Genomic DNA, 111,910 nt, shown 5'->3' on the forward strand with positions numbered 1-111,910 from the left:
CACACGGGTGTATTCGCACGTACAATACACAAAGAATAGAACGCATTGTTCTCAGTAGGCTCATTGCCGTTTCCGTATTCTGTGCGCACATTTTGGCTACACATAAAATCTCAGAAAATGCTCTACTTTTCTGTATATTTGCGCCCAAGGAGCTCCGTAGACCTCTCCATGTAATTACACTGGGAAAGACCACATTTGTAACTAATTAGACGTTTCAGTGCGTTTTGTTTGCCGCACACAAATGAACATGGCTGGTGGGGATAAAAAGTACAGTATAATACATCAATGCGTGCGCAAAAAGCATCGCTCCTCCCACAAACGCGTAGTGCTCAGGCGCGCGCAAATGTGCTTATGCCCGTGTGAAGTCGGTCTTAAAGGGATTTTCCTGGCAAAAACTGTTGCTGTCCTATCCTCAGGGTGGGTCATCAGTAGTTAATCGCCGGTAGTCCTGAGGCGCTGGTGCCCAGAGATGTCCCGATTTCCTGACTCGCTCTCAGTGCAGCGGGCAAGACATGCGGGGGAGGAAGTGGCCTGGCTGGCATCCTTCCATTAAAATCAATGGGAGCTGAAGCTGCTGGTCCACTTATACGGCCGACCCTGATGTCAGAGGCAGACGTGCTGGAAGTGTAAGAGCCGGCTTCAGCTCCCATTGATTTCAGCCCACTTCCTCCCCCACCCCCTATGACACACAATACCTGAGCAGTGGGTCACCGGCTATAAACTATAGAATAGGACATCAATAATGTTTTTTCTGAAAAACCCCTTTAAAAGAACAATCCTTTTACCTCCACTTCCATTTTGTTTGTAATTTACCAGAATATTGAGAAACTGGATAAATTACAATATTCTAATCTCCCCTTCCTCCTCTGTATCTGATAAGCTTTTGATATACAAGAGGACAGGAAATAGTTTGTCCCATTGGCCATAAGCTGGCTAATGACAAGGAGATGCTAAATGACCCCCATTCTTTCTGCCCCACCTGTATTTGCTTGGTGTTATTGAAATACGAGCCGACATCCAATACGATACCCGGGACATAGGAAATGAAGATTTATTCAATGTCGACATGAATGAGTCTAGGAGACATAAAGGTTCTCACATCCAGCCTGCCTTGTGACATCACAACCGAATCTTAAATACTAGATAGGCAGTCTTATAGAAGCTAATACTTATTGGTTCATCTTATCTCTTATACTAGTTCCATGTACAGACAGTAGTGGTAGGCAGAGCTAAGGGGGGAGCCGGGGGATCATCGCTGCATCCCAACATCCAGCCTGCACTCCGCTCTTCATATGTACAAAGTTGTGAATTCCTGTGGTTCTCCTAGTACAGCGTTGCACGGTCTTCCTGACTACCCCTTACGTCACACAGCAAGAGTTTACATTCTTAAGAAAAGGAGATTGCATACTCATGTTTATAGTTAGGGAACGGTAAGAAAAGGTGAAGTTAGTATACATTAGCTACATTTCATTTGTTAGATACTTATAATTTCGTTTATACTTATGTGTAACAGAACAATATATATTTAATATGCTTCAGCCTTTGGGCTGGTAACAGAGAAACAATAGCTTATAAGTCCTCGTAGCACATTTCCCTCCCTTTGATAGCTATCACTGGCTTATAGCCCATCATCCTAATTTAGGTGTTTAAACCCCCATAGACTTTAGAATAGCCTGTGTATCCCATGCTCCATCAGTGTCTATCCATGTTTCAGAGGGAGAGTGTACTGGACTATAGCATATGATCTGCAAACCTTGTTCACACTTGTAGTAGGTGGTCTTATTGTATGTGTAACCCCCTAATTGTCTCCCCTTACCCATGTAGTAAGTATGATACACTAATGTTCTTGTAATGAGTGTACCCATTCATAAGAGAAGTGCGCGGCAGTATCCAGACATAAGAGAAGTACGCGGCAGTATCCAGACATAAGAGAAGTACGCGGCAGTATCCAGACATAAGAGAAGTACGCGGCAGCATCCAGGCATAAGAGAAGTACGCGGCAGCATCCAGGCATAAGAGAAGTACGCGGCAGCATCCAGGCATAAGAGAAGTACGCGGCAGCATCCAGGCATAAGAGAAGTACGCGGCAGCATCCAGGCATAAGAGAAGTACGCGGCAGCATCCAGGCATAAGAGAAGTACGCGGCAGTATCCAGGCATAAGAGAAGTGCGTGGCAGTATCCAGACATAAGAGAAGTACGCGGCAGTATCCAGACATAAGAGAAGTGCGCGGCAGTATCCAGGCATAAGAGAAGTGCGCGGCAGTATCCAGGCATAAGAGAAGTGCGCGGCAGTATCCAGGCATAAGAGAAGTGCGCGGCAGTATCCAGGCATAAGAGAAGTGCGCGGCAGTATCCAGGCATAAGAGAAGTGCGCGGCAGTATCCAGGCATAAGAGAAGTGCGCGGCAGTATCCAGGCATAAGAGAAGTGCGCGGCAGTATCCAGGCATAAGAGAAGTACGCGGCAGTATCCAGACATAAGAGAAGTGCGCGGCAGTATCCAGACATAAGAGAAGTGCGCGGCAGTATCCAGACATAAGAGAAGTACGCGGCAGTATCCAGACATAAGAGAAGTACGCGGCAGTATCCAGGCATAAGAGAAGTGCGCGGCAGTATCCAGACATAAGAGAAGTACGCGGCAGTATCCAGACATAAGAGAAGTACGCGGCAGTATCCACACATATAGGTAACTTATGCACAGCAATATTCAAACAAGCAGGTAACCTTTCTCCTGCTCTTTTGGCGATGGTTGCCATGATTTTACCTAGAACAAGTATCTGCTGGTGATTTATCATCTCTCCCACTAATTTGTTATCTGCTCTAATCCCCAACACTACTTGGCTAGGCCTCCCCTACATCTTAAGAGGGGAACAACCAGTTATTTTGGTGGGTGAAGATTTGTTTCTGAGCAGAGCAATGGGTAGGACTTGTGGCCATTTTAGGTGAGTCTCCTGACAGAGCGTCTCTTAGGCAAGTCAGGAAAGTCCAGTTCATGTGCTCAGTCTTCCCTGAGCTCTGTGGTCGGTAGGCAATGTGCAGTTTCCATCGGATCTTAAAGCAATTGCCTAACTCTTGTTTGTTCTCCGCAGCAAATGCTGGTCCATTGTCTGACCCAATCCGTACCCGTCTTTGAATTATGTCTCTCAGTAGTGTTCTGGCCACTTAAGTTGATTTTCCCAGTCTTAGTGGGGTAGGCCTCCACCCACTCCGTTTAAGTGCAGACAATGACCAGGAGATACTTCCATCCATCAGCTGCAAGCATTCAAGTGAAGTCCACTAGTACATCTTGGAAGTGATCAGCTCCATAAGATTGTATCCCTGGAGTCTTCAGAGGTCCTTGTCTGGGACTATTTTCAGTTAAATCACACATTTTCTGGTGCTCGCCTGGTAAGTTTTAAGATGTACAGCACATCTTGGATTAGCTCTTCCATAGTGGTGGACCCATAGCGTGTCCTCATGCACTTTCTTGACGATCTCCGTTGCTAGTGCTGTTGGGACCACACTTCTTCCATCCAAGAGGATGAACCAGCCTTCAGGTGTGTATTTCCCATCTTCTGTCTTCAGCCATTCCTGTTCGCTTTGATTGTACCAGGGTTTCTAGTTGCTGAGGGGAAACAGGAAAAAGGCATATAGCTTGACAGAACTTTTGGCGTTTCAGGAGAGTGACAGCTTGCTTGGCGTCAGCATCTGCCTTTCTGTTTCCCTGTGCAACTAGTGAGTCTCCCTTCTGTTTTCCTTTACTGTGAATGACACACACCTCTTCTGACAGTTCCGGAATGAGAGGAGCGTGCTTCACTTCTTGACCCGCTGAAGGGATCAGACTCTTTTCTTAGGGCCCTATGAACATGGAGTGCGAGGAAGGCATACTTTGAGTCAGTGAAGATATTGACTTTTACCCCAGCTGCCAGCTGTAGGGATCTGATAAGTGCAATAAAGTTCTGCTTTTTGAGCTGAAGTTCTTTTGGGCTGTGGTTCTGCTTTTGTAGTAGACTGAAGTGTGACCACCGCATATTCAACATAGCATATGCCTTCATCCATGAGGCTGTTACCATCTGTGTACTATTCGTTATCAGGAGCTTCGAGGGGTGTTTCTCTTAAATCAGGATAGCTGCTAAAGACGTCATCCATCACCTCACAGCAGTTATAGTCAGGGGTTCCAGTTCTGGTGGGCAACAGAGTTGCTGGATTTAGAGTAGTACACACTTCCAATGTCAGTCTTGGGTTTTCACATGGAAGGCCTTGGAACTTGGTCATGCAAGCATTTGTCTGCTAGTGGTGACCTGTGGCATCGATCAGAGGTAGGACAGAAGATGGCACTCGTACTGTAAGATCTTGACCCAGGGACAGCTTGTCAGCTTCCGTAACTAAGGCCACTGTTGCTGCCAGTCTTCTCAGGCAGGGAGGCCATCCCATGGCCGCATTATCAAGTTGCTTGGAGAGATGGGCAACAGGTTGATGACATGATCCCATCATCTAAATAAGAACGCCGATCACCAGTCTCCTCTTCTTATGAACATACAGAATAAGTGGTTTCTCCAGATTAGGCAAGGCCAGTGCGGGTGCTTTTAGAAGAGCTTGTCTGATGTTGTCATAGGCCCTTGTATGTTCCTGCTTCCAGCAGTGGCGGGCATCTTCACCTCCCTTTGTGACTTCATAGAGGGGTTTGGCCATTTTAGCAAAACCGGGTATCCATGTACTGCAGAATCTGGCAGCTCCAAGGAATTCTCTGACTTTTTCTTCTGGTTGTTGGTACAAAGATATTGCAGACAACCTACTTCCTTTCAACCTCCAGTTGTACCTTTTTCTTGTGAGAGATAAAATCCCAGTTATTTGACAGTTGCTTGGCAGATCTGTGGCTTCTTTTCTTGAGACTTTGTATCTGGCTTCATAGAGATGATGAATCACGGTCTTAGTGTTCTGCAGACATCGCTCAGAGGTAGATCCGGTTATGAGGAGGTCATCCATATGCTGTAGCAATACAGTAGCTGGCTGGAAAGGGAGAGGGAGTTTCCTTAGGTCAGTAGCAAGAGCTTCTCTAAAGAATGCGGGTGAGTTCTTGAGCCCTCGGGGCAAGCGGCACATTTCTCCAGTTCTTGGGAAGGCAAAGATAAGCTGACTGCCCTCTATCAGTCTGATGGTGCAGAAAGCGCCTTTCAAATTCAGCACAGTAAAGCGAGTTCCTTCCCCAGGTATTAGTCCAAGCAAAGTGTATGGGTGGGGCACTGTCTGATGCAAAATAATCACAGCTTGATTCACTGCTCTGAGATCCAGGACTGGGTGATACTCTTTTATTCCTGGCTTCTTTACAGGCCGGAGAGGGGTGTTCCAGGGTATTGGCATCTCCTCAGGATACCGTACTTCAGAAACTTTTCCAGATGCAGTGTGATGCCATGGCAGGCAGCAGATGGTAGGCTGTGTTGCTTGATAGACACCGGTTGTGCCCCTGGCTTCAACTGCACTGCGACTGGAGGTATATTCTTGTTATGTATTCGAGTGTAGAACCACTGTGCCATCCTTCTGGGCAGGAAAACCATTCGGTGACACTGACAGCTGACCCAGAGACCAGATACTCACTCCTTGGAGCATGGTTTGGTACAAGGTGGAAACTAGGACTGAGCTAGCCCTGCATTGTGAGGAATATGAAATCCCTGCCTAACAGAAAGCAGGGTCATCGTCCTGACAAGAACGGCCATGAGCTGGAACCTGGGCGCTGACTCACCCTGTCAGGACCCTAACACCAGAACAAGTCATACCAAGCAGGAACAGAGGTCGAGGGTAAGACTGGGTAACAGAAAACCTGGAAGGTACACAAGTTGCAAATAGTTACAGCAGACTGGAGAGCAATAGCAACAAAGGTCACTGTAGAAGCAGCAGCCACAAGTTGTCATACAATTCTGAGCTAGTCCTGGTGGATTGTCATCAGCCTATACTCCTAGCAGTTTCGTTACTAGGTCTGGTGTGGTTCTTGAGTGATCTGGCTCCTGAATGACAGCAAACAATCTCCATTCCTCCTCCAGAGGCACTGTGAGTGAGAGGATGTGGATGGGAGTTGAAACATCTTTCCCAAGTTGTAAAGGCATCTGTCCTTCCGGTTCAAAGGACACTTGGGCCTGTAGTTTTCTCATCGTATCCTGTCCCAATTTTGGTATAAGACAGTCTGGTGGATACAGGAATTGATGAGGGACATCTTTGTCTCCCAAAATGTATTGCTGTGGTACAATAAAGTGATGCTTCCTGCCTTGTCCAGTAGCTCCCACAATCTGGGCTATTCTGTGTTAAAGAGGTGCTAGTTGTTAGGTTATAACTGAATGTTCAGCTCCGGTATCAACCATAAAGTTCACAAAATGACCCCATACATTTGTTCTGACCATAGGTTCCTGGGGGCCCAGCAGATATGAACCCAGTAATCCTCATTCAGCATTATCTTCATACAGAACAACAATAGGAGCTAAACAAGATGGAGGTTGTGGGCGGGCCTGGATGGCTCTGCCATGTGCTCGTCTCTGGTCGTGGCCATTTTGGGTTTTGCCCTTTCCTCCTTCTCTTCCTGTATGAGCAGAGGAAGTGAGGGGGCAGTTTCTACTCCAGTGACCATGCTTCCTGCACATTCCGCATTGGTCTCCAGCAAAGGGGCGGTGTTGGGACCCCCCTTCTGTACGTATGAAGAGGTGGGTTGTTCTGGGTGTTGTTCGGTGGTGGAGCTGTCTCGATTGAATTTCTGCAGCCCATCCACCATCTTTTTCATTGTTTAACAGTCTTTTGTTTTCCAGCCATTGTGCGCTGTAACTTTCTTCTAATTAGCATCCCAGTTCAGGTCGACATCAGAATCCTATGCATTTGCTATATCATATTGGATTATACTCTGTCAGAAAACTCACCAAAACCTGACAATCCCCTTTCTCCAGATTTTTAATTAACATTCCTATGTGCATAAACTTACAATAAAGACAGTAATTCATTTCATTACAAGTTTCTATTCCAATAAAGCAAGCGTGTACCGCTGTGAGAATTCTTACATTAGAAGTTCACACATTCACCCCTCCCTTTTTCCCACTGGACTGTCTAACTGAAAGACAGGGAGGGAGATGACGGGGGAAAGTGAAACTGCAGCTTTATCAGAGGTGTGCGAGAATCAAGCATTAACCGTTTATCTAATACTTTTGCACTGTCTAAAGAGACTATCAAATTATCACGTAATAATCCTTTTTCTCTCTGAAAGTTTTTTTCTCTCTCAGATTCTGCATGAACTTGCATAGGGGGACACAAACTGTATGAATGAGAGGATAAAATCCCCTTTTTTTTCTCCCCATTTAACAACTATATGTGCAGGCAATTTTTAACACAATATCGGGTAGAACAGCATAAGGTGGGTGCTAATACAGGCTGCAGGCAGATAACCAGGGGGGTTTGAATACTCCTATGCAATTCAGAGAACGCACCAGTCCTTGAACTACCAATGCAAGCACTGGGATGCCAGGTAAAAGGTACATTAATGAGAGGTGAGAATCCCGTGCCTATTGTGGAGTTAAGATGGCACTTGGGCGGCTGTCTAAGGTATTCTTACAGCAGATTCTCAAAAAAAAGCTGCTGGGTTATGGCTGGCACTGAAATGGCCACTGGGGGTGTGGCCTGACTGGGCGATGGTAAGGGGTGGTTCTGCACACTAAACACGTATTAAGGTATGCAGACTGCTACTGGCCACATTAACAACACGGCCATCTATGTAATAGGCAATAGGGAGGAAACACCCTCCATGACACATCCAGGGTGGAGCCCTCAGATGGTGGTGAAGGGCTGACCTTTGTCTTTCACATAAAGCACTTCTGAAAAACGCCATCTTGTAACTTCACTATCTTTTTTTCCTTTTCATCACTACTTAAACATTTTTCACCGGGTCTCTGCAAACTTGAGCAATCATCTATCAGCCAATATTCCTTCATTATCATCTAACACATTTTTTTTTTCAAACCTTCTTGTCTAAACAACAGTCAGTTTTCCATCACTAACTGTATGATACCATTTACTGGAATGCTGCAACATACATTTCAAAGGTGACACTGGAGATAGTGTTCAAATCCTTGGTAGATCCCATCTACCAAGCTTATTTACTTCAGATTATCAAGGTTTGTTAGCAAATATCTACGACCCGTACTACGATGACCTCCAGAAGAGATCACTGTTTTCTCTACTAGCTAACACGGTACCAAACCTGACTAGATCACATACCAGGGTGTCAGGTTATAAGCTGCCTTTTGTTAGAGGCACGTATATACCGAGCTCAATGATCTCACAATTATTCATAGAACTACAAGTCCCAGCCCACAATCTAACCACTCCCCCCATCTTTGTTCTACCTCTGGCCATAGAGGCTACCGTAAGAAGGAGACATCATATTTTGGGTGCAGCTTTTTCACTATTCTTAATCATCTTTATGCAACATTCCTTTGCATATCTTAATACATAATGCTTTCATTTTACAATGTGAATCCATCAATTCAACGTACTGACTTGTCCAAGCAATTCTAAATCAAGGCTGCCTTCTTGCGGCCAAGTTGATAATAGCTTTGGCCATTCTATTTCACACAAATATTTTAACCTTTTGTTGTCCAATTTGACATTATTAACTTTACAAGACTGAAGTTTTTTTTAGCATACATTTATGCGGTGATTGTGAAATTGCGCTGCCCATACTTGGTTTGTACGGTTTTCCCTATACACTGAAACAATTGCCGAGGTTTACACAGTTTTATTTTTCTCTTTCATTTCCCCTGGACTGTTAACCCCGGGACAACAAAGCATCTTCACTCCTAAAATCCGATGGAGGTACCGAGGCTCGTTTCAGGACAAGATCAGGGTCCTCTTCTACTCCTACTGGATAGGCGGTTTACCTGCGATTGTCTCAGAGTAAATCGCTAACACTACTCAACAGGGCATGTCATGTCACAATCACAAGACATATTACTTCACAACTTCAGAATATATCTCAGAACCCGGGACTTACCTTTTCAGCTGATTTCAAAACTTCCCCGTATACCATTCACTTCCATAGTCCCTTTAGGGTTCCAACTGCTTGATTTGAAAGTATAGACGCAGCAGGCTAGGAGAGTGCTTCATTTTACCCAGAGAAAGATATTGGGCAGGGTCCCATGGTCCGGTCTCCGTAGCCTCTTTGTCCTTACCTGCAAACAAGAGCGGATGCAAAAATGCAATCTGCATCGGATCCTGGACTACAAGCCCCCATATGAAATACGAGCCGACATCCAATACGATACCCGGGACATAGGAAATGAAGATTTATTTAATGTCGATATTAATGAGTCTAGGAGACATAAAGGTTCTCAAATCCAGACTGACTTGTAACATCACAACAGATTCCTAAATACTATGTAGGCAGTCTTATTAGAAGCTAATACTTATTGGTTCATCTTATCTCTTATACTAGTTCCATCTACAGAAAGTAGTGGTAGGCAGAGCTAAGGGGGGCAGCAGGAGGGGATCATCGCTGCATCCCAACATCCAGTTTACACTCCGCTCTTCAGCTTTTAAGATGTACAAAGTTGTGAATTCCTGTGCTTCTCCTAGTACAGCGTTGCACGGTCTTCCTGACTACCACTTAGGTCACACAGCAAGAGTTTACATTCTTAAGAAAAGGAGATTGCATACACGTTTATAGTTAGAGAACTGTAAGAAGAGGTGAAGTTAGTATACAGTAGCTACATTTTATTTGTTAGATACTTCTAATTACGTTTATACTTATGTGTAACAGAACAATATATGTTTAATATGCTTCAGCCTTTGGGCTGGTAACAGAGAAACAATAGCTTATAAGTCCTCCTACTACAGTATTAGCATGAGAATACAGACCAATCATTTGTTAATTAAGTTTTAGAAAACACCCTTCCTCTTCCAGACAGGCTGGGGCCAAAAGATTTCGCATTGGGGAAATCTTTCATAAGAATATTTGGTTTTGTGAAGGTCCTAGCCGGATATGAATTAGATTTTCAAAAATAGGCGGCCCAGCCGGACAAAACACGTCCACTGATGGTGCGTTAAGCGCTCAGGAGCCCACGCAAACTACGTAACCCCATACCTGGTTATGATTTCTGGGTCATGCGGGATATTCATGTGTAGATAAAATCATGACCAGAAATATGGCGGGTATATCTTCACGATCGGAGGCCCTCCCGCCGAGGTATGACTGGAAATAAAGAATTATAATTTTTCAGAGTTCCTACAAATCCAACCCTCTTTACTCTGTGTAACCTCAGAGGGGGTGGGGAGGAGGTGGGTACTGAGGGACCCCTAACGACTTCAAGCTTGCAATATGGCTAGAGTGATCGAGGACAGAGGCGGGATCAATAGGTATCTGTTAGGTTGTGCTGCTGGAGTTTGTTGTTCTACAGGGTTCCGGGAGCACACCTGCACAGGTAGGGGTTAATTGAGCTGGCTGGGTGTGGTTGTTCTTGTCAGCCAATCCCTTGAGTTTGCGTGTAGGTATATACTCCAGCCCCTCTGCTAGAGGAAGCCGTATTTCCTCAGTCTTGTCTGCCTGTGTTAGTGTCTGGTCAGCTTGCTGTGGTGTGTAGGGTCTGGTCAGCTTGCAGCTTGCTGTGTGAGTAGTGTCTTGTCGTCTTGCTTTGCAGCTTGCAGTGTGTTCTGTTGTGTTTGGGTTCCAGGCTCTGTGAACTGTGTCCTGTGCTGCCCGTTTTTGTGTCTTGCTAGAGTAAGGACTGCAAGACACAAGGAGCCTTGTCGCGGCCATGCAGCTTAAGTTCATTGGCCAACGTATGAACTCGCTTTTTTATTCAGCTTTATCATCTGCTTTAGCGTGTGAGGTTGTGTAGTGAGTTTGTGCATTGGGTTTGTCTGTACTTGTCCTGGTTCCTTGTACCACCTGTTCTGGGAAAGCCAGGGCCGAGGTTCCAGCATGGGGTAGTACGCGTTTCAGCTCAGCAGCGAGGTGAACAAGGCTCTGCTGAGCTGAAACGCGTTCTCCGTGCTCCTGATTATGTAAAGCACTTGTTTCAATAAAGAGAAGATTTTACTCACTATAGGTCCGTGTTCCCATTATCTGAATATCGTTTGCCTAAGTGCTTGGATGTTATGTATCCATTTTCTGAGGAATCATTTAAAGAGTGGTCCTCTACGTCATCAGTAGATGCTCCAGTGTCTCGCCTGTCCCAACGCAGTAACCTGCCCCGGCAGATGCATCATCTTTTTTAACAACCAGCACAATAGATGGAATGCTTTGTCAAGTCATCTTTCGAGACAACTGAGTTTGCCCTTTGACACCCTCCTTGCTTCTTCTTGAGTTAGTAGGGGCATTTCCGAATGGGCAAAACGCCTATACCGAGGCATCTTCTCTGTTGCCCCACAGAAGGAGTTAGCACGGCTGGCTTTTCAGCTCTCCCAGGCAATTAAATTCTGCTAGTCCTCCCTGGATGATACCAGGCTATATACTGCACATTGTGGCTAAAGGATTGGTCCGCAAATCCTCCTTTCAGAAAGTTTTTCACTGGCCTTTTCTTTACAGGAAATCACATGTTTGGCAGTCGTTTAGACAATATCATTTCCAAGGCAACAGTTGGGAAAAGTTCTCATCTTCCACAATACAGGTTCACTCATCAATGCACTGCCCAGAAGTAGAAACCTTTTTCATTCCTTCCATTGCTCCAGCCCACAGCCTTCAGAGTTGTGTCATCCACTCAAGACTGCAAATAATGGTCCTCCTTCAGACCAGCCCTTTCTGATGTCCCCAACCTCAGACAACTAACCAATCCTTGGCAAAGTTCTTCTCAGTAAGAAAAGCGTTCCCTATCCCAGTCATCCAGGATGGGGGGTTGTGTCCTACTATTCAGGAACTTGTGGTTTACTCACATCCGAGATTCCTGGGTTTGTGATATACACAAAAGATTTTTATTTTAACCCCCAGAGCACTTTTTCGCTTCTTACACAGTTTGATCCAATGAAACTCTCCTTGTACATTTGAGCCTTTCAGGATTTACTCAACCAAGGTATCATCATCTCCATTCCCTCTCACGAATATTTTACTAGGTTGAACTCCAAAGTTGGGAACAAGATTGTTGTTCCCAAAAAGGACAGATTGGTTTGTCCAATGCTAGATCTGAGGCTCCTCGATCGCTGTGTAAAGGTTTGTCATTGTCATTTGGGTTCGATCCAAGTGGTGATCGCTGCTAAGGATCAAGATGAAATATATCAAAGATGCCTGTCTCCAAATCCCAATTCACAAGTCCCAACAGCGTATTCTTCAGTTCGTAGTTCAGCTGAATAATTTCCAGTTTGTTGCCTTGCAGCAGCTCCACGAGTGTATACCAAAGTTCTATCAGGTGTTGTGATGCTCCTTTATCTCCATTGGATTGTGGAGATCGACAACATACTGATTAAGACTTCGTCCCTCAGGACCAACGAGGAGAGCCTCTAGATAGTGCTGGATACTCTCAGGCGTCTCTGGTGGATCATTTATCGCCGGAAGTCTAATCTGACCCCATCACGACAGCTAACCTTTTTTGGCCTATCCGGGAAAAATGCAAACCAGAAACCAGCTCCTCTGCAGTCCATCCCATGCAAGAACTGGCTGGAAACCACAACTGATACACAGGAAAATGGAGAAAGTCCAGCAATGGGTTAAAAGTTTTCAGTCTTTATTAAACGATCCAGACAGACATGGAGGAACAAAAGACATCTGCCGTCTTACATGTTTCAGGCAAGCCTGTTGTCCTTAACCCTTTGCAATCCAATTTTGGATTCAGAGTTTCCTAGGGGTTTTTCTCTTTCTGCCATTATACAATGGCGCAATCTGATGGCTAGAGCCAGTACTGCGGTATAGGACATGCTGGAGAGGCCCCCGACAGCAGAATGGCCAGTAATATACAGTAAGAATACCCTGCCGGATGTCTTCTGACATCGGAGCTGTATAACCTTCAATCAGAATGTCTTTAGACGTCAGACAGTGGATTGGAAAGGGTTAATCTTAGAGACAAAGGCATGTGTGAGTAATACATATATCACAATAAACAGCCAAAAAGGTGCTTGAAACAAGAACACAGAAGATGGTACAACTTTCAAGGGACAAATTTTACTTACTCTAACAATGCTCCCACACCCCTATTTTCATCCGCCAGGGCATGCGGGTGCTGGGGCTTATGGTAGCTGCATTTAAGGCAGTCCAGTACGCTCACTTCCATACTCAACCACTTCAACAAGCCATCTTAGCCAGCTGGAACACATCGCACAAGTTCCTGGATTGGCCCTTGATCCTGCCTCAGTCGGTCTGTCGTTCCCTCCTTTGGTGGCAGATGTCACCCAACCTCTTTCAGGGATGTCTCTCCTCCCTCTTCACTTGAAAGAAATAACCACAGACACAAGTCTCTTAGGCCTATTGGGAGGGGGGGGGGGGGGGATCCTCGGAAGCCTGACAGTTCAGGGACAATAGTCCAATTCTGAATCGTCCCTGCACAAGAACATACTGAAAATCGGAGCCATACTCCTGTCCTTGATCTAATGCTTCCAGATTCTGGCTAGTCATCCTATCCATATCCTGATGGACAATGTGACGGATGTCATGTACACAAACTACCAGGGCAGCACAAGAAGCACAGCAGAGATGATGGAGGCTTCCAAAATCCTCCGCAGAAGTCCCAGACATCTCAGCCATTCACATTCTGGGAGTGCAAAATTGAATGGTGGATTTCCTCAGCAGGAAAACAGTAGACCCAAAAGAAGCGGGCTCTACACGGGGAAGTTTTGCAGAGATCTGCGACACATTGAGTGTGCCAGAGTTGGGTCTGATGGCAACCAGACTCCACAGTCGGCTCCCGCTCTTTTTTTCAATCAGGCCTCTTATCCCATAGCCTTTAGGGTGAAGTCACACGAACGTATATCGGCTCGGTTTTTACGCCGAGCCGATATACGTTGTCCTCGTGTGCAGGGGGGGGGGGGAGGATGGAAGAGCCAGGAGCAGGAACTGAGCTCCCGGCCCCCCTCCGCTCCTCTGCACTATTTGTAATGGGAAGAGGCGGGGCGGGGGCAGGGCGAAGTGCCGCGAATTAGCCCCGCCCCCATCCCACCATCCCCCATTGCAAATAGTGGAGAGGAGGCAGAGAGGGGGGTGGGAACTCAGTTCCTGCACTTGGCTCTTCCATCCTCCCCCCCCCCCTGCACACGAGGACAACGTACATCGGCTCGGCGTGAAAACCGAGCCGATATAGGTTCGTGTGACTTCACCCTAAGAGAGTCAAGATGGAGGGCATCCCAATGATCCTCATAGCGCCATCACATGATCCTTGGTACACTGATTGTGCCCCTACTGCCCGCCACACCCCAGCCCCAGCCACTCAGACGGGATCTGCTGCAGTAGGGAGCGGTGCACACTACCCCTCCCTACTATTTCCCATCAGCACCTTGGGGCCTCAGTTTGGTCTTCGATGCATTATAATTGTTTCCCTATCAGCCAATTTGTGACATTTCTCTTTTCTGCTGTCTTGGAAGGTGGCCTTCCTGGTTGCCATCACCTCCATTCGCTGCATCTCCAAGCTTGCCATGTTATCATAGAGATCTCTCTTTCTGGTACTTCATCAGGACAAGACGGTCCTCCCACCCATTGTTTGAGGGATCCACTTGTTTCTCTGTTCTGAGATTCCCCCTTCACTTCTTTGTTGAGTTTTATGTTGTTTTGAGTTATACTTCAGTTAGTCTTTCGGCTTTTTCTCTCCTAAATCTTGTGTACAAACTGATGTAGCTACCGGAGGGGTATAGCTGGTAGGAGGAGTCATCTCTTCCCTTGCTTATTGTCCGCCTTCTAGTGCTGGAGATATAGTCAATAGGGTTCTAATAGGGTTCTAACAATTTTACAACCTCATTCCCATATCCTAAATTTATGCACTTTTGTCCAAAAAGAAAGAATTTAATTGTTTAATATTTTTCTGAAAGAGTCACCCCAAAATCAAATCATTGTATATACAGACGTATATAGATTCTATATGCATCCATATATCCAATTATGTAATTTTGGGGTGTCCTTTTCTGAAAAATTATTGTAATACCAATTCTTTAATTGCAAAAAATGTTAATTTAGTCTTTATTATTTACCGTATATACCGGCGTATAAGACGACTTTTGAACCCCGAAAAATCTGCTCTGAAGTCGGGGGTCGTCTTATACGCCCGTAATACAAAAAAAAAAACTGTCCAAAAAAAACCCAAAAATCAGTACTCGCCTCCCCCGGCATTCTGTCGCGCTCCGGCAGGCTGTCGCTCCCTCCTGGTCCCCGGCAGAGCATTGCTTTCTGAATGCGGGACTTGAAATCCCCGCCTCCAGAAAGCGAATACACACGCCGTCAGCCAGTTACAGCCATTCAATGACATCATTGAATGGCTGTGATTGGCTGAAGGCGCACATGTGTTAGCAATCACACCCATTCAATGATGTCATTGAATAGTGTGATTGGCTGAAGCCACGTGTGTTTTAGCCAATCACAGCCATTCAATGATGCCATTGAATGGCTGTAACTGGCTGACGGCGTGTGTATTAGCTTTCTGGAGGCGGGGATTTCAAGCCCCGCATTCAGAAAGCAATGCTCTTCCGGGGACCAGGAGGGAGCGACAGCCTGCAGCTGTGCCGCAGAACGCTGGGGGAGGTGAGTAATGATTTTTTTTTTCTCCACTGTATTACCGGCGTATAAGGTGACAGTTGGGGGGTCGCCTTATACGCCGGTATATACAGTATATCGGTGCATTCAAAAAGCTGACTTTACACTTTGAACAGTTAAACCAATCTTCATTGCCAGAATTGCTGTTTTTTGGTCACCTCGTCTAGTCAGAAAAATGGAATTAAAATAAGATCAAAAACTCCAATGTGCACTAAAATGCTCCCAACAACATCTACAGCTCGGCCTGCAGAGTACAAGGAATCACACAGACCCAAAAAGAAAAATGTGATTTTTAAACAGAAACAAAACTGTTGCGTCTTTACCGGACATGCGGCGTACATAAACAAAAGTATAAGCACTACAGTGCAGAAAATAACAAAGGAGCACGACGATGTCACGTAAATACAAAACTAAGGGAAAACCTTTCCCTGCAAACTACTACCCCAGGAGGAAGCGCTGCCTACTAGGCGGGCCAATCGCTTCCGACAGGTGTGGACCTATACTCGAACCTGGGCCACTAATAAATCCCTACCAGGGAGCCCTGATACAAAAGGGAACAGTAAACGGAAATCCGCAGTGGTACTTACCTTTAGCAGCAATGAAGAGGAGCTCCAGTGGCAGTCAGTGCTCCGCAGCAGCAATCCAGGAAGCACTGAAAATTGACCAGCACCGAGGTCAATACTAGCATAGATTAAATAGGGCAGGGCCGCTCCAAGACAGGTGAGGACTGACATCACCACCTGACACCACCCCATCAGCCCCAGGAAAGGTAGAGACACTGCTAAACCCTGGTCCGGCCTGAAAGCAAGGTGAAGACTTCAGAACGGCTGCAACACAACTTTATAAACTTAGAAGCGCTGTAGTCTGACATGGAGAATAAAGGAAACGTCATTATCACCTCACAGTAATAAAAAACAATGGTAGAATGCTTTCATTGCTAAACAATGGAACTTTTTTTATATATGTTTCCTTTTTCATTATACAGCACATTAAATAACATCATTAAAAATGACCACCTGCCACATAATACAAGCCTTCATCAGGCTGGTTCTGTGATAAAGGGAACCTGCGAGGAGTCTTACACTCCCCGAACTACAGGCAGCATAATATCCTGACCGGCGCCCACATTACAGACATCTACAGTATGTTCTCTGGGACACTGCGGGGTTATACATGAACAATTATCCAAAGACCAGCAAGGAATGTGGAGAAGAGTCATGGGGGTGGGTCCCTGCTGACCTGGTCACATTTGGTCTGCCTGTCAATATCTAACAATTAGGTATCATGAAACTCCTGCAATCAATTTATCCGGTTTTTATATTGGCTCATCTTCTCTCCATTCAGGTCGTACAAAGTAGGATCCTCTGATATCTTCTATATAACATCATATTCCAGATTCACCATTCAGAATGGAGGAGGACAGAAAGAAGATGGTGAAACGTATGTTAAATCTCACTGTAGAGATGCTCTTCAAGCTTACTGGAGAGGTGAGAGATTCTGATGATGTCAAACTACATCATTCTTATCTATGGTAATACCAGATGATGTCACTGGAGAGGGGAGAGATTCTGATGATGTCATATTACATCAATTGTATCTATGGTAATAACAGATGATGTCACTGGAGAGGGGAGAGATTCTGATGATGTCACAGTACATCCTTCTTATCTATGGTAATAACAGATGATACTACAGACATTTCCAGTCATGATATTTATTAATATCTACCCATATACAGGATTACACAGTATTGAAGAAGGCATCTAGTGATGGCTGCCGCGCCGCTGTGTGTGATGGATGGGGAAGACCCCTCAGCCCAACCACGGGGACCTCACCTCACCTTCTGAGACATAAGGACATCAATGTACAGAAGATTCTAGAACTCACCAACAAGATGATTGAGCTGCTGACTGGAGAGGTGACGCTGCAGGGAATGCTGGGACATTATACAGTAACAGCACTGGAGGCTTCTGGGTAATGACTGTATATTGTGTTGTCAGGTTCCTATAAGGTGTCAGGATGTCGCTGTCTATTTCTCCATGGAGGAGTGGGAGTATTTAGAAGGACACAAGGATCTGTACAAGGAGGCCATGATGGAGACCCGCCAGCCGCTCCCATCACCAGGTAACAGACAGGACTAAATGTTCATGCACATCTTGCTGATACACTATTTATATATCCTGGTTTATCTTGTGATCTTATATGTCTTGCACGGTGATATCTTTCTTCATCTCTTTTGATGTCTTTTTTTGTACAATCCCTTTTTATTGAGGGAGAATAATTGAGATGTGAATCATTCATAACATAATGAGCCGCAGTACATATCAATACCAACTTGGTCGAAATTGACCCGCAGGTCCAACATGTAAGAATTATAACAGTAGGATGACTTGTCAGGTTGTGCTTATTAAGGTAAATAATAAATCCTGTATATTGGTTAGAAGGCTCTGAAGGACAATGCTGATGGACATCATTGGGAACAAGTCGTCTCCTGGACAGAGTTTCATCGTCTCTTCTGAAACGGGACCTTAGCAGATCTTGTGTGAGCCTTTCTCCCATCAACTTAAACTTCTGTAGTCAGATACCCCCATAAACTACATCTAGAGAGGAACAACTTGTGATGTGATATAAGTAGAACATATAAATCAGAGCTTGTGACCCGGCTGGGCCAAGATACACCTCTGTGGTATTCCTGCTGTAGGTGTTTGTGCGGGTCGGTTCAGGCCCCTATACATAAGGGGCCGCCATCACTTAGGCTGTCTAAGAATTTAAAATCGTATTTGTAGCAGATTGATATCTACAGTTTGGTAGTCTGGAATAGTTAATTGGAGGCATTCCAACTGTCAACAAGGTATATAAAGGTAGGTAAACTAATCCTTCAGTCTGTCAGCAAGAGACGGGCCACAACGCCCATTACATAGGCAGTACTTTACTGTTAACCAAGTTCATAGGAATATGTAAATGCAGCCCCATTCCCACTAGGTGTGCTTGTGGGGCAGACAAGTGCCTTAAATATCGGAAGAGTAAAGTTCTTATCCCGCGCCCCTATACCTCTTTTAATGCACCCCAAGTCTTTATTTGCTTTAGTAACAGCTGACTGGCGTTGACTGCGCCAAATAAGTCTACAGTCATCTAGTGCCCCCAGGTCTTTTTCCATCTCGCTTTTCCCTAGCAGCACCCCATTTAGTGTATATTGGTGGCATCCATTTCTTCTGCCCATGTGCATAACCTTACATTTATCAGTATTATCTATGTCCATTTGTAGCCGCACATTGTCCTCCGTTGTATTAGTTACCTTGTATAATTTTGTATCATCTGCAAATATTGATATTTTGCTGTGCAGCCCCTCTATCAGGTCGTTGATAAATATGTTGAACAGAATGGGGGCTAATACTGAACCCTGTGGCACCCCACTAGCACCGGTGGTCCAGAGTATGAGCCATTTATGACCACCCTCTGCTTTCTATCTCTGAGCCAGTTCTTTACCCAGATACACACATTTTCGCCCAGACTGAACTGTCTCATCTTATATATTAGCCTATTATGTGGCACGATGTCAAATGCTTTAGAGCAATCCAGATATACAATCTTTTTTTCTGCCCTGACCTACCATCAAGGCCATAGGTTCTGCCATTTTTTTGACAAGATCTCTAAGGGCTAATCTAGATGTAGGAGGGTGGAGATTGAAGCCAGCAATAGACACTATTCGTATCAATAGGCTAGCATAGGGATCGTCCTAGCAGCCTTAGAAAAGCCCTTTGGCTTTTAAGCTCTCCTCTAGCTATTTCTTCAGCCAGTACTCAGCACCTGTAAATCAGGTACTGCTAACACATTGTTAAATCAGTACTGGGCTTACTATACTGCTACTAACCCACTGCTTCTGTCAGTACTTGGCGCCTTTAATTCAGGTTGCCGACACTACATTACAGAAGCAGTATTGGGCCTTGATTTGTGTCGATAATAAGGTGATTGAACCTTTGTTGCCACTGCTATAATACCAAAAATCAGTATCTTCAGACTGTCATCATCTAATTGTGTCTCGTATAGTTAACAACCTATGTCTGTCTTCATAATTGGGCTCTTGCATCTCCTGAACATCCGCCGTATTGGCCAGAAAAGCTTACATTTTTATAATTGTCAGAATGGGGTATTAAAACCCATCTATCATTGACTAACTGAGTCAATACTATTAGAACCATACTCATTGTCCAATTCATGGACATATGGTTTAAATTGGGTTACTCCATCTAAACCCAATATACAGGGTCAGTCTTTTATGACCGAACTTGCGAGTACTCCTCTCCTGTATCTGGGTCTGAGTTCTGTGTTGTGTCTGGTCTGTTACTGTGGTGTTGAGGCCCATATATGCGTGCATAGGCTTCACGGTAGTTGTCTAGTCCCAGTGTGAGTGTTTCAATGATTATCCTCCTGTGTTAGGCATGCAAAACTTAGCAGGGGATTCGTTTTAATCCCCTACATCTCGTGTGACATTTCTTTTCCATTCATGAATACACTTGAGAAAAAACTATATAATAGTTCCCCCCCCCCCCCTCCCTCATCGTCTTCTATGGTTTCTCCTGCATTATTTGTTAAGGGGCCAATGCTTCCAGTGCAAATCCTCTTACTGTTTATATAATTGAAAAATAGTTTAGGGTTATTTTTGCTCTCCTTAGCCACTAATCTCTCTGCCTCCTCCTTGGCAGATTTGATCTTTTCCTTACATAATTTGTTTTTTTCCCTATATGATTTTAGCGCTTCTGATAGTCTTGTCGAGCCACATTGGTTTCCTTCTACTTGTATTTCTTTTATTTTTAAAGGGTATGAACTGCTCACATGAGGTAATAAGGGTGTTTTTCAACTTTTGTCGTCTGTGCTGTTATTTTTGAGGATGTTGTCCCAATTAGTGTTACTGATAGTAATTCTGAGCTGATCAAATTTTGCTTTACTGAAGTTTAGTTTTTTTGTCCCTGTATTGCTTTGCTCCCTGTATTTCTACCCACAGAGATTCCACATGTTCATCTCCTACACGTATATCTTCTTGTAGCTTTGGCATTAAGTACAATTTAACATACAGACACACCCCCCTACCTCTTTCTGATTGCCACGGTCTCTTCTGAAGACATTGTAACCCTGTAAATTCACAGCCCAATCGCAGTTATCATCAAGCCATGTTTCTGGTATTCCCACTATATTGTAATTTTCTTCAGACAATCTCACTTTGAGCTCTTCCACTTAACTGATCAGACTTCTTGCATTCGTTGCCATACAATTTATATGGTGGTTGTTGTTCTTTATTTTCATTGTTCTACCTCTGGTCCTATTAGCTATTCTGCCAGTTCTAACTGTACTAACCCCACCCCCTGCTCAAACCCCCACTCCCATTCCTTGGTCCCAGATCGCTGTCTACACTATCTACCCCCCCTAATTCTCTTGGTGTCCTCCCCTCAATCCCTAGTTTAAACACTCCTCCAGCCTTCAAGCACAGCTGCACCCTCTCCATTGAGATGCAGCCCATACCTACAGTAGAGCCTGTAGCCGACAGCAAAGTCAGCCCAGCTCTCCAGAACCCAAACCCCTCCTTTTTACACCAACTCCAGAGCCAGTTGTTTACCTCCCTAAGATCCTGCTAACTTTCTAGTGTGGCTTGTAGTGCAGGTAGTATTTCCGAGAAAATTACCATAGAGGTCCTCACCCTAAACTCGTATCCTAGGTCCCTGAAATAGTTTTTGAGGGCGCTCCATTGACCTCTAATTTGTTAATTGGTGCCAATGTGCACAATGACCGCTGGATCCTCACCAGCCCCTCCCAGTAATCTGTCAACTGATCCATGATTTGTCGAACTCGAGCACCAGGAAGACAACACACTGTTTGATGATCCCAGTCTTTATGGTAGATTGCCCTATTTATCCCCCTTATAATTGAGTCCCCCATCACTATGCCCTGTCTAGCCTGCCCTGTGCTCCCAGTCCCCTTTTTACTGGAGCAGTCATTTTCCTGGTGATCAGTGGGCATGTGGTGCTGCAGCTGTGTTGGCTCTATAATGGCATCCCCGTCATCTGCCAACTTTGTAATCTTGTTGGGTCTGCCAGTTCAGGACTGGCCTCCCTGGTTCTCTTCCCTCTACTCCTTCTAACTGTCACCCAGCTAGCTGCCCACATGTCCTGCTCTTTCGAACTGCCATCCTCCCCTGCCTTTTCCCAAGCAAATGTTTAGATGTTGCAAGTCGCTCATCTAGATCCCAGATTTGGGCTTCCAAATGTGCAAAGTGCATGCATCTTGCGCAACAGTATGCACCCTCGATTGGCTGATCAAGGACCGAATACATTGCACAGGTAGCACAACTTGACAGGATTGCCAAGCATGGAGGACATTCATATTGGGATCTACAAATTTACCTACAGAAGAAAGGAAGATTGACTAATCCAAACGCGGCTCCACAACCTCTCAGGGCTTTTTTTTTCTCTCACTTAGTCACACACTTTCGCTTCACTTAAACCTCACACACACACACAAACACACTCCTAGACAATCACTGACTAGGAGAGACACACAAAATTTACTTATCAGCCCTTGTCAGCAGCCGATGTTGTCAAACACCAGGCGCAGACTCAGCATCGGGACCTCACTCTCTGGTCTCCTGCAGCTCCGGGACCTGCTCCTCCCCACTGGACGAATTCTCAGACGGCTCCCCTGGTCTTCTTGCAGTGGCTTCGGGGCTGCAACAACATTCCCCTGCTCTCCACAATCCTTGCTACCGACTCGCGGCTCGCATTCAACGTCACTTGTGCCTTCATAGAATGGTGGAGTTGGAAGCGACCCTCAGGGTCAACTGGTCCAACCCCCTGCTCAGTGCAGGATTCACTAAATCAGGACAGCTATTTGTCCAACCTTTGTTTGAACACTTCCATTGAAAGAGAACTCGCCACCTCCCATGGTAACCTGTTCCACTCATTAATCACCCTCACTGTAAGAAAGTTTTTTCTGATATCTAATCTGTGTCTCCTACCTTTCTGTTTCATCCCATTGCTTCTAGTCTTTTCTTGTGCAGATGAGAATAGGGCTGATCCCTCTGCACTGTGACAGCCCTTCAGATATTTGTCTCCTCTCAGCCTTCTTTTTTGCAAGCGAAACCTTCCCAGATCCTTTAACCGTTCCTCATAGGACATGACATGCAGATCGCTCACCATTTTGGTAACTCTTCTCTGAACTTGCTCCAGTTTGTCTATGTCTTTTTTAAAGTGGGGTGCCCAGAACTGGACACAGTATTCTAGATGAGGTCTGACTAAGGAAGAGTAGAGGATTGAAGAAGATCCGCAGCAGGCAAAGAGATGATGTAAAAATAGTATTCTTTTTATTCCCATTCCATAAAAATAGATGGTACAGGCAGCGACGTTTCAACCATTACTGGTCTTTATCAAGCATGCATCTGACCCCTATCCTCCCACCTTATATACTAAAAGTACACCATATATACTAAAAGTACGTGTACTTTTAGTATATAAGGTGGGAGGATAGGGGTCAGATGCATGCTTGATAAAGACCAGTAATGGTTGAAACGTTGCTGCCTGTACCATCTATTTTTATGGAATTGGAATAAAAAGAATACTATTTTTACATCATCTCTTTGCCTGCTGCGGATCTTCTTCAATTTTCAAGTTGGTAATATATAAAGGTTGGTCCACCTTTACTGATCGGCTGTGCAGAGAATTCTTCCCCATGTTTGGGTATTGAGAGCGGTGCTGCGGGATCCTTCTTTTCATGTTAAGGAAGAGTAGAGGGGGATAATGACCTCACGTGATCTAGACTCTATGCTTCTCTTAATACATACAGAATTGTGTTTATCTTTTTGGTTGCTGCATCACATTGTTGACTCCTGTTCAGTCTATGATCTATTAGTATACCCAAGTATTTTTCACATGTGCTTCTGCTTAACCCACTTCCTCCCATTCTGTATGTGCTTGTTTCATTCCCAGATGTAGGACTCTGCATTTCTCCTTGTTTAATACCATTCTGTAAGTTGCCGCCCACTGTTCAATCTTTTCTAGATCTTTTTTGAATACTCTCTCTTCCTTAGTGTTAGCTATCCCTCCCAGCTTTGTGTTGTTGGCAAATGTGATCAGTTTCCCATCAATTCCCTCCTCCAGATCATTTATAAAAATGATGCACTAGGCTTCGGACAGAGCCTTGTGGTACCACACTTGATACATTCTTCTACTTGGATGTGCAGCCATTTATGACCACTCTTTGATTATGATCACTCATTGTTGCCTTGTCAATCCCATATTTGTTCGTTTTTTCAATAAGTATGGTATGAGATGCTTTGTCAAATGCTTTACTAAAGTCAAGATATACTATATCCACCGCATTTTCCTGATCAACCCAGTCGGTGATTCGGTCATAGAAGGAAATTAGATTTGTCTGGCATGACTTGTTTGTTACAAGCCCATGCTGGCTCTGGTTAATTACTCCATTTTTATCCCAGTACTTGCATACATGCTGTTTAATAATTTGTTCAAAGATCTTTCACACTATAGAAGTCAGGCTCACATGCCTGTAGTTTCCTGGATCCACTTTCTTCCCCTTTTTTGATGATAGGGACAACATTTGCCCTTTTCCAATCTGCTGGGACTTTTCCTGTTCTCCAGTAATTTTCAAAGATTATGACGAGTGGTTCAGCAATTACCTCCGCTGCTTCCTTTAATATCCTAGGATGCAATACATCTAGACCTAGAGACTTGAATTCATGTAAGTTCATGTAAGTGTTCCCTCACCATTTCTCTGCTTACAGATAGCCTGCATTCTTTTATTCCCCCAATAACACAGGCAAGATCAGTTGATGTTCGATCTACTTTCTGAGAGAAAACAAAATAGGAATTTAAAAGTTTGTCCTTCTCAACATCATTCTTAACCAATTCACCATTTTCATCCTGTAAGCATTCAATAGCATATTTGATTTTTCTTTTGCTTTTGACACACATCCAAAATCCTTTTTTATTGCTTTTGGCCTCTTTTGCAAGCCTCCATACATTATTAGCTTTAGCTTTTCTGACACTTGCCCTACAGTTTGTGCAGACTGCATTATATTTTTCCTTAGATATTTCCCACCTCTTTCCATTTGATAAACACATTTTTTTTTAACATGTGTGCAAGTTCTGTGCTCATCCATCCTGGACTCTTTAAATGCTTCCCATTCTTCCTTCTTTCAGGGATTAACGATTGTGCTTTGAGAACCTCATTTTGCAATATTTCCCAACCTTCTAGGACATTTCTGTCCTTAAGAACATCCAGCCATTGGATTCTTCCTACCCTGTTTCTGAGTTTATTAAAATCTGCCTTTCTGAAATCCAACCTTGAGGTCTGAGTTTTCTCAGGTCTTCCTCCCGTTTTTATCCAAATTCAAGGATAGCATGATCACTGCCTCCTATGGACCATTTCCTCCCTGTTGGTAAGAATGAGGTCCAAGATAGCAGATCTCCTTGTTTTCTCTTCTACTATTTAGAATATAAAGTTGTCAGCAAGAGCGGATAAGAATTTGCTGGATCCCTTACTTTTACCTGAGAGTGAACAACACTGACCGCTTTCAGACTAGGAAACAATTTTTTGGCTCATTTATATTGGCTCATCTTCTTTCCATTCTGGTCCTACAAAATCGGATCCTCTGATACCTTTATATAATATTATATTCCAGATTCACCGTTGAGGATGGAGAAGGACAGAAAGAAGCTGGTGAAACATATATTAAGTCTCACTGTAGAGATGCTCTTCGAGCTTACTGGAGAGGTGAGAGATTCTGATGATGTCACATGACATCATTATTATCTATGTTAATGACAGATGATGTCACTGGAGAGGGGAGGGATTCAGGAAATGTCTGTAGTAATATTTATTAATATGTCCACATATACAGAATTACACAGTAGTAAATAAGACTTCTAGTGATGGCTGTCGAGCCCTTGTGTGTGATGGACAGAGAAGACCCCTGAGTCCAACCATGGGGCCCCCACCCCACCCCCTGAGACACGACATCAATGTACAGAAGACTCTAGAACTCACCAACAAGATGATTGAGCTGCTGACTGGAGAGGTGATACTGCAATGAATGCTGGGATATTATACAGTAACAGCACTGGAGGCTTCTGGGTGATGACTGTATATTGTGTTGTCAGGTTCCTATAAGGTGTCAGGATGTCGCTGTCTATTTCTCCATGGAGGAGTGGGAGTATTTAGAAGGACACAAGGATCTGTACAAGGAGGCCATGATGGAGATCCACCAGCCGCTCCCATCACCAGGTAATAGACAGGACTAAATATTCATGCATATCTTTGGTGATACACTATTTATATATCTTGTTTGTATCTTTTGATCTTGTATGTCTTGTATGCATGCTGATATCTCTCTTGATCTCTTGGATGTCTTTTTTCCCCAAATCAACTTTTTATTGAATATTTCATGTTGTTATTATTATTGACAACTCAATATTACTGACACCATATGAGAGGATGGCCTCTGACCTAGGTGTTCAAAGGTGTGGATGTTTTTCAGTAAGAGCGCGGATGACCGACGAATAGTGGTGTGCAACCTGTGTCGCACCAAGATCAGCCGTGGAGCCACCACTACCAGCCTCACCACCTCCAGCATGCGCAGGCATATGATGGCCAAGCACCCCACAAGGTGGGACGAAGGCCGTTCACCGCCTCCGGGTCACACCACTGCCTCTTCCCCTGTGCCCCAACCTGCCACTCAGATCCAACCCCCCTCCCAGAACAAAGGCACGAGCGTCTCCCAGCCTGCACCCACACACTCACCTCTGCTGTCCTCAACCCCATCCAGCAATGTCTCTCAGCGCAGCGTTCAGCTGTTGCTAGCGCAAGCGTTGGAGCAAAAGCGCAAATACGCCTCCACGCACCCGCACGCTCAAGCTTTAAACGTGCACATTGCCAAATTAATCAGCCTGGAGATGCTGCCGTACAGGCTTGTTGAAACGGAGGCTTTCCAAAACATGATGGCGGCGGCGGTCCCATGCTACTCGGTCCCCTGTTGCCACTATTTTTCCCGGTGTGCTGTCCCAGCTCTACACCAGCACGTCTCCCGCAACATCAATTGTGCCCTCACCAACGCGGTTACTGGGAAGGTCCACCTAACCATGGACACGTGGACAAGTACTGGCAGGCAGGGACACTATATCTGCCTGACGGCACATTGGGTGAATTTGGTGGAGGCTGGGACCGAGTCAGAGCCTGGGACCGCACATGTCCTACCCACACCTAGAACAGCGGGTCCTACCTCGGTGCTGGTATCTGCGGCGGTCTGGCCACCTCCTCTAAACCCTCCCCCTCCTACGCAACCTCTACTTCTCAATTAAGAAATGTGAGCAGCACGTCGCCAGCAGTCGATGTGGCGCGGCAGCACAGCGGTGGGCAAGCGTCAGCAGGCCGTGTTGAAACTACTCAGCCCCTGAACTGTTGCAGGGTCTGACAGAGCTGAGCCTCCAACCAGATATGGTCGTGTGTGACAACAGCCGTAACCTGTTGGCGGCTCTGCAGCTCGGTAGCCTCACACATGTGCCATGCCTGGCCCACGTCTTCAATTTGGTGGTTCAACGGTTTCTGAAAAACTACCCACACTTGTCTGACCTGTTCGACAAGGTGCACCGCGTCTGCGCACATTTCCGCAAGTCGACCACGGACGCTGCCACCCTGAGGACCCTGCAACATCGGTTTAATCTGCCAGAGCACCGACTGCTGTGCGACGTGCCCACACGGTGGAATTCTACACTATACATGTTGGCCCGGCTCTATGAGCAGCGTAGAGCAATAGTGGAATACCAACTCCAACATGGGCGGCATAGTGGTAGTCAGCCTCCCCAATTCTTTACTGAGGAGTGGGCCTGGATGGCAGAAATCTGCCAGGTCCTCGGAAACTTTGAGGAGTCTACCCAGATGGTGAGCGGCGACACTGCAATCATTAGCGGAACCATCCTGCTGCTATGCCTGCTGAGGAGTTTTCTGCAAGGCATAAAGTCGGACGCTTTGCGGTTGTAACAGGAGACGGTGGATGACAGTATGTCGCTTGATTTTCAGAACACCCTCATGTCTATATCTCAGCACGTTTTGGAGGAGGGGAGGAGTAGGAGGATGAGGAGGGGGAAGAGACAGCTGGGCACACTGCAGAGGGTACCCATGTTGCTTGCCTCTCATCTGTTCAGCATGTATGGCCTGTGGAGGAGGAGGAGGATCCTGAAAGTCCTCTTGCTAGTGAGGACAGCTATGTCTTGCGTACTGGCACACATGGCTGAGTTCATGTTAGGCTGCCTTTCTCGTGACCCTCGCGTTAGATGCATTCTGACCAACACGGATTACTGGGTGTACACCCTTCTCGACCCCCGGTACAAGGAGAACCTTTCCACTTTCATTCCCGAAGAAGAAAGGGGTACGAGAGTAATGCAATACCACAGGGCCCTGGTGAACAAAGTGATGCTAAACTTCCCATCTGACAGCGCTAGTGGCAGAAGGCGCAGTTCCGAGGGCCAAGTAGCAGGGGACGCACGTAGATCAGACAGCATGTTCAGCGCAGGCAGGGGAACACTCTCCAAGGCCTTTGCCAGCTTTATGGCTCCCCAGCAAGATTGCGTCACCACTCCCCAGTCGAGGCTGAGTCGGAGGGAGCACTGTAAAAAGATGGTGAGGGAGTACGTAGCTAATCGTACCGCCGTCCTCCGTGATGCCTCTGCTCCATTCAACTATTGGGTGTCAAAGCTGGACACGTGGCATGAACTTGCACTGTATGCCCTGGAGGTACTGGCTTGCCCTGCCGCTAGCGTCTTGTCAGAGAGGGTGTTTAGTCCAGCTGGGGGAATCATCACGGATAAGCGTACCCGCCTGTCAACTGCCAGTGCTGACATGCTTACACTCATAAAGATGAACAAAGCCTGGATTTCCCCAGACTTCTCTTCTCCACCGGCGGAGAGCAGCAGAACCTAAAGATTCTTTTCGCTGCAACCGCAGATAAAAGCATGCTTCTCTATCACCGAAAAAAAGGGGGCATTTAGCTTTGTCAATCTGTCTCTGATATTACTCCTCCTACTCCTCCTCCTGAAACATCCTGTCATCACGCTGAACTGCCAATTTTTTTGCGGTCCAAAAGGCTCATCTAACATTTTTTTTTTCCAATTTTTCAGTTTCAAAAGTATTGATACTTTAACATGAACCAATTTTTTGAACACGGCTGCTTCCAGGCTATGTTACAAATTAAGCAACAGCGAGCTGTATCTTTAAAAAAATATTTTTGGGTTTCACCTGCACTCCCGGTTGAGCAATTTTTTAAGGGTACATTGGTACTCTTGGTACACTAATTTTTCTGTCTCTTGCCTATACTGTTAACTAACTAATTTTTCCGGCCTTCGCCTACAGTCATGGTACCCCAATTTTCAGGCTTTCGCCTATACTCTTGCTACAGAAATGTTACAGGGGTCTGCCTATACTACTGCTACAAAAATGTTACAGGGGTCTGCCTATACTTCTGCTACAGAAATGTTACTGCGGTCTGTCTATACTGTTACTACAGAAATGTTACAGGGGTCTGCCTATACTGCTGCTACAGAAATGTTACAGGGGTCTGCCTATACTGCTGCTACAAAAATGTTACAGGGGTCTGCCTATACAGCTGCTACAAAAATGTTACAGGGGTCTGCCTATATTTCTGCCACATAAATGTTACAGGGGCTGCCTATACTTCTGCTACAGAAATGTTACTGGAGTCTGCCTATACTGCTGCTACAAAAATGTTACAGGGGTCTGCCTATACAGCTGCTACAAAAATGTTACAGGGGTCTGCCTATATGTCTGCCACATAAATGTTACAGGGGGCTGCCTATATTTCTGCTACAGAAATGTTACTGGGGTCTGTCTATACGTTTACTACAGAAATGCTACAGGGGTCTGCCTATACTCGTGCTGCAGAAATGTTACTGGGGTCTGTTTATACCTTTGCTACAGAAATGATACAGGGGTCAGTCTATACTATGGGTGCACTAAGTCTGCCTATACTGCTGCTACAAAAATGTTATAGGGGTCTGCCTATACTTCTGCCACATAAATGTTACAGGGGTCTGCCCATACGTCTGCTGCAAAAATGTTAGTGGGGTCTGCCTATACTGCTGCTACAAAAATGTTACAGGGGTCTGCCTATACTGCTGCTACAAAAATGTTACAGGGGTCTGCCTATACAGCTGCTACAAAAATGTTACAGGGGTCTGCCTATATTTCTGCCACATAAATGTTACAGGGGGCTGCCTATACTTCTGCTACAGAAATGTTACTGGGGTCTGCCTATACTTCTGCCTCATAAATGTTACTGGGGTCTGTCTATACGTTTACTACAGAAATGCTACAGGGGTCTGCCTATACTCGTGCTACAGAAATGTTATTGGGGTCTGTTTATACCTTTGCTACAGGAATGTTACAGGGGGTCTGTCTATACTATGGGTGCACTAAGTCTTCCCATCGCGGTGTTTTACCTATCTGGCACAAATAATACAGTGACCGACTAGGCCAGAATTGTGGGCCGAGACCAAGTTGCTAGGCATGGTGAAACTCTCCCATGGTTGGGCACTCTGATTTCTTCATGTGTAATACCATCTTTGTGCACCTACAGCGTAGGTGAGCTCAAGGAACTCAAAGACTTCCCCTTGCAGTGTTGAGCTATCTGTGTTGGGACACATGGATTTATGATTGCTATGTAACTCGCGGCACCTTGGGTCACACAAGGTGGAGGCTGGGACCGAGCCTGACCCTGGGCCCGCTAACGTGCTTCCCACACAGACTATAGCGGGTCCTGGTCATGGTGTCTTGGCCTTCTAATGCCACCTCCTCCTCCTGCTTGGGGTCAGGGGATCTGCACTGGGCATCATGTATTTTCTCCCGTGTTACCACCGTTATCTGAGACACTGGTTTGGGCCAAAGAAGAGGAGCGTTACTGCATTGATGAGACCTTCACAGCTGCACTAGCATCGGAGTCCGCTCTATGCCCACGATTGCTGAGGGTGTGTGCAGAGGCCTATGTCCTCGGCGCAGTGCAAGTCTGCCATGTTTGGACACTGTCATTTCTACATGTTTATTAGTGTCTTTGGGTTTCTTCAGCTTGCCTATGCTGTGGGTGCACAAAGACTTCCCATAGCGTTGTTTGACCTGTCTGCCACAAATACACTGACTGACTTGGGTAGGGTGCAGAGTGCAGATGGCTTTCCCCTTGCGGTGTCGATTGAGCTATCCAACACCTACACTGAATGAATAGTGTGTGGGCACATGGATTTACCATTGCTATGTCAGTCTCGGCACCTTGGGTCACACAAGGTGTTTGCTGGGGCCGAACCTGACAAAGCGCCCGCTCACATAATTCCCACACAGGCTACAGCGGGTCCTGGTCATGGTTTCTTGGCCTTGTAAGGCCACCTCCTCCTCCTGTTTGGGGTCAGGGGATCAGCACTAGGCATCATGTATTTTCTCTCGTGTTACCACAGTTATCTGAGAAACTCGTTTGCGCCAAAGGAGAGGAGCGTTGCTGCATTAATGAGACGTTCACAGCTGTACTAGCATCGGAGTCCGCTTCATGCTCGCGATTGCTGAGGGTGTGGGCTGAGGCCTATGTCCTCGGCGCAGTGAAAGTCTGCCATGTTTGGCCACTCTGATTTCTTTATGGTTCATGTCTTAAGTCGCCCAAGACCCACCTATGTTGTGGGTGCACACAGACTCCCCATAGCGGTGTTTTACCTATCTGGCACAAAGTCACTGACTGTTTTAGGTAGGGTGCAGAGTGTGTCGCTATAAAGTCGCATGATTTTATAGCACCACGTGAGAGGTTTTTCACGGGAGGAGTGTGGCTTAAAATACAAGCCCTACCATGAAAAAAAAAGGGCTTGGTTCAGTAAAAAAACAAAAAACAATACATCACCTAAGAGGCGCTGTCATCTCCGACGCGTCTTCTCCCGTGAAGCACCCCAGCACTTGCTTGAAATATTCTACCAGCTCATCCTGGATTGGAGAATCAAAATCCCTGCCTCCAGGAAGGGCTGGCTGGGATTGATTCACAAGCACTGTAGCTCAGCCAATCAGAGCCGGTGCTTGATGAATCAATTACAGCCATTCGTTGAATGGCTGTGATTGGTTCACTGAGCATCGGTAGGGTGTGGTAGAAACTAAATAAAAGCTCACTTCTTGTCACATTAGTGAGGAAGTTACAGCTTAGCAGAGCTGGAAGGGATGCTAGCCTGGTGGTACAAGGTGGACCAGCAAAGACGCGAGTCTGACAGGGACTACGACCCTAGACCCATACGCTGGTGGGATGCAAATGGACTATGATATGCTGTATTTACCTTTGCAGTGATGTGTGAATAAATGCTGGCAGCCGCCAGATTTAATAAAGCTGCAAGTCTCCTGAGCCGTTTCCGCATGTGTGCTGCCCATTTCTGGACCGAGAGGTCGGCAATCCAGAGGCAACTGAACCTCGCATGCTTACACTTAGTATTAAATTTTATTAAAGGTTATGTTTTAGGGGTGTCCCCAGTGAAACTTTGTCATACTTTAGACATCCCTGGTAGCAATACTGTGATTCTTTTGGCTATACTAATAGATCACACACTGAATATGAGTCAACTGTGTGATGCAGCAGCAAAAAAGGCAAACACAATTCTGGGATGTATTAATAGAAGCATACAAAGTCTACATAACGTGAGATTATTATTCCCCTCTACTCTTCCTTAGTCAGACCTCATTTCAAATACTGTGTCCAGTTCTGGGCATTCCAATTTTAAAAAGACATCGACAAACTGGTGCAAGTTCAGAGAAGAGCTACCAAGATGGTAAGCCTGCAAACCGTGTCCTATGAGGAATGGTTAAAGGATCTGGGAAAATGTTTAGCTTGCAAAAAAGAAGGCTGAGAGGAGACTTAATAGCTGTCAAATATCTGAAGGGCTGTCACAGTGCAAAGGGATCAGCCCTATTCTCATTTGCACAAGGAAAGACTAAAAGCAATGGGATGAAACTGAAGGGGAGGAGACAGGTTCGATATAAAAAAAAATGTTTCCACAGTAAGAGTGGTCAATGAGTAGAACAAGTTGCCACAGGAAGTGGTGAGTTCTCCTACAATGGGAGTCTTCCAACAGGCTGGATAGACACCTGTCTGGGATGATTTAGTGAATCCAAGACTGAGCAGAGGGTTGGACCCGATGACCTTGGAGGTCCCTTTCAACTCTACCATTCTATGATTATGGAAAAATTGTTTCCAAACCCTATGCCTGCCGATGGTTTATTATGGCTAATACCTCTGGGAGTTTCTGTAGCTAAATCTCCTTATATTACTATTGAAGTTGGGATCAGAACATGGAAACGCATAATAATATTGAAATTTATCATCCCCTTCAGACTGCTGAATTACCTTTACAGATGACGCCTTATTATCCCAGATATCTTAATTAGTAAATGGATCACTGCAGGGATCATTTCGGTCTCTAATGTATGGGAATGTGATTATCTAATGTCCTTTTAGCAGCAATTTTCTAAATTTCACAATTCTAATAAAGCTTTTTTATAAGTTCCTCAGAATTCGCCATTGTATTACTTACAGTAGATTCCTAATTAGTGTTCTCTAATTAAAATAAAGTTGCCAAAATCATCTCAAGACTTTATATGGTTATGTTGCACTGATCTCTAGGGAAGAGGCCCCCTTGCTTATTTCCTTGGGGTAGAGATCTAGGTAACATAGTATATTAGACTGAATGAAGACAATGTCCATCTAGTTTAGCCCGTTACAACCTCCTTGTTGATCCAGAGAAAAGCAAAAACCCCAAGAGGCAGAAGCCAATTAGTCCATTTGGGGGAAAAATTCCTTCCCGACTCCCTAATGGCAGTCAAAATAATCCCTGAATCAACCTCTGATAGTTGCTACCTGTCTGTAAGACCCGGATCAACAACCCGCTGGTCACCTAATGTCTATATCCTGTAATATTATAGCACTCTACAAAAAGACATCTAGTCCCCCCCTTAAACTCCTCTATGGATTTTGCGATCACCACGTCCTCAGGCAGAGAGTTCCACAGTCTCGCTGCTCTTACAGTAAAGAACCCCCTTCTGTGTTGGTGATGAAACCTGCTTTCTTCTAGATGTAGCGGATGCCCTCTTGTTATCGTCGCAATCCTGGGTATAAACAGATCGTGGGAGAGATCCTTGTATTGTCCCCTCATGTACTTATACATAGTTATTTGGTCACCCCTTAGCCGTCTTTTTTTTCATGGGTAAATAATCCCAATTTTGACGGCCTCTCTGGATATTCCAGTCCCTTCATTCCATGTATTAACTTTGTTTCCCCCTCTTTGAACCCCCTCAAGCACTGCAACATTTTTCCGAAGCACCGGTGTCCAGACCCGTACACAGTATTCCATGTGGGGACAGACGAGTCCCTTATATAGTGGGAGAATAATGTTCTCGTCCTTCGCCCCTATATCTCTTTTAATGCACCTCAAAACTTTACTTGCTTTTGCAGCAGCTGACTGGCACTGGTTGCTCCAGTTAAATCTACAATCCACTAGTACCCCCAGGTCTTTTTCCAGATCACTTTTCCCTAGCAGTAGTGTATATTAGTGACATGCGTGTATCCTACCCATATGCATAACCTTACATTTATCCACATTGAACTTCATTTGCCATTTTTCTGCCCAAGCCCCCAGCTTATCTATGTCCTTTTGTAGCCGCACATTGTCCTCTGCTGTATTAATAATCTTGTATAATTTTATGTCATCTGCAAATATTTTGTGTCTATCAGGTCGTTGATAAATATATTGAACAGAATGGGGCCTAACACTGAACCCGGTGGCACCCCACTAGCAACAGTGGCCCAATCAGAGTATGAACCATTTATTACCACCCTCTGCTTTCTATTTCTGAGCCAGTTCTTTACCCAGAATATATAACAGAGAAATCCAGTAGCACTCTTATTGTTATTCCGTTAAAGAAGAGGAGTGATAAATCCTGCAGAGCCACTTTAAAGGAGCCATAGACCTAACTCTCCCAACACAGTCCAGCAAAATAGAGAATAAGGCAGCAACACTGGTGTAGAAGATAAATAAAGGAAAAATGTATTGCTGCATGTACAGAAGCAATCAACGTTTCAACCCGAAAGTCTTTCTCAAGCCTTTCTCTACCTCCTCCTTAGCAATTTTGATCTTTTCTTCACATATTTTGTTTTTTCCCCTGTATGATTTTAGCGCTTCTTCGCTGCCATCTTGTTTTAGTAGTTTAAACACTTTCTTTTTTTCATTTCTTGCCCCCCTTACAGTCTTGTTGAGCCACATTGGTTTTCTTCTACTTGTAGTTCTTTTATTTTTAAAGGGTATGAACTGCTCACATGAGGTGATTAGGATTTTTTAAACATTTGTTGTCTATACTGTTATTTTTGAGGATGTTGTCCCAATTAATGTTACAGATAGTAGTTCTGAGCTGATCATATTTTGCTTTACTAAAGTTTAGTTTTTGTCGCTCGCTGATAAGGTTTCTTATTGAATGACAGCTGGAAATTAATTATATTGGGGTCACTGTTCCCTCAAGTGTCCCTCGACCTGTGCCCCCATTATTCGGTCCAGTTTGTTGGTTAATACTAAGTCCAGGATGATCCTCCCTCTAGTTGGTTCCCGTATAAGTTGGGTAAGGTAGTTATCTTTAATGTTTCTTAAGAACTAATCACCCCTTTGAGATTTGCAGGTCTCGTTATCCTATATTATATGTGGATAATTAAAGTACCCCATAATAATTACTTTGTTGCGGTTTGACACCTCTTCTACCTGCCTTAATAGTAGGGTTTCAGTTTCTTCTGTTGCTTTTGGTGGCCTGTAGAGAACCTCTATCACTATTTTATTATTTTCTTCTCTTTTTTTTTTTTTTTTCCCACAGAGATTCAATGTGTTCATCTCCTGCCCCTATATCCTCCCATAGCCTCGGCATTAAAGGGGTTGTCCGGCCAAACAATTAATGTCATCACTTCTGTTTGCCCAATACAATGCACTTTGTAATATACATTGTGCATTGTAAATTAGGCAAACATGTCGTTTTTTATGGGTAAAGCTGTAGTGTGTGATGCTTCTACTCTACAGGGCATTCATGGGAAAAAAATCAGTTTGGGCGGGGGACAACCCATTAAAGTAGGATTTAATGTACAGACGCACCCCTCCCCCCTTCTGTTCTCCACGGTCTCTTCTGAAGAGATTGTAACCCGGTAAATTCACCGCCCAATCGCACTTAACCTCAAGCCATGTTTCCCTTATTCCAACTATATCGTAGTTTTCATCAGTCATTCTTACTTCAAGCTCACCCACTTTGCCGATAAGACTTCTTGCATTCATAGCCATACAATTTATATGGTTGTTTTTGTTCTTAAAATTCATTTTGCTACTAATAGTACCATTGGCTGATCTGTCAGTTCTAACTGTACTAACCCCACCGCCTGCTCGTCCCCCATTCCCATTACTTGGCCCCAGGTCGCTAACTACACTAACTACCCCTTCTTTCTCTTTTTGCCCTCCACCCCCCAGTCCCTAGTTTAAATACTCCTCCAGCCTTCTAACCATCTTCTCCACCAGCACAGATACACCCTCCCCATTAAGATGCAGCCTGTCCCTACGGTAGAGCCTGTAAAGTCAGCCCAGTTCTTCAGGAACCCGAACCCCTCCTTCCTAAGATCCTGCTGCTTTTCTAGTGTGGCTCTAAGTTGCAGGTAGTATTTTCGAGAAACCTACCTTGGAGGTCCTCGCCCTGAGCTTGGACCCTAAGGTATCTCTATAGAAGACTGGAATAAAACGTTTACATCAGCAAGCTCGCTTTAAAAATGTCCATCTCATTTAGAATCAACAAGGAAGCTTCTCTATCGTTGGCATCTCACCAGTATGTGCCATGCCTGTTATTTACCTTTCGAGTTCAGTAATATGCTGGATATGTTCTAGTGGCAAAGGGACCTTGAAACGCCTTTTTTGGGGGGATTGCACAAGTATTAATTGCTTTTAGAACCAAGCCAAGTTTCTGCTTGAAAATACTTTATGCATTCCCATAACAGGGAGCGGCTCCTCAGCACTGCTGTATGTTGGCGTTGCCAATTTAGCTGCTACTGATAAGACCATAGTCTTTCATGTCCTTGGAGCAGCAAAGGCTTTGATTGTAAAATTTTGGAAAATCTCTAGGGTTCCTGTGATGGCTGAGCTTTTAGCACTTAATTTAACCCCTTAGTGACAGCTTTTTTATTTTTGTTTTTCCATTTTCGTTTTTCCCTCCCTCCCTTTTAAAAAATCGTAACTCCTTTATTTATCCATCGACGTCGCTGTGCGAGGGCTTGTTTTTACGGGATCAGTTGTATTTTTCAATTGTAGTATTTAATGTACCATAAAATGTTCTGAAAAACTTTTTAAAAATTCTAGGTGTAGAGGAATGAAAAAAAAATGAAATTCCGCCATATTTCAGTGCATCTTGTTTCTGCGATTCACAAACTGCTACACAAATGACATGATAACTTTATTCTATGGGTCAGTGCGATTACTACGATACCAAACGTATTTAGGTTTTTTTCCATTGTTCTACTTGTATTTTCTTTCAAAGATATGTAATTTTTTAAAATTATTTTCTGCCGCTAACTTCTGCGCACAATAACTTTTTTTATTTTCACATCAATATAGTTGTGTGAGGGCTGTAGTTTGCGTTGTTACCATTTTGGAATACGTACGACTTTTTGATCGCTTTTAATTGCATTTTTTCTTGAAGACAGGGTGACCAAAAAAGCGCATTTCTGGCGTTCTTTACTTTTTTTCTGACGACATTCATTGTGCAGGGTAAATAATGCATTACTCTGATTGATCTGACTTTTAAGGACACAGCGATACCGAATATGCATTTTTGTTTTATTATGTAGATTCTTTTATTATAAATATGGCAAAAGGGAGGGTTAAACTTTGATTACTTTATTTTATAATTAGTAAAACTTTGTTGATCTTATTTTTCCTTTTTTTTTTGGGCATGGCATGATAGGTATTCTGCCCTGAAAGCCCTTGGGCTTTTCAGGAGGTCCCCGGCTGCCATAACAGCCACATGTCTCTCAGCGATCTCATTGCAGAGGGCCATACAGGACCCCCGAATATTGACAGAATTGACAGTGGCATTTAAATGGTTAACAGCGAGATCTCCCTTTATATATACCCCATCAAAAGGCGTAACCCTACACTGTTATTTAGCAATATAATAGTAAAATGATTGATATTGAAAGTGTTGTCCCTGTAATAAAATGTAGGAGAGCTTGTAGATTTTGATGAGGAAAAAACAAATCTATTAAATAGTTTTTATCTAAGGTGTATCTGCAAAAGAAAACAAAATGTCAGATGAGATGCAGAGTGCTATGTAAACTCTCCACTAAATGTCACTAGTCTAAACCAGGAAGACGTGCAGAGCAGACTTAAAAGCATTAAAAGAGTAGCATGCACCCCTGGCTTATAAGGGAATTACGCAATGTGAGACACAGACCTTTGTTTTTTATATTTAAAGACTCTATAGTGACGGAGTCTGTTTCACTGGATTTACACATAGCCAATGTGATGCCGATATTAAAAAAGGGGTCAAAAAGTGAGCCTGGAAATTACAGGCCGGTAATTCTTACTTCTTACTTCTGGGTAAAATGTCTGAAAGGTTTCTAAGAGATGCTATCCTGGAGGATCTCAAGAAAAATAGCTGTATAACTCTGTATCAGCATGGGTTTGTGAGAGATCGCTCCTGTCAAACCAACCTGATCAGCTACTATGAGGAGGTAAGTTCTAGACTGGATCGGGGAGAGTCTCTGGATCTTGTGTATCTGGACTTTTCCAAAGCATTTGCTACTGTGCTGCATAAAAGGTTGGTATATGGAATGAGAATGCTTGGTCTGGGTGAGAATGTGGGTAAATGCGTAAGTAACTGGTCAGTGATTGATAACAGAGGGTAATTAAGGGTACATATTGTGATTGGGTCAGCATTACTAGTGGGGTACCACAGAGGTTGGTCTTATGCCCCATTATTTTTAATATATATTAGTAATGACCTGGTAGAAGGATTGAGCAGGAAAATATCAATATTTGCAGATGACACTAAACTATGTAAAGAAATTAATAAAAGAGAGGATACAGAGCCGTTGTAAGGGGAGCTCGATAAATTGGGGGCTTGGGCTGAAAAGAAGCAAGGAGGTTTAACACTGATGAATGTAAAGTTCTGCACATGGGCAGAGGAAATACATGTCACCATTACATACTAAATGGGAAACCACTAGAAGAAAGATGGCTGAGGGGCGATCCAATAACAATGTATAAATATATCGGGGATAATATAGAGATCTCTCCCATCATCTATTTGTAGTCAGGACTGTGACAGTAATAAGGGAGCATCCTCTGCATCTAGAGCAGTATTTCTCAACTCCAGTCCTCAGGGACCACCAACAGGTCATGTTTTCAGGATATCCTATAGTAAGAACACCTGTGGCAATGTCTGAGGTACCGACAATAATCACATCACCTGTGCAATACTAAGGAAATCCTGAGAACATGACCTGTTGGGGGTCCCTGAGGACTGGAGTTGAGAAACACTGGTCTAGAGGAAAGAAGGTTTCTAAGCCAACATAGAAGGGGCTTCTTTGCTTTAAGAGCGGTCAGAGTATAAAACTCTCTGCCTGAGGGTGTGGTGATGGCAAATTTGATAAAAGAGTTCAAGAGAGGCCTGGATGCCTTTCTTGAGCGATAAAATATTATATATTATGACTATTAACTTCAGAAGCGTCGGTGGTCCAGGGATTGTTCAGATTGCTAGATTGGAGTCAGGAAGGATTTTTTTTCCTTAAATGGGGAAAATTGACTTCTACCTCATTGTGTTTTTTTTCCTTCCTCTGGATCAACATTGGAGGTGAATAGGCTGAACTGGATGGGCATAGGTCTTTTTTCGGCCTTACATATTATGTTACCTATGCAGGTTGGAGGGTTCATTAGCAAGGATGCGTGGGAACTAAGCAAAATATACTGTTAATTGGGGGTAGTGGCTAAAGTCATAACTCTACTACCTTGTATTAACATTGCATAAGCTCATTGAGTTTTTAGACAGAACCTTACTGGAGGGCGTCCATATTTGTAAGCCACCTGTTATCCTGGTATGTTTATTGTTTTTTATCTATTTAAAAATGAAGAAGAAATTGAGTTCTTAGATGTATAGTTGTTTATCAGCTACAATTATCTTTGCTGAGACTTCATGTATCATTATTTTTTATCTGTAACAATCCTTTCTTGTTCAATAAAATTTCTAGGAAAAAAAATATTAGTGACATCATATCTATAACATTCTTAAATACATTGGCTTAGCGCCAGTATATCTGAAGTAATGCAGTCACCATATTATGTTCCTATACCAGCTCTGCATTGTAATCACTATCACTGAATGATCAGAGGTGGCATATTCTCTGATTGGTGCTCCCCATCTTCATCTGGGTGCAGACTGCAATGATGACTTCTTCCATTCATCACTTGTCTCTTTCCACACTCCTATCTTGAAAGAAGCTTAATATCCTGTGTGGCCCTATAAAGTAACATTTCCCCCTATGTGGCCTATTAAACTTACAGTGCCCACTCTATGGCCTTTAAAGCATACAGTGTTTACTCCAACCCCTGAAACTTATAGTGCCCACTCTGTGTATGCCCCACCACCGAAAGTCTTCACAAGCCCAACAAGTCTCTTTGTCACTCATAGCCTTCCTGGTCCAAATTATGCTTTTTCTCAGTGCAGAAGCTGATTCCTTCCCTCTATCCTACTCTCTGTAAAGTACTAGCAGATAGAGGTTAGAGTTAGCCTTTGCACCGAGAAGAGCAGCATCCAGATGGGCCGGACTACTAGGGACAAAGACACTTGTGTATCTTGTACAGACTTTTAAAGAGGGCCTGATGAGTCAGCCATGGAACAGGTAGGCTGTCCATTTGGCCTTGAGTGCCATAGCAGTCAAGTGGTCTGCCTACATTGGAGCCTCACCACTGCTGGTGGCCTAACATCAGCAGCTACTGATTGTGATCTGTTCTTGGTTACTAATTACATTTTGCTACATGACTTGTAATTTGTTTGGACATATGTATATTGTAATGTTATAAAATACCAATACATATTTTTTAAGATTCAGATTATTCAAAAAATAGTAAAATGTGTTTTATTCTTGACAGATGACAGTATTGGGAGCTCAGAGAGATGTCTGATATCTGCAAATTGTAAAGCAGAAGATTGTGGTATCACACAAGATACATATGAAGAAGCAGCCATTATCCCAGATATCCCCTCAGCCCCTCACAGCAAAGATCAGTCATCTGTTTTTATCATACAGGTCCCATCTTCTGATTCATCACTGACTGATAAGCAGAAGAAAAGTCATAGAAGGGGAAAACGTCAAGTAGCTCCCACAAGGAAAAAGCCGTATTCATGTTCAGAATGTGGGAAATGTTTAACCCGGAAAGAATATCTTGTTAAACATCAGAGAATTCACACAGAGAAGAAACCATTTTTTTGTTCAGAATGTGGAAAATGTTTTAATCAGAAAACACATCTTGTTAGTCATCAGAGAAGTCACACAGGAGAGAAGCCCTTTACTTGTTCTGAATGTGGGAAATGTTTTACAGCGAAATCATCTCTTGTTTCGCATCAGAGAATCTTTCACACAGGGGAAAACACATTTTCCTGTTCTGAATGTAGGAAATGTTTTACAGAGAAAATAAGACTTGTAAAACATCAGAGAATTCACACGGGAGAGAAACCATTTAGCTGTTCAGAATGTGGGAAATGTTTTACAGTGCAATCATATCTTGTTAGTCATCAGAAAATTCACACAGGGGAGAAGCCATTTTCCTGTTCAGAATGTGGGAAATGTTATATAGTGCGATCATCTCTTCTTAAACATCAGAGAATTCACACAGGGGAGAAGCTCTTTACTTGTTCAGAATGTGGGAAATGCTTTACCCAGAAAACAGACTTTGTTGGGCATCAGAGAATTCACACAGGGGAGAAGCCATTTTCCTGTTCAGAATGTGGGAAATGTTTTACAGTGAAATCATCTCTTGTTAAACATCAGAGAATTCACACAGGGGAGAAGCCATTTTCCTGTTCAGAATGTGGGAAATGTTTTAACCAGAAAGCAGGTTTTGTTAAACATCAGAGAATTCACACAGGGGAGAAGCCATTTTCCTGTTCAGAATGTGGGAAATGTTTTAAGCAGAAAGCAGGTTTTGTTGGACATCAGAGAATGCACACAGGGGAGAAACCATTTTCCTGTTCAGAATGTGGGAAATGTTTTACAGATAAATCATGTCTTGTTAGACATCAGAGAATTCACACAGGGGAGAAGCCATTTTCCTGTTCAGAATGTGGGAAATGTTTTACAGTGAAATCATCTCTTGTTAAACATCAGAGAATTCACACAGGGGAGAAGGCATTTTCCTGTTCAGAATGTGGGAAATGTTTTAACCAGAAAGCAGGTCTTGTTAGACATCAGAGAATTCACACGGGAGAGAAGCCATAGTCTTGTCCTGAATGTGGGAAACGGTTTAAACAAAAAACACATCTAAGGATGAGCGAGCATACTCAGTAAAGCACTACTCGTTCGAAAGATTCGGGGAGCGCCGCGGAGCGGGGAGATGCAGGGGAGAGCGGGGAGGAACGTAGGGGAGATCTTTCTCTCCCTCTCTCCCGCCCGCTCTCCCCGCTGTGACTCAACTGTCAGCCGCAGCGGCACCCGAATATTTCAGGACAAGCAGAGAGATACTCAGATAAAGCACATTACTCGAACGAGTAGTGCTTTACCGAGTATGCTCGCTCATCCCTAAACGTGTTATACATCAGAGAATTCACACAGGAGAGAAGTGAGTTCCTTCCAATTGTGGGAAATGTTTTGTTAGCCATCCTATAAAACAGGTTTAAAGAAAAAACTACTCAGATAAACCAGTGGATCATGCATATGGAAGGCTAATAAAAGAAAATAAAAATACTGATAAAATAGGAAAGTTCTAAGATAAGATACACAATCAGAAGAAGGATAAAAGTAAAACAGCATTTATATCAAAATCTAGCAGTCAGCATGCACATATAAGAGGAATTCTAAAGAAGAACTGGACGATTCTGAGAAATGACCCATTCCTAGAAAAAGTAATGGTGAATGAAAACCCGGATATATATTTTAGAAGGAACAAAACAATACAAAATATTCGATTCCCATCCTGCCCAGGAAAAAAGAAGAATAACAAAGCAATAGGAAACCCCCCCAATGGAAGTACTTACTCCAGGAGTATGAGGTGTGGAAAAAAGAAATGCAAGTGCTGTTCCCGCATATCACACAGAAGAAAAGAAATCCGGCTGGACCAAGAGACAATAAGATTAAAACAAAGGATGAACTGCCAGACCAATTCTGTTATATGTTTAATAGATTTATTGCCCATGGAGTACACCAATGTGGATTAAAAAGAGCACCTATAGAACATATACTGTCTCAATCAATCCGTGATCTGCGCAAAAAGGAAATGCTCTGGATATTCCAGTTAAAAGCATTCCTTCCTAAAGGTTTAAATGAAAAACTACTAGAAAAAATAGGACCAAAAATAAAAAAGCATTTCATCGACTGAATAATATACACATCGGAAGATGCTCTAAAGTGAATTACATGTACAAAATGAATCTTTATTCTGCATATGCGGCATATTTTAGAGCTAATAATATATTATAAATGATTTTAATAAATACTGTTGATGTGTAGTTCTGTATACACACTGCAGTGACGTCACTGGTATGCCTATTTAATAGGATGTATTCAATGCAATTGATTTTTCTATAACTTGTGTTGTATTGCATATTCCTAAGTATAGAGATTACATTTTAGTGACTGAGATCTCTGATTCTTAATGCTGTAAATGTGAAGGTCCATAGAACTGTCTGTAGCTAGTTTTATCAATGCATTGCAGTGACGCCGCCTAGCTAGAATGAAATAGAATGTACACTGCGCTCCAATGAGCTATGAAGCATATGGGAATTTGGAAGGCACGCTACGTTCCACGTGATGGTCATGTGAGTTACGTCGCACACAGCGGTAAACCCTCCCCGTAGATGACGTCACACAAACAACCCGGCATCGAACACGGACCTCCTGAAGTACCTGTTCTTATTAGAGATGAGCGAACGTACTCGTCCGAGCTTGATGCTCGTTCAAGTATTAGCGTGTTCGAGATGCTCGTTACTAGAGGCGAGCACCACGCGATGTTCGAGTTACTTTCAATTTCATCTCTGAGACGTTAGCGTGCTTTTCTGGCCAATAGAAAGACAGGGAAGGCATTACAACTTCCTCCTGTGATGTTCCAGCCCATTAATACGCAGCCAGCTAAGTGTTACAGCAGGCTTGCGCAAAATTCTTTCCTGGCTTTGCGTTGCCCGTTACATCATTGCTGTCATCCTGTCCAGAGGGAAACAGTCTGCAGTAATTTTACATAGTATAGGGCTAGTAGTGCTGAGGCATGGACAGTGAAAAACGTGAAAGACATATACTGTCTATATAGGCAGTGGGCTTTTCCAAAAAAATTTGGGACAAAAAAATATATTTGGGCTGCCTGTGACCGTCCTGAGTGTACTGCGTCTCTGCTGGGGGTAGTAGTCCTAATTAATACGCAGCCAGCTAAGTGTTACAGCAGGCTTGCGCTATATTCTTTCCTGGCTCTGCTGTGCGTTCTGTAAGCAAAGTCAGCCTCCAACCACAGGCCAATAAGCGGCACATTTAATTACAGCGTTCTGTTTCTGCACTACTGGTAATACACCATGCTGAGGGGTAGGGGTAGGCCTAGAGGACGTGGACGCGGGCGAGGATGCGGAGACCCAAGTCAGGGTGTGGGTACAGGCCGAGCTCCTGATCCAGGTGTATCGCAGCCGACTGCTGCGGGATTAGGAGAAAGGCACGTTTCTGGCGTCCCCACATTCATCCCACAATTAATGGGTCCACGCGGTAGACCTTTATTAGAAAATGAGCAGCGTGAGCAGGTCCTGTCGTGGATGGCAGAAAGTGCATCCAGCAATCTATCGACCACCCAGAGTTCTGCGCCGTCCACTGCTGCAACTCTGAATCCTCTGGCTGCTGCTCCTCCTTCCTCCCAGCCTCCTCACTCCATTACAATGACACATTCTGAGGAGCAGGCAGACTCCCAGGAACTGTTCCCGGGCCCCTGCCCAGAATGGGTAGCAATGGTTCCTCTCCCACCGGAGGAGTTTGTCGTGACCGATGCCCAACCTTTGGAAAGTTCCCGGGGGATGAGGCTGGGGACTTCCGGCAACTGTCTCAAGAGCTTTCAGTGGGTGAGGAGGACAATGACGATGAGACACAGTTGTCTATCACTCAGGTAGTAGTAATTGGAGTAAGTCTGAGGGAGGAGCGCACAGAGGATTCGGAGGAAGAGCAGCAGGATGTTGAGGTGACTGACCCCACCTGGTTTACTAAGCCTACTGAGGACAGGTCTTCAGAGGGGTAGGCAAGTGCAGCAGCAGGGCAGGTTGGAAAAGCCAGTGCGGTGGCCAGGGGTAGAGGCAGGGCCAGACCGAATAATCCACCAACTGTTTCCCAAAGCGCCCCCTCGCGCTATGCCACCCTGCAGAGGCCGAGGTGCTCAAAGGTCTGGCAATTTTTCACTGAGAGTGCAGACGACCGACGAACAGTGGTGTGCAACCTTTGTCGCGCCAAGATCAGTCGGGGAGCCACCACCACCAGCCTCACCACCACCAGCATGCGCAGACATATGATGGCCAAGCACCCCACAAGGTGGGACGAAGGCCGTTCACCGCCTCCGGTTTGTACCACTGCCTCTCCCCCTGTGCCCCAAACTGCCACTGAGATCCAACCCCCCTCTCAGGACACAGGCACTACTGTCTCCTGGCCTGCACCCACATCCTCACCTCCGCTGTCCTCGGCCCCATCCACCAATGTCTCTGAGCGCAGCGTCCAGCCGTCGCTAGCGCAACTGTTTGAGCGCAAGCGCAAGTACGCCGCCACGCATCTGCATGCTCAAGCGTTAAACGTGCACATAGCCAAATTGATCAGCCTGGAGATGCTGCTGTATAGGCTTGTGGAAACGGAGGCTTTCAAAAGCATGATGGCGGTGGAGGCCCCGCGCTACTTGGTTCCCAGTTGCCACTACTTTTCCCGATCTGCCGTCCCAGCCCTGCACGACCACGTCTCCCGCAACATTGTACGCGCCCTCACCAACGCGGTTACTGCCAAGGTCCACTTAACAACGGACACGTGGACAAGCACAGACGGGCGGGGCCACTATATCTCCCTGACGGCACATTGGGTGAATTTGGTGGAGGCTGGGACAGAGTCAGAGCCTGGGACCGCTCACGTCCTACCCACCCCCACAATTGCGGGCCCCAGCTCGGTGGTGGTATCTGCGGCGGTGTATGCTTCCTCCACTAAACCACCCTCCTCCTCCTCCTACGCAACGTCTGTCTCGCAATGAAGATGTGTCAGCAGCAGCACGTCGCCAGCAGTCGGTGTCGCGCGGCGTGGCAGCACAGCGGTGGGCAAGCGCCAGCAGGCCGTGCTGAAACTACTCAGCTTAGGAGAGAAGAGGCACACGGCCCACGAACTGCTGCAGGGTCTGACAGAGCAGACCGACCGCTGGCTTGCGCCGCTGAGCCTCCAACCGGGCATGGTCGTGTGTGACAACGGCCGTAACCTGGTGGCGGCTCTGCAGCTAGGCAGCCTCACGCACGTGCCATGCCTGGCCCACGTCTTTAATTTGGTGGTTCAGCGCTTTCTGAAAAGCTACCCACGCTTGTCAGACCTGCTCGGAAAGGTGCGCCGGCTCTGCGCACATTTCCGCAAGTCCCACATGGACGCTGCCACCCTGCGCACCCTGCAACATCGGTTTAATCTGCCAGTGCACCAAGTGCTTTGTGACGTGTCCACACGGTGGAACTCTACGCCAGGCTCTATGAGCAGCGTAGAGCTATAGTGGAATACCAACTCCAACATGGGCGGCGCAGTGGGAGTCAGCCTCCTCAATTCTTTACAGAAGAGTGGGCCTGGTTGGCAGACATCTGCCAGGTCCTTGGAAACTTTGAGGAGTCTACCCAGATGGTGAGCGGCGATGCTGCAATCATTAGCATCACCATTCCTCTGCTATGCCTCTTGAGAAGTTCCCTGCAAAGCATAAAGGCAGACGCTTTGCGCTCGGAAACGGAGGCGGGGGAAGACAGTATGTCGCTGGATAGTCAGAGCACCCTCCTGTCTATATCTCAGCGCGTTGAGGAGTAGGAGGATGAGGTGGAGGAGCATGAGGAGGAGGGGGAAGAGACAGCTTGGCCCACTGCTGAGGGTACCCATGCTGCTTGCCTGTCATCCTTTCAGCGTGTATGGCCTGAGAAGGAGGATCCTGAAAGTGATCTTCCTAGTGAGGACAGCCATGTGTTGCGTACAGGTACCCTGGCACACATGGCTGACTTCATGTTAGGATGCCTTTCTCGTGACCCTCGCGTTACACGCATTCTGGCCACTACGGATTACTGGTGTACACACTGCTCGACCCATGGTATAAGGAGAACCTTTCCACTCTCATACCCGAAGAGGAAAGGGGTTCAAGAGTGATGCTATACCACAGGACCCTGGCGGACAGGCTGATGGTAAAATTCCCATCCGACAGCGCTAGTGGCAGAAGGCGCAGTTCCGAGGGCCAGGTAGCAGGGGAGGCGCAGAGATCAGGCATGTACAGCACAGGCAGGGGAACACTCTCTAAGGCCTTTGACAGCTTTCTGGCTCCCCAGCAAGACTGTGTCACGGCTCCCCAGTCAAGGCTGAGTCGGCGGGAGCACTGTAAAAGGATGGTGAGGGAGTACGTAGCCGATCGCACGACCGTCCTCCGTGACGCCTCTGCCCTCTACAACTACTGGGTGTCGAAGCTGGACACGTGGCCTGAACTTGCGCTCTATGCCCTGGAGGTGCTTGCTTGTCCTGCGGCTAGCGTCTTGTCAGAGAGGGTGTTTAGTGCAGCTGGGGGAATCATCATGGATAAGCATACCCGCTTGTCAACCGACAGTGCCGACAGGCTTACACTCATAAAGATGAACAAAGCCTGGATTTCCCCAGACTTTTCTTCTCCACCAGCGGACAGCAGCGATACCTAAACAATACGTAGGCTGCACCCGCGGATGGAAGCATCGTTCTCTATCACCATCAAAAACGGGGACCTTTTAGCTTCATCAATCTGTGTATTATATTCATCCTCCTCCTGCTCCTCCTCCTGAAACCTCACGTAATCACGCCGAACGGGCAATTTTTCTTAGGCCCACAAGGCTCAGTCATATAATTTTTGTAAACAATTTTTATACGTTTCAATGCTCATTAAAGCGTTGAAACTTGCACCTGAACCAATTTTTATTTTAACTGGGCTGCCTCCAGGCCTAGTTACAAATTAAGCCACATTAACCAAAGCGATTAATGGGTTTCACCTGCCCTCTTGGTTGGGCATGGGCAATTTTTCTGAGGTACATTAGTACTGTTGGTACACCAATTTTTGGGGGCCCTCGCCTACAGTGTAATCCAATTAGTTTTTTGCCCACCTGCATTAAAGCTGACGTTACATCAGCTGTGCTGGGCACTGCAATGGGATATATTTATGTACCGCCGGTGGGTTCCAGGGAGCCACCCATGCTGTGGGTCCACAGGGAGTTGTAACTGCATGTGTCTACTTCTAAAGAACCCCAGTCTGACTGGGGCATGCAGTGTGGGCCGAAGCCCACCTGCATTTAACATGACATTACCTCAGCTGTTGTGGGCAATGCAATGGGATATATTTATGTACCGCCGGTGGCTTCCTGGCACCCACCCATGCTGTGGGTCCACACGGAGTTGTAACTGCATGTGTCCACTTCTAAAGAACCCCAGTCTGACTGGAGCATGCAGTGTGGGCCGAAGCCCACCTGCATTTAACATGACATTGTGGTACGAGGACTTATAAGCTATTGTTTCTCTGTTACCAGCCTTCAGGCTGAAGCATATTAAACATACATTGTTCGGTTACACATAACGTAATTAAAAAGTGTCTAGCAAATGAAATATAGCTACTGTATACTAACTTCACATATTTCAGTTCCCTAACTATGAACATGTGAATGCAATCTCCTTTTCTCAAGAATGTAAACTTTTGCTGTGTGACGTAAGTGGTCATCAGGGAAACTGTGCAATGCTGTACTACGGTAGGAGCAGGCATAGGAATTCACAACTTTGTACATATGCAGCGATGATCCCCCTTGCTGCCCCCCTTAGCTTCGACTGCCACTTACTTTCTGTACTTGTAACTGGTTTAAGAGATAAGATGAGCCAATAGGTGTTAGATTCCAATAAGACTGCCTATCTAGCATTTAAGAATCTGCTGTGATGTCACAAGTCAGTCTGGATTTGAGAACCTTTGTGTCTCCTAGACTCATTCATGTCGACATTGAATAAATCTTCATTTCCTATGTCCCTGGTATCGTGTTGGATTTCGGCTTTTACAACATCTGGGGGCTCGTGTCCGGGATCTGAAGGAGATTGCATTTTTGCATCCGCTCTTGTCTGCAGGTAAGGACAAAGAGGCTACGGAGACCGGACCATGGGGCCCCGCCCAGTAACTTTCTCTGGGTAAAATGGAACACTCTCCTAACCTGCTGCGTCTATAATTTCAGACCAAGCAGCTGGAACCCTAAAGGGACTATGGAACTGAATGGTATACGGGGAAGTTCTGAAATCAGCTGAAAAGGTAAGACCCGGGTCCTGAGATATATTCTGAAGTTGTGAAGTAGTATGCTTTGTGACTGTGAGATGATATGCCCTGTCAAATAGTGTTAGCGATTTGGTCTGAGACAATCGCAGGTAAACCGCCTATTCCGTAGGAATAGATGAGGATCTTGATCACATCCTAGATGAGCCTCAGTAACTCTATCGGATTTTGGGAGTGAAGATGCTTTGTCTTTAAACGTTCCGTGGTTATAAACAGTCCAGCGTAAAAAAAACTGTGTGAAACTCGGGTTTGACTATTCCTATGCAATTCGGAGAACGCACCAGTCCTTGAACTACCAATGCAATGCCAGGTAAAAGGTACATTGATGAAAGGTGAGAAGCCCGTGCCAGTTGTGGAGTTAAGATGGCACTTGGGCGGCTGTCTAAGGTATTCTTACAGCAGATTCTAAAATAGCTGCTGGGCCATGGCTGGCATTGAAATGGCCACTGGGGGTGTGGCTTGACTGGGCGATGGTAAGGGGTGGTCCTGCACACTAAACACGTATTAAGGTATGCAGACTTCTACTGGCCACATTAACAACACGGCCATCTATGCAATAGGCAATAGGGAGGAAACACCCTCCATGACACATCCAGGGTGGAGCCTCTGATAAAGCTGCAGTTTCACTTTCCCCCGTCATCTCCCTCCCCGTCCTTCAGTTAGACAGTCCAGTGGGAAAAAGGGAGGGGGGAATGTGTGTTGAACTTCTAATGTAAGAATTCCCGTAGCGGTACATTGCTTGCTTTATTGGAATAGAAACTGATAATGCAATGAATTACTGTCTTTATTGTAAGTTTATGCAAAAAGCAATGTTAATTAAAAAACTGGAGAAAGGGGATTGTCAGGTTTTGGTGAGTTTTCTGACAGAGTATAATCCAATATGGTATAGCAAATGCGAAGTATTCTGATATCGACCTGAACTGGGATGCTATTTAGAAGAAAGTTACAGCGCACAATGGCTGGAGGACAAAAGACTGTTAAACAATGAAAAAGATGGTGGATGGGTTGCAGAAATCCAATCGAGACAGCTCCACCACCGAACAACACCCAGAACAACCCACCTCCTTCATACGTACAGAAGGGGGTCCCAACACCGCCCCTTTACTGGAGACCAATGCGGAATGTGCAGGAAGCATGGTCACTGGAGTAGAGACTGCCCCCTCACTTCCTCTGCTCATACAGGAAGAGAAGGAGGAAGGGGCAAGGCCCAAAATGGCCACTACCAGAGACGAGCACATGGCAGAGCCATTCAGGCCCGCCCACAACCTCCATCTTGTTTTGCTCATATTGTTCTGCGGTATGAAGATAATGCTGAATGAAGATGACCAGGTTCCTACCGGCTGGGCCCCCAGGAACCTATGGTCAGAATAAATGAATAGGGTCATTTTGTGAACTTTGTGATTGATACTGGAGCTGAACATTCAGTTATAACCTAACAACTAGCACATCTTTAACACAGAATAGTCCAGATTGTGGGAGCTACTGGACAAGGCAGGAAGCATCACTTTATTGTACCACAGCAATGTACCTTGGAAGACAAAGAATTCCCTCATCAATTCCTGTATCCATCGGACTGTCTAATACCAAAATTGGGACAGGATATGATGAGAAAACTACAGGCCCAAGTGTCCTTTGAACTGGAAGGACAGATGCCTTTACAACTTGGGAAAGATGTTTCGACTCCTGCCCACATCTTCTCACTCACAGTGCCTCAGGAGGAGGAATGGAAATTGTTTGCTGTCATTCATGAGCCAAAACACTCAAGAACCACACCAAACCTAGTAATGAAGCTGCTAGGAGTATGGGCTGAAGACAATCCACCAGGACTAGTTCAGAAGTGTATGACAGCTTGTGGCTGCTACTTCAACAGTGTCTCTGTTGCTACTGATTTGCATTCTGCCGTAGCTATTTGCAACTTGTGTACCTTCCAGGTCCTCTGTTACCTAGTCTCACCCTCGACCTCTGTTCTTGCTTGGTATGACCCGTTCGGTGTTAGGGTCATGACAGGGTTAGTCAGCGCCCAGGTTCCATCTCAGGGCCATTCTTGTCAGGACAATGACCCTGCTTTCTGTTAGGCAGGGATTCCATATTCCTCACCAATGCAGGGCTAGCTCAGTCCTAGTCTCCACCTTGTACCAAGCCATGCTCTGAGGAGTGAGTATCCGGTCTCTGGGTCAGCTGTCAGTGTCACTGAGTGGTTTTCCTGCCCAGAAGGATGGCACAGTGGTTCTACACTCGAATACGTAACAAGAATATACCTCCAGTCGCAGTACAGCTGGAGCCAGGGGCACAACCGGTGTCCATCAAGCAACACCGTCTACCATCTGCTGCCTGCCATGGCATCACACTGCATCTGGAAAAGTTTCTGAAGTACGGTATCCTGAGGAGATGCCAATACCCAGGAACACCCCTCTCCGGCCTGTAAAGAAACCTGGAATAACAGAGTATCACCCAGTCCTGGATCTCAGAGCAGTGAATCAAGCTATGGTTATTTTGCATCAGACAGTGCCCGACCCGTACACCTTCGTTGGACTAATACCTGGGGAAGCAACTCGCTTTACTGTGCTGAATTTGAAAGACGCTTTCTGCACCATCAGACTGATAGAGGACAGTCAGCTTATCTTTGCCTTCCAATGGGAAGACCCAAGAACTGGAGAAACGTGCCGCTTGACGCAAGGGCTCAAGAACTTGCCCACACTCTTCAGAGAATCTCTTTCTACTGACCTAAGGAAACTCCCTCTCCCTTCCCAGCCAGGCACTGTATTACTACAGCATATGGATGACCTCCTCATAACCGGATCTACCTCTGTGTGAAGTCTGCAGAACACTAAGACAGTGCTTTGTTTTCTATATGAAGCTGGATACAAAGTCTCAAGAAAAGAAGCCACAGATCTGCAAAGCAACTGTCAAATACCTGGGATTTCATATCTCACAAGAAAAAGGTACAACTGGAAGTTGAAAGGAAGTAGGTCGCCTGCAATATCTTTGTACCAACAACCAGAAGAAAAAGTCAGAGAATTCCTTGGAGCTGCTGGATTCTGCAGAATATGGATGTCCGGTTTTGCTAAAATGGCCAAACCCCTCTATGAAGTCACAAAGGGAGGTGAAGATGCCCTCTACTGCTGGAAGCAGGAACATACAAGGGCCTATGACATCAGACAAGCTCTTCTAAAAGCACCCGCACTGGCCTTGCCTAATCTGGAGAAACCACTTATTCTGTATGTTCATAAGAAGAAGAAACTGGTGATCGGCGTTCTCACCCAGATGATGGGATCATGGCATCAGCCTGTTGCCCATCTCTCCAAGCAACTTGATATTGCAGCCATGGGATGAGAAGACTGGCAGCAACAGTGGCCTTGGTTACGGAAGCTGACAAGCTAACCCTGGGTCAAGATCTTACAGTACGAGTGTCATCTTCTGTCCTAACTTTGATGGATGCCACAGGTCACCACTAGCAGACAAATGCTTGCATGACCAAGTTCCAAGGCCTCCTATGTGAAAACCCAAGACTGACGTTGGAAGTGTGTACTACTCTAAATCCAGCAACTCTGTTGCTGACCAGAAGTGGAAGCCCTGACTATAACTGCCGTGAGGTGATGGATGAAGACTTTAGCAGCTATCCTGATCTACGAGAAACACCTCGCGAAGCTCCTGATGTTGAATAGTACACAGATAGTAGCAGCTTCATGGATGAAGGCATATGCTATGTTGAATATGCAGTGGTCACCCTACAGACTACTACAAAAGCAGAACCACTGCCCTAAGGAACTTCAGCTCAAAAGGCAGAACTTAATGCACTTATTAGAAGCCCCACAGCTGGCAGCTAGGGTGAAAGTCAATATCTTCACTGACTCAAAGTAGGCCTTCCTCACACTCTATGTTCATGGGGCCCTGAGAGAAGAGTCTGGTCCCTTCAACGGATCAAGAAGTGAAGCACTCTCCTCTCATTGCGGAACTGTCAGAAGAGGTATGGGTCAGTCACTGTGAAGGAAAACAGAAGGGAGACTCACTCGTTGCACAGAGAAACAGAAAGGCAGATGCTGATGCCAAGCGAGCTGTCACTCTCCTGAAACGCCAAAAGTTCTGTCAAACTACAAGCCTTTTTCCTGTTTCCACTCAGCAACTGGAACCCTTGCTACGATCAAAGTGAACAGGAATGGATGAAGACAGAAGATGGGAAATACACACCTGAAGGCTGGTTCATTCTCTCGGATGGAAGAAGTGTGGTCCCAACAGCACTAGAAATGGAGATCGTCAAGAAAGTGCATGAGGACATGCTATGGATCCACCACTATAGAAGAGCTAATTCAAGATGTGCTGTATATCCTAAGACTTACCAGGCGAGCAGCAGAAAATGTGTCTTATACCCTGAAAATAGTCCCAGACAAATACCTCTGAAGACTCCAGGGATACAATCTTATAGAGCTGCTCTCTTCAAAGATGTACTAGTGGACTTTACTCGAATGCCTGCAGCTGATGGATGGAAGTATCTCCTGGTCTTTGTCTGCACTTACACGGAGTGGGTGGAGGCCTACCCCACTAGGACTGAGAAAAATCAACTTAAGTGGCCAGAACACTACCGAGAGACATAATTCAAAGACACGGCCTACCGGTACGGAAAATGGACCAGCGTTTGCTGCGGAGAATAAACAAGAGTTAGCCAACTGCTTCAAGATCACATGGAAACTGCACATTGCCTACAGACCTTAGTGCTCAGGGAAGGCTGAGCGCATGAACTGGACTTTAAAACTTGCCTAAGAGACGCTCTGTCAGGAGACTCACCTAATATGGCCACAAATCTTACCCATTGCTCTGCTCAGAAACAGATCTTCCCCCGCCGAAATAACTGTTAGTTCCCCTCTTAAGATGATGTAGGGGAGGCCTAGCCAAGTAGTGTTGGGGATTAGAGCAGACAAATTACTAGCAAATGCTTGCCCTTGGTAAGACCATGGCAACCATTACCAAAAAAAAGCAGGAGAAAGGTTACCTACTTGTTTGAATATTGCTGTGCAAAAGGTTACCTATATGTCTGGATACTACTGTGTACTTCTTTTTTCTTCCTGGCAAAAAAATGTCTGGTTGACAGATTGGCACCAGAGGCCTCGTAAACCTTGGTGGAAGGGTCCATACACCGTTATCCCGTTTACCCCGACTGTTGTTAAAGTTGCTGAGATGAGACCTTGAATCCACCAGACCAGAGTCAATGTGGCCTACACTGACCGTGCCTGCTTATCACACCTGACAGATCCCCGAAGCTCATCTTAAAAAACCTCCAGAAGTGCCTTAGACCAGACAAGTACCTTGCCCCCTCCTGGTAGCCCAGGAAGCACCAGAGACAGTGTTTCCTTCACAGCGACAGTGTTTTCTTCACAGAGACAGTGTTTTCTTCACAGAGACATTGTTTTTCCCTCAAACACCTAGGAGAGGGATTAACTACAGCTGCAAGACAACAAGACGACTGAAGAACCTACTAAAGACTGTTGGGGGGGAATTACGCTATACAGGAAATTTAGACTTGTGCCAATAATTGTAATAAATGTATACAAGAAGTTAAAATGGGTACACACATCACAAGAACATTAGTGTACCATACTTACTACATAGGTCAGGGGAGACAATTAGGGGGTTACAAATACAACAAGACCACCTACTACAAGGTTGAACAAGTTTTGCAGATCATATGCTATAATCCAGTATACTCTCCCTCTGAAACATGGATAGACACGGATGTAGCATGGGATACAAAGGCTATACTAAAGTCCATGGGGGTTTAAACACCTAAATAAGGATGATAAGCTATAAGTGCATAATAGCTATCAAAGGGGGGAATGTGGTACGAGGACTTATAAGCTATTGTTTCTCTGTTACCAGCCTTCAGGCTGAAGCATATTAAACATACATTGTTCGGTTACACATAACGTAATTATAAGTGTCTAGCAAATGAAATATAGATACTGTATACTAACTTCACATAATATTTCAGTTCCCTAACTATGAACATGTGAATGCAATCTCCTTTTCTCAAGAATGTAAACTTTTGCTGTTTGACATAAGTGGTCATCAGGGAAACCGTGCAATGCTGTACTACGGTAGGAGCAGGCACAGGAATTCACAACTTTGTACATATGCAGCGATGATCCCCCTTGCTGCCCCCCTTAGCTTTGACTGCCACTTACTTTCTGTACTTGTAACTGGTTTAAGAGCTAAGATGAGCCAATAGGTGTTAGATTCCAATAAGACTGCCTATCTAGTATTTAAGAATCTGCTGTGATGTCACAAGTCAGTCTGGATTTGAGAACCTTTGTGTCTCCTAGACTCATTCATGTCGACATTGAATAAATCTTCATTTCCTATGTCCCTGGTATCGTGTTGGATTTTGGCTTTTACAACAACATTACCTCAGCTGTGATGGGCAATGCAATGGGATATATTTATGTACCGCCGGTGGGTTCCAGGGAGCCACCCATGCTGTGGGTGCACACGGAATTCCCATTGTGGAGTTGTACCTGCCTGTGACCATTTATAAAAAAACGCAGTCTGACTGGGGCATGCAGACACCTTGACAGAATGAATAGGGTGTGGCACATAGGTTCCCCATTGCTATGCCAACGTGTGCAGCTCCAGATGGAGGTGGCACAGGATTGGATTTCTCATTGCTTCTGTACAGCATTGTGGGCTATCGCCCCGCCCCTTTTAAAGAGGGTCGCTGCCTAGCCGTGCCAACCCTCTGCAGTGTGTGCCTGCGGTTCCTCCTCATGGCAGACGCACTTATAAATAGACATGAGGGTGGCATGGCATGAGGGCAGCTGAAGGCTGCGCAGGGACAATTTGGTGTGCGCTGTGGACACTGGGTCGTGCAGGGGGGGGGGCAGCATGTAACCCAGGGGAAGTGGCAGCGGAGTGTCATGCAGGCAGTGATTGTGCTTTGTTGGAGGTAGTGTGGTGCTTAGCTAAGGTATGCATTGCTAATGAGGGCTTTTCAGAAGTAAAAATTGTTGGGGGGGGGGGGTGCCCACTCTTGCCGCTATTGTGGCTTAATAGTGGGACCTGGGAACTTGAGATGCAGCCCAAATTGTAGCCCCTCGCCTGCCCTATCCGTTTCTGTGTCGTTCCCATCACTTTCTTGAATTGCCCAGATTTTCACAAATGGAAACCCTTAGCGAGCATCGGCAATATACAAAAATGCTCGGGTCGCCCATTGACTTCAATGGGGTTCGTTATTCGAAACGAACCCTCGAGCATCGCGAAAATTTCGTCCCGAGTAACGAGCACCCGAGCATTTTGGTGCTCGCTCATCTCTAGTTCTTATATATGTGTGTTAAATATACTTGGAAAAGGTGCTTGCCAGTGCCAAAATGAGTTACAGGTGTTTGAATAAACTATGGTTATAATAACCATTTGATCATTGGGACATTCTTCTACTATAACCTGACCCATGGAGGACGCAGTTTCTTTTTGTATATTACTTAACTGATTGCCTAGAACCCCCTGAGATCCACGGAGCCCCCTGGGATCCAGATCATCTGGAATGTGGACGGGGATTTTTAGTAACGAGAACTTGGACACAGGTTACTGATGGGTATTCCCAATACCCGGCTTCTCCCACCATGCATCAGATGAGTGCAAAACTATTTACACAGTAACTACTGTACACGAGGCACTCTTCATATGTTTATTTGTTAGCCATTAGGGAATTCATACGGATAGAAGCCAGATTCTTGCCCAGTTAGGAAAGTGATTTATCCATAAGTCAGCTCTAACTCCACATCAAGGATCTCACAGAGGAAAGCATTTTCATGTTCAAAAACTCACAACTTCTTAAACATCAAAGAACTCATACAGGGAAATAGTCATTTTATTAATACAATAAAAGGTCATACAGCATTCTCCTGCAACATAAATGAGCTCTCTGTCGAATCTGATAAGAGGGGTTAAAGGGGCTGTGTCATTAAAAAAATATATATATCTAAACTTACCTATTCCTTCCCTGTCTGTCTCCTTATCACATCTTTTCCTGGTTGAGCTTCTCCAGTGCCCCAGGTCAGCTCACTGCAGGCTGGGCCCAGCTTGTTATGAGGGCTGAATATCTCAAATTCCTTCCGGCTGGGTCAGTGAAGGTCACATCCCTGTGCTGTAGCTTCACTGCGTAGGAAGGAATTGTAATCCATTTCAGAGACTGCTCTCTTCCACTGAATCTGCTGTGATACCTTTAATTTGTCATAATCTGTGCACAATGGTATGTCCCATTGCTTTATATAAATTGAATTGACTCTATTTGTACTATATGTATTTTCCTTATCACCTTCCCCAAATAGCTTTCTCCCTGTCTCATCTTAGTGTTGTTGGACACAGTTTGTTTTTGTAAGAGGGCAATAAAGCCCCCCCCCCATCTGGTTCATTAGCCATCTAAAGGTGGGTCAGCTGATTGACTAGTGAAATGTGAAATGTAACAAGCCACTCCCAGCTGAAGTCCTGTAGCCAGAACTTTAAAGCCAGTTCTATCCTCCATGCCTCACCAGAGGCTGCCTCACCTGATGTCTCCAGCACTAAGTGTCCAGCAACAAGTGTTTGATGCTGTCGAATGATGCAGTTATACAGTGCAGGAGACAGAGCAGGAGACAGGTAACATCTACAACTGTCCAAAGCCTGGAGGAAAATACTCTCCTCTTTGCACTAATCTCCTTCACTATCCTCTTTTCAAGCCTTAACACTTTCTTCCAACGCCCAGCCCCAACACACTCCATCCACATCAGCCCCTCCCTCCTCTCCTCACCTTTGTATGGCTCCTATGCACTGTTCAACTTCCTAAGACGCCTTCAACCCCCCAATACTGCAAAGAAACACCTCAGCCACCCACACAAATCCCCTAGCTATGCGCTCACCCTTGCTACCCTGCTACTCCTAGCTGCAGGGGACATATCCCCCAACCCAGGCCCACCCTGTACTGTTCTCTACCAAAATGCTCCCCCTGCCCCATTCAAATGCGCCCTATGGAACTCCCAATCTGCGTGTAACAAACTCCCAACTATCCATGACCTTTTCACCAGTAAACACTTGAACTTGCTCGCCCTCACGGAAACCTGGATACAGCAGTCCAATTCTACCTCCCTTGCTGCATTGTCCTATGATGGCCTGCAGTTCTCCCACCCCCCCAGATCGGATGACAGACATGGCGGAAGAGTAGGCATCCTCCTCTCCCCAAACTGTACCTTCCAAGTCATTCCCTCAGCTCCCTCACTTACCTTCCACTCCTTTGAAGTCCACACCCTGCGCCTCTTCCGCCCACTGCCTCTGCGTGTCGCAGTTATTTACCGCCCCCCAGGTCCCACCTGCCTGTTCCTAGACCACTTTGCTGCCTGTCTCCCCCACTTCCTATCCAGTGAAATCCCAACCCTCATCCTTGGTGATTTCAACATCCCTACTAACGACTCTAGCTCCTCATCTGCCTCCCGGCTTTTAACACTTACCTCCTCCCTTGGCTTATCACTAATCTCTGACTCCCCCACTCATAGAGATGGTAACACTCTCGATTTAGTTTTCCTCCGTCTCTGCTCTGCTTCTCACTTTACTAACTCCCCACTTCCACTCTCAGATCACAACCTTCTCTCTTTCTCCATCCGGCACCCTAGCATCTCCCCTGACCCTCCTATCTATCGCACCTCTAAGAACCTCCAGTCTGTCCGCACTAAACAGTTTGCCAAAACTATTCAGTCCTCCCTATCGCCTATCTTTCGCCTCCCCTGCCCTAACCTGGCAGCTAAATACTACCACACCACCCTCAGCCGTGCCCTGGATGAAGCGGCACCGCCCGTGATGCGAGCCGTCAAACGCAGACCACGGCAACCCTGGCTCACGTCCCAAACGCGCTTCATCCGGCGGTGCTCTAGGTGCGCCAAGCGGCTGTGGAGAAAGTCAAAGCTGCCGGCAGACTTCCTCCACTTCAAATTCATGCTTAAAACTTATAACCTAGCCCTTCACCATGCCAAACAAGTATATTTCACCTCCCTTGTCTCCTCACTATCCCACAACCCCAAACAACTCTTTGAGACCTTTCACTCCCTCCTCAGCCCCAAAGAACAGGCCCCTGCGACAGACCTGACTGCTGGAGAACTAGCTGCCTATTTCAAAGAAAAAAAGCGACAACATTCGAAAAGAAATCTCTGAAAACTGCACGGTTAGCCCCGATCCCAGTTTCATCAGCACTGCACCCAGCACCTACTCACTATCTACGTTAGAACCAACGACAGAGGAAGAAGTCTCCAGGCTCCTTTCCGCTGCCCACCCCACCACCTGCGCTAGCGACCCTCTCACCTCCTCCGGTCCCTTTCCCCAGCTCTCATTACTCATCTCACTACAATCTGCAACCTCTCCCTATCCTCTGGCACTTTTCCCTCCTCATTCAAACACTCCATTATATCCCCTCTGCTTAAAACACCAACCCTGGACCCGACTGATGCTGCCAACTACCGACCCGTCTCAAACCTCCCCTTCATCTCCAAATTACTGGAACGCCTGGTCTACTCCCGCCTTACTCGCTTTCTCTCTGACAACTCACTCCTCGACCCCCTCCAGTCTGGTTTCCGCTCTCTACATTCGACCGAAACTGCCCTTACAAAAGTAACAAGTGACCTGATGACTGCAAACTCGAGAGGTGATTACTCCCTACTAATCCTCCTTGACCTGTCTGCTGCATTTGACACTGTCGACCATAATCTCCTTCTCACTATGCTCCGTTCTATTGGTCTAAAGGATACTGCTCTCTCCTGGTTCTCTTCCTACCTCTCTGACCGCTCTTTCAGGGTTTCCTTTGCTGGTTCTATCTCTGCTCCACTTCCTCTCGCTGTTGGGGTACCCCAGGGCTCGGTCCTTGGTCCCCTTCTTTTCTCTATCTATACTGCCCCAATTGGACAAACCATCCACAAATTCGGCCTCCAATACCATCTCTACGCTGATGACACCCAACTATACACCTCCTCTCGTGAGATCTCTGGACCATTCCTCCAAAACTTCACTGACTGTCTGTCCGCTGTCTCTAACACGATGTCCTCCCTTTTTCTCAAACTAAACCTCTCTAAAACTGACCACCTTGTCTTTCCCCCTTCTAACCGACTTCCCCTCAACATCTCCATTCCAGTGTCTGGCACCATCATAACCCCCAGACGGCATGCCCGATGCCTTGGGGTCACACTGGACTCTGACCTCTCCTTTGACTCCTATATCCAGCCTCTGGCCCAAACATGCCACATGCACCTCAGAAATATTGCTAAAATACGTCCGTTCCTAACCACGGACACGCTAAAGACGCTCGTGGTTGCCCTCATCCACTCCCGGCTTGACTACTGCAACTCGCTACTCATTGGCCTCCCCCGCATTAGACTCGCTCCACTCCAATCCATACTAAATGCAGCAGCTAGACTCATTTTTCTATCCAGTCGTTATTCAGACGCCTCTGCATTATGCCAGTCGCTGCATTGGCTGCCCATCCACTGCAGAACTAAATTTAAACTCCTCTATCTCACTCACAAAGCTCTGCATGGCGCTGCGCCACCATACATCGCCTCCCTACTGTCAGTACACCACCCAGTGTGCTCACTCCGATCAGCTAACACACTCAGACTAAACACCCCTGTAATACGAAACTCACATGCTCGCCTACAGGACTTCACCAGAGCAGCACCCATCCTCTGGAATGCTCTACCCCAAGGCATCCGGACAATTCCCGATGCACGAAATTTCATTCAGACATGCCTTAAAAACGCACTTCTTCAGGGAAGCATACCAAATCTCCTGACCTAGTCCCTCGCCCCTCCCTATGGTGCCCCACCCTGTTTGCCTTCTAATAAATGATCTGTACATGAAATTTCCTATTGCCTGTGTTCCCCAACCCCTGCACCTCCTGCACCACCCTCATTTGTGTCTAACCCAACATATCTCACATTGTAATTGTTGCAATTGTTGTATTGTTTTGCATTTATCCATGCCTGAAAGCGCTGCGGAATAAGTTGGAGCTATACAAATAAAGATTATTATTATCTCTTGAACAATCTCTGAAGAAGATAGGCAGTCCCCCTGCTGGCCTAGAGAGTAGTGCTCGGAAGTTTAGAATAGTGCTATTTCATTTAGGCATGTACTGTAGTTCAGAGGGTTTGCTTTAAAAGTGCTAAGTAATGCATTCTCACCTATGCATTTTCTGCTCCTGATAAGAGCTCACAGTCTGTTGCACTATCTGCAGGTAATCAGTGCTATAGAATTCTTGCACTGTTTTACTGTTACAAAATATATCTCAACAGTCATCCAGTAAAGAATATTCTCTTCTACTCTGAACTAACTGCTAAGGCACTCAAGTGCCAACAAAGGTCTACTTAACTGCTCTATTATAGTATCAGAATGTAATGAGCAATAAAGTACATGTACCTTGACAAGTGGAGCTTTATATAAGCCCTATACTGTCTGTTAATCTATACTATGACTATTGTCTCATTACGGCAATTATGTCATTGAAAATAGCTCAGCACATTTGCTAACATCTATTACAGAGCATCTATTCAGTGTACTAATGCCGCAGCTATATGAACTTTCAGGTTACAATGGCAACCATTATCGGTGTTATAACACAATAGAGCGGGTACCATCAGCTCTTTGCTTATTTCTTCTTACCATTGGCCTGTAAAGTTCATCAATTTGTCTACCATTAATAGCTAAACATTTCCGTCTGGCCTGGACATACACATAATGTTCACGACATCTGGCCTAACCTTATGAATTATGATCATATCTACTGTTTAACAAATACGTTGCAAACCCTATATACTCCTGATGAACCGCTACGCATTAGCGGAGAAACGCGTCAAGTAACAAACAAATGAATACAATAGAGGAGCGGTTTCAGCGATATTATAGCGAGCTGTACGAAATCAAATTACAGGCCACCCAACAAGAACTTGTAGACTATCTCTCGGCTATTAATTTTCCTATGCTTACTTCCAACCAGCAGACTCTGATAGATGCCCCGTTCACACTGACGGAATTGACAGAGGCTCTCACGGAAATGTCCAGCGGTAAGGCCCCGGGACCTGATGGCTTGCCAATCGAGGTATATTCCAAATACCAAGAGACCCTTCTTCCCACACTACTAGACGCATACAACGCAGCATATAATAATGGTTCCCTGCCCCCCTCCTTTTATGAGGCCACAATAGTCCTTATTCTTAAACCAGGTAAGGACGCTCTAGACTGTGGCTCATACAGGCCCATCTCCCTGTTAAACTCAGATTATAAGCTTTTAACTAAGATGTTGGCCAGACGACTTAACACCGTCATTCTGGACCTAATACATCCCGACCAAACCGGGTTTATGCCGGGTAAATCAACAAGGGACAACCTACGGCGGGTCCAGGTAGTAACTCAGATCGGCTCAGCCGGGGAGATGGAGTGGGCCCTGGCCTCCCTAGATGCCACCAAAGCCTTCGACTCTATCGAGTGGCCATTTCTTCTTCAGGTCCTGAAGAGATTCGGGTTCGGAGACAGATTTATTCGATGGGTCTCTTTAATGTACAGAACTCCCTTGGCCGCAGTATCGGTAAACGGGTCCTGCTCCACATATTTCCCTTTACGTAGAGGCACGAGACAGGGGTGCCCCCTCTCCCCACTCCTCTTCGCCCTAGCAGTGGAGCCATTGGCTCTAATGCTCCGAACGAGCCCAACGTACAGGGGGATTGTGATAGGGGATAGGGAGGACCGCGTGGCGCTGTATGCAGATGACTTGATGTTATTCATGTCCAACCCGATAGACTCCCTGCCCCGGGCCATGGATATCATTAACAATTTTGGATCCTACTCTGGACTACAAATTAACTGGTCCAAATCGGCCCTAATGCCAGTGTCGGAGCAGAGCCCTTTGAAGACCATGGACCTCTATTGCGGCCTCCAGATTGTTAATGATTTTAAATATTTAGGTATTCAGATCACCAACTCCGTAGATCGGGCTCTTGACCTGAATGTATACCCCCTGGTAGATTTGTTTAGGTCCAAATTCCGGGTTTGGGGTTCGCTACCATTATCAGTGGCAGGTCGAGTCAACCTAATTAAAATGATTGTCCTGCCCAAATGCCTCTACACCCTGCAACATACCTCAATGCCAGTCCCGATAAAGTTTTTTAGGACCATGGACTCTCTTATGTCCTCTTTTATATGGGGGAGTTCCCGCCCGAAACTCAAGATTTCCACTCTTCAGAGACCGAAGACGGCCGCTGGGGCGGCGCTCCCGGACCTATGTCTGTATTATATAGCCAGTCAATTGACCCACTTGAAATGTTGGTTGAGAGACAGCCCGCTGCCTAACTCTGAGGCCCACCTAGCACTGGTTCTGGATATTCAGAGTCTCTGGTCGGTGCTGGAGTTCCCTGCAACAATATCAAGAAAGATGCTACCCATCCATAGGTTGGCGACGCAGGTTTGGCGTCTGGCCAAGGTAGCTGGCGGGTTCGCCGACATAGTAGCAGAGATCCCGTTGTGGAGGACCCCTGGACTGCGGGAGCTAGTATCACTGGCTAACCTCGCGACATGGGAGCAGGGTGGTATAAGGTGTCTGGGCGACCTTTACGACTCGAATGTATTCCTATCCTTCGAGCGACTGCAAGATCAGTTCCAATTACCTAGATCGCACTTTTATAAGTACCTCCAGATTAGACAAGCCTTGCAGACGCAATTCCCTCCGGCAAGTAACAACATATCCCACTATCCCCTAATAGGAATTCTGCGGTCCCAGGGACCCCAGGGACTTATATCGACAATATACTCACATTTAATAAACTCAAAGGCCACCCGGGTGGTTCCCCCCTCCTTAACTAAATGGAGGTCTCTGATCCCGGTGCTAACTGATGACACTTTCCAAGATCTATTAGAATCTCCTTTATTCGTCTCCCCATCAGTAAATAATAGAATGATCCAGATGTACATAGTGCATCAGTGCTACCTCACCCGGCGCGGTTGCAAAGGATGGGCAGAAATCCGACAACACATTGTATCCGTTGTACATGCACCTTTGCCGATTTCTGGCATATGATTTGGGACTGCCCGACGATCCAGTTGTACTGGAGTGAGGTAATAAATTTGCTAGATGAGATCCTTAGTATTCCGATTCCCGTCACCCCGGAGGTCTGCCTCTTCGGCATTCTGGACGAGGAATACTGGCAGCATCATGACAGAATTTTTCTCCGAGAGGTCCTGTTCCTGGCTAGAAAGGTAATTGCGCTGAGGTGGATGGACCCAAGGGGCCCTACCCTGGCGATGTGGAGAAAAATCACTAACACAACCATTCCCTTCAACAACTTAGTCTATAAGGCCCGCAAATGCCCAGAAAAATTCCAGAAGGTATGGGGTCGATGGTGTGATTCCTCGCTCACCCTGTTCCTTCCGCGACTGCTCTCCTCGGTTATATCATCTCTGCGAAGGAGACCTCAGTAGTCAGCAGATGCTGGAGACGGGCAAAGGGATCCGGAACCTACTTGGTCATGTCAGATTGCAGCGGCAGGTGGGCAATTACCTGGATGGTCCAGTATTGCCTCTGTTGTGACATGTCTACTATCTGCATAGGTTTTCTCTGCATCTCCCCTTTCATCCCTCCTCCCCTTCTCGCACCCCTGCAGTACATTATAAGGGCTATACACTATAACGACAGGGGGAAACTTTCCCCTTTCTCTTCCCTCTCCTCATCTCTTCTCCTCCCCTCCTCCTTTTTCTTTTTCTCTGTTTTCTATGGGATTCTAATATTCATATGTGATTTTGTAGAACGACAGATTTGGCATGCTGTTAATTTTCAATAAAACGAGTTTAAAAAAAAAAAGTAACAAACAAATGGTTAGTGGAGTATAAATATCTCAGAAATAACAAACAAATGAAGTGTGCAGTATGAATAGAAATATCCTGTACAACTACGTATATAAGATCTTCCAGGCCATCGTCTCAATCTACTGACGTACAATCTGATTATAACTTCAGAGAAAAACTCTATTATTGTGCATTCGTTATATTAAGATCTGTGAAGTAATCACGTTGTTTGGACACTATTAGCGCAAATACTGATACTTCCTGGGCTTTCATAACCAATACGAACACATCATTTCCTCACTGCCCAGAAAGAGTATAGTAGTTACATCCATGGATTAAATTCTCGACAGTTTATGTTTGTTGATGCATACAAATCAGCTCAGTAGTACATCTATGCACTATAATAGTTATCCTACTATCGAGGGCTGAGCATTCATAGCCTTATATTTACCTGGAATTAGGCGTCTACTTGATACCTCCAGATATCACTGTCTGTTTTTTTAGTGCCCTATTTAGTGGGGATTACTGTGTTATTTCTTTGTGCCCCCACGTTATGTGTTTTTAAGTTTTTTCTAATAAAAATTTGGAAGTTTTAATTTTAGTCCATACTGTGAAGGGCTTTATTCTAAATTCTTGCGGACTCTCTGCCCCTGTGACAAATCCCCTGGAAACATGCTCCACATATGGTGGTCCTGCCCCAGAGTCAAAAGATTTTGGATTAGAACATACTCCCTAATTTACTCAGTAACGTACCATAACCTGCGCAAAAATCCATGGGAGGCTCTGTTGAACAAAAAGATCAGGAACATATCCCCAGATTCCAGAAAGTTGATTTCTTTCCTCTTCTTGGCTGCAAAACAAACCATTGCTCATTCCTGGCGTAAAGCTTCCCTGGACTTTTCTGAAGTTAAATGCCGAATGCGGATTAAGTTATAAGCACCACGCAGGTCAAGCTTGGTGAAAATCTGAGCACCTCGCAGGTGATAAAATAACTCAGGGATCAAGGGCAAAGGGTACTTATTATTAATCATGACTGCGTGCAGACCACGATAGTCGATACAGGGATGTAGCGATCCATCTTTTTTGACAAAAAAATGGCTCCAACAGGAGACGAGGACATACGGATGAACTCTCTGGACAGTTTCTCCTTAACACATTTGGCTGTGGCCTGCATATTAACTTTTTCCACTAGACTTCTGTCCTATTCAGCAATTCCAGCAACCTGATTGGTTGTTTGGGTTGGCTGATTCACCGCCCCTTCACTGCCCGCTTTTGAGATGTGCTATGCAATACATATGGTGTATTGCGGTACGTGTGGTTGCGTCTATGTGGCGTGCTAGTGCCTGGTCATGTTTCTGCATTACAGTGACTCCTGCCACTGACGGTTCAGCACGTGCTTCTCGTGCACATCTCTGTAACTTTATCCTTGTGCACATCTTAAAAGGGAGCAGTGAAGGGGCAGTGAATCAGCCAACCCAAACAACCAATCAGGTTGCAGGAATTGCTGAATAGGGCAGAAGTCTGGTGGAAAAAGTTAATATGCCTGTGGCCTGGGACTCGGGCAGAGAAAGAGGGTATACTCTACATCGAGGAGGCGCAGACCCAGGCACAAGATCAATTGGGCAATCATAGGAAAGATGCGATGTCAGACATTCAGTCTCCTTGTCAAAAATGTCTGCAAATCCATGACAAGGCTGTGATAGGCCCTGGAGGTTAGATGGTAAGGCGACTTTGTTAACAGGACGCAAGCACTTGGTATAACAGGTGGTACCCCAACTTAATATCTCGCCTGTTCTCTTATCCAAGATGGGGTTGTGTAATCAGAGCCACGGCAAACCTAGAAGGAGGAAACTGGTCACCCCAGGCATCACCAGCAGAGAAATCTCAGAATGGAGAGCGCCAATTCTCTACTCCAGCGGCTCCTTAACAAACTGGATCATCTCAGAGAGAGTACTACCATTAACTGCGGTGACCACAGGTGGTCTCTTGAGATGCTGAGATGGAATCCGGTAACAGTCTACCAGAGCTTGTTAGAGGAGTAGAAGAATGAGATTAGCGCTCCAATGTGAGGTGGAGAAAATGGCAGGGTAAAGAGAAATAAAAAGAGGAGGAAAGGGAAATCCAATTGAACTCACCCCAGACGTACCGGACCCTGTGTAAGGTCACGGTGCGTCTAATGATCCTGGCAGGCAGTAATATCCACAGTCAGAGCTATGGTGTCATCAAGGGATCCTGATCACTGGTCAAAATGACATCCCAATGGGGGAGAGCATCGCAGGGTGACTCTAGGTAAAATGTATACCAGAGGCAGCAAAGGCAGTAGACAACAAATTAGAAAAAAAAACCTGTGCTCCAGTGATCGGATAGGTGAAATGAGAAGGCAGAAGGATCTTACTTAGCAGGGGTGTCAGTGCAAATGACACCCCTGAAAATCCAGGTCAGCTCGTAGAAATAAGTCTTGTCCAAGTTGTGACGTTATAAAGGTTCTTTATTCACAGGGTGCAACGCATTTCGGCTGAAACATCAGCCTTCATCAAGCCTGCGGTACCGCTACAGCGGGGCAAATATTACCAAGACTGATACTCATATTGTGAAGATATGACAAGACTTGCTCTTGCCTCTCACCTTTATATATCATCTCCTGAAATAATTGAGGAAGACCTCTGTGGTTGGAGCCAGCGGGATCCATGGCTGCAATGTACTGTAAGGACTGTGAACATGGAACCACTGTGTCAACCTACCGAGTAAGTGATGATCCAGTGTAGCACGGTTGACAGCCGACCCCAGCGTGGGAGGTGAGATACCGGATGTACGAACCCCGTATACAGATAGAAACTAGGGAAGGTATCTTGCCCTGAACTAATAACTAGGAGGGTTGAACCCTGCCTATAAACGGAGCGCTTGTCTCGATAAAGAAGACCCTTCGGTCTTCTTCTAGGCGCTGACTGACCCTGGCAGGACACAAAAGCTATAAAATAAATGACAGAACTATACCGGGACGTACAGGAACAAAGGAGGTACAAACTAACAGGGATCAATAGAGAGGCAGACTCACGAGAGTGACAGACAACTGGATACACAAAAGGAGAACATGAGCAGGTAGCAAGGAAACCAAGTGACTGCCAAAGCAGCGGCTGAACATGAAGTGAGGGGAACTAAAGTCACATCAACACTGCAGCAAGATCTGAAAGGCCCAGAGCGGCTATATAGAGTGGTGATTAGAAAAGGTGCGTCAGCTGACCCAGAAACCATTAACCCTAGGAGTGCTGAACGAGAATGAACATAAGCTCATTGAAAATGGGACGGCACCCATTTCTGCCAGACACCGAAGCAGAAAATTGTGTCTGAACAGTGTACCTAACAAATATGTTGTTTTACTTTACACCATAAATTGAGATCCAGCCCTTCCTTTTACATTCAGTGTGTGTGATTTGTAAGCTTCTTTGAGCTTGAATGTTAACAGATAATTTGCCCACCCAAAAATATACCAAGTATTGAAAACATGACAATAACATATGCATAATTAGTCTGTTTAGTAAAATAGATAGTTCTTTTTATTGATATGTACCCCTCTCTTTAAAAACATATTTATATAAAGGTGAAAGCCTTCACTGACTCACTCACCAATAATTCTTTAATTTCCTGCTGTCATACAAACATGAAATTTGGCAGGAGCATTCTTTAGATCCTAAGTAGGAAAAGTAAAGTGATTATTCAATGCTAAGTGCAAAAGTATTGGCACCCCTGTGTAATGTACCAAATCTAATTCTCTATATTTCCGGAGTTGTAAAAGCATGAAATTTGGCTGGAGTATTTTTTAGATACTAAATAGAAAAAATAAAGGGTTCAAAACGATTATTCAATGCTAAGTGCAAAAGTATTGGCACTAGAGATGAGCGAGCACCAAAATGCTCGGGTGCTCGTTGCTCGAGTCAAACTTTTCGTCATGCTCAAGAGTTCGTTTCGAGTAACAAACCCCATTGAAGTCATGGGGTTTTTGTATGGGCCGATGCTCCGCATAGCTGATGACTTGTCAAACACCAGAAAACATCAGAAAGTCATGGAAACACCACAGAAACGGATAGGGAAGGGCAGGGGCAGCATGCATGGCTGCATCTGAGGCTCCCAGGTCCCACTTTTAAGTCAAAATTGGGGCAAGAGTCTGGCAGTGGGGGAAGCACGTGAGCGGGCTCAGGGTCAGGCTCGTTCCCAGCCTCCACCTTGTGTGACCCAAGGTGCCGGGAGTTATATAGCAATAGGAAATCCATGTGTCCCCACACAATTCATTTCTGTGTAGGTGTCAGATAGCTCAGCACCACAATGGGAAGTCTTTGAGTTCCTTGGGCTCACCTATGGCAGAGTTTCACCCCGCTAAGGACCTCGGACCACTTTTCTACCCTAGTCAGTCAGTGTATTTGTGCTAGACAGGTAAAACACCGCGATAGGAAGTCTTTGCAACCACAGCATAGGCAGACCCCAGTAACATTTCTGTAGCAAAAGTATAGGCAGACCCCTGTAACATTTCTGTAGCAAGAGTGTAGGCGAACCTCTGAAACATTGGTGTACCAAGAGTATAGGCGGAACCCCAGTAACATTTCCATAGCAAAAGCATAGGCGAACCCCTCAAACCATTCAGTAGAAACTGCATAGGCGGACCCCAGTAACATGTCTGTAGCAAAGGTATAGGCAGACCACTGTAACATTTCTGTAGCAAGAGTATAGGCGGACCCCAGTAACATTTTCTTAGCAAAAGTATAGGCAGACCCCAGTAACATTTCCATAGCAAGAGTATAGGCGAACCCCTCAAACCATTCAGTAGAAAAGGTATAGGCAGACCCCAGTAACATTTCTGTAGCAAGAGTACAGGCGGACCCCAGTAACATTTCTGTAGCAGAAGTATAGGCGGACCCCAGTAACATTTCTGTAGCAGAAGTATAGGCGGACCCCAGTAACATTTCTGTAGCAGAAGTATAGGCAGACCCCAGTAACATTTCCATAGCAAGAGTATAGGCGAACCCCTCAAACCATTCAGTAGAAAAGGTATAGGCAGACCCCAGTAACATTTCTGTAGCAAGAGTACAGGCGGACCCCAGTAACATTTCTGTAGCAAAAGTATAGGTGGACCCCAGTAACATTTCTGTGAAATATTTCCTGTTCCATGTGGAGCATCGATACTACTTTGCGAGAAACGGAGGGATCTAGTCTTATGACTATTCTATCGTCGAGTACTTTTAAGTAGGGTTCTTTTCAGGATAATGCCTGTATCTCCCAATCCATCAAGCAATTGTAATTGCTATCAAAAAGGCAAAACCACCTATTGTCAACATAGTTGTGTGTAAAAAAAAATGAGCAAGGGGACGCAACCTGTACCTTTAGGGTTCTAGGGCGGAGTCCCATACCTAGACCCTATCGTAAGAAATCTAAGATTTTTGTAAAGTCCAGCCTGCTCAAGTTTGGTCTACCTGATCCTCACCAACTATAGAATTTTTCCCATACCCTGGAGTATATAGCAGAGATAGAGTTCTTTCAGCTTTCTAAGAAAGTGGTTATTACCTTGGACGACAGTCATTGATCTCTCAATCTCTGCCTCTCAGGAGCTATGCTGTCAGCTTCATCCTGTGGTTCTCTTGACAGAACACCGGGCCCTCGGACATAAGGTCCTGCCTGAGAGGTAGTGGAATTGAAGTCTGAACCATCAGTGAGGAGAACTATTGGAACCAGGTCCTTTTTGGCCATGCTGGGGCAATGAAAATAACCCTTGTTCGGCAGTTCTGAATTTTTTGCAGGGCTCTGGAGATTAAGGGAAAAGAGAGGAAGCATACGCCAAGTTCATGTCCCATTCCTTGGAGACTGCGTTCAGTGCCAGAGGATTGTCTGTTGGGTTTAAGGTGAAGAACTTGCGATACTTCGAGTGTGTTCTTGAAGAAAGGAGGTTTATTTCTGGGTAACCCTACTGAGACATAAGCAGATTGAATACTTCTGAGTTCAGAGACCATTTCCCTGGGTCTAATTTTCGTCGGCTCATAAAGTCTGCTGCAATGTTCTGGGAGCCTTTTAGTTTAATTGCCAATAAGGACTTTATTTTGTCTTCTGCCCAGGAGAATTTCTTTGTGACAGGTGTTGAAGATGAGGATGTTTGGAGCTGCTCTAATGACGAATAAAAGACTCTCTTATAATGTTGTCTGAAAATATCTTAGCGTGTTCCCCAGGTACTATGCCTTATGTTTGGATCAATGTTTCCTATACTGATCTAAGTTCTCTAGCATTTGAGGATTGAGAGCAAATGTGGGAAGGATAGGAACCCTGAAGTTTCCAATCTGCCACCTGTGTCTTCCAGACAGACTCACTACCACTGGTAGTGTCTGAAATAAATGGAGATAGAGACCACTGGAGACCTTTTTTTAAGGTTACAGGGCAACAGCCACCACTCTAGGGATTTTTTCAATTAAGTGGACAATTTAAACTTTTTGTTTGATGATTGTCTTTTATCCCATATGGACAGGATTTCCTGCTGGAGGGGCCTAGAGTGGAATTGCACCCATTGCATTATCTCATTCTGCCAGTGGAGTGGCTTTACAGTGGATATAGTAGCAGGCTTATGTGTGTGCACATCCTTTGGGTTCAATACACCCCTATGAAGCTGCCTGTGTACGGGTTTCATCTCTGCTCATGTCAGTACCCTGTTTATGACGGTGGTTACTTTGGTCTGATATATCAGTGAAATGATTTATTATAAACTATGAGTGAATGTAAATATAGTGACAGTTTAACCTGACACTAATGAGTTAGTTGTTTCTTCATCCGCACAGGAACACACTTATATACCTGTATGGTGTAGACACATTATTCCATCTATCCAGATACTGAGGTTGATTGATGGGGGATTTGCCTGTCTGTGGTTGTTCTTTTACAACAGAGCTGTGGATGCAAGTGGTAGTGTCCTCTGTTGCTATAACCACAGACAGGCCGCCCCACTGTGGTAATGGGACACGATGGACGACCTAGGTGGGTGGTGTGACTCCGGGTCATGTGACTTATGACGCGATGGTCTAAAGCTCCGGTGTTCCCGTATGGGACTTCAGCTGCTCCTGACGGGTCAGACACACGTGGAGGCGCTATCTGATGACGTGAGATGTGGGAGGTAGACGCGGTCTGCGTAGATGTGTAGTCCACATCCCCATTTGCTTGACCATTCATTTCACCTATGACCATATTTGGACCTTATGGAGCTCGTGACCAGATGTGTCCAATATCTTCTGAGTAGAATAGGGAGGAGGGATATCTGTCAGCTATTCTGATTGGTGCGCTATAGAGTATATATCTTAGCACTGCTTAACTTGATTTTATGCTTGACAAAGGCCCAGTTGGGGCGGAAACGTCGTCGTGTTTTGCACTAGTTTACAAATGGAGAACCAATAAAGGAGACACCTGATGGAGCTGAACGTTCTCTTAAATCGCTGTGTGCTGCTCTACAAGGGATTTTCTTGGATACCATATAATGGGGTGATGGTGAGCGGTGAGCGGCTGTTCTGCTCTCTGCTGTGATGTTATGGTGATGTAGTGCCGACCCCAAAAAAGTCAAGATAATCTCTGAGGTAACTGTCTCTCTCTCTGGTAATCTATGAGGTAACGGTCTCTCGCTCTCTGGTAATCTCTGAGGTAACTGTCTCTCTCTCTCTGGTAATCTCTGAGGTAACTGTCACTCTCTCTGGTCATCTCTGAGGTAACTGTCTCTCTCTCTTTCTGCTAATCTCTGAGGTAACTGTCTCTCTCTCCCTCTGGTATTCTCTGAGGTAACTGTCTCTCTCCCTTTATGCTAATCTCTAAAGTAACTGTCTCTCTCTCTGGTAATCTCTGAGGTAACTGTCTCTCTGGTAACCTCTGAGGTAACTGTCACTCTGGTAATTTCTAAGGTAACGGTCTCTCTCTCTGGTAATCTCTGAGGTAACTGTCTCTCTCTCTCTGGTAATCTCTGAGGTAACTGTCTCTCTCTGATAATCTCTGAGGTAACTGTCTCTCTCTCTGGTAATCTCTGAGGTAACTGTGTCTCTCTCTCTCTCTCTCTGGTAATCTCTGAGGTAACTGTGTGTCTCTCTCTCTCTCTCTCTGGTAATCTCTGAGGTAACTGTGTCTCTCTCTCTCTGGTTATCTCTGTGGTAACTGTCTCTCTCTCTCTGGTAATCTCTGAGGTAACTGTCTCTCTCCCAGGTAATCTTTGAGGTAACTATCTCTCTCCCAGGTAATCTTTGAGGTAACTGTCTCTTTCCCAGGTAATCTCTGAGGTAACTCTCTCTCTCTCTCTCTCTCTCTCTGGTAATCTCTGAGGTAACTGTCTCTATCAGGTAATCTCTGAGGTAACTATGTCTCTCTCAGGTAACTGTCTCTCTCAGGTAATCTCTGAGGTAACTGTGTCTCTCAGGTAATCTCTGAGGTAACTATGTCTCTCTCAGGTAATCTCTGAGGTAACTATGTCTCTCTCAGGTAATCTCTGAGGTAACTGTCTCTCTCTCTGGTTATCTCTGAGGTAACTGTCTCTCTCTCCGGTAATCTCTGAGGTAACTGTCTCTCTCTTTCTCTGGTAATCTATGAGATAATTTTCTCTCTCTCTGGTAATCTATGAGGTAACTGTCTCTCTCAGGTAATCTCTGAGGTAACTGTCTCTCTCTCTCTCTGGTAATCTATGAGATAATTTTCTCTCTCTCTGGTAATCTATGAGGTAACTGTCTCTCTCAGGTAATCTCTGAGGTAACAGTCTCTCTCTCAGGTAATCTCTGAGGTAACTGTCTCTCTCAGGTAATCTCTGAGGTAACTGTCTCTCTCTCCGGTAATCTCTGAGGTAACTGTCTCTCTCTCTCTCTCTGGTAATCTCTGAGGTAACTGTCTCTCTCTCCGGTAATCTCTGAGGTAACTGTCTCTCTCTCCAGTAATCTCTGAGGTAACTGTCTCTCTCTCTCTGGTAATTTCTGATGTATCTGTCTCTCTCAGGTAATCTCTGAGGTAACTGTCTCTCTCTCTCAGGTAATCTCTGAGGTAACTGTCTCTCTCAGGTAATCTCTGAGGTAACTGTCTCTCTCTCTCTCTCTCTCTCTGGTAATCTCTGAGGTAACTGTCTCTCTCAGGTTATCTCTGAGGTAACTGTCTCTTTCAGGTAGTCTCTGAGGTAACTGTCTCTCTCAGGTCATTTCTGAGGTAATTGTCTCTGTGGTAATTTCTGAGGTAACTGTCTCTCTCTCCCAGGTAATCTCTGAGGTAACTGTCTCTCTCTCAGGTTATCTGTGAGGTAACTGTCTCTCTCTCAGGTAATCTATGAGGTAACTGTCTCTTTCAGGTAATCTCTGAGGTAACTGTCTCTCTCTCTGGTAATCTCTCAGGTAACTGTCGCTCTCACCCTCTCTCACCTTGTAAAGCACCCTGTGTGCCCGGCCTTATGCTCATCTGTAGATCATCCCCTGGTCATGTGATCCCTGACTCTTCCTACACATGACTGATCACATGACGGTGACATCATCACAGGTCCTGTAAGCACAGTCTTGCGTCTGGCTCTGCAGTTGGAGGTATGTGTGCCCCTCATGCTGGTATTATTAACCCTTCACTACCCGCCTGAGATGAGACGTCCTGGCTGTGAGGTCAGCAGTGGCTTTTCTCCTCTTCTGTTCTATTTCAGTAGCTGCGTTCATCTTGCGCCATCTTGTGGAATACAGCACACACTACACAGATCTGTATGTCCCGTACCTTTAGGCCTCTTTCACACAGGTGAGACAAGATCGCCGCCTTGTTCCCACGATTTTGTAGCTACAGAGATGCGTTTTCATGTGAAAAATCGCGCATTGCATTGTTGCTGCCTACAATAAAAATTTTGGCGCGAGACGGTTAAGCTCCGCCCCGAAGCCAAGCCCAAGCTTTACCCCAAAAACTAAAGGGAATACTTACCTAAATGCTCGGTCCGGCCCTCCCGCTGCTCTCCGGAGCTCCGCTGGGCCTCCTGCAATCCTCGTTAGCCCACAGAAGTTCACTTCCTGGTTGAGGGATCCATAAATCCCGCCTCCAGGAAGCAATGGCTGGGATTAGTTCATCCAGCACTGCACTGATTGGCTAAGTAGTGGCCAAAGAACCAATCACCAGCCAGCACATTGTGGAGGCGGGATTTGTTAATTGGCTGAGCCCTGGCATTGACTGGCCAATTCATAAACAGTCATCGCATTGGTTCATCGAGCGCTGCATTGATTGGTTCATGCAGCACTGCTCAGCCAATCAGAGCCATCGCTTTCTAAAGGCAGAATTTATGAATCCTTCAATCAGGAAGTGATCTTTTGTGGGTGAACGATCATTGCAGGATGCCCAGCGGAGCTCGGGAGAGCAGCGGGGGGTCCGGACCGAGCATTTTGGGTAAGTATTCCCTTTTTTCCTCCTGGAGTAAAGCTAAGGCTTAGTTTCAGTGAAGGGCTCAAGTCGCATCGCACAAAAACCATGATTTCTTCCTACGTGACAAAGAACAAAGGCTCCATAGGAAAACACGGGCTGCCAAAAGAAAATCACAAATTCCGGCAATATAGAGTAGCCTTTTTTTCTTTTTTTGTCCTCGCATAACAGCATGAGAGAAAACAGCGCTAATGTGAAGGAGCCAATGGGAAAGCAGGGCTTCACATACATGCGTTACCCTGCGCCATCGCATCACTGCAAAATCACACGATCTTGTTGCCCGTGTGAACGTCGCCTCAAGCTCACGCCGGGGTTTTTGTGTGGATCTGCATATTTGCTGCGTCTTTAACATCTATGCAGGTTTTCGCGCACCTATTTCCTGCATATGTACTGCGTAGCTTAAAAATGATGTCCGAATTGTCGCTCTCAGGTTTCCTGGCAACCGGTGTAAAATCCGTAGGGAATAATCATGGAACCACTGGAGCCCCTTTTTATGGTTACAGGGCAACAGCCAACACTCTGGGGATTTATTCAATTAAGTGGACAATTTAAACTTTTTGTCTGATGATTGTCTTTTATCCCATATGGACAGGATTTCCTGCTGGAGGGGCCTAGAGTGGAATTGCACCCAAGGGACCATCAGTATGCAGGTGGTCATGTGACCGAGTACCCTTATGACTTCTCTTATAGAGGTGAAGTTTCTACTCTAAAATCTCCTAATGGAAAGGATAACATTTTCTCGTTTTGTTTGAGGCAAGAAGGAATAACCTTTTGAGGAGTTGAGGAGAAGCCCAAGAAAAATCTTTCGAGAGCCTGGATTTAGGCTGGATTTCTCAAAGCTGATAAGATAACCGAACTCGGATAGTAATGTAACTGTTTGCCCCAGGTAACTCTTCATGGAGTCCAAGCTGTCCGAAAGAATTAGGAGATCATCCAGATAAGGAATTATGTTACTTCCTTCACCCCTGAGAAAGCCAATCAGCTCAATCATTACCGTGGAATAAAATCTAGGAGCAGAAGAATTACCAAAGGGCAGACAAACAAAGTGGATGATTTTAAATCGCGAATCTGAGATATTTTTGGTAGGTCAATGCTGAGGAATTATTCCTACTGGATCACACATGTAACAGGGTCTCAAAATGAAAAGGTCCTCAACATCGCAAAATTATACATAGTCACCTCCGCCTCGCCCCCACATGCAGCATTTCACTCTGCATTCCCCTGTAGGAATAGCTCAGGCTCTGAGGATGAAATATCAGATTCTGACTGTTCCTTCAATGAGGAACAGTCTTCAAATGTTTCTGCCGTGGTAGACCCTCTCCTAGAGCACAATAGATGGAATGCTTTGTTAAGTCATCTTTCGAGACAACTGAGTTTACCCTTTGACACCCTCGTTGCTTCTTCTTGGGTTAGTAGGGGCATTTCTGAATGGGCAAACCGCTTACACCAAGGCATCTTCTCTGTTGCCCCACAGAAATAGTTAGCGTAGCTGTCTTTTCAGCTCTCCCAGGCAATTAAATTCCTCTGCTAGTCCTCCCTGGATGATACCAGGCTATATGCTGCACATTGTGGCTAAAGTATTGGTCCGCAGATCCTCCCTTCAGAAAGTTTTTCACTGGCCTTTTCTTTACAGGAAATCACATGTTTGGCAGTCGTTTAGACAATATCATTTCCAAGGCAACAGTTGGGAAAAGTTTGCATCTTCCACAATACAGGTTCACTCATCAATGCACTGCCCAGAAGTAGAAACCTTTGTAATTCCTTCCATTGCTCCAGCCCACAGCCTTCAGAGTTGTGTCATCCACTCAAGACTGCAAATAATGGTCATCCTTCAAACTATGTCCTTTCTGATGTTCCCAACCTCAGGCAACTAACCGATCCTTGGCAAAGTTCTTCTCAGTAAGAAAAGCGTTCCCTATCCCAGTCATCCAGGATGGGGAGTTGTCTTCTACTATTTAGTAACTTGTGGTTTACTCACATCCGAGATTCCTGGGTTTGTGATATTGTCTCTTTGGTATACACAATAGATTTTTATTTTAACCCCCAGAGCACTTTTTCGCTTCTTACACAGTTTGATGCAATGAAACTCCCCTTGTACATTTGAGCCTTTCAGGATTTACTCAACCAAGGTGTCATCATCTCCATTCCCTCTCACGAATATTTTACTAGATTGAACTCCAAAGTTGGGAACAAGATTGTTGTTCCCAAAAAGGACAGATTGGTTTGTCCAATGCTAGATCTGAAGCTCCTCGATCGCTGTGTAAAGGTTTGTCATTGTCATTTGGGTTCCATCCAAGTGGTGATCGCTGCTATGGATCAAGATGAAAATATATCAATAGACCTCAAAGAGGCCTGTCTCCAAATCCCAATTCAGAAGTCCCAACAGCGTATTCTTCAGTTCGTAGTTCAGCTGAATAATTTCCAGTTTGTTGCCCTGCAGCAGCTCCACGAGTGTATACCAAGGTTCTATCAGGTGTTGTGATGCTCCTTTATCTCCATTGGATTGTGGAGATCGGCAACATACTGATTAAGGCTTCGTCTCTCAGGGCCAACGAGGAGAGCCTCAAGATAGTGCTGGATACTCTCAGGCGTTTCTGGTGGATCATTTATCGTCTGAAGTCTAATCAGACCCCATCACGACAGCTAACCTTTTTTGGTCTATCCAGGAGAAATGCAAACCAGAAACCAGCTCCTCTGCAGTCGCTCCCATGCAAGAACTGGCTGGAAATCGCAACTAATTCACAGGAAAATGGAGAAAGTCCAGCAATGGGTTAAAAAATTTCAGTCTTTATTAAACGATCCAGACAGACATGGAGGATCAAAAGACATGTGCCGTCTTACATGTTTCAGGCAAGCCTGTTGCCCTTAATCTTAGAGACAAAGGCATGTGTGAGTAATACATATATCACAATAAACAGTCAAAAAGGTGCTTGAAACAAGAACACAGGAGATGGTACAACTTTCAAGGGACAAATTTTACTTACTCTAACAATGCTCCCACACCCCTATTTTCATCCGCCAGGGCATGCGGGTGCTGGGGCTTATGGTAGCTGCATTCAAGGCAGTCCAGTACGCTCACTTCCATACTCAACCACTTCAACAAGCCATCTTAGCCAGCTGGAACACATCGCACAAGTTCCTGGATTGGCCCTTGATCCTGCCTCAGTCGGTCTGTCATTCCCTCCTTTGGTGGCAGATGTCACCCAACCTCTCAGGGATGTCTCTCCTCCCTCTTCGCTGGAAAGAAATAACCACAGACACAAGTCTCTTAGGCCTATTGGGAGGGGGGGTCCACGGCAGCCTGACAGTTCAGGGACAATAGTCCAAATTCTGAATCGTCCCTGCACAAGAACATACTGGAAATCAGAGCCATACTCCTGTCCTTGACCTAATGCTTCCAGATTTTGGCCAGTTATCCTATCCATATCCTGATATACAATGTGACGGATGTCATGTACACAAACTACCAGGGCAGCACAAGAAGCACAGCAGAGATGATGGAGGCTTCCAAAATCCTCTGCAGAAGTCCCAGACATCTCAGCCATTCACATTCTGGGAGTGCAAAATTGAATGGTGGATTTCCTCAGCAGGAAAACCGTAGACCCAAAAGAAGCGGGCTCTACACGGGGAAGTTTTGCAGAGATCTGCGACACATGGGGTGTGCCAGAGGTGGGTCTGATGGCATCCAGACTCCACAGTCGGCTCCCGCTCTTTGTGATTTACAAGCATTGGCGGGGGACAATCTAGGAATCTCATGAAATCAGTTCACTATCCTGTACGCTTTTCTACTGACGCCTCTTATCCCATAGCCTTAAGAGAGTCAAGATGGAGGGCATCCCAATGATCCTTGGTATGCTGATTGTGTCCCTACTGCCCGACACACCCCTGCCACTCAGACAGGATCTGCTGCAGTAGGGAGCGGCGCACACTGCCCCTCCTTACTATTTCCCATCAGCACCTTCGGACCTCAATTTGGTCTTTGACGCATTATAATTGTTTCCCTATCAGCCAATTTGTGACATTTCACTTTGTCTGCTGTCTTGGAAGGTGGCCTTTCTGGTTGCCATCACCTCCATTCGCTGCATCTCCAAGCTTGCCATGTTATCATAGAGATCTCTCTTTCTGGTACTTCATCAGGACAAGACGGTCCTCCCACCCATTGTTTGAGGGATCCACTTGTTTCTCTGTTCTGAGATTCCCCCTTCACTTCTTTGTTGAGTTTTATGTTGTTTTGAGTTATACTTCAGTTAGTCTTTCGGCTTTTCCTTTCCTAAATCTTGTGTACAAACTGATGTAGCTGAGTAGCTACCGGAGGGGTATAGCTGGTAGGAGGGGTCAACTCTTCCCTTGCTTATTGTCCGCCTTCTAGTGCTGGAGATATAGTCAATAGGGTTATAACAATTTTACAACCTCATTCCCATATCCTAAATTTATGCACTTTTGTGCAAAAAGAAAGAATTTAATTGTTGTTTCAATATTTTTCTGAAAGGGTCACCCCAAAATCACATCATTGTATATACAGATGTAGATAGATTCTATATGCATCCATATATCCAATGGTGTGATTTTGGGGTGTCCTTTCCTGAAAAATTATTGTAATACCAATTCTTTATTTTCAAAAAATGTTAATTTAGTTTTTTTTATTTATATCAGTGCATTCAAAAAGCTGATTTTACACTTTGAACAGTTAAACCAATCTTCATTGCCAGAATTGCTGTTTTTTGGTCACCTCGTCTAGTCAGAAAAATGGAATTAAAATAAGATCAAAAACTCCAATGTGCACTAAAATGCTCCCAACCACATCTACAGCTCGGCCTGCAAAGCACAAGGAATCACACAGACCCAAAAAGAAAAATGTGATTTTTAAACAGAAACAAAACTGTTGCGTCTTTACCGGACATGCGGCATACATAAACAAAAGTATAAGCACTACAGTGCAGAAAATAACAAATGAGCACGACGATGTCACGTAAATACAAAACTAAGGGAAAACCTTTCCCTGCAAACTACTACCCCAGGAGGAAGCGCTGCCTACTCGGCGGGCCGATCGCTTCCGACAGGTGTGGACCTATACTCGAACCTGAGCCACTAATAAATCCCTACCAGGGAGCCCTGATACAAAAGAGAACAGTAAACGGAAATCCGCAGTGGTACTTGGCTTTAGCAGCAATGAAGAGGAGCTTCAGTGGCAGTCAGTGCTCCGCAGCAGCAATCCAGGAAGCACTGAGGTCAATACTAGCATAGATTAAACAGGGCAGGGCCTCGCCAAGACAGGTGAGGACTGGCATCACCACCTGACACCACCTCCTCAGCCCCAGGAAAGGTAGAGACACTGCTAAACCCTGGTCCGGCCTGAAAGCAAGGTGAAGACTTCAGAACGGCTGCAACACAACTTTATAAACTTGGAAGCGCTGTAGTCTGACATGGAGAATAAAGGAAACGTCATTATCACCTCACAGTAATAAAAAAACAATGGTAGAATGCTTTCATTGCTAAACAATGGAACTTTTTTATATATATGTTTCCTTTTTCATTATACAGCACATTAAATAACATCAGTAAAAATAGCCACCTGCCACATAATACAAGCCTTCATCATCCTGGTTCTGTGATAAAGGGAACCTGTGAGGAGTCTTACACTCCCCGAACTACAGGCAGCATAATATCCTGACCGGCGCCCACATTACAGACATCTACAGTATGTTCTCTGGGACACTGCGGGTTTATACATGAACAATTATCCAAAGACCAGAAAAGGAATGTGGAGAAGAGTCATTGGGGCGGGTCCCTGCTGACCCGGTCACATTTGGACTGACTGTCAATATCTATCAATTAGGCATCACAAAACTCCTGACATCAGACTTATCCGGATTTTATATTGGCTCATCTTCTTTCCATTCAGGTCGTACAAAATTGGATCCTCTGATATCTTCTTTGTAACATTATATTCCAGATTCACCGTTCAGGATGGAAAAGGACAGAAAGAAGATGGTGAAACATATGTTAAATCTCACCATGGAGATACTCTTCGAGCTTACTGGAGAGGTGAGAGATTCTGATGATGTCATATTACATTAAATGTATTTATGGTAATAACAGATGATGTCACTGGAGAGGGGAGGTATTCTGATGATGTCACATTACATCCTTCTTATCTATGGTAATAACAGATGACATGACTGGAAATGTCTGTAGTGATATTTATTAATATCTCCCTATGTACAGGATTACACAGTATTGAAGAAGACATCTAGTGATGGCTGTCGGGCCCCTGTGTGCGATGGACAGAGTAGACCCCTGAGCCCAACCACGGGGACCTCACCTCACCTTCTGAGACATAAGGACATCAATGTACAGAAGATTCTAGAACTCACCAACAAGATGATTGAGCTGCTGACTGGAGAGGTGACGCTGCAGGGAATGCTGGGACATTATACAGTAACAGCACTGGAGGCTTCTGGGTAATGACTGTATATTGTGTTGTCAGGTTCCTATAAGGTGTCAGGATGTCGCTGTCTATTTCTCCATGGAGGAGTGGGAGTATTTAGAAGGACACAAGGATCTGTACAAGGAGGCCATGATGGAGACCCGCCAGCCGCTCCCATCACCAGGTAATAGACAGGACTAAATGTTCATGTATATCTTGCTGATACACTATTTATATATCCTGTTTGTATCTTTTGATCTTATATGTCTTGCATGCTGATATCTTTCTTCATCTCTTTGATGTCTTTTTTTGAACAATCCCTTTTTATTGAGAGATAATACTTGAGATGTGAATCATTCATAACATAATGAGCCGCAGTACATATCAATACCAGCTTGGTTGAAATGGATGCGAAGGTCCAACCTGTAAGAATTATAACAGTAGGATGACTTGTCAGGTTTTGCTTATTAAGGTAAATAATAAATAAATCCTGTATATTGGTTAGAAGGCTCTGAAGAACAATGCTGACGGACATCATTGGGAACAAGTTGTCTCCTGGAGAGAATTTCATTGTCCCTTCTGAAACGGGTCGTTAGCAGATTTTGTGTGAGCCTTTCTACCATCGACCTAAACTTCTATAGTCAGATACCCCCATAAACTACATCTAGAGAGGAACAACTTGTGATGTGATATAAGTAGAACATATAAATCAGAGCTTGTGACCCGGCTGGGCCAAGATACACCTCTGTGGTATTCCTGCTGGAGGTGTTTGTGCGGGTCGGTTCAGGCCCCTATACATAAGGGGCCGCCATCACTTAGACTGTCTAAGAATTTAAATTCATATTTGTAGCAGATTGATATCTACAGTTTGGTAGTCTGGAATAGTTAATTGGAGGCATTCCAACTGTCAACAAGGTATATAAAGGTAGGTAAACTAATCCTTCAGTCTGTCAGTGAGAGGGGCCCCACCACCCACTATGTAAACAGTACTTTACTGTTAACCAAGTTCATAGGAATATGTAAATGCAGCCCCATTCCCACTAGGTGTGCATGTGGGGCCAGACAAACGCCTTAAATATCGAAAGAGTAAAGTTCTTATCCCGTGCCCCTATACCTCTTTTAATGCACCCCAAGACTTTATTTTCTTTTGCAGCAGCTGACTGGCGTTGACTGCGCCAAATAAGTCTACAGTCATCTAGTGCCACCAGGTCTTTTTCCATCTCACTTTTCCCTAGCAGTACCCCATTTAGTGTATATTGGTGGCATCCATTTCTTCTGCTCATGTACATAACCCTACATTTATCAGTATTATCTATGTCCGTTTGTAGCCGCACATTGGCCTCCGTTGTATTAATTACCTTGTATAATTTTGTGTCATCTGCAAATATTGATATTTTGCTGTGCAGCCCCTCTATCAGGTCGTTGATAAATATATTGAACAGAATGGGGCCTAACACTGAGCCCTGTGGCACCCCACTAGCAATGGTGGTCCAGAGTATGAGCCATTTATGACCACCCTCTGCTTTCTATCTCTGATCCAGTTCTTTACCCAGATACACACATTTTCACCCAGACCGAGCCGTCTCATTTTATATATTAGCCTATTATGCGGCACGATGTCAAATGCTTTAGAGAAGTCCAGATATACAATCTTTTTTTCTGCCCTGACCTACCATCAAGGCCATAGGCTCTGCCATTTTTTGACAAGATCTCTAAGGGCCAATCTAGATGTAGGAGGGTGGTGATTGAAGCCAGCAATAGACACTATTAGTATCAATAGGCTAGCATAGGGATTGTCCTAGCAGCCTTAGAAAAGCCCTTTGGCTTTTAAGCACACCTCTAGCTATTTCTTCAGCCAGTACTCAGCACCTGTAAATCAGGTACTGCTAACACATTGTTAAATCAGTACTGGGCTTACTATACTGCTACTAACCCACTGCTTCTGTCAGTACTTGGCACCTTTAAATCAGGTTGCCGACACTACATTACAGAAGCAGTATTGGGCCTTGATTTGTGTCGATAACAAGGCGATTGAACCTTTGTTGCCACTGCTATAATACCAAAAATCAGTATCCTCAGACTGTCATCATCTCATTGTGACTCGTATACAGGACATTCTGCAAAAAGTGAGCCATCGCTGAACTATGTCGACGGAAAAATAAAATGCGCACACAAGATGACGGCAGAAAATAATTGAAAAAAATTAAATGTCTTTAAAAAAAAAAAGTGTAGTGTAGTAAAAAAAATACTATACAAGTTTGGTATCGTAGTAATCGTACCGACCCATAGAATAAAGTTATCATGTTTTTGTTGCAGTTTGTGCGCCGTAGAAACAAGATGCATTAAAAGATGGCGGAATGTCGTTTTTTTTTTCATTTTACTCCACTTAGAATTTTTTTTAAGTTTTTCAGTACATCATATGGTACTTTAAATAGCACCATTGTAAAATGCAACTCGTCCCGCAAAAAACAAGCCCTCATACAGCGACTTCGATGGATAAATAAAGGAGTTAAGATTTTTTTAAAGGGGGGAGGAAAAAAAGAAAATGGAAAAAAAGGGGCCCCGTCATGAAGGGGTTAAAACCCATCTATCATTGACTGAGTCAATACTATTAGAACCATACTCATTGTCCAATTCATGGACATATGGTTTAAATTGGGTTACTCCATCTAAACCCAATATACAGGGTCATTCTTTTATGACCTGACTTGCGAGTATTCCTCTCCTGTATCTGGGTCTGAGTTCTGTGTTGTGTCTGGTCTGTTACTGTGGTGTTGAGGCCCATATACGTGTGCATAGGCTTCACGGTAGTTGTCTAGCCCTAGTGTGAGTGTTTTAATGATTATCCTCCTGTGTTAGGCATGCAAAACTTAGCAGGGGATTCGTTTTAATCCCCTACATCTCGTGTGACATTTCTTTTCCATTCATGAATAGACTTGAGAAAAAACTATATAATAGATTTGCCTCCCCCCCCCCCCCCCCCCCCCCATCGTCTTCTACGGTTTCTCCTGCATTATTTGTTAAGGGGCCAATGCTTCCAGTGCAAATCCTCTTACTGTTTATATAATTGAAAAATAGTTTAGGGTTATTTTTGCTCTCTTTAGCAACTAATCCCTCTGCCTCCTCCTTGGCAGATTTAATCTTTTCCTTACATAATTTGTTTTTTCCCTATATGATTTTAGCGCTTCTTATAGACTTGTCGAGCCACATTGGTTTCCTTCTACTTGTAGTTCTTTTATTATTAAAAGGAATGAACTGCTCACATGAGGTGATTAGGATCCTTTTAAACTTCTCCCATTTGTTGTCTGTGCTGTTATTTTTGAGGATGTTGTCCCAATTACTGTTACTGATAGTAATTCTGAGCTGATCAAAGTTTGCTTTACTGAAGTTTTGTTTTTTTTGTCCCTGTATTGCTTTGCTCCCTGTATTTCTACCCACAGAGATTCCACATGTTCATCTCCTACATGTATATCTTCTTGTAGCTTTGGCATTAAGTACAATTTAACATACAGACACACCCCTCCCTCTTTCAGGTTGCCACGGTCTCTTCTGAAGACATTGTAACCCTGTAAATTCACAGCCCAATTGCAAGCCATATCATCAAGCCATGTTTCTGGTATTCCCACTATATTGTAATTTTCTTCAGACATTCTCACTTTGAGTTCACCCACTTTACTGATCAGACTTCTTGCATTCGTTGCCATGCAATTTATACGGTGGTTGTTCTTTATTTTCATTGTTCTACCGCTGGTCCTATTAGCTATTCTGCCAGTTCTAACTGTACTAACCCCAACCCCTGCTCAACCCCCCCACTCCCATTACTTGGTCCAAGATCGCTGTCTACACTATCTACCCCCTAATTCTCTTGGTGCCCTCCCCTCAATCCCTAGTTTAAACACTCCTCCAGCCTTCAAGACCAGCTGCACCCTCTCCATTGAGATGCAGCCCATACCTACAGTAGAGCCTGTAGCAGACAGCAAAGTCAGCTCCGCTCTCCAGAACCAAACCCCTTCTTTTTACACTAACTCCAGAGCCAGTTGTTTACCTCCCTAAGATCCTGCTAACTTTCTAGTGTGGCTTGTAGTGCAGGTAGTATTTCCGAGAAAATTATCATAGAGGTCCTCACCCTAAACTCGTATCCTAGGTCCCTGAAATCGTTTTTGAGGGTGCTCCATTGACCTCTAATTTGTTAATTGGTGCCAATGTGCACCATGACTGCTGGATCCTCACCAGCCCCTCCCAGTAATCTGTCAACTGATCCATGATTTTTCAAACTCGAGCACCAGGAAGACAACACACTGTTTGATGATCCCAGTCTTTATGGTAGATTGCCCTATTTATCCCCCTTATAATTGAGTCCCCCATCACTATGCACTGTCTAGCCTGCCCTGTGCTCCCAGTCCCCTTCTTACTGGAGCAGTCATTTTCCTGGTAATCAGTGGGCATGTGGTGCTGCAGCTGTGTTGGCTCTGTAATGGCATCCCCCTCATCTGCCAACTTTGTAAACTTGTTGGGTCTGCCAGTTCAGGACTGGCCTCCCTGGTTCTCTTCCCTCTACCCCTTCTAACTGTCACCCAGCTAGCTGGCTACATGTCCTGCTCTTCCGAACTGCCGTCCTCCCCCACCTTTTCCCAAGCGAATGTTTAAATGTTGCAAGTCGCTCACCTAGATCCAAGATTTGGGCTTCCAAATGTGCAAAGTGCATGCATCTTGCGCAAAGTATGCACCCTCGATTGGCTGATCAAGGACCGAATACATTGCACAGGTAGCACAACTTGACAGCATTGCCAAGCATAGAGGACATTCATATTGGGATCTACAAATTTACCTACAGAAGAAAGGAAGATTGACCAAACCAAACGCGTTTTACAACCTCTCTGGGCTTTTTTTTCTCTCACTTAGTCACACACTTTCGCTTCACTGAAACCACACACACACACACTCCTAGACAATCACTGACTAGGAGACACACACAGAATATACTTATCAGCCCTTGTCAGCAGCCGATCTCGTCAAACACCAGGCGCAGACTCAGCATCGGGACCTCACTCTCTGGTTTCCTGCAGCTCCGGGACCTGCTCCTCCCCACTGGACGAATCCTCAGACAGCTTCCCTGGTCTTCTTGCAGCGGCTTTGGGGCTGCAACAACATTCCCCTGCTCTCCCCACTCCTTGCTACAGACTCGTGGCTCGCATTCAACGTCACTTCCGCCTTCATAGAATCATAGAATGGTGGAGTTGGAAGCGACCCTCAGGGTCATCTGGTCCAACTCCCTGCTCAGTGCAGGATTCACTAAATCTGGACAGCTACTTGTCAAACCTTTGTTTGAACACTTCCATTGAAAGAGAACTTGCCACCTCCCATGGTAACCTGTTCCACTCATTGATCACCCTCACTGTAAGAATGTTTTTTCTAATATCTAATTTGTGTCTCCTACCTTTCTGTTTCATCCCATTGCTTCTAGTCTTTTCTTGTGAAGATGAGAACAGGGCTGATCCCTCTGCACTGTGACAGCCCTTCAGATATTTGTCTCCACTCAGCCTTCTTTTTTGCAAGCGAAACGTGTTGTCCCTGTAATAAAATGTAGGAGAGCTTGTAGATTTTGATGAGGAAAAAACAAATCTATTAAGTAGTTTTTATCTAAGGTGTATCTGCAAAAGAAAACAAAATGTTAGATGAGATGCAGAGTGTTATGTAAACTCTCCACTAAATGTCGCTAGTCTAAACCAGGAAGACGTGCAGAGCAGACTTAAAAGCATTAAAAGAGTAGCATGCACCCCTGGCTTATAAGGGAATTACGTAATGTGAGACACAGACCTTTGTTTTTTATATTTAAAGACTCTATAGTGACGGAGTCTGTTTCACTGGATTTACACATAGCCAATGTGAAGCCGATATTAAAAAAGGGGTCAAAAAGTGAGCCTGGAAATTACAGGCCGGTAATTCTTACTTCTTACTTCTGGGTAAAATGTCTGAAAGGTTTCTAAGAGATGCTATCCTGGAGGACCTCAAGAAAAATAGCTGTATAACTCTGTATCAGCATGGGTTTGTGAGAGATCGCTCCTGTTAAACGAACCTGATCAGCGACTACTAAGTTCTAGACTGGACCGGGGAGAGTCTCTGGATCTGGTGTATCTGGACTTTTCCAAAGCGTTTGCTACTGTGCCACATAAAAGGTTGGTATATAGAATGAGAATGCTTGGTCTGGGCAAGAATGTGGGTAAGTGGGTAAGTAACTGGTCAGTGATTGATAACAGAGGGTAGTTAAGGGTACATACTGTGATTGTGTCACCATTACTAGTGGGGTACCACAGAGATTGGTCTTATGCCCCATTATTTTTAATATATATTGGTAATGACCTGGTAGAAGGATTGAGCAGGAAAATATCAATATTTGCAGATGACACTAAACTATGTAAAGAAATTAATAAAAGAGAGGATGCAGAGCCGTTGTAAGGGGAGCTCGATAAATTGGGGGCTGGGGCAGAAAAGAAGCAAAGAGGTTTAACACTGATGAATGTAAAGTTCTGCACAAGAGCAGAGGAAATACATGTCACCATTACACACTAAATCGGAAACCACTAGAAAAAAGACGGCTGAGGGGCGACCCAATAACTATGTATAAATATATCGGGGACAATACGGAGATCTCTCCCATCATCTATTTGTATCCAGGACTGTGCTAGTAATAAGGGAGTATCCTCTGCATCTAGAGCAGTGTTTCTCAACTCCAGTCCTCAGGGACCACCAACAGGTCATGTTTTCAGGATATCCTATAGTAAGAACACCTGTGGTAATGTCTGAGGCACTGACAATAATCACATCACCTGTGCAATACTAAGGAAATCCTGAAAACATGACCTGTTGGGGGTCCCTGAGGACTGGAGTTGAGAAACACTGGTCTAGAGGAAAGAAGGTTTCTAAGCCAACATAGAAGGGGCTTCTTTGCTTTAGGAGCGGTCAGACTATAAAACTCTCTGCCTGAGGGCGTGGTGATAAGAAATTTGATAAAAGAATTCAAGAGGGGCCTGGATGCCTTTCTTGAGCGATAAAATATTATATATTATAATGACTATTAACTTCAGAAGCGTCGGTGGTCCAGGGATTGTTCAGATTGCTAGATTGGAGTCAGGAAGGAATTTTTTTACCTTAAATGGGGAAAATTGACCTTTACCTCATTGTGTTTTTTTTTTCCTTCCTCTGGATCAACATTGGGGGTTAATAGGCTGAACTGGATGGGCATAGGTCTTTTTTCGGCCTTACATACTTTGTTACCTATGCAGGTTGGAGGGTTCATTAGCAAGGATGCGTGGGAACGAAGCAAAATATACTGTAAATTGGGGGTAGTGGCTAAAGTCATAACTCTATTCTTCTACTTTGTGTTAACATTACATACGCTCATTGAGTGTTTAGATAGAACCTTACTGGAGGGGGTCCATATTTGTAAGCCACCTGTTATCCTGGTATGTTTATTGTTTTTTTATCTATTTAAAAATGAAGAAGAAATTGAGTTCTTAGATGTATAGTTGTTTATCAGCTACAATTATCTTTGATGAGACTTCATGCATCGTTATTTTTTAACTGTAACAATCCTTTCTTGTTCAATAAAATTTCTAGGAAAAAAAATATTAGTGACATCATATCTATAACATTCTTAAATACATTGGCTTAGCGCCAGTATATCTGAAGTAATGCAGTCACCATATTATGTTCCTATACCAGCTCTGCACTGTAATCACTATCACTGAATGATCAGAGGTGGCATATTCTCTGATTGGTGCTCCCCATCTTCATCTGGGTTCAGACCGCAATGATGACTTCTTCCATTCATCACTTGTCTCTTTCTACATTCCTATCTTGAAAGAAGCTCAATATCCTGTGTGGCCCTATAAAGTAACATTTCCCCCTATGAGGCCTATTAAACTTACAGTGCCTACTCTATGGCCTTTAAAGCATACAGTGTTTACTCCAACCCCTGAAACTTATAGTGCCCACTCTGTGTATGCCCCACCACCGAAAGTCTTCACAAGCCCAACAAGTCTCTTTGTCACTCATAGCCTTCCTGGTCCAAATTATGTTTTTTCTCTGTGCAGAAGCTGATTCCTTCCCTCTATCCTACTCTCTGTAAAGTACTAGCAGATAGAGGTTAGAGTTAGCCTTTGCACCGAGAAGAGCAGCATCCAGATGGGCCGGACTACTAGGGACAAAGAGACTTGTGTATCTTGTACAGACTTTTAAAGAGGGCCTGACGAGTCAGCCATGGAACAGGTAGGCTGTCCATTTGGCCTTGAGTGCCATAGCAGTCAAGTGGTCTGCCTACATTGGAGCCACACCACTGCTGGTGGCCTAACATCAGCAGCTACTGATTGTGATCTGTTCTTGGTTACTAATTACATTTTGCTACATGGCTTGTAATTTGTTTGGAAATATGTAATGTTATAAAATACCAATATATATTTTTTAAGATTCAGATTATTCAAAAAATAGTAAAATGCGTTTTATTCTTGGCAGATGACGGAATCGGGAGCTCAGAGAGACGTCTGAGATCTGCAAATTGTAAAGCAGAAGATAGTGGTATCACACAAGAAGCATATGAAGAAGCAGCCATTATCCCAGATATCCCCTCAGCCCTTCACAGCAAAGATCAATCATCTGATTTTATTACACAGGTCCCATCTTCTGATTCATCACTGACTGATAAACAGAAGAAAAGTCATAGAAGGGGAAAACGTCAAGTAGCTCACAAAAGGAAGAAGCCGTATTCATGTTCAGAATGTGGGAAATGTTTAACCCGGAAAGAATATCTTGTTAGACATCAGAGAATTCACACAGGAGAGAAGCCCTTTACTTGTTCTGATTGTGGGAAATGTTTTACAGCGAAATCATCTCTTGTTTCGCATCGGAGAATTCACACAGGGGAAAATACATTTTCTTGTTCTGAATGTGGGAAATGTTTTACAGAGAAAAAAAGTCTTGTAAAACATCAGAGAATTCACATGGGAGAGAAGCCATTTATCTGTTCAGAATGTGGGAAATGTTTTACAGTGCAATCATATCTTGTTAGTCATCAGAAAATTCACACAGGGGAGAAGCCATTTTCCTGTTCAGAATGTGGGAAATGTTATATAGTGCGATCATCTCTTCTTAAACATCAGAGAATTCACACAGGGGAGAAGCTCTTTACTTGTTCAGAATGTGGGAAATGTTTTAACCAGAAAGCAGATTTTGTTGGACATCAGAGAATTCACACAGGGGAGAAGCCATTTTCCTGTTCAGAATGTGGGAAATGTTTTACAGTGCAATCATATCTTGTTAAACATCAGAGAATTCATACAGGGGAGAAGCCATTTTCCTGTTCAGAATGTGGGAAATGTTTTAACCAGAAAGCAGATTTGGTTGGACATCAGAGAATTCACACAGGGGAGAAGCCATTTTTGTGTTCCGAATGTGGGAAATGTTTTACAGCGAAATCATCTCTTGTTTCGCATCGGAGAATTCACACAGGGGAAAATACATTTTCTTGTTCTGAATGTGGGAAATGGTTTAAACAAAAAACACATCTTGTTATACATCAGAGAATTCACACAGGAGAGAAGTGAGTTCCTTCTAATTGTGGGAAATGTTTTGTTAGCCATCCTATAAAACAGGTTTAAAGAAAAAACTACCCAGATAAACTAGTGGATCATGCATATGGAAGGCTAATAAAAGAAAATAAAAATACTGATAAAATAGGAAAGTTCTAAGATAAGATACACAATCAGAAGAAGGATAAAAGTAAAACAGCATTTATATCAAAATCTAGCAGTCAGCATGCAAATGTAAGAGGAATTCAAAAGAAGAACTGGACGATTCTGAGAAATGACTAGAGATGAGCGAGCACCAAAATGCTCGGGTGCTCGTTACTCGGGACGAACTTTTCGCGATGCTCGAGGGTTCGTTTCGAATAACGAACCCCATTGAAGTCAATGGGCGACCCGAGCATTTTTGTATATCGCCGATGCTCGCTAAGGTTTCCTTGTGTGAAAATCTGGACAATTCAAGAAAGTGATGGGAACGACACAGCAACGGATAGGGCAGGCGAGGGGCTACATGTTGGGCTGCATCTCAAGTTCACAGGTCCCACTATTAAGCCACAATAGCGGCAAGAGTGGGCCCCCCCCCCCTCCCAAAAACTTTTACTTCTGAAAAGCCCTCATTAGCATGGCATACCTTTGCTAAGCACCACACTACCTCCAACAAAGCACAATCACTGCCTGCATGACACTCCACTGCCACTTCTCCTGGGTTACATGCTGCCCAACCGCCCCCACTCCCCCCCACAGCGCACACCAAAGTGTCCCTGCGCAGCCTTCAGCTGCCCTCATGCCACACCACCCTCATGTCTATTTAGAAGTGCGTCTGCCATGACGAGGAACCGCAGGCACACACTGCAGAGGGTTGGCACGGCTAGGCAGCGACCCTCTTTAAAAGGGGCGGGGCGATAGCCCACAATGCTGTACAGAAGCAATGAGAAATAGAATCCTGTGCCACCGCCATCAGGAGCTGCACACGTGGGCATAGCAATGGGGAACCTATGTGCCACACACTATTCATTCTGTCAAGGTGTCTCTGCATGCCCCAGTCAGATCGGGCTTTTTAATTCATAGACACAGGCAGGTACAACTCCCTATTGTGAAGTCCCTGTGGACCGACAGCATGGGTGGCTCCCTGGAACCCACCGGCGATACACAAAAATATCCCATTGCATTGCCCAACACAGCTGAGGTAGTAATGTCGTGCTTAATGCAGGTGGGCTTCGGCCCACACTGCATGCCCCAGTCAGACTGGGGTTCTTTACAAGTGGACACATGTAGGTTAAACTCCGTGTGCACCTACAGCATGGGTGGCTCCCTGGAACCCACCGGCGATACACAAAAATATCCCATTGCATTGCCCAACACAGCTGAGGTAGTAATGTCGTGCTTAATGCAGGTGGGCTTTGGCCCACACTGCATGCCCCAGTCAGACTGGGGTTCTTTACAAGTGGAAACAGATGCATTTATAATTCCCTGTGGACCCACAGCATGGGTGGGTGCCAGGAAGCCATCGGCGGTACATAGAAATATCCCATTGCATTGCCCAACACAGCTGAGGTAGTAATGTCGTGCTTAATGCAGGTGGGCTTCGGCCCACACTGCATGCCCCAGTCAGACTGGTAATATGTACCTTAACAGTAACCGCGTTGGTGGTAATGTGTTGGTGACTGCGGACCTAGTAGCGCGGTTTTATTTTGTTGGTTTTCGGAATGTGGCCAGGATTAAGTGGGCTGTGGCGGGGGATGTTTTTGAGGCACTACGTGTCCTCTCCACGTGTCCGTGGTTATATGCACCTTAACAGTAACAGCGTTGGTGGGAAATGGCCTCGCCGCCATCATGTCTTTGGGAAGCCTCTGTTTCCACACCCCAGAGACATACCATTAGCAGCGGTATAGGCAGAGCCCATAATTCGTAACATTTCAGCCGTAGCATTAGGACAGGCCCCACTAACATATCACTAGCAGCATTTTAGGGGGAGCACAGTATGCGTTCCATTTCAGTAATAGTAGCACTCAAGACAGGCCCCAGTAACAATTCCGAAGCAGCAGTATAGTGGGAGCGCAGTCTTCGTTCCATTTCAGTAGCTGCAGTATAGACAAGGCACAAGTTACATTTATGTAGCTAAAGTGTAGGCCAACCCCACACACCTTTCTGTACCATGAGTGCAGGCGAAGAACATAGAAATTGCTATGATTACACTGTAGGCGAGGGGCCACAAAAATTGCTGTATCAACAGTACTAATGTACATCCAAAAAATTGGCCATGGCCAACCAAGAGGGCAGGTGAAACCTATTAATCGCTTTGGTTAATGTGGCTTAAGTGGTAACTAGGCCTGGAGGCAGCCCAGTTTAACGAAAAATTGGTTCAAGTTAAAGTTTCAACGCTTTTAAGAGCATTGAAACGTATAAAAATTGTTTAGAAAAATTATATGAGTGAGCCTTGTGGCCCTAAGAAAAATTGCCCGTTCGGCGTGATTACGTGAGGTTTCAGGAGGAGGAGCAGGAGGAGGAGGAATATTATACACAGATTGATGAAGCAGAAATGTCCCCGTTTTGGATGGTGAGAGAGAACGATGCTTCCATCCGTGGGTGCATAATACGTATTGCTTAGGTATCGCTGCTGTCCGCTGGTGCAGAAGAGAAGTCTGGGGAAATCCAGGCTTTGTTCATCTTGATGAGTGTAAGCCTGTCGGCACTGTCGGTTGACAGGTGGGTACGCTTATCCGTGATGATTCCCCCAGCCACACTAAACACACTCTCTGACAAGACGCTAGCCGCAGGACAAGCAAGCACCTCCAGGGCATACAGCGCGAGTTCAGGCCACGTGTCCAGCTTCGACACCCAGTAGTTGTAGGGGGCAGAGGCGTCACGGAGGACGGTCGTGCGATCGGCTACGTACTCCCTCACCATCCTTTTACAGTGCTCCCGCCGACTCAGCCGTGACTGGGGAGCGGTGACAGTCTTGCTGGGGAGCCATAAAGCTGGCAAAGGCCTTGGAGAATGTTCCCCTGCCTGCGCTGTACATGCTGCATGATCTCTGCGCCTCCCCTGCTACCTGGCCCTCGGAACTGCGCCTTCTGCCACTAGCGCTGTCGGATGGGAAGTTTACCATCAGTTTGTCCACCAGCGCCCTGTGGTATTGCATCATTCTCGAACCCCTTTCCTCTTCGTGAATGAGAGTGCAAATGCACTCCTTATACCGTGGGTCGAGCAGTGTGTACACCCAGTAATCCGTAGTGGCCAGAATGCGTGTAACGCGAGGGTCACGAGAAAGGCATCCTAACATGAAGTCAGCCATGTGTGCCAGGGTACCTGTACGCAACACATGGCTGTCTTCACTAGGAAGATCACTTTCAGGATCCTCCTCCTCCTCCTCCTCTTCCTCCTCCTCAGGAAAGGATGACAGGCAAGCAGCATGGGTACCGTCAGCAGTGGGCCAAGCTGTCTCTTCCCCCTCCTCCTCATGCTCCTCCTCGTCCTCCTGAACGCGCTGAGATATAGACAGGAGGGTGCTCTGACTATCCAGCGACATACTGTCTTCCCCCGGCTCTGTTTCCGAGCGCAAAGCGTCTGCCTTTATGCTTTGCAGGGAACTTCTCAAGATGCATAGCAGAGGAATGGTGACGCTAATGATTGCAGCATCGCCGCTCACCACCTGGGTAGACTCCTCAAATTTTCCAAGGACCTGGCAGATTGCTGCCAACCAGGGCCACTCTTCTGTAAATAATTGAGGAGGCTGACTCACACTGCCCCGCGCAAGTTGGAGTTGGTATTCCACTATAGCTCTACGCTGCTCATAGAGTCTGGCCAACAAGTGGAGCGTAGAGTTCCACTGTGTGGGCACGTCGCACAGCAGTCGGTGCACTGGCAGATTAAACCTATGTTGCAGTGTCCGCAGGGTGGCAGCGTGCGTGTGGGATTTGCGGAAATGTGCGCAGAGCTGGCGCACCTTTCCGAGCAGGTATGACAAGTGGGAGTAGCTTTTCAGAAAGCGCTGAACCACCAAATTAAAGACATGGGCCAGGCATGGCACGTGCGTGAGGCTGTCGAGCTGCAGAGCCGCCACCAGCTTACGCCGTTGTCACACACGACCATGCCCGGTTGGAGGCTCAGCGGCGCAAGCCAGCGGTCGGTCTGCTCTGTCAGACCCTGCAGCAGTTCGTGGGCCGTGTGCCTCTTCTCTCCTAAGCTGAGTAATTTCAGCACGGCCTGCTGACGCTTGCCCACCGCTGTGCTGCCACGCCGCGTGACACCGACTGCTGGCGACGTGCTGCTGACACATCTTGATTGCGAGACAGAGGTTGCGTTGGAGGAGGAGGAGGAGGAAGGTGCTTTAGTGGAGGAAGCATACACCGCCGCAGATACCACCACCGAGCTGTGGCCTGCAATTCTGGGGGTGGGTAGGACGTGAGCGGTCCCAGGCTCTGACTCTGTCCCAGCCTCCACTAAATTCACCCAATGTGCCGTCAGGGAGATATAGTGGCCCTGCCCGCCTGTGCTTGTCCACGTGTCTGTTGTTAGGTGGACCTTGGCAGTAACAGCGTTGGTGAGGGCGTGTACAATGTTGCGGGAGACGTGGTCGTGCAGGCCTGGGACGGCACATCAGGAAAAGTAGTGGCGACAGGGAACTGAGTAGCGCGGGGCCGCCGCCGCCATCATGCTTTTGAAAGCCTCCGTTTCCACAAGCCTATACGGCAGCATCTCTAGGCTGATCAATTTTGCAATTTGCACATTTAACGCTTGAGCGTGCGGGTGCGTGGCGTCGTACTTGTGCTTGCGCTCACACTGTGGCGCTAGCGACGTCTGGACGCTACGCTGAGAGACATTGCTGGATGGGGCCGAGGACAGCGGAGGTGAGGGTGTGGGTGCAGGCCAGGAGACGGTAGTGCCTGTGTCCTCAGAGGGGGGTTGGATCTCAGTGGCAGGTTGGGGCACAGGGGGAGAGGCAGTGGTGCAAACCGGAGGCGGTGAACGGGCATCGTCCCACCTTGTGGGGTGCTTGGCCATCATATGCCTGCGCATGCTGTTGGTGGTGCCTCCCCAGCTGATCTTGGCGCGACAAAGGTTGCACACCACTGTTCGTCGGTCGTCAGGCGTCTCTGTGAAAAACTGCCACACCGTAGAGCACCTTGACCTGTGCAGGGTGGCATGGCGCGAGGGGGCGCTTTGGGAAACAGTTGGTGGATTATTCGGTCTGGCCCTGCCTCTACCCCTGGCCACCGCACTGGCTCGGCCTGTGCCCACACCCTGACTTGGGCCTCCGCATCCTCGCCCGTGTCCACGTCCTATAGGCCTACCCCTACCCCTCAGCATGGTGTATTACCAGTGATTTGATTTCCCAGGCAGGAAAGAAAGTGGCGCAAGCCTGCAGCCAAAATAGAATTTTTTCCCTTGTTTTTCAAAGGACAAGCCACACTGCGTGTATTCAATGAATACTACTAAGTTTAATAACTGTGTTGTGGCCCTGCAAATGTGTCAGAGAACTGCAGTGATGCAAAGTTATTGGCTCCAGCAGATCAGGGATTTCCCATGCAGGAAAAAAATTGGCGCAAGCCTGCAGTAAAACGTAGCTGGCTGCGTCTGATTTTTTTTAACGTTCTGCACGCAGCACACACGTACCCAGAGCCCTGAGGACTGTCAGAGGCAGGCGAAATAGAATTTTTTCCCTTGTTTTTCAAAGGAAAAGCCACACTGCGTCTATTCAATGAATAATGTATGTCTTCTGGCCCTGCCTACACAATTCTATCCCTGTAGTATTAATGCCGGGTGCAATGGTCTGCACAGCCGGTTTTGAGAAGAAAAAAAAATGCAACACTGCTAACAGCAGCCTGGACAGTACTGCACACGGATAGATGTGGCCCTAGAAAGGACCGTTGGGGTTCTTGAAGCCTACACTCACTGCTAACACTCTCCCTGCCTAACCACCACTTCTGTCCCTATTGCAGGGCGCAATGCTCTGCAGATCCAATTTTGAAAAAAAAAAAAAAAATACAGTGCTAACACAGTACTGCACACAAGTAGATGTGGCCCTGAGAAGGACCGTTGGGGTTCTTGAAGCCTACACTAACTCCTAACGCTCTCCCTACAGCAGCTCCAGCACGATACCACTGTCCCTCAGCTAACTCACAAGGCATCTGAGCCGAGCCGCGGGAGGGGCCGATTTGTATACTCGGGTGACATCTGATCGCCCCAGCCACTCACTGCAGGGGGGTGGTATAGGGCTGGAACGTCACAGGGGGAAGTTGTAATGCCTTCCCTGTCTTTCAATTGGCCAGAAAAGCGCGCTAACGTCTCAGAGAGGAAACTGAAAGTAACCGGAACACCGCGTGGTACTCGTTACGAGTAACGAGCATCCCGAACACCCTAATATTCGCACGAATATCAAGCTCGGACGAGTACGTTCGCTCATCTCTAGAAATGACCCATTCCTAGAAAAAGTAATGGTGAATGAAAACCCGGATATATATTTTAGAAGGAACAAAACAATACAAAATATTTGATTCCCATCCTGCCCAGGAAAAAAGAAGAATAACAAAGCAATAGGAAAACCCCCCAATGGGAGTACTTACTCCAGGAGTATGAGGTGTGGAAAAAAGAAATGCAAGTGCTGTTCCCGCATATCACACAGAAGAAAAGAAATATGGCTGGACCAAGAGACAATAAGATTAAAACAAAGGATGAACTGCCAGACCAATCCTGTTATATGTTTATTAGATTTATTGCCCATGGAGTACACAATTGGGATAACTGTGGATTAAAAAGAGCACCTATAGAACATATACTGTCTCAATCAATCCGTGATCTGCGCAAAAAGGAAATGTTCTGGATATTCCAGTTAAAAGCATTCCTTCCTAAAGGTTTAAATGAAAAACTACTAGAAAAAATAGGACCAAAAATCAAAAAGCATTTCATCGACTGAATAATATACACATCGGAAGATGCTCTAAAGTGAATTACATGTACAAAATGAATCTTTATTCTGCATATGCGGCATATTTTAGAGCTAATAATATATTATAAATGATTTTGATAAATACTGTTGATGTGTAGTTCTGTATACACACTGCAGTGACGTCACTGGTATGCCTATTTAATAGACAATTTATTTTTCTATAACTTGTGTCATATTGCATATTCCTAAGTATATAGATTACATTTTAGTGACTAAGAACTCTGATTCTTAATGCTGTAAATGTGAAGGTCCATAGAACTGTCTGTAGCTAGTTTTATCAATGCATTGCAGTGACGCCCCCTAGCTAGAATGAAATGGAATGCACACTGCGCTCCAATGAGCTATGAAGCATATGGGAATTTGGAAGGCACGCTACTTTCCACGTGATGGTCATGTGAGTTACGTCGCATACAGCGGTAAACCCTCCCCGTAGATGACGTCACACAAACAACCCGGCATCTAACACGGACCTCCTGAAGTACCTGTTCTTATATATGGGTGTTAAATATACTTGGAAAAGGTGCTTGCCAGTGCCAAAATGAGTTGCAGGTGTTTGAATAAACTATGGTTATAAGAACCATTTGATCATTGGGACATTCTTCTACTATAACCTGACCCGTGGAGGGCGCAGTTTCTTTTTGTATATTACTTAACTGATTGCCTGGAACCCCCTGGGATCCACGGAGCCCCCTGGGATCCAGATCATCTGGATTGTGGACGGGGATTTTTAGTAACCAGAACTTGGACACAGGGTACTGGTGGGTATTCCCAGTACCCGGGTTCTCCCACCATGCATCAGATGAGTGCAAAACTATTTACACAGTAACTACTGTACACGAGGCACTCTTCATATGTTTATTTGTTAGCCATTAGGGAATTCATACGGATAGAAGCCAGATTCTTGCACGGTTAGGAAAGTGATTATCCATAAGTCAGCTCTAACTCCACATCAAGGATCTCACAGAGGAAAGCATTTTCATGTTCAAAAACTCACAACTTCTTAAACATCAAAGAACTCATACAGGGAAATAGTCATTTTATTAATACAATAAAAGGTCATACAGCATTCTCCTGCAACATAAATGAGCTCTCTGTCATTAAAAAAATATATATCTAAACTTACCTATTCCTTCCCCATCTGTCTCCTTATCACATCTTTTCCTGGTTGAGCTTCTCCAGTGCCCCAGGTCAGCTCACTGCAGGCTGGGCCCAGCTTGTTATGAGGGCTGAATATCTCAAATTCCTTCCGGCTGGGTCAGTGAAGGTCACATCCCTGTGCTGTAGCTTCATTGCGTAGGAAGGAATTGTAATCTATTTCAGAGACTGCTCTCTTCCACTGAATCTGCTGTGATACCTTTAATTTGTCATAATCTGTGCGCAATGGTATGTCCCATTGCTTTATATAAATTTAATTGACTCTATTTGTACTATATGTATTTTCCTCATCACCCCCCACCAAATAGCTTTCTCCCTGCCTCATCTTAGTGTTGCTGGGACACAGTTTGTTTTTGTAAGAGGGCAATAAAGCCCCCCCCCCATCTTGTTCATTAGCCATCTAAAGGTGGGTCAGCTGGTTGACTAGTGAAATGTGAAATGTAACAAGCCATTCCCAGCTGAAGTCCTGTAGCCAGAACTTTAAAGCCAGTTCTATCCGCCATGCCTCACCAGAGGCTGCCTCACCTGATGTCTCCAGCACTAAGTGTCCAGCAACAAGTGTTTGATGCTGTCGAATGATGCAGTTATACAGCGCAGGAGACAGAGCAGGAGACAGAGCAGGAGATAGGTAATATCTACAACTGTCCAAAGACTGGAGGAAAATACTCTCCTCTTTGCACTAATCTCCTTTACTATCCTCTTTTCAAGCCTTAACACTTTCTTCCAACGCCCAGCCCAACACACTCCATCCACATCAGCCCCTCCCTCCTCTCCTCACCTATGTATGGCTCCCATGCACTGTTCAACTTCCTAAGACGCCTTCAACCCCCCAATACTGCAAAGAAACACCTCAGCCACCCACACAAATCCCCTAGCTATGCGCTCACCCTTGCTACCCTGCTACTCCTAGCTGCAGGGGACATATCCCCCAACCCAGGCCCACCCCGTACTGTTCTCTACCAAAATGCTCCCCCTGCTCCATTCAAATGTGCCCTATGGAACTCCCAATCTGCGTGTAACAAACTCCCAACTATCCATGACCTTTTCACCAGTAAACACTTGAACTTGCTCGCCCTCACGGAAACCTGGATACAGCAGTCCGATTCTACCTCCCCCGCTGCATTGTCCTATGATGGCCTGCAGTTCTCCCACACCCCCAGATCGGATGACAGACATGGCGGAGGAGTAGGCATCCTCCTCTCCCCAAACTGTACCTTTCAAGTCATTCCCTCAGCTCCCTCACTTACCTTCCTAGACCACTTTGCTGCCTGGCTCCCCCACTTCCTATCCTGTGAAATCCCAACCCTCTTTTTTGGTGATTTCAGCATCCCTACTAACGACTCTAGCTCCTCATCTGCCTCCCGGCTTTTAACACTTACCTCCTCCCTTGGCTTATCGCTAATCTCTGACTCCCCCACTCATAGAGATGGTAACACTCTGGATTTAGTTTTCCTCTGTCTCTGCTCTGCTTCTCACTTTACTAACTCCCCACTTCCACTCTCAGATCACAACCTTCTCTCTTTCTCCATCAGGCACCCTAGCATCTCCCCTGACCCTCCTATTGCACCTCTAGGAACCTCCAGTCTGTCCGCACTAAACAGTTTGCCAAAACTATTCAGTCCTCCCTATCGCCTATCTTTCGCCTCCGCTGCCCTAACCTGGCAGCTGAATATTACCACACCACCCTCAGCCGTGCCCTGGATGAAGCGGCACTGCCCGTGACGCGAGCCGTCAAACGCAGACCACGGCAACCCTGGCTCACGTCCCAAACGCGCTTCATCCGGCAGTGCTCTAGGTGCGCCGAGCGGCTGTGGAGAAAGTCAAAGCTGCCGGCAGACTTCCTCCACTTCAAATTCATGCTTAAAACTTAGCCCTTCACCATGCCAAACAAGTTTATTTCACCTCCCTTGTCTCATCACTATCCCACAACCCCAAACAACTCTTTGAGACCTTTCACTCCCTCCTCAGCCCCAAAGAACAGGCCCCTGCGACAGACCTGACTGCTGGAGAACTAGCTGCCTATTTCAAAGAAAAAAGCGACAACATTCGAAAAGAAATCTCTGAAAGCTGCACGGTTAGCCCCGATCCCAGTTTCATCAGCACTGCACCCAGCACCTACTCACTATCTACGTTAGAACCAACGACAGAGGAAGAAGTCTCCAGGCTCCTTTCCGCTGCCCACCCCACCACCTGCGCTAGCGACCCTCTCACCTCCTCCGGTCCCTTTCCCCAGCTCTCATTACTCATCTCACTACAATCTGCAACCTCTCCCTATCCTCTGGCACTTTTCCCTCCTCATTCAAACACTCCATTATATCCCCTCTGCTTAAAAAACCAACCCTGGACCTGACTGATGCTGTCAACTACCAACCCGTCTCAAACCTCCCCTTCATCTCCAAATTACTGGAACGCCTGGTCTACTCCCGCCTTACTCGCTTTCTCTCTGACAACTCGCTCCTCGACCCCCTCCAGTCTGGTTTCCGCTCTCTACATTCGACCGAAACTGCCCTTACAAAAGTAACAAATGACCTGATGACTGCAAACTCAAGAAATGATTACTCCCTACTAATCCTCCTTGACCTGTCTGCTGCATTTGACACTGTCGACCATAATCTCCTCACTATGCTCCGCTCTATTGGTCTAAAGGATACTGCTCTCTCCTGGTTCTCTTCCTACCTCTCTGACCGCTCTTTCAGGGTTTCCTTTGCTGGTTCTATCTCTGCTCCACTTCCTCTCGCTGTTGGGGTACCCCAGGGCTCGGTCCTTGGTCCCCTTCTTTTCTCTATCTATACTGCCCCAATTGGATAAACCATCCACAAATTCGGCCTCCAATACCATCTCTACGCTGATGACACCCAACTATACACCTCCTCTCGTGAGATCTCTGGACTATTCCTCCAAAACATCCCTGACTGTCTGTCCGCTGTCTCTACCACGATGTCCTCCCTTTTTCTCAAACTAAACCTCTCTAAAACTGACCACCTCGTCTTTCCACCTTCTAAACGACCTCCCCTCAACATCTCCATTCCAGTGTCTGGCACCATCATAACCCCCAGACGGCATGCCCGATGCCTTGGGGTCACACTGGACTCTGACCTCTCCTTTGACCCCCATATCCAGTCTCTGGCCCAAACATGCCACATGCACCTCAGAAATATTGCTAAAATACGTCTGTTCCTAACCACGGACACGCTAAAGACGCTCGTGGTTGCCCTCATCCACTCCCGGCTTGACTACTGCAACTCGCTACTCATTGGCCTCCCCCGCACTAGACTCGCTCCACTCCAATCCATACTAAATGCAGCAGCTAGACTCATTTTTCTATCCAGTCGTTATTCAGACGCCTCTGCATTATGCCAGTCGCTGCATTGGCTGCCCATCCACTGCAGAACTAAATTTAAACTCCTCTATCTCACTCACAAAGCTCTGCATGGTGCTGCGCCACCATACATCACCTCCCTACTGTCAGTACACCACCCAGCGCGCTCACTCCGATCAGCTAACACACTCAGACTAAACACCCCTGTAATACGAAACTCACATGCTCGCCTACAGGACTTCACCAGAGCAGCACCCATCCTCTGGAATGCTCTACCCCAAGGCTTCCGGACTATTCCCGATGCACGAAATTTCAGACGTGCCTTAAAAACGCACCTCTTCAGGGAAGCATACCAAATCTCCTGACCTAGTCCCTCGCCCCTCCCTATGGTGCCCCACCCTGTTTGCCTTCTAATAAATGATCTGTACATGAAATTTCCTATTGCCTGTGTTCCCCAACCCCTGCATCTCCTGCACCACCCTCATTTGTGTATAACCCAATGTATCTCACATTGTAATTGTTGCAATTGTTGTATTGTTTTGCATTTATCCATGCCTGAAAGTGCTGTGGAATAAGTTGGTGCTATACAAATAACGATTATTATTATTATTATTATCTCTTGAACAATCTCTGAAGAAGATAGGCAGTCCCCCTGCTGGCCTAGAGAGTAGTGCTCGGCAGTTTAGAATAGTGCTATTTCATTTAGGCATGTACTGTAGCTCAGAGGGTTTGCTTTAAAAGTGCTAAGTAATGCATTCTCACCTATGCATTTTCTGCTCCTGATAAGAGCTCACAGTCTGTTGCACTATCTGCAGGTAATCAGTGCTATAGAATTCTTGCACTGTTTTACTGTTACAAAATATATCTCAACAGTCATCCAGTAAAGAATATTCTCTTCTACTCTGAACTAACTGCTAAGGCACTCAAGTGCCAACAAAGGTCTACTTAACTGCTCTATTATAGTATCAGAATGTAATGAGCAATAAAGTACATGTACCTTGACAAGTGGAGCTTTATATAAGCCCTATACTGTCTGTTAATCTATACTATGACTATTGCCTCATTACGGCAATTATGTCATTGAAAATAGCTCAGCATATTTGCTAACATCTATTACAGAGCATCTATTCAGTGTACTAATGCCGCAGCTATATGAACGTTCAGGTTACAATGGCAACCATTATCGGCGTTATAACACAATAGAGCGGGTACCATCAGCTCTTTGCTTATTTCTTCTTACCATTGGCCTGTAAAGTTCATCAATTTGTCTACCATTAATAGCTAAACATTTCCGTCTGGCCTGGACATACACATAATGTTCACTACATCTGGCCTAACCTTATGAATTATGATCATATCTATTGTTTAACAAATACGTTGCAGACCCTATATACTCCTGATGAACCGCTACGCATTAGCGGAGAAACGCGTCGAGTAACAAACAAATGATTAGTGGAGTATGAATATCTCAGACATAACAAACAAATGAAGTGTGCAGTATGAATAGAAATATCCTGTACAACTACGTATATAAGATCTTCCAGGCCATCGTCTCAATCTACTGACGTACAATCTGATTAGAACTTCAGAGAAAAACTCTATTATTGTGCATTCGTTATATTAAGATCTGTGAAGTAACCACATTGCTTGGACACTATTGACAGCAAATACTGATACTTCCTGGGCTTTCATAATTAATACGAACACGTCATTTCCTCACTGCCCAGAAAGAGTATAGTAGTTACATCCATGGATTAAATTCTGGACAATTTATGTTTGTTGATGCATACAAATCAGCTCAGTAGTACATCTATGCACTATAATAGTTATCCTACTATCGAGGGCTGAGCATTCATAGCCTTATATTTACCTGGAATTAGGCGTCTACTTGATACCTCCAGATATCACTGTCTGTTTTTTAGTGCCCTATTTAGTAGGGATTACTGTGTTATTTGTATGTGCCCCCACGTTATGTGTTTTTAAGCTTTTTCTAATAAAAATTGGAAGTTTTAATTTTAGTCCATACTGTGAAGGGCTTTATTCTAAATTCTTGCGGACTCTCTGCCCCTGTGACAAATCCCCTGGAAACATGCTCCACATATGGTGGTCCTGCCCCAGAGTCAAAAGATTTTGGATTGGAACATACTCCCTAATTTACTCAGTAACGTACCATAACCTGCGCAAAAATCCATGGGAGGCTCTGTTGAACAAAAAGATCAGAAATAGAGATGAGCGAACGTACTCGGATAGGCACTACTCGTCCGAGTAATGTGCCTTATCCGAGTACCTCCCCGCTCGTGCTGAAAGATTCGGGACGCGCTGCGGAGCGGGGAGCTGCAGGGGAGAGCGGGGAGGAACGGAGGGGAGATCTTTCTCTCCTTCTCTCCCGCCCGCTCTGCCCCGCTCCCCGCCGCAACTCACCTGTCAGCAGCGGAGCGCCCCGAATCTTTCAGCACGAGTAGAGCGGTACTCGGATAAGGCACATTACTCGGACGAGTAGTGCCTATCCGAGTACGTTCGCTCATCTCTAATCAGGAACATATCCCCAGATTCCAGAAAGTTGATTTCTTTCCTCTTCTTGGCTGCAAAACAAACCATTGCTCATTCCTGGCGTAAAGCTTCCCTGGACTTTTCTGAAGTTAAGTGCCGAATGTGGATTAAGTTATAAGCACCACGCAGGTCAAGCTTGGTGAAAATCCGAGCACCTCGCAGGTGATAAAATAACTCAGGGATCAAGGGCAAAGGGTACTTATTATTAATCATGACTGTGTGCAGACCACGATAGTCGATACAGGGATGTAGCGATCCATCTTTTTTGACAAAAAAATGGCTCCAACAGGAGACGAGGACATACGGATGAAGTCTCTGGACAGTTTCTCCTTAACACATTTGGCTGTGGCCTGCATATTAACTTTTTCCACTAGACTTCTGTCCTATTCAGCAATTCCAGCAACCTGATTGGTTGTTTGGGTTGGCTGATTCACCGCCCCTTCACTGCCCGCTTTTGAAATGTGCTATGCAATATATATGGTGTGTTGCGGTACGTGTGGTTGCGTCTATGTGGTGTGCTAGTGCCTGGTCATGTTTCTGCATTACAGTGACCCCTGCCACTGATGGTTCAGCACGTGCTTCTCGTGCACATCTCTGCAACTTTATCCTCGTGCACAAAGTCTATCCTTGTGCACATCTTAAAAGGGAGCAGTGAAGGGGCGGTGAATCAGCCAACCCAAACAACCAATCAGGTTGCAGGAATTGCTGAATACGGTAGAAGTCTGGTGGAAAAAGTTAATATGCCTGTGGCTGGGTCTCGGGCAGAGAAAGAGGGTATACTCTACATCGAGGAGGCGCAGACCCAGGCACAAGATCAATTGGGCAATCATAGGAACGATGCGATGTCAGACATTCAACCTCCTTGTCAAAAATGTCTGCAAATCCATGATAAGGCTGTGATAGGCCCTGGAGGTTAGATGGTAAGGCGACTTTGTTAACAGGACGCAAGCACTTGGTATAACAGGTGGTACCCCAACTTAATATCTCGCCTGTTCTCTTATCCAAGATGGGGTTGTGTAATCAGAGCCACGGAAAACCTAGAAGGAGGAAACTGGTCACCCCAGGCATCACCAGCAGAGAAATCTCAGACTGGAGAGCGCCAATTCTCTACTCCAGCGGCTCCTTAACAAACTGGATCATCTCAGAGAGAGTACTACCATTAACTGCGGTGACCACAGGTGGTTTCTTGAGATGCTGAGATGGAATCCGGTAACAGTCTACCAGAGCTTGTTAGAGGAGTAGAAGAATGAGATTAGCGCTCCAATGTGAGGTGGAGAAAATGGCAAGGTAAAGAGAAATAAAAAGAGGAGGAAAGGGAAATCCAATTGGACTCACCCCAGACGTACCGGACCCTGTGTAAGGTCACGGTGCGTCTAATGATCCTGGCAGGCAGTAATATCCACGGTCAGAGCTATGGTGTCATCAAGGGATCCTGATCGCTGGTCAAAATGACATCCCAATGGGGGAGAGCATCGCAGGGTGACTCTAGGTAAAATGTATACCAGAGGCAGCAAAGGCAGTAGACAACAAATTAGAAAAAAAACCCCTGTGCTCCAGTGATCGGATAATTGAAATGAGAAGGCAGAAGGAACTTACTTAGCAGGGGTGTCAGTGCAAATGACACCCCTGAAAATCCAGGTCAGCTCGTAGAAATAAGTCTTGTCCAAGTTATGACGTTATAAAGGTTCTTTATTCACAGGGTGCAACGCGTTTCGGCTGAAACATCAGCCTTTATCAAGCATCTTGAAATATTTCCTGTTCCATGTGGAGCATCGATACTACTTTGCGAGAAACGGAGGGATCTAGTCTTATGACTATTCTATCGTCGAGTACTTTTAAGTAGGGTTCTTTTCAGGATAATGCCTGTATCTCACCAATCCATCAAGCAATTGTAATTGCTATCAAAAAGGCAACTTTGATGGTCAGGGTTCTTCTAATGAAGGTATGGGGCTATCTGCTCCTCGGAGAAACCCGCAAAACCACCTATTGTCAACATAGTTGTGTGTAAAAAAAAATGAGCAAGGGGACGCAACCTGTACCTTTAGGGTTCTAGGGCGGAGTCCCATACCTAGACCCTATCATAGGAAATCTAAGATTTTCGTAAAGTCCGGCCTGCTCAAGTTTGGTCTATCTGATCCTCACCAACTACAGAATTTCTCCCATACCCTGGAGTATATAGCAGAGATAGAGTTCTTTCAGCTTTCTAAGAAAGTGGTTATTACCTTGGACGACAGTCATTGATCTCTCAATCTCTGCCTCTCAGGAGCTATGCTATCAGCTTCATCCTGTGGTTCTCTTGACAGAACACCGGGCCCTCGGACATAAGGTCCTGCCTGAGAGGTAGTGGAATTGAAGTCTGAACCATCAGTGAGGAGAGCTATTGGAACCAGGTCCTTTTTGGCCATGCTGGGGCAATGAAAATAACCCTTGTTCGGCAGTTCTGAATTTTTTGCAGGGCTCTGGAGATTAAGGGAAAAGAGAGGAAGCATACGCCAAGTTCATGTCCCATTCCTTGGAGACTGCGTCCAGTGCCAGAGGATTGTCTGTTGGGTTTAAGGTGAAGAACTTGCGATACTTCGAGTTTGTTCTTGAAGAAAGGTTTATCTCTGGGTAACCCTACTGAGACATAAGCAGATTGAATACTTCTGAGTTCAGAGACCATTTCCCTGGGTCTAATTTTCGTCGGCTCATAAAGTCTGCTGCAATGTTCTGGGAGCCTTTTAGATTAATGGCCAATAAGGACTTTATTTTGTCTTCTGCCCAGGAGAATTTCTTTGTGACAGGTGTTGAAGATGAGGATGTTTGGAGCTGCTCTAATGACGAATAAAAGACTATCTTATAATGTTGTCTGAAAATATCTTAGCGTGTTCCCCAGGTACTATGCCTTATGTTTGGATCAATGTTTCCTATACTGATCTAAGTTCTCTAGCATTTGAGGATTGAGAGCAAATGTGGGAAGGCCAGGAACCCTGAAGTTTCCAATCTGCCACCTGTGTCTTCCAGACAGACTCACTAGCACTGGTAGTGTCTGAAATAAATGGAGATAGAGACCACTGGAGACCTTTTTTAAGGTTACAGGGCAACAGCCACCACTCTAGGGATTTTTTCAATTAAGTGGACAATTTAAACTTTTTGTCTGATGATTGTCTTTTATCCCATATGGACAGGATTTCCTGCTGGAGGGGCCTAGAGTGGAATTGCACCCAAGGGACCATCAGTATGCAGGTGGTCATGTGACCGAGTACCCTTATGACTTCTCTTATAGAGGTGAAGTTTCTACTCTAAAATCTCCTAATGGAAAGGATAACATTTTCTTGTTTTGTTTGAGGCAAGAAGGAATAACCTTTCGAGGAGAACCCCAAGAAAAATCTTTCGAGAGTCCAGATTTAGGCTGGATTTCTCAAAGTTGATAAGATAACCCAACTCGGATAGCAATTTAACTGTTTGCCCCAGGTAATTCTTCATGGAGTCCAAGCTGTCCGAAAGAATTAGGAGATCATCCAGATAAGGAATTATGTTAATTTCTTCACCACTGAGAAAGCCAATCAGCTCAATCATTACCTTGGAATAAAATCTAGGAGCAGAAAATTACCAAAGGGCAGACAAACAAAGTGGATGATTTTTGAGCTCATTTAAAATCGCGAATCTGAGATATTTTTGGTATGTCAGGTGGATGGGAATATGGTAGTATGCGGTCACTTGTCACAGTGCTGGCAGTAATCCCCCTCACAGTGTGGTGACCAGGAGTCGAGGTGACAGATGAGGGGTGAGGTCACCGGTCACTTGTTACAATGCTGGCAGTAATACCCCTCACAGTGTGGTGACCAGGAGTCGGGGTGAGGTAACCGGTCAATTGCCACAGTGCTGGCAGTAATACCCTCACAGTGTGGAGACCAGGAGTTGAGGTGACAGGTGAGGGGTGAGGTAACCAGTCACTTGTCACAGTGCTGGCAGTAATACCCTCACAGTGTGGTGATCAGGAGTCTGTGTGACAGATGAGGGGTGAGGTAACCGGTCACTTGTCACAGTGCTGGCAGTAATACCCTCACAGTGTGGTGACCAGGAGTTGGGGTGACAGATGAGGGGTGAGGTAACCAGTCACTTGTCACAGTGCTGACAGTAATCCTATCACAGTGTGGTGACCAGGAGTCGGGGTGACAGATGAGGGGTGAGGTAACCGGTCACTTGTCACACTACTGGCAGTAATTTCCATCAGGTTGGTCGTTGTTAGTGTGTCAATCCACTCTCTAGTCAGTCACACTACATAATGTGTCCAACAGCAAAAAAAAGGGCTCCGAGTGTGAGCTACATGTCTTCCATCGGGAGATTAACAATTTTTTTGATGAACTGAATTCACTTTGAATTTCTCCAAAAATCAAGTTCAATTTTTGGAGGTACTCGTTACAATATCTGGTCAGACCCTAAAAAGCGATTTGTTTGTGAAAGACACTGATCGGGATAATTTACTATTCTTTGAAAGTTGCCACCCTCCTAACATGACCTGCTCCCTTCCTTGGAGTCAAATGTTACAAATAAGGAGGATTGTGGAGATTGATGTTCTGGATGTGCAGCTTAAGAACATGTGTGAGAAATTCATCAGGAGGGGGAATCCAGCCGCTCTGGTGAAAAGTTGCTGTAATGGGATTACAGATATTTCTAGGGACTCTCTACTTGTTCCGAAATATAGGGTTGAGAAACAGCGACCGATTCCGTTTGTGTCCACCTATGATGCTAATAGTGGACGCATTTCATAGATTGTGAAAAGGCATTGGCCCCTAGTACAGACGTGTCATCCGGATATAGAATTATTTAAAATGCCTCCCCTTTTTTCTCATCGGAGGGGACCGAACATTAAAGATAAAGTGATGCGAACTAATGCTACTAGGGGACGAACACTATCGGGACAGATATCTATGCTTGTAACAAGACGGGTTGATTCCCTTGCTTGGGTTGCGCCAGCTGTGGCAACCTCATCAAGGGGAACAAATTTTTCCACCCAGGTACTGGTGCCACCTTCTCCGTCCGTTGAAGATATACATGTCTCTCAAGCTATGTTATTTACATGATTATTCACCCGTGTGGCTTGATTTACATTGGGGAGACCACCACGGAGGTGAAGAGTCGGATATCAAAACACAAAAGCACCATTAGAACTGGTAATACAGAGGTTCCCGTAGCAAAACATTTTAAATCGCTGTGTGCTGCTCTACAAGGGGTTTTCTTGGATACCATATATTGGGGTGATGGTGAGCGGTGAGCGGCTGTTCTGCTCTCTGCTGTGATGTTATGGGGATGTAGTGCCGACCCCAAAAAAGTCAAGATAATCTCTGAGGTAACTGTCTCTCTGGTAATCTATGAGGTAACTGTCTCTCTCTCTGGTAATCTCTGAGGTAACTGTCTCTCTCTCTCTGGTAATCTCTGAGGTAACTGTCTCTCTCAGGTAATCTCTGAGGTAACTGTCTCTCTCTCGCTCTCTCTTTATGCTAATCTCTAAGGTAACTGTCTCTCTCTCTCTGGTAATCTCTGAGGTAACTGTCTCTCTGTGGAAATCTCTGAGGTAACTGTCTCTCTCTTTGGTAATTTCTGATGTATCTGTCTCTATCAGGTAATCTCTGAGGTAACTGTCTCTCTCTCTCTCAGTTAATCTCTGAGGTAACTGTCTCTCTTATAATCTCTGAGGTAACGGTCTCTCTCTCTGGTAATCTCTGAGGTAACTGTCTCTCTCTCTCTGGTAATCTCTGAGGTAACTGTCTCTCTCTCTGGTAATCTCTGAGGTAACTGTCTCTCTCTCTCTGGTAATCTCTGTGGTAACTGTCTCTCTCTCTCTGGTAATCTCTGTGGTAACTGTCTCTCTCTCTCTGGTAATCTTTGAGGTAACTGTCTCTCTCCCAGGTAATCTCTGAGGTAACTGTCTCTCTCCCAGGTAATCTCTGAGGTAACTGTCTCTCTCCCAGGTAATCTTTGAGGTAACTGTCTCTCTCCCAGGTAATCTCTGAGGTAACTGTCTCTCTCCCAGGTAATCTTTGAGGTAACTGTCTCTCTCCCAGGTAATCGCTGAGGTAACTGTCTCTCTCCCAGGTAATCTCTGAGGTAACTGTCTCTCTCTCTCTCTGGTAATCTCTGAGGTAACTATGTCTCTCTCAGGTTAATCTCTGAGGTAACTATGTC

General features: G+C 45.4%; 1 protein-coding gene and 1 pseudogene across 1 annotated transcript; both read left to right on the forward strand.

Annotated features, from left to right (window-relative positions):
• Positions 1-17,670: 17,670 nt before the first annotated feature.
• On the forward strand, positions 17,671-92,048 carry LOC136628707 (zinc finger protein 420-like; annotated as a pseudogene).
• LOC136627150 (oocyte zinc finger protein XlCOF29-like) lies at positions 74,880-83,374 on the forward strand. Its single transcript, XM_066602086.1, has 4 exons — positions 74,880-74,971; positions 81,718-81,809; positions 81,990-82,169; positions 83,345-83,374. Exons 2-4 carry the CDS (start codon positions 81,732-81,734, stop codon positions 83,372-83,374), a joined length of 288 nt encoding a protein of 95 aa, XP_066458183.1. The 5' UTR covers positions 74,880-74,971; positions 81,718-81,731.
• Positions 92,049-111,910: the final 19,862 nt, after the last annotated feature.

The sequence above is a fragment of the Eleutherodactylus coqui genome, chromosome 5 (genome assembly GCF_035609145.1).
Source record: "Eleutherodactylus coqui strain aEleCoq1 chromosome 5, aEleCoq1.hap1, whole genome shotgun sequence".
Taxonomy (NCBI): domain Eukaryota; kingdom Metazoa; phylum Chordata; class Amphibia; order Anura; family Eleutherodactylidae; genus Eleutherodactylus; species Eleutherodactylus coqui.

What these genes read in the sequence shown, in the direction of transcription:
- LOC136627150 (XM_066602086.1), top strand. Translation starts at nt 81,732, where the DNA reads ATGGAAAAGGACAGAAAGAAGATGGTGAAACATATGTTAAATCTCACC. An exon ending in TCTTCGAGCTTACTGGAGAG is followed by an intron (nt 81,810 to 81,989) that starts GTGAGAGATTCT and finishes CCCTATGTACAG; the next exon opens with GATTACACAGTATTGAAGAA. An exon ending in TTGAGCTGCTGACTGGAGAG is followed by an intron (nt 82,170 to 83,344) that starts GTGACGCTGCAG and finishes TTTCTTTTGCAG; the next exon opens with CAGCTGACTGGCGTTGACTG.